This window comes from Podarcis vaucheri (assembly GCF_965113315.1).
Source record: "Podarcis vaucheri genome assembly, chromosome: 16".
Taxonomy (NCBI): domain Eukaryota; kingdom Metazoa; phylum Chordata; class Lepidosauria; order Squamata; family Lacertidae; genus Podarcis; species Podarcis vaucheri.
In genome coordinates this window covers 5947536-6091714 of record NC_138754.1, presented here as the reverse complement: position 1 = coordinate 6091714, position 144179 = coordinate 5947536, and the positions used below count along the sequence as shown (strand labels likewise).

At 44.3% G+C, this 144179-nt stretch overlaps 12 long non-coding RNA genes across 13 annotated transcripts; 7 read left to right on the top strand and 5 right to left on the bottom strand.

Moving 5' to 3' along the window:
• Positions 1 to 12308: 12308 nt before the first annotated feature.
• LOC309521420 lies at positions 12309 to 13961 on the top strand. The gene is made up of 2 exons (XR_014214667.1): positions 12309 to 12404; positions 13297 to 13961. It is a non-coding gene; the product is annotated as an uncharacterized lncRNA (long non-coding RNA).
• Positions 13962 to 19632: 5671 nt separating this feature from the next.
• LOC309521419 lies at positions 19633 to 21871 on the top strand. Its single transcript, XR_014214666.1, has 2 exons — positions 19633 to 20011; positions 21108 to 21871. It is a non-coding gene; the product is annotated as an uncharacterized lncRNA (long non-coding RNA).
• A 5621-nt stretch (positions 21872 to 27492) lies between these two features.
• On the top strand, positions 27493 to 30125 carry LOC309520707. Its single transcript, XR_014214318.1, has 2 exons — positions 27493 to 27769; positions 29292 to 30125. It is a non-coding gene; the product is annotated as an uncharacterized lncRNA (long non-coding RNA).
• A 15261-nt stretch (positions 30126 to 45386) lies between these two features.
• LOC309521486 lies at positions 45387 to 47165 on the top strand. The gene is made up of 2 exons (XR_014214685.1): positions 45387 to 45430; positions 46525 to 47165. It is a non-coding gene; the product is annotated as an uncharacterized lncRNA (long non-coding RNA).
• A 2700-nt stretch (positions 47166 to 49865) lies between these two features.
• Positions 49866 to 53000, bottom strand: LOC309521250. Its single transcript, XR_014214602.1, has 2 exons — positions 52916 to 53000; positions 49866 to 50644 (listed from the first exon to the last, which is right to left on the bottom strand). It is a non-coding gene; the product is annotated as an uncharacterized lncRNA (long non-coding RNA).
• Positions 53001 to 61265: 8265 nt separating this feature from the next.
• On the bottom strand, positions 61266 to 127933 carry LOC309520744. Of its 2 annotated transcripts, XR_014214365.1 has the most exons (3): positions 127891 to 127933; positions 126749 to 126943; positions 61266 to 61764 (listed from the first exon to the last, which is right to left on the bottom strand). It is a non-coding gene; the product is annotated as an uncharacterized lncRNA (long non-coding RNA). The 2 variants fall into 2 exon arrangements; XR_014214366.1 differs by lacking the exon at positions 61266 to 61764 and having other exon boundaries at positions 126315 to 126943.
• LOC309521239 lies at positions 75721 to 77295 on the bottom strand. Its single transcript, XR_014214596.1, has 2 exons — positions 77239 to 77295; positions 75721 to 76680 (listed from the first exon to the last, which is right to left on the bottom strand). It is a non-coding gene; the product is annotated as an uncharacterized lncRNA (long non-coding RNA).
• On the bottom strand, positions 85046 to 86294 carry LOC309521403. Its single transcript, XR_014214660.1, has 2 exons — positions 86175 to 86294; positions 85046 to 85556 (listed from the first exon to the last, which is right to left on the bottom strand). It is a non-coding gene; the product is annotated as an uncharacterized lncRNA (long non-coding RNA).
• LOC309520805 lies at positions 107046 to 114949 on the top strand. The gene is made up of 2 exons (XR_014214439.1): positions 107046 to 107104; positions 114439 to 114949. It is a non-coding gene; the product is annotated as an uncharacterized lncRNA (long non-coding RNA).
• Positions 127934 to 129074: 1141 nt separating the features above from the next.
• Positions 129075 to 130464, top strand: LOC309520749. Its single transcript, XR_014214372.1, has 2 exons — positions 129075 to 129115; positions 129937 to 130464. It is a non-coding gene; the product is annotated as an uncharacterized lncRNA (long non-coding RNA).
• Positions 130465 to 135982: 5518 nt separating this feature from the next.
• Positions 135983 to 137647, bottom strand: LOC309520738. The gene is made up of 2 exons (XR_014214358.1): positions 137417 to 137647; positions 135983 to 136523 (listed from the first exon to the last, which is right to left on the bottom strand). It is a non-coding gene; the product is annotated as an uncharacterized lncRNA (long non-coding RNA).
• A 1007-nt stretch (positions 137648 to 138654) lies between these two features.
• LOC309520727 lies at positions 138655 to 140035 on the top strand. The gene is made up of 2 exons (XR_014214344.1): positions 138655 to 138708; positions 139513 to 140035. It is a non-coding gene; the product is annotated as an uncharacterized lncRNA (long non-coding RNA).
• The last annotated feature ends 4144 nt before the right edge of the window (positions 140036 to 144179 follow it).

The following is a 144179-nucleotide window of genomic DNA, read 5'->3' as shown; positions in this document are numbered from 1 at the left end:
TCACCCTAAGGTCCCAGGGTGGCTAGCAGCAATTAAAACACATTAGTTGCTTCATAACACACAGAGTAGCCTACTAGCCACTGGCTACAGGGGGGAAAATCAGGAAAAAGATGTGTGATAAAAGTCCTATAGCTTGTTTGGGTATTCAAAGATTTAATCTGAGCTTAAACTAGAGTTAAGCTTGTTGGTGTCTCTGGAATTTTCTTTCTCTTACATTGTGGATAATGCCTAGAATTCTGAAGGTATGAGCCTTTGGGTAACAGTTGGCTTTGCTTTATATTGTGCTGGAACATTATGCCGGAAACATGCATTTCTGTTGCTGGAAACCACAGGAAGGGAGGATGCTGTTGTGCTTAAATCCTGCTTTCAATTATCCAATGGGCATTTGGCTGACTACTGTGAGATCAGGATGGTATGGTAGATGAACTATTGGCCAGATCCAAAAGACTCTTCTTATTTTCTTAAGGTATCAATTTTTTTTGCAATGGGGGTCTCAAAATAGAGTAGGGAAAAAATTCCCTGAAGTTTTTGAGATGTTGACCCCATCTTTTTCTATTGACTTATAAAAAATATGTACACTTATTCTAATTGCAGCACGTGCATTAGAACAGTGATGGCCAACCTTGGCCCTCCAGCTATCTTGGGACTAGAATTCCCATCATCCCTGACTACTGGTCCTATTAGCTAGCGATGATGGGAGTTATAGTCCCAAAACAGCTGGAGGGCCAAGTTTTCCCATCACTGCACTAGAAGGATTACAGATAGGTAGCCGTGTTGGTCTGCCATAGTCAAAACAAAAAAATTCCTTCCAGGAGCGCCTTAAAGACCAACTAAGTTAGTTCTTGGTATGAGCTTTCGTGTGCATGCACACTTCTTCAGATACACTGAAACAGAAGTTGCCAGATCCTTCTATATAGTGAGAAGGTGGGGAGGGGTATTACTCAGAAGGGTGGTGGGAATGGGAGATTGGCAGATAGCTGAGATGAGCCTGTTGACGACTCTTAACGACTGCAATAGGTATTACAGGAAAAGGCAAGGGGTGAGAAGGTGAAAAAAGGCTTAGTCATGTATAATGAGATAAGAATCCAATGTCTTTGTTCAGACCAGGTCTCTCCATGGTTTTGAGTTTGGTAATGAGTTGCAATTCAGCAGCTTCTCTTTCCAGTCTATTTCTGAAATTCCTTTGTAGTAAAACAGCTACTTTGAGATCTTGTATAGAATGTCCTGGGAGATTGAAGTGTTCTCCTACTGGTTTCTGACATCAAGAATCACAAAACAGGTGCTACTGGAAGGAATTTTTTTATTTTGCACTAGAAGGAATGAGCACAAGTAATGAACTTCGGACGGAGCAACTGTTGCTCCTCTTCTCATTGCACCCCATGCTGCTGGAACCAGTGTGGTTGTTCCCCTTGCTGCTGTTGCAACCAGGGTTGCTGCTCTCTCTGCTGCTGTAGCTCCAACTCCTGTTGCTCTTCTGGTCGCAATTTTTTCCAGACCAAATGCTGAGCTCCTTAGAAATTGCTAATGGCACTGCGGATGTAAAAACCAACTTGGAAGCCCAGCACCCGGAAGCAACATTCCACTGGCTGCTTGCCAACTCAACACCCGGAATGTCAGGAATATATATCTTTAAACCGCCTGGTTTTCTTCCCAGGCTTATCTCGCTGAGTTCAATGCCTCATTGCTGAGTTCAGTGTCTCTTCCTCCTTTGTGAAACTGTTGATTAATTCTTTTCAAAACTTATTCTAAATTTTCAGTGAAGCAGTCCTGACTTTTTCATGGAATAAATGGTGCTCTTATTATCCCCTTGGTGTTTGGTGTGTGATTGTCTCTGCCTAACTCTGGGACATGGGTGGCACTGTGGTGAAAACCACTGAGCTTTTGGCTTGCAGATCGGAAGGTCAGTGGTTCGAATCCCTGCGACGGGGTGAGCTCCCATTGCTCGGTCCCTGCTCCTGCCAACCTAGCAGTTTGAAAGCACGTCAAAGTGCAAGTAGATAAATAGGTACCACTCCGGTGGGAAGGTAAACAGCATTTCCGTGCACTGCTCTGGTTCACCAGAAGCGGTTTAGTCATGCTGGTGACATGACCCGGAAAAACTGTCTGCAGACAAACGCTAGCTCCCTCGGCCAGTAAACGAGATGAGTGCCACAACCCCAGAGTCATTCATGACTGGACTTAACTGTCAAGGGCCCTTTACCTTTAAGTTAGCAAAAATGTATAGGGCAAGTACAAATATCTGCTGGAAATGTAAAGAAAAAGAAGGCACCTTTTATCATATGTGATGGACTTGTACTGTAAGGTAATAAAAGCTTTCTGGAAGATGATATATAATGAAATGACCCGGAAAAACTGTCTGCGGACAAACGCTGGCTCCCTCGGCCAGTAAAGCGAGATGAGTGCCACAACCCCAGAGTCATCTGCAACTGGACGTAACTGTCAGGGGTCCTTTACCTTGACCTTTAATTCTGAAATGACTCCTACAATGAAATTCTGGAATCATGGCTTTGCAGGGTATTGTTGGTTCATTCTGTACTTCACAAAACTTTTCCTTAGGGGAAGGCCTATTGCTCAATGGAAGAGCCTTGGCTCTGCATGCAGAATGTTCCTGCTTCAATCTCTGGCATGTCCATGTAGTACAGAGAGAGAGAAAATCTATGTCTGAAACTGTGGGGAACTGATAGCAGTTATTGTGGAAACAGTACTAAGCTAAATGGGTTAGAGCAGTGATTCCCAAATGTTTGGGGGCCACCGCCTCCTTGATTCAAGAAACTCATCCCCGGTGCTCCTTGTAGTACCCAATAAAAACCATTATTTGTAAAGCAGTTTGTGCAGCCCATGAAATAAGATAGCAAAATGAAAGTCAAAACAGCAACAATCTATTGCACATTAATTCAATTAATGCTATTTATTTTAATTCAAAAAAAAAAGATGAACGAGCTTTTCAAAAATCTGATAGTTATTTACATTTCCAAGGAATAAATTCTATTGATAACGGTCAATAATAAGACGCATTTCTTTTTTTAAAAGTATATTTTTATTGGAGATTTCTTAGTTTATAAAAATATGTGCAATGTCTCTTTTTTTCAAGCTGCGTTTTCTACTGATCAGTTTTATTTGTTGTTAGACATTAGTGTTACCTACAGTGTTAGGTTAGGATGAAAAGAGGAGGAAAGAGGGAGAGGGGGAATGGTGAGTGGGGGGGTGGGTTGGGTGGCAATGCTTCTATTCTTCTACTTAGTGTGGGTGTGGGTTTTTGTGTCAGCGTTACTTGTGTGGATTCTCTTACCCACGTGGTGTAGTGGTTAAGAGCGGTCGACTCGTAATCTGGTGAACCGGGTTCGCTTCCCTGCTCCTCCACATGCAGCTGCTGGGTGACCTTGGGCTAGTCACACTTCTCTGAAGTCTCTCAGCCCCACTCACTTCACAGAGTGTTTGTTGTGGGGGAAGAAGGGAAAGGAGATTGTTAGCCACCAGGGAAGAATGGCAGATGAAGTTGATGGACTACATGGAATTGGCGGAAATGACTGGCAGAATCCAAGACCAGGGGGAAGAGTCGGTGGAAGAAGACTGGAAAAAGTTTAAAGACTATTTACAGAAATACTGTAAAATTAATGAATGTTGGAAAAATGTTGGAATGACACTATATGGCTTTAGTAGAAATGTTACAAGGAATTAAGTATAAATAGATTAATAGAGCTTTAAAGAGAAAAATATGGTTAGAATGTGTTAAGACAATTATAGGATAGAAAACAGAGGAAGATGGAAAGGAATTGCTGAAACAATTTGCAGAAGTGGAACACAAAAGGGGAGGTGTGAGGAGGTCGAGGAAATAAGGAAAAGAAAGATAAGATGTTGAAATTGGATTGTGTTTTAAATGGTTTATGTTTTGTTTTGTTTGTTTCTTTTTTCTTTGTATTGTATTGTATGTTTGTTTCTTTTTTGGTGTTTTGTAGTGTTGTGTTTAATTTGTTGAAAAACTAATAAATATTATTTAAAAAAAAATAGAAAATCTCCCAACCTGATTTAAAGAAGAAGATGGAACAAACACAAGCACCATCAACTGCAAAAATGGATGAGTGAATCGAAACTGTCCGAAGACCACAAAAATGAGTGGCACTTGTAAAAGGAGACGGACATTTTACAAAGGAGAAAACAAATTGCAGGAAGGTCTGATTGCTTTTGAAAGTGCAAGATGAGGTGGCAAGGGTTCTTTAAAATCAAATGGTATATACGTTTTATGAAAGAATGAACTCAAAATAAAGAAATAAAAATATTTATTTTTCTGAGAACACTGATGCTACAAGACCCTGGGCGGGGGGGGCACAATACCATCCCTGAACATGTTTCCCAATGATTTACAGAAGCAGAACTTTAGTTCTGCTACTAGTTGCGAAACCAGTTCTCAACAGGAAACCTGCACCACAAATCCGAAGAGCTTAAAGTTTGCAGTGAGCAAGTTTAGGTTTTGAGTCAGGCAGCTAACAGAGTACACACTGAAGAAATGAGTATGTGAAAATTACAAAAGAAGGAAATGCAAAATATCCATTGAGCTCAGTCCCTAATATTAGCCTGAAAAGATAATGAGTACTTCAAATCTCACATGTATCTTTAATATATATATATATATACACACATACACTTTATTTTTAAAAATATATTGACTTAATGTTGTTTATTTGTATTTAAAACTGTTTAAATGTATCTGATTTATTATTATTATTATTATTATTATTATTATTATTATTATTATTATTAAAATGTTCATTATTTATTTGTTTTATTGCATTTATATCCCACGCTCATTAACTAATCCCCACAACAGCCTTATGAGGTAGGCTAGGCTGAGAGGCAGTGACTAGCTGAAGGAAGCCAAGAGAGCATCATGGCCAAATAGGGATTTGAACCCTCGACTCCCTGGTCCTAGTCTAACCTTCTCAACACACAGGCTAATTAGATCCAAAAAAAGTAATACTTGGGCAGATTACAACAGACTGAAAGCTTCATAACACTGGACATTATACTTAAGCACAGTGTTACAAAATGTAATGAAAAGACCCATTTTTTATGAACCTATTACAATACATTGCTTTCTATGTATTATTTTGTAATAGGTAAATGTAATCATTACTGCTATAACCAGAGGGGTTTTTTCTTCTTCTTCTCCAAATCATTCACACATAGTAGGTGATAGATTTTCCAGTTGTTAGCAGAGGATTTTATCTATTTGGTGTGTGGGTGGGTGGGGGGAATCACTGAAGTATTCAACATGCATTGCCTTAAAACCGTCCTTTGTATATAAATACAGTGGTACCTCAGGTTAAGAACTTAATTCATTCCGGAGATCCGTTCTTAACCTGAAACTGTTCTTAACTTGAGGTACCACTTTAGCTAATGGGGCCTCCCACTGCCACTGCACCACCAGCGCATGATTTCTGTTCTCATCCTGAAGCAAAATTCTTAACCCAAGGTACTATTTCTGGATTAGCAGAATATGTAACCTGAAGCGTCTGTAGCCTGAAGCGTCTGTAACCCGAGGTACCACTGCACATAAAAAAGCAGGTGACAAGCTCCTTTTGGTGACAGCTGACTTGACCTCAGGTGGAGCGAGAACATCACACACAGGTGCTCTGATGATACAGTGAACCTGTGAACATCTTCCCAAGCCTACGGATGCTGGAGGAATGTGAGATTCCAAAGGAAAAACTCAAAAAGAGGAAGAAAAGTGCCCTGAAGTCTTTGAGTTGTTGATCTCATCTTTTCCTATTGACTTATAAAAACGTACACACACTGCTAATTGGAACACTTAGATTAAAAGCAATGACCTCTAGCAAGAGAGCTCAGATGGTGTAACCAACTAGCGAGCAATCATGCGTTGTTGAGTCACAATGGTGATGTTCAGCTGCATGGGTCCAATGAAACAGTCCATTCCCTTTTTTTGAGTATTTGAATTCAAGTAGCCGTCCTTCTCAGGTGCCCTCTGGTGTGTGCTTGACATGAGGTTTACAATGTGATGAGTCTCAAATGCCTCTAATTATAGACCTTGGGAAAAGTCTCTTGAGGTGGAAGATGTGAACCAACACAACGAACATGGGATTGGGAGATGGAAAACGCAGCACATAGACATGTGCTTTGGGTAGTAATGAAGAACGTCTCCATTCATTGGCGGTGCCTCATTTCCTAGGGGCTGGGTGCTTAGTCCTGTATAAAAAGATCTTCTATCCCCAAGCTCTTCACTCATTCGCTTGAATCTCCATTGTGCTTCCAAGTTCCGACTGCAGTACAAGGTAAGTTCGAATTTAATTGCTGGTTATTTAGATAGCATTAAACCTCTTACAGAAACCATATACATAATTAGAGTTATTGGGTAGATTTACGGGAACTACCTGCAGGACAAGATCCATCAGGTTCTCTTCTTTACTGCTATATTCCATTTCATTCCTTACAGAGATTTTTTTTTTTTTTTTGCAGTAGAATGAATTAATTTGCAAAGGGGGGGGGAATCCCTTTTCAAAATTTTGTTCCTTATTGTCAATTGTTCTTCAGATATTATTTCATTTAGCTTTTTTGGCTAAATGGTCACCTAATGCTGGATATCTCTTGTTGGCATTACAGACTAACAGGCTTCAAGTTTCTATAGTCTATTGAGTTCTGTCTTAGCATGTTGATATGCGTTGGGCTCTCAGGTGAAATTACCATGGGGCTGTCAAGTATGGTTCCTGTAACTAATAATTTTCAGGAATTTGGAATATACTGAAGGCATAACAAGAAGAGAAAAATGTACTGTGTGTTTCTCGATGCATGTATGGATGCGAGTACTGCATGGTTTGATTACTGAAACAGACTCTTCACTTTTTTTCAGCTCCACTCCATCAAAATGGCCTGTTGTCAAAACAAGTCTCAATGCTGTTCCAAGTGTGGCTGCTCCCCTTGCTGCTGTTCACAGGGTCAGAGCTGTTCCAAGTGTGGCTGCTCCCCCTGCTGTTGTCAAAAGTCCTCCTGCTGTTCCAAGTGTGGCTGTTCCCCCTGCTGCTGCCACAAGTCTAAATGCTGTTCCAAGTGTGGCTGTTCCCCCTGCTGTTGTCAAAAGTCCTCCTGTTGTTCCAAGTGTGGCTGTTCCCCTTGCTGTTGTCAAAAGTCCTCCTGCTGTTCCGAGTGTGGCTGCTCCCCCTGCTGTTGTCAAAAGTCCTCCTGTTGTTCCAAGTGTGGCTGCTCCCCTTGCTGTTGTCAAAAGTCCTCCTGCTGTTCCAAGTGTGGCTGTTCTCCCTGCTGTTGTCAAAAGTCCTCCTGTTGTTCCAAGTGTGGCTGTTCCCCTTGCTGTTGTCAAAAGTCCTCCTGCTGTTCCAAGTGTGGCTGCTCTCCCTGCTGCTGCCAAAAGTCCTCCTATTGTTCCAAGTGTGGCTGTTCCCCTTGCTGTTGTCAAAAGTCCTCCTGCTGTTCCAAGTGTGGCTGTTCTCCCTGCTGTTGTCAAAAGTCCTCCTGCTGTTCCAAGTGTGGCTGTTCTCCCTGCAGTTGTCAAAAGTCCTCCTGCTGTTCCAAGTGTGGCTGCTCCCCCTGCTGCTGTTCCCAGTCTTGCTGTTCTCGATGTGGCTGCTCTCCCTGCTGTTGTCGCAAGTTGACCTGCTGCTCCAGGTGTGGCTGCTCCCCCTGCTGTTGCTGTTCCCAGTCCCGCTGCTGCTGCCCCCGCTGCTGCAACCAGTCCTACTCCTCTCCGTGCTGCTGCTCCCGTTGTCGTCGCAGCCCCTGCTGCTGCTGCAAACAGTGTGGCTGTTCCCCGTGCTGCTGTTGCCACCAGAGTTGCTGTGTCCCCTGCTGCTGCCGCCAGACCTGCTGCTCTACTTACCAGTACAAGTGCTGAACTCTTTAGAAACTGCTAATGGGGCCCTGGGTTTAAACAACAACAACAACAACAACAACAACAACAACAACAACAACAACAACAACAACAACAACAACAACAACAACATGTCAGCCCAGATCTTGGCAGGAAAACCCAGCATTCTGGTTGCTAGCTCAACACTCAGAATATAGGGATGAACGTCATCATAAACACAATACTTAAAGACATGCTGGTTACTTTCCCATTGAGTGAGATGCCTCAACCTTTGTCCCTGCCTCCTTCGTGAAATTTAAGATTCTTCTCTTCAGAACATGTTGAAAACCTCTAAAAGTGCATTGATATGATCATGAAATATATATGGGGTTCTACATTTTCCTTTCGGTGTATTGGGTGTATTTTCTCTCTCTAGCTCTTCCTTATGTCCACTAATAAAATTCGGAATTCCTGGCAGTGTCTTGTGTTGTTGATCATTGGCCTAACCCGGCCAGCTCTTCTTATCTTCTGGTTTTAAAGCCATCTTCCTGGTCTGAGAGTTTTCTACATTCAATGCCACATTCCCTCGCGGTTGCTAGAAGATCATGCATTTAGCAGGAGTCCAGATGCAGGAAGGTCCAATCCTGCGTACTCAATGCGCCTCTCAGTTTGATGATTATTACTTTATTTTACCCTTTATTCATCTAACTATCTCATGATAGTGTACAGGATTCCTCATTTTATCTGTGGTAGAGAAATCAAGGTGATCTTTGAATACGGGTTTCCCCAGTTTATGGTAAATATTCTAGATATTAATACACCCCTAAGGTCTTTACAACATAAAATATACATCCATGTGTGGGTGTGGGTGTGTAAAGGTCTCATCACACACCCTGCATTGGAAGATTTGTAGTGCTGGATTTGCCTGATATCAGGGTTGGACAGGGGAGCAAAAATGAAGGCAGGTTGCGCAACAGCTCAATCCACAGTACTGGGGCTATTGCAGGGGTCAGCAAACTTTTCCAGCAGGGGTCCAGTCCACTGTCCCTCAGACCTCGTGGGTGGGGGGCGGTCTATATTTTGAAGGGAAAAAATGAACGAATTCCTATGCCCCACAAATAACCCAGAGATGCATTTTCAATAAAAGAACACATTCTACTCATGTAAAAACACACTGATTCCTGGACCATCTGTGGGCTGGATTTAGAAGGCGATTGGGCTGGATACGGGCCCCAGGCCTAAGTCTGCCTACCCATGGATTATTGGGTAATGAGATAGGAAAGTATTCAGAGTATTTGGAACAGGGTTGGAAAGGGACAGTTGTTGTTGTTTTTTAAAAAATAAAAAAATTACAAGAAGAAATAACAGAGATGAGCACAATATATGTTAACAAAAAATCTTGTACAATGGAGCTTTGCCCAACTCCCTCCTTGCTATTCTGAAACCTTGTTTGAAAGCACCAGTTTGCTGTTCCAGCAGTCTCTCCAGCCATCTTTGCAGCTTACTGGGTGGGTTCCACCACCAACTGTCCCTTGGCTTGCCAGCAGAGACTGTTCCACCACACCTGCCTTCTATTACTTTTAAAAAAATATATTATTAGTTTTACATATAATCACATTACGTAACATTATATCCTCTTCTTATAACTCTTTGGCTCAACTCAGCCTGCCAACTTCCCTCCCTCCCACCTAATGGTTTACAAAATTATATTTTGCATCCTTGCATTTCACTTCCTCTCATATTCTTGTTATATCATTAAATTACTCCACCTGAATAAGTAACAATTTCATCTTACAAATCTTCAGATAACCCTGCTAGTGATGTTAACTGCTTACAGTTGTCTTTCAAATATAATATCAATTTATTCCAGTCTTTTTGGAATGTTCGATCTTGCTGGTTCTGGATTCTTCCCCTCAGTTTTGCCAATTCTATAAAGTCCATAATTTCATCTGCCACTCTTCTTTTCTTTGTACTTCCCATTTTGGGGCTAACAAAATTCTTGCTGCAGTTGTTGCATATAAGAACATTTTTTTATCTTGTCTCGGTATCTCTTTACACACTATACCCAGTAAAAAAGCTTCTGGTTTTTTTAACAAAAGCCTTCTATTTCCCCTTCATCCCAGGCTTTCGTGTCCTTACCACCCTTTCTTACCAACTTCCTCAGTAGCTATAAGCTTCAGTTTTGAGCTTTCCAGTGAAGAATCTGTTCTACAGCACTCCATGATCCCAGTTATGGCCATGACTCATTATCGTGCTCTAGCTGACCAACATACCCCAGGTATTTGTCATTCAACTGTACTGTAGGCTGAGAATCAAGTGTTGGCCACGTAACCAATGTGTTCACCTCATAATCCTTCGGTGGAATTTGGTTTATGGCAATATAACTCTGGAATAGGTTCTTAGATGTGTTGCTCAAATAACTAAAGCATTGGCCATTCAAGTCTGTGGTAGTGCCTGGGTTATGTGTTCACCACCACATAATCAAAGAGTTGGTCATATACATTTTTATGAAGTGGTCAGGGAGAAACAGATGCAACTGGGTGGAAGGAAGGGAAAGTTTCAGTAGATACCAAGCAGGGTGCATTGCAAAACATTTGGGTGACAGACATTGGCTGTCCAAAAGTAGTCTTTTTCAGATTAGACCCATTGACTTTAATCGTCCTAAGTTATTCATGTCTATTAATTTCAACGAGAATACTCTGAGTAGGACTTACACAGACTATAACCCAGTGGACTGCTGCTGACAAAGGCTCACTCAGAGTAAACCCATTGAAATGAATTGACTTAAATTGGCAATATTGATTAATTTCAGTATGTCTGCTCGAAGTGGGAGTAACATTGGATACTGCCCACTAATTCAGAACTCCAAAATTTGATCTTTTGTTGATCTGGTTAGAGTAGTTGCTTTATGTGGCACCATGAGCAAGGACAAAATCTGGCGCCCGCTTCTAAATATTTCTTCTTTTCACAACAATTCATTTGTTTATTATTTTGCAACTCTCTTGGCTTGGTGCCCTGTGCAGAGGAGCCACCTAGACAGCACTAGATTCAGCACTGGACTTAGATTCTTTGATTTCCACAGTTCTGCTCTCTATATAACTTAGTTGTCTACAATCCTGTGTGTTCATCACGTAACCACAGGTTCAGGAACATAACCCCTACAGTAGCTTCTTAAACCTACATTGAACATCCTCTTCGCTCTTATCCAGAGGGAAGAGATGAGACAGCAGGAAAAACAAATTTCTGTTGCATTAAATGTCCTGAAATTTGTTTTATTGGGTGGATCTACATGCTCTCCATGCTTACCCAGAGGGGGGAGATTAAAAATGCCACATAGATTTCTGAAAGCAGATGAGGACATGAGTCTTTTGGTAGCAGCTGACATTTTCTTGTATGATGCAGAACGTGACACAGGCCCTCTGATGGTAGAGCGAGAAACACAAAATTCTGCTGCTGGAAATCACAGGATTGGAGGGTATTATTGTGCTTAAATCCTGCTTGCACATTTCCCATGGGCAGATCTGGTTGACTACTGTGAGAACAGCATGGTGGGCTAGATGAGCCATTGAGTTGATCCAGTGTATTCTTCTTACATTTTTATGATATCAATTGGGGGTTGGGGTGTTACAATATTCCATTCCACCTTAAGAGGAACAGGCTGTTGTGTGTCACATGCCTGTTTACACTCCAGCACAGCTTGCTGGGAACTTCTGTTTGTGTATAGCTTTTGCTTATGCTGCTTGCTCTTGGACACGAAAGGGAGAAGACATGTTTTTCCTTTGTCCTGATGCTGAATAAACTGCTTGTAAATATGCTTTACACAGCCTCTATCTGCCCTTCTGTTGCAAAGAGTTTTTTGCTCTGCTGGCTTGCACGCTCAGCTTCTGAAGGCTTCTGAAGCTCGAGTCGCAGTTACATGCTGATCCAAGGACTGGAGATTGCCTGGCAACCAGCTGGTGGGCTGGAGTGAGCTGGGGGCCTGCCAAATGCCCCCACTCCCTTGGAAGCATCCCATCAGGGAGGAGGGAACAGAAGAGGAGTGAAAAAATACCCTGACATCTTTGAGATGTTGAGATCTCACCTTCGCCTTTTGACTTACAAACCTGAACACGTATTGCGAATCACAGCACCTAGATTAAAAGGAATTTATGAGCTCAAGCAATGAAACTCAGATGGAATAACAAACTACTGAGCAATCCTGCGCTGTTGTGTCATGGTTCAGCCACATGGATCCAATGAGAAGGTCCATTCCATTCTTGCCAGTGTTGCTATTTAAGAAACCACCCTTTTGAAGTAACCTCAACAGAGTGTGTGCGATGTGAGGATTATAGTGTGATAAGCTTCAAATGCTGCCTAATTACAGACCTTGGGAAATTGCTGTCATCGTGGAAGATGTGAATAAACTCTACGAATATGTGATTGGGAGATAGTGCATGCAACACATAGACATGTGCTTTAAGTAGCAATGAAGCATTGATGGTGCTTCCTTGATGGTGCTCTTGGAGCTCTATAAAAGGATCCTCTGTCTCTGAGCTCTTTACTCGTTGACTTGACTCTCCATTGAGCTTACAAGTTCTGACTGCTGTACAAGGTAAGTTCAAGTCAATTGCTGGGAGACTGATAATTTGGGTAGCATATAATGTCTTCCAGAACCCCAGTCCTGAAATTTTTGCTATTGGGTGGATCTACCAAAAATACTTGAAGGATCAGATCCATTAGGTTGTCTACTTTACTGATAGAATATGGGTTATTCCTTCAGCTGGGAATGTTCTTTGCTGTGATTGAGAACCATACATTTCTGATGGTAACTATTTAAATCTTCTGAGACTGTTCAGATAGTTTCTGAATATTGACCTAATACTGGATAGGCCAGATGCTTTCTATAGATGATAGTTGGCAGACAATCTTATATTTTATGAGAAAAAGTTACAGAGCTCACATATAATGGTGTGGCTTAGTTAGTTAGTTAGTTAGTTAGTTAACTGATGAAAAGGGTATTTCAAGCCTGAAAATATATGATGGTTGGTATGCAATATTATCTGAATGTATTTGACAGCAACTATCCATATCTGAAGGCTACTTAAATAATATGGAACACATTGAAAGTGTTAAGTTGCTTGGGTTTCAAATTCAGAGGGAGTGGGGAGGGAATCACATTCAAACTATTGATTTTGATTGCAAATTAAACACTCAAGTGATAAACTTTGGGAATGTTCAATAAAGATGAATTATGTATTCCATTTCTACCTTCAGTTGAAAAAGCTAAAATATTATACGGACATAATTAATTTAATTATAAATTATTGAATAATAGAATGACCAATTATAAAATAATAAAAATAAGGGTGAACCATAATGAAAGGATCCCGAACAGAGAAGCACTCTAGGTAAATCATGACTACCAAGTTGTACCCATACTGAACAATGCATGGATGAGAACATATCAAGGTTTGATTACAATAAATCCTTTTTGTTTCTTTCAGCTTCACTCCCTCAAAATGTCCTGTTGTGGAGGCCAGAGTTCCCGCTGTTCCAAGTGTGGCTGCTCCCCCTGCTGCTGCCAAAGCCGTCAAGTCTGTTCCAGATGTGGCTGTTCTCCCTGCTGCTGCCACAGGCGTAGCTGCTGTTCCAGATGTGGCCGCTCTCCCTGCTGCTGCCAAAGCTGTCAAGTCTGTTCCAGATGTGGCTGCTCTCCCTGCTGCTGCCACAGGCGTAGCTGCTGTTCCAGATGTGGCTGCTCCCCATGTTGTTGCTCTAGCCGTGGCTATTGCAACCAGTCTCGCTATACTTGCCAGCAGTACAAGTACTGAGCACTTTAGAAATTGCTACCTGGCTCTGGATCTGAAGCTTTATAGCAATCCTAACACCCAGAAGCAAATGCCAGCTTGCTGTTTGCCAGCTCAAAACCTGAGATATTGAGATCAATGTCAAAAAATACGTATTTAATGCCTGCTTGTTGGCTTCCTGAGTTAACCTCATTGAGGTTGATGCTTCTAGCTTCATTCCCTCAACCTTCAGGAAACTGGAATTCTTCTCTTCAATCAGTCTGAAAAATCCAGATGAAAGAGTCTTTTTCTTGAAATGGATGGTGCTTTCATTTTCTCCATGGTGTCTGGGATATGAATGAATAAATCTGAATTCATAGTAATGCCTTTTGCTGTTGATCTGGTCTGTCTTCCTTGTAATCACCATCCATCCATCCATTCACCACCACCATCATTTATTAAATTTGTATATTGCCCTACATTCAAAGATCAAGGGGTACTTCACAACATAAAAACACAAACTGAAAACACAAAATACATAATAAAACAAAGAAGAGTAGAACAATGTGATAACACACACACACTGAGAGAGAGAGAGAAGGAGAGAGAGAGAGAGAGAGAGAGAGAGAGAGAGATTTAAAAAGCCATAGAATGTTAATCAACCAAACATCTGGTTAAAGAGATATTATCATTTTTTAAATTTCAATGGGTCTCCTCTTTGTTTTCAACTGAGTTTTGCCAACTCAGGAAATGACCAACATTGCTCCTTGTACTGTTGGTCTGGTCTGTTTCCCATGAAATCACCACCTATTAATCATCATCATCATCAATTAATAAATTTGTATACTGCCGTTCATCCAATTCACAACATAAAAACACAAAATGAAGCACAAAATACACAATAAAACAAAGACAAAAGCAAAAGAAACTGATACTCACCTCTGACAAACACATTTAAAAGGACATTGAATGTTAATCAGCCAAACAACTGGTTAAAGAGATCATCATCATCATCATCATTTATTATATACACCCCGCCCATCTGGTTGGGTTTCCCCATCCACTCTGGGCGGCTTCCAACAAAACACTAAAATACAATAACCTATTCAACATTAAAAACTTCCCTAAACAGATATTGTCATTTGTTAAATTTCAGTGGGTGCCTTTGGGGAACAACTTAGACCATATTCATGCAATATATCTGAAACACTCTGGTGCTATTTTGATAGTCATTGCTTCCCTCAAAGAAACCTGGGAGCTGTCACTTGTTATGGGTGCTGAGAGATGTCAAGAGACCTCTGTTCCCCTCTCAGAGCTTCAATTCCCAGGGAAGCTTAACAATTCATTTTCCTGGGGAACACAAGGAATTGTAGCTCCTGGAGGGGAATAGGCTGTCCCATGACAACTCCCAGATCCCTTAAGAAATGACAGCTCCCAGAATTCTAGGGGGAACCCATGACTGCTAAAGATGTATCACAGTACTTGAAAAATATGGTTTGAATGTGGCCTTGGTTGAATACGATACAAAGGTCTTGCTGGACCTGTGAAATGGGATGACATTGGATGTCAGGGTTGGTTTATGAAAGGGTGGAGAAACCTTCTCCAGTCCAGTGGCTGCATTCCAACCTGGGTAATTAATAAAACACAGCTCTGGTGCCCTTCTGTGTGCATAAAGGTAAAGGTAAAGGTACCCCTGCCCGAACGGGCCAGTCTTGACAGACTCTGGGGCTTGTGCGCCCATCTCACTCAAGAGGCCGGGGGCCAGCGCTGTCCGGAGACACTTCCGGGTCACGTGGCCAGCGTGACAAAGCTGCATCTGGCGAGCCACCGCAGCACACGGAACGCCGTTTACCTTCCCGATGGTAAGCGGTACCTATTTATCCACTTGCACCCGGGGGTGCTTTCGAACTGCTAGGTTGGCAGGCGCTGGGACCGAGCAGCGGGAGCGCACCCCGCCGCGGGGATTCGAACCGCCGACCTTTCGATCGGCAAGCCCTAGGCGCTGAGGCTTTTACCCACAGCGCCACCCACGTCCCGCCCTCTGTGTGCATAGGTCCCTGCTAATGCAACTCTGCCATTCCAGCGTAAGTAGGGGCAAAACTCCAATAAGAACATTAAACAGAAAACTTTTTTTAAAAAAAACAAAAACCCCATACTCATATTCTGATATTTCAGCTTGGAAAGAAAATGGGATATATTTTTTTCTAAATTCCCCCATAATCTGGCCAATCAATTATTTGCACTCATCAGCCAGTTCCATTCCAATGCTGTGGCTATGGCAAAACTTCTCAACAAAGGAGGAGGAGGGAGAGAGAACCGGAATAAAGGGAGGCCACATAACTTTCCTCCTTGCAGAGAAGAAACTGTGACAAACACTTCTGAACCAAGATAAAACACTTACGTATTAATAACTTTATAGTTTTATAAAGTTATGTATATACACCACTATTCATAAAAGAAATCACTGCAGTTCACAAATGTACATAATACTATACAAAAAAGCCATATAAAAAGTCAAACTGAGAGATCAGCACTCTTATGGAAAGATGTATTCCTAAGTGCCAGCCTCAGCCTGACAGAATAGAGAAGACTTCAGGAGGTGTATAAAAGTTAAAATAGAAGGTTCCTGCTGAACTGGGCAGATAACACTAAAGGTTTGGTTTCCTGTTGTCAAGTAAGTCTTGCCAACTCAGGAAATGAGCAACAATGCTCTTCCTACAGATGATCTTGGTGACTGAGCTGAGATACCTGGGTTCAGGTGGTCTCTGGACCTCAGCTGTACAGGACTTTGTAAAGTAACACAAGGACCTTGAACCTGCCTCAGGGGTAGATGGGCAGCCAGTGAATATGCTGTAACAATGGTATTACGAGATGCCTCCATCAGCCAGATGCGTCCATCGGCAATGTAGCTGGCACATTCTGCACCAGTTGAAGTTTCCAACCCAGGCCAAAAGGACAGCACCACATACAGCACATTGCTGTTTTCCAGCCTTGAGGTTATACACATGTGGTCATGTTTTCGGTTAGTTGGGAACAAATGGCAGTATTCAACTAAATAATTGCATAAGTATAATGACTTCCGGGGACGCGGGTGGCGCTGTGGGTAAAAGCCTCAGCGCCTAGGGCTTGCCGATCGAAAGGTCGGTGGTTCGAATCCCCACGGCGGGGTGCGCTCCCGCTGCTCGGTCCCAGCGCCTGCCAACCTAGCAGTTCGAAAGCACCCCCGGGTGCAAGTAGATAAATAGGTACCGCTTACCAGCGGGAAGGTAAACGGCGTTCCGTGTGCTGCGCTGGCTCGCCAGATGCAGCTTTGTCACGCTGGCCACGTGACCCGGAAGTGTCTCCGGACAGCGCTGGCTCCCGGCCTATAGAGTGAGATGAGCGCACAAACCCCAGAGTCTGTCAAGACTGGCCCGTTCGGGCAGGGGTACCTTTACCTTTACCTTTATAATGACTTCCACTTGGGCAATGAAACTTCCCCCCTAACCACCCCGTGTGTGACCCACACCATCCTCAAATCGGCTCCACAGGTCGGGGAAAACCCCTGAAATATACATAAACCCACAGAAAAAGCAAAATGACTGATAATGATGGGAGAGTCCAGCAACACCTAGAGGACCACAGGTCCCCTAAGCATGACAAACAGGGGGTGGGGGGGCGTCTTCTACATATTTCAAACATTTCAAAGGTAGTCAGAAAAAGAATTGCTTGCTTACTATGCTGCTAAGGCTCCAGGAGTGAAGGTTTTAACCAGAACAATGAAAACACTTGCTGAAAGGCTACATCATATTGTTACAATCCAATTCTTTTCACATATAAAGTCATGAGTTCCTAGATTTCACAAATAACTTCCAGCTCATCTTCTGAGCATGGGTGTTAGGTGTGATAACCATAAGGTCTTGCATCACAAGCACATCATTGGATCTTAGCCAGAGGCTTTGAGGTAGTACTGATGACAGTACTTGCGTAGAAGAGCAATTACTAAGATCAGGCTTGGCTTCATCTAACCAAAGTCCATCCGGTACAGAGTTCTGTTTTCAATAAAGGACAGCAAGGTGCAAATAAGTAGAACATGAAAGACACACACCCTTTCTTCTTGTTTGCCCATCCTTCTTCTCAGAGATACACAACATTTGGGACAGTTTAGTGTAGAGGAAAGCTGCGATAGAGGTGACATGGCATTACAAGTTTATAAAATTATACATTGCATGGAGAAAGCCAATAGGGGAAATGATTTTCTCCTACTCTTATAATTTTACTACTTGTGGACATCCAATAAGGCTGAATGTTGGAAGATTCAGGACAGATACAAGCATTTCTTCAAACCACACATAGTTAAACTATGGAATTCATTCGCACAGGAGGCAGTGATGGCCACCAACCTGGGTGGCTTTAAGAGAGGATTGGCCAGTAGCCATGATGGCATTGCTGTGCCTCCACAATTCAAGCCAACTGTGCTTCTGAATGCCAGATTCTTGACATGACAGGAAGGGAGAGTCACTCAGGTTTCAAATCCTGATGGTGAGCTACCAGTTGGGAGATCTGGTTGGTTAGTGTGAGAACAGAATGTTGGACTGGATGAGCCATTGTCCTGCTCCAGTAGCCTGTTCTGATGGGGAGAACCTGTGGACAGCTATTGTTGGGCTTCAATTCCCCACAAGTCCAGCCGGAATGACTTCTCTTGTCCACTCCTTGCATTAATGTATTCATTCAAGTTGAGTGAAAATTTGGAAAAGGCTCGGGGCTGTGTGTGAAATTCAGGACTGATTCATGTGCAATCTGAGCAACCTATTGTCAGGCTGCTGTCAGTAACTTTCTAGGCCGATTGTTGAGGAATGTACAAAGACAAGGAATGTTCTTACCATCTGCTTTTTATTCAGTATTACAGAGAGAGAGAGAGAGAGAGAGAGAGAGAGAGAGAGAGAGAGAGAGAGAGAGGCTTTAGAACCCAGCCTCTTGAATTATGGTGTTGTGCAAAGTGATTCTCCCCCCGCCACCCCCGTCTTCCCATTCCCCATTCATCATCTTCATCACTTCTTCTACTGGTGCCGATGAGTGCCCTCTGTCTTTGAGCTCTCTGCTCTCCTACTTTCAAGGCTTGCTGGGTTCTGGAAGAGCGGGGTCTGGAATGCTTTCTAAGGACACTGTGTCTGTCAGGTGTCATTCCTTGGTGCTTCCTCTTCTTCTTCTTCTTCCTCCTCCTCTCTCATTATTCCCCAACTTTTTGCCTCATCTGCCTATGAGCTATTACCTCCCTCACACCTCTGTTGTAAAATCTTCCTCTTCTCTGGAATGGTCAGGCTAGGGAGGGGGTTTCCACCATTCCTCCTCTGCCCAGTCCCTGACACTTATCTTCTATCTTTGTGGACTGCCACAGCACTAAATCACCCGCACAGCACTAAATTCAGCGCTGGACTTAGATTATTTGATTTGCATAGGTCTATACTCTATATAACTTAATTGGCTACAATCCTATGCGTACTCATGTAACCAAAGCATTGGCCAATACAGCAAAGCCAACATTGACATGCTCTCCATCCTTACCCAGAGAGAAGCGATTAAAAATGCCAGGTAGAATTGTGAAGGCAGATAAAGAAATGAGTCTTTTGTTAATGGTTGGCTTTTTCTTGTATGATACGGAACATGACACAGGTCCGCTAATGAGACCGTGAGAAACACAAAATTCTGTTGCTGGAGCCCACAGGAGCGGAGGGTATTATTGTGATTGAATCCTGCTTCCACGTTTCCCATGGACATCTGGTTGACCACTGTGAGAACAGGATAGTGGACTAGATGAGCTAGTGAGTTGATCCAGTAGACTCTGTTTATGTTCTTATGGTATCATTTGGGGGGTGAGGGGATGGCTCACAACAGAGGAGGAAAAAATACCCTGACGTCTTTGAGATGTTGATCTCATCTTTCCCTTTTGACCTTTCAGAGTGGACACATCTAGCTAACCGCAGCAAACAGATTAAAATGAATTTATGAGTCTAAGCAATGAAGCTCAGGCGGAATAACAAACTACTGAGCAATCCTGTGCTGTTGAGTCATGGCGATGGATCCAATGAGAAGGTCCATTCCATTCTTGCCAGTGTTGGTATTCAAGAAACCACACTTCTGAAGTTACCTCCGCAGATTGTGTGCGATGTGAGGATTATAGTGTGATAAGCATCAAATGCTGCCTAATTACAGACCTTGGGGAAATGCTGTCATAGTGGAAGATGTGGATAAACTCAACGAATATGTGGTTGGTGGATGCAACACATAGACATGTGCTTTGAGTAGCAACGAAGCATGAGTCCATTCATTGGTGGTGCTTCATTTTCAAGGAGGCAGGGCTCTTGGAGCTCTACAAAAGGAACATCTGTCTCTGAGTTCTTCACTCGTTGACCTGAATCTCCATTGAGCTGACAAGTTCTGACTGCTGGGCAAGGTAAGTTCAATTCAACTGCTGGGAAGCTGATAATTTAGGTAGCGTAAAATGTCTTCCAGAACCCCAGTCCTGAAATTTGTGTTATTGGATGGATCCACTAATAATACTTGAAGGATCGGATCCATCAGGCTGTCTGCTTTACTGCTTGATTTTTGATGTGCTCTTTGCTGTGGTCGAGAACCATACATTTCCAGTGGCAACCATTTAAATCTTCTGAGACTCTTCAGATAATTTCTGAATATTGACCTAATACTGGATAGACAAACTCAAGGAAGTGAGAAATCCATGGGATCGTTCTGAGGGCTTTGTTCTGGACCTAGTCAGATTTTGAGCTTAAATGAGCAGATTAAAGTTGATACTGGACTTGTCCAGATTGGGTCGAAGCATCCTTGGATTGCTCCATATGCAATTGGGTCCACCCAGAGCAATCTAGAGCTGAAAAGCGGGGAGAGGAGAGAAGGAGGGGCAGCATGTAGAGAAAGACACGAGGGCCACCTCTGTGCATCTCCTTTCTAGAGATGGTTTCTATAGACGACAGTTGGCAAACAATCTTATATTTTATGAGAAAAAGTTACTCAGCTCAAATGCACTGCTTATTTATTTATTCATGTTGGTAAATAATGGGAAAGGGCATTGCATGCCTCTAGACATTAGATGGTTGGTGTGCAAGTGGACACTGAAAGCAAGTGGACGTATCTGAAGGCTGCTTAAATAATATGTAACAGACTGAAAGTGTTAAGTTGCTTAGGTTTCAAATTCAGAGGGTGGGGGGGAATCACATTCAAACTATGGATTTTGATTGCATATTAAAATCTCAAGTGGTGAGATTTGAGGATACTGATTAAGAATGAATTATACATTCCAATTTGACATTCATCTGAAGAAGCTAAAATATTATATAGACATTAATAACGCTGAACAGAAAAGCACTTTAGGAAAATCATGACTTCCAAGATGCACATTGAACAATGCATATTGAACATACCGTGGTTTGATTACACCAAATCATGACTACCAAGTTGTACCCATACTGAACAATGCATGGATGAGAACATATCAAGGTTTGATTACAATAAATCCTTTTTGTTTCTTTCAGCTTCACTCCCTCAAAATGTCCTGTTGTGGAGGCCAGAGTTCCCGCTGTTCTAAGTGTGGCTGCTCCCCCTGCTGCTGCCAAAGCCGTCAAGTCTGTTCCAGATGTGGCTGCTCTCCCTGCTGCTGCCACAGGCGTAGCTGCTGTTCCAGCTGTGGCCGCTCTCCCTGCTGCTGCCAAAGCCGTCAAGTCTGTTCCAGATGTGGCTGCTCTCCCTGCTGCTGTCACAGACGTAGCTGCTGTTCCAGATGTGGCTGCTCCCCCTGCTGCTGCCACAGGCGTAGCTGCTGTTCCAGATGTGGCTGCTCTCCCTGCTGCTGCCACAGGCGCAGCTGCTGTTCCAGATGTGGCTGCTCCCCATGTTGTTGCTCTAGCCGTGGCTATTGCAACCAGTCTCGCTATACTTGCCAGCAGTACAAGTTCTGAGCACTTTAGAAATTGTTACCTGGGCTCTGGATCTGAAGATTGATAGCAATCCTAATACCCAGAAGCAAATGCCAGCTTGCTGTTTGCCAGCTCAAAACCTGAGACATTGAGATCAATGTCAAAAAATATATATATTTAATGCCTGCTTGTTGCCTTCCTGAGTTAACCTCATTGAGGTTGATGCTTCTAGCTTCATTCCCGCAACCTTCAGAAAACTGGAATTCTTCTCTTCAATCAGTCTGAAAAATCCAGATGAAAGAGTCTTTTTCTTGAAATGGATGATGCTTTCATTTTCCCCATGGTGTCTGGGATATGAATGAATAAATCTGAATTCATGGCAATGCCTTGTTCTGTTGGTCTGGTCTATCTTCCTTGTAATCACCACCCATCCATCCATCCATTCACCACCACCATTTATTAAATTTGTATACTGCCCTTCATTCAAAGATCACAAGGTAGTTCACAACATAAAAACACAATCTGAAAACGCAAAATACACAATAAAACAAAGACAAAAGCAAAGTCAAAGTGATAACACACACACCTGACACACACACACACACACACACACACACACACACATTTTAAAAGCCATAGACTGTTAATCAATGGAATATCTGGTTAAAGAGATAAAATACATAATAAAGCAAAGAAGAGTAAAACAATGTGATAACACACACACACACACACAGAGAGAGAGAGAGAGAGAGAGAGAGAGAGAGAGAGAGATTTAAAAGGTCATAGAATGTTAATCAAACAAACATCTGGTTAAAGAGATATTATCATTTATTCAATTTCAGTGGGTCTCCTCTTTGTTGTCAACCGAGTCTGGCCAACTCAGGAAATGACCAACAGTGCTCCTGCAGATGATCTCAGTGACTGACCTGAGATTTAGGTTTAGGTGGTCCCTGAGGCAGCTCAGCTGTTCTTGTTGGCATTCATCTGTCTCGAAAACAATGGAGTGTGTCTCTTGGGCTGAAGTCAAACCACTATTTTAGCAACACTGATGTGACCTCTCTGGGGTTCAAGCCTGGGCAGTTTGTATGGATATCCAGAGCTGCCCAGACAACTAGCCTCACTGATTTGGTCCAAAGCACATCAATGTGTTTGGCATCAGCTTAGCTTCAGGAGTTCCCAGAAGGAGCTGTAGAGATTTCCATCCAACCTCTTATGGACTCTGGATTTGAGTAGGGTTTACTCCTTAGCCTTTTCTTCTGCAAAAGCAAAACAAAACGACTAGTAGTGATGGGAGTTAGAGTCCAGCAACATCTGGAGGACCACAGGTCCCCTACACATGACAAATGGGGGTGGGTGGGATTTATTGCCTGTTTCAAACATTTCAAAGGTAGTCAGGAAAAGAGTTGTTTGTTCACCAGGTTAAGGCTCCAGGAGTGAAGGTTTTAGCCAGAACAATGAAAAGGCTGGCTGAAAGGCCCCATCTTATTGCTACAATCCAATTCTTTTCACATATAAAGTCACGGGTTTCTAGATTTCACACATAACTTCCAAAGTCATGTTGCGTAAATAATATATTTATCCGCTGCAGTATCACTTGGAGTGCTTTTCTGGTCATCATATACCAGCTCACCTTCTGAGCATGGGTGTTAGATGTGATAAGCATGAGATATTGCAACACAAACACATCATTGGATCTCAGGCAGAGTGTTTGAGGTAATACTGATGACATTAATTGCCTACATGAGCAATTACTGAAATTAGGCTTGACTTCATGTCACCAAAGTCCATCCATATGTTTGGCATCAGCTTGGCTTCAGGACTTCCCAGAAGGAGCTGTAGAGAATGCCATCCAGCCTCTTACAGACTCACTCTGGATTTGTGTAGGGTTTACTTTTCAGCCTTTTCTTCTGCAAAAGATATCCCAGAAAGCAGTAGAAGATCAGGATCAGAGTTTTCCTTCTCCTACATAAGCTACCTTCCCAGGTTGATGAGATCCATCTGCCCCCACTTCTTTCTACAACACATGCAGAAACCACCTTCTTGACCCTTGGACCCACTATTTGTCTCATCTGCTGAATCTGCTGGAGCCTGTCTTCACATGCAGGGGAAGCCCCTAATTCACTGAGGGTTTGAGACTTAATGGCTACTCTCACCTGGTTGAGCCGGCCAGTCAAAGGCATGCCTGGGTTGCTGTCACATGCTAAAGAGTTTCTAGGAGCCACAGGTGAGAGCTAAGTACAGGGTGGGGACCAAAGGTTTGTCCCCTTCCCTAACACTCCATACACCCCAGGTGTTCAGGACTTTGTATTTTAATGTGAGGACCTTGAACCTGGCTCACTGGTAGACGGGCAGCCAGTGAATATGCTTTAGCAATGGTATCACATGTTAGTCAGATGCCTCCATCAGCCACATGCTCCCATCAGGCATCAGGCCAGCACATTCTGCACCTGTTTAAGCTTCCAAACCAGGCCAAAAGGGCTGCCCCACATAGAGCTCATTGCAGTAGTCCAGCTTTGAGGTTACAAACACATGGACTAAAGTGGCCCGGCTATAACTGTTTTAAGTAGGTTAGGAGCATACACATAATTACTTCAATTTGGGCAATGAAACTTCTACCTCTCTACCCCTGTGTGTGACCCGCACCATCCTCAAATCTGCTCCACAGGTTGGGAAAAACCCCTGAAAATATACATAAACCCCCAGAAAAAGCAAAATGACTGCTAATTATGGGAGTTAGAGTCCAGCAACATCTGGAGGAGCACAGGTCCCCTACACATGACAAATGGGGGTGGCATTTATTGCATGTTTCAAACATTTCAAAGGTAGTCAGAAAAAGAGTTGTTTTTTCACCAGGTTAAGGCTCAAGGTGCGGAGGTTTTAGCCAGAACAATGAAAACACTGGCTGAAAGGCCACATCGTATTGCTACAATCCGAAATCATGCTGCATAAATACTATATTTATCTGCCACAATATCACTTGGAGTGTTTTTCTGGTCATAGGTGTAAGATGTTGTAAGCATTAGATATTGCATCACAAGCACATCATTGGATCTCAGCCAGAGTGTTTGAGATAGTACTGATGACAGTATTTGCGTAGATGAGCAATTAATTAAATCAGGCTTGGCTTCTTGTAATCAAAGTCCATCCAGTTTATAAAATCATGCATTGCGCAAAGAAAGCCAATAAAGTTTTTCTACCTCTTTCATCATACTAGAACTCGTGGACATTCAGTAATGAATGTCGGATGACGTACGAGAGATTCAAGCATTTCTTCCAACCACACATAGTTAAACTATGGAACTCGTTCCCACAGGATACAGTGATGGCCACCAACTTGGGTGGCTTTAACAGAGGATTTGAAAGAAATGTGGAGGATAAGGCTACTGATGGCTTCTAGGCATGATAGCTATGCTGTGCTCCCACAGAAGGCAGCAGTGCTTCTAAGTGCCAGTTGCTGGAAATTACAGGAGGGGAGAGTCACTTGTGGTAAAATCCTGCTTGTGAGCTTCCTATTGGGACATCTGGTTGGCCACTGTGAGAACAGGAGGCCGGACTAGATGGGTCATTGTTCTGATCCAACAGCCTCTTCTTATGTGGGGAACCTGTGGACAGATGTTGTTGGACTCCAATTTTCTGCAGCTCCAGCCAACATGACCAAGAAAGATGGGAGTTGGAGTCCAACAGCGTTTGAGGATCACATCCCTGCTTATCAGCACAATCTGAGATCAACACTTTACTGGAGACAGGGCTATTCTAATGTCTTTTGATAGTTTTTATTAAATTTTCTGTTTTACAATTTTTTAAAAAAATAATTTTTATTGAATGATTTTATGTTACAAAAAACATTACAACCATACTAGCACTAAATATAATTGAGAAATAAAAATTACCTACATCAATATTTAGTTTGTTATTTGTTATTTACCGTCTTATTTCCTCCCAAACATCCCATACCAAAACACACATATGTACAGACACACACACACACACACACACACACACACACACACAAAATGATAATAATGAAAGTAAATATTTTCCCCTTTTATCTTACAAAATCTTTTCTTCAACTTTGACTTCCTGTCAAGTCCCTTTGCATATGTTTTATCTTACAATCGAATGTACACAAAACAATAAACCTTTCTATATAAATTTTCCAGTATATTCTGAAAACATAATAAATCCCTAATTGTTGTCCACCTCCTTTTAGTTCCTTTATCACTCAAATGCTAGCACGGAGTTAAAGCTATTATTGTATTTTTTAACATATCTACTATAACCATCCCATTTTTCCACAAATTTTTGCTTTCAGTTCCTTCTGAGTTTGCTAGTCAATTGAGCCGTCTCCACCAAATCCTGTAATTTGATTTGCCTATCTGTTATTTTTGAAGCCTCGTGATCTTTCCATCCCTTGGCCACAAGTATTCAAGCCGCTGCGATTGCATACAAGAATACCTCTCTTAGATTTTTTGGAACCTCTTTATCTAAAATACTTAATAGAAATGCCTCCGGCTTTTTAGTAAAAGTTATCCTCATCAACTTTTTTAATTCATCGTATATCCCCCCCCCAAAAAAAAATCTTAATCCTTTCACACGTCCACCACATGTGGATCATGTCATTGTTATTTCCTCCACATCACCAACAAGCATTCACCAAATTTTTATACATTCTTGATAATCTGTTTTACAATTTAAAGTACAGTGGTACCTCAGTTTATGAACTTGATTTGTTCTGGAAGTCCGTTCTTAAACCAAAGCCGTTCTTAAACTGAGGCACACTTTCCCTAATGAGGCCTCCCACCACCAGTGTCGTTCCACCGTTCAGCTTCCATTCGTAGACCGAGGTAAAGTTTGCTAACCGGAACACTTCTTCTGGTTTTGCAGAGTTCATATACCAAATAGTTTGTAAACAGGGCTGTTCTTAAACCGAGGTACCACTGTGCTCATTTTTACATCCTTAAGATATCAATGACTTCCCATCTTCTCTTTCCTTGGTTCTTTTTACATATCATAAATCCCTCCATATTTTGGCTCTTCTAATGTTCTTATACTGCCTTTGAACTTGGCAGTTCCATTTAGATCTCACTAATAGATATTGATAGATGTTTGCACCTCCATTAATTTTTCTCCCTTTATTTTTCACCAGCTAGTTCAGTTGCCATTGCCACGTCACCTGGAAGGAGTTCTAATATGGATTCTGCTCTCCCTTGCATCCTAATTGCTGTTATTCTTTAAGATGACATTTCCCAATGGTCAGATCATGCACTCGTGTTGCAATATGTCCATCTCATCACGCCTACTACCAGCCTTCAGAAGGTGAGATGGCATTTTATGATGCTCCAAATGATGAGGCAGAAGATAGGTTGCTCAGATTCCACATGAATCACTGCTGCATTTCATACGTGGCCCCAGCCTTTTCCAAGTGTTCATCCAATTTGAATGAATGCATATGTGCATGGAATGGACCAGGGGTCCCCAAACTGAAGGCCCGTGGGCCGGATAAGGTCTGAGGGACTACTTTATCTGGCCCACGGCAACCCCCGCCACCCGCTGCCTCCACCCGCTCTTACCTGTGCTGCACTGCATGGCTGCCCACTTCTGGATCGGAGAAGCACTGGAAATAGCTTGTGCATATGCATAAGCATTATTTTCACATGCGCAAGTGTTATTTCCAGTGCACATCCGGGTCAGAGGAGCCCCGTGCACATGCGCACAAGCTATTTCTGGTGCTCCTCCAACCCTCTGGGGAAGGGAATAGATTGTAATCCCAAAAAAGGGACACACACTTCAGGGTTTGATGTGGTTGTAATCCAAAACAGTTGCAAACCAAGGTACCACTGTAGTCCACAGGTTTTGTGAACTAATTCAGTGAACTCAACTACGTTGTTTATTCCAAACACTGCGTCATCCGCAAGAGACTTCAGTTGATGGGCACCATTGAGCAACTCACCTGATGTTATACTGCATCATTCTTACATACTTCTCTAAGTGTGTTGCACTTCGATGTCAAAATCATCAGTGTATTAAACCGGGATAGCATTAATCACCCACATTTTTAATTAATGAGAGATATTTAATGAGATATATTGATCAAGCCAAGTATCTTAAACTGGAAGGTGGCAAACCAGAGAGGATATGAGCCTTTCATCAAGAATTAGTGGCTTTTTGGAGCTACTTCACTTCCTCTAGGAAGTGTTTGCTGTGCCATATAAAAGGCTTCTGGTCCACAAGCTCTTCACTCATTCATTAGAACTTCTTGAGCACTTCCAAAGTTGGCCAAGGTAAGCTGATTTTGCTGATCTCTCTTGATGCAGGGAAAATATATGTTTGGTGGAATTTGGTCATCCCTTCATTCCTTCATACATTCCTTCATTGTCAGTTCTTTTTGCAAATTCTTAAATTCATGTTGTCTTCTCTGGGAAAGCAAGTGATTTTTCAGTGTTCACTATTTGTTGTCGAGAGAGAGGCTGTCCCTCAGCTCTGTCTCAGTTCCATTTTGTCCCATACCAGGGCCAAAAATAATCTTGTTGAAAGAATAGGTCAAGTATGGGGAACCTGTGTCCCTCCAGGTACTATTAGATTCCCACCATCCCTGAGAGCATTGGAATATAGGGGCTGTAGCCAATGGTTTTGCTACTCATAGTAGACTCATCCAGAGTTACAGACATGCCTAACTTGGGTCCATTTGTTTCAGTGGACTGAGTTGGGTGTAACCCTGGGATTTTATTTTTATTACATTCATATCTCACCTTTCATCCAAGTAGCCCAAGTTGACATACATGGTTTTCCCTCTCCCCATTTTATACACACTGATACAGTGTCTAGACCAGCTTCATGACTGAGTGGGGACAAGAACAGTAGTCTCCTAGGTCTTAGTCCAACACTCTACCCACCCCACCCTACTGGCTCTTGGAATTATTATTATTATTATTATTATTATTATTATTATTATTATTTATACCTCACCCATTTGGCTGGGTTTCCCCAGCCACTCGGGGCAGCTTCCAACAAAGTATTAAAATACAGTGATCTGTTAAACACTAAAAGCTTCCCTAAACAGGGATGCCTTCAGATGTCTTCTATAAGTCTGGTAGTTGTTCTTCTCTTTGACATCTGCTGGGAGGGCATTCCACAGGGCGGGCGCCACTACCGAGAAGGCCCTCTGCCTGGTTCCATGTAACCTGGAAGAAGAAAGGGTAGCTGCTTTGAAACAGGAACAAACTTTTCTTATCTCTTGGGGCAAGCTATATGGGCAGGAATTAAAGATTTCTCTGTGGTTGTTTGAACTTTGAGATGGAGGCAAGGGCAACATGTCAAGACATAGAACTAGTGGTCAGGGGAATTGAATGAGTCACTTGGGGATTTAGCGGAGAGTAATAGCACCCTGAAGGGACACGGGTGGTGCTGTGGTCTAAACAGAGCCTAGGGCTTGCTGATCAGAAGGTTGGCGGTTCGAATCCCCACGATGGGGTGAGCTCCCGTTGTTCGGTCCCTGCACCTGCCAACCTAGCAGTTTGAAAGCACATCAAAGTGCAAGTAGATAAATAGGTGCTGCTCCGTCGGGAAGGTAAACAGTGTTTCTGTGCGCTGCTCTGGTTTGCTAGAAGCGGCTTAGTCATGCTGGCCACATGACCCGGAAGCTGTACGCCGGCTCCCTCGGCCAATAAAGCGAGATGAGCGCTGCAACCCCAGAGTCAGTCACTACTGGACCTAATGGTCAGGGGTCCATTTACCTTTACCTAATAGCACCCTGCTTGGCTTATTCAACTCTCTGTAACTCTCCTTCCCAATCTTTCTTTCCAGGTTTACCCTTCTCCTCTCTAAAGATGAGCTGTTGTCGCTGCTGCAGAGGTCGTGGTTGCTGCTGTTGCCGGAGGCCCAGTCCAAGACTGGTCTATTATGTCAGCAGACCCAACCAATGCTGTTGGGTCACCCGGTATTCCTATTCTTCCTGCTGCGCTCCTAGGGCTCAGCTCCCCATCCAGCAGTGTTGCCCACCAGTGAAGAAATGCTAAAGGAACTCCATCAGCAGTCCTGTATGTCTCAGTCTCAGCAGCTGAGAGGAGAAGGGCATAATTTGCAGTCCCAGTTTGACTACTTTCTGGATTATCTGCTGTACCACATTAGATGCCTGAAGCCTTTTCCCCGCCTCCACACTCTAATTGCATTATGTTCTTCCCTTCTCGTGTTATATAATTGCAGGTCATTGTTTTTCTTGGTGTTGTTGTTAGCCTGACTTACAGTTCTTTAGTGATTCCTTTCTTTGCATGTATTCTACACTTAAAGGCTAAAACTGTCATTCCATAGGAAACTGTAGTTCTTTTGCAAGAGGGCCCTAGCTTTCTTCACCAGAGAAACCTCAGCAACCTCAACAAACTCCACTTCCCAACATTGGCCATAGAACCTCATAGTATAAAACCAGCAAAGGTTCGTAGCATAGCCAAAATGGCACCATACAGTTCGTGTTGGACTACAACACCCATCATCCTTTAACCATGCTGGATGGGACTAATGAGAGCAACAACTTCTGGTGTGCACCAAATCCAGCCACATCTGATCGGCATTATGCTGGCTACAGACATACTCAGTGTTTCAATCTCTTAATGCAGCAACAATAAAACAATTATGTATGTTCCACTTGTCTTCTGTTTTATTTCCCCTGAATCTCTTGTTTCCATCAGAGTTCCTAGATGCTACATTGCACATAGTCTCTTGGGCTTGGCCATAGGCCTTCTGGAAGTTTCCTTTGGCTTTGTCAGGACTGTCCCTGCCATTAGGCAGTGAGGAAGCTGCCTCAGACAAAAGAGGGTGAAGGTGTGTGAGGTGGGCAGACATCCCACCTGACATTTGTCAGCTTCTGCAGGTAGAATTGGGTGGATGGGTGGCTACTTCTCTTATCCTGACAAATGGAATTCCATCTCCAAGCACACATTTTTATGCTCTAGAGTAAAGGTACCCCTGCCCGTACGGGCCAGTCTTGACAGACTCTAGGGTTGTGCGCCCATCTCACTCAAGAGGCCGGGGGCCAGCGCTGTCCGGAGACACTTCCGGGTCACGTGGCCAGCGTGACATCGCTGCTCTGGCGAGCCAGAGCCGCACACGGAAACGCCGTTTACCTTCCCGCTAGTAAGCGGTCCCTATTTATCTACTTGCACCCGAGGGTGCTTTCGAACTGCTAGGTTGGCAGGCGCTGGGACCGAACAACGGGAGCGCACCCCGCCGCGGGGATTCGAACCACCGACCTTTCGATCGGCAAGCCCTAGGCGCTGAGGCTTTTACCCACAGCGCCACCTGCGTATGCTCTAGAGTAGGGGTCCCCAAACTAAGGCCTGTGTGTCAGAGAAGGCCCAAGGGACTTGTTTATCTGGCCCCCAGTGACCCCCACTGCCCACTGCCACAGCCCACTCTTACCGACACTGCGCTGCCCATGGCTGCCCACTTCCGGGTTGGAGGAGCACCGGAAATAGCTTGTGCGCATGCACAAGTGTTATTTGCGCATGCACAGCCGTTATTTGCACATGTGCAGGCATTATTTCCGGTGCACATCCGGGTCGGAGGAGGCCCGTGCACATGCGCACAAGCTATTTCCAGTGCTCCTCCAACCCAGAAATGCAGTGGAAATAGCGTGTGCACATGCATGTGCGCACGCGTATGGACACACGCTCCCCCACCCTCCAGCCCACCATGCGATCGGCGCCGGAGACACTGGCTGAGGCACGGTAAGTTTGCTGACCCCTGCTCTAGAGAAGTTGTTAAAACACAACTCGCCAGCCTCCAGATCCATTGCACTTCTAGCCGAGAGGGATGACAGTGTCCTACTTTGAAGTGGCAAACAGGTTGCAAAACAAGGTGGCATTCAGGCTGGACACAAGGCAAGGCAGGATAAAGATCAGCCTGGATGCAAGCTTGTGCAAAGGGAAACACAGAGCTCTGAAGTTGTTCCACTGAAGAATAAGCTGAAAATGAGCCCTTGCTCATTAGGTACAGATGAATTGTGAGCACCACCACACATGGTGTGGCATTCTGCTCTACTTAAAGGGGCAAAACCTCCTACTGCGACAGATTGAGGGTGGTCCAGGTCTTCCAGGGTCTTATGAAATGGAGTCCTCAGAATCACCATGGCAGTGCCACATTCTTGAGCTGGGCTTGCAGGGAACACTGGCTTGCAGGTCAAGACCCCGCAGCCACCCCCTTGTTGGAAATAATTCACACAAGGACACAGATATTAGGTTTATGTTATTGGGCAAACTTTATTGAATTATAGAATGTGAAGAAGAAGAAGAAGAGTTTGGATTTGATATCCCGCCTTTCACTCCCTTTAAGGAGTCTCAAAGCGGCTAACATTCTCCTTTCCCTTCCTCCCCCACAACAAACACTCTGTGAGGTGAGTGGGGCTGAGAGACTTCAAAGAAGTGTGACTGGCCCAAGGTCACCCAGCAGCTGCATGTGGAGGAGCGGAGACGCGAACCCGGTTCCCCAGATTACGAGTCTACCGCTCTTAACCACTACACCACACTGGCTCTCAGTGAGTGGTATTGGCTTAGGCATTGGTTGGACCCGGCTATATCTGACTCCTGCGCCTGTGCAGGAAGTCCGGTAAGGGTAAACCACTGGTGGGGGAAGCCCAACTCAAGCTCCCCTTGGTGTTCCCGTTGGAGTTGTGTCAAGGCTCTAGCCCTCAACCAGGCTTTGGACAAGATCAACACTCCCGGATTCCTTTACTGGAATACCCTTAAGCATGGAGGGGCAGGTGATGGCCACACCTCCCCTCCCCCACACAAGATCAAACAATGCCTAACCGCAACCCTAACAAAGTTGTGACGATTGCTACGAGGTAGGTGAAAACCAAGTGGCCAGTGCCAATTTGCCAAGTGGAAAAATTCCTACCAGGCCCCTCGGACAACCAAGGCGACCAACCGAAGTCCATAGCAAGGCCATTGCCTAACCAGCAAAATAGGGAGGAAGGGCAGATGATTGAGGAAGCGAGCCAAAAAGGAAGTCCTCTGGCTCGCTCCTCACTTTAAGCAGCCACGCCCCCCCCCCGGCCAGCAGGTTGGCTGGCCGGGCTCTGACGTGGCCGGGATCCCCCAGGCAATGGGGGACAAAGTCCCCCTGCCCCCTGTGGGGAGTGGGGGACCACATCGTACACGGCTGGGAAGTGGAGCGGATTTCACAGCCACCTGAACAAGAGGAATCCGACTCCTGGTCCCAGACAGAGTCATAGCAGTGGCACAGCTCAGGAGTTCTCTTCCGATGGAAAGCATAGCAGAAAGCCAGTGGTACCTGGTGCTGCCCATTGGGACATGTAGGACAGAGAGGCCACCAGGAGTAGGAGGAATCATAGAATCATAGAGTTGGAAGAGACCACAAGGGCCATCGAGTCCAACCCCCTGCCAAGCAGGAAACACCATCAGAGCACTCCTGACATATGGTTGTCAAGCCTCTGCTTAAAGACCTCCAAAGTAGGAGACTCCACCACACTCCTTGGCAGCAAATTCCACTGTCAAACAGCTCTTACTGTCAGGAAGTTCTTCCTAATGTTGAGGTGGAATCTTCTTTCTTGTAGTTTGGATCCATTGCTCCGTGTCCGCTTCTGTGGAGCAGCAGAAAACAACCTTTCTCCCTCCTCTATGTGACATCCTTTTATATATTTGAACATGGCTATCATATCACCCCTTAACCTCCTCTTCTGCAGGCTAAACATGCCCAGCTCCCTTAGCCGTTCCTCATAAGGCATCGTTTCCAGGCCTTTGACCATTTTAGTTGCCCTCCTCTGGACACGTTCCAGTTTGTCAGTGTCCTTCTTGAATTGTGGTGCCCAGAACTGGACACAGTACTCCAGGTGGGGTCTGACCAGAGCAGAATACAGTGGCACTATTACTTCCCTTGATCTAGATGTTATACCCCTATTGATGCAGCCCAGAATTGCATTGGCTTTTTTAGCTGCCACGTCACACTGTTGGCTCATGTCAAGTTTGTGGTCAACCAAGACTCCTAGATCCTTTTCACATGTACTGCTCTCAAGCCAGGAGCCAGAGGGAATGACAGGAAGTGTCATGCTCTGTGTGATGGTAAGGCAACAAAAATATTTTCAGAGTTGCTGAGGGCTGAGAAAGGTTGGTGAGGCAGTGCCCCATTTGCCCTGATGGATTGATTGCCACATATCGGTGTCTAGACTGTACACAGGGCTGGCATCGGGTGCTGGGTGGTAGGGAGTGGTGAGTGGAGGTGAGGCTTTGGAGGCAAAGTGAGAATGAAGTAGCCACCACAGGCATCAGACTTAGGTTATCACAGAAGGACAGGAGGGGGAAACCCGGTTGGTTATTTAATTACGAATGGGTGGTGAATTTTATATTTTTGCAGAAATTTCCAATACTACTTCTTCCCCTTTAATACTTTTTTGGAGAAGGGAGGAGAGAAAGGGCTCATTATTGTTTAGATTTAAACAAGACTAGAGATATACAGTTGAGAAGATAAGCATCAGGGTTTGGTGTTCCAGGAAATTTGAGCGATGTCAACAACCTCATTATCAACCTAACAAGGAGGAACACCACAGCATCGCAAAACATTTTTAATGTGTTTGCTCAGACTGTGCAACTGTTTGAAAGGGAAGGTTCAGGTTTGACAGCCAAACCTTTGTTGCTTAGTCCAAGAGTGCGGAGCTTCAGGCTCGGAGGCCAGATGCAACCCCCAGGCCCCTCCATATTTAGTTTTAAGATATATTTATATACCGCTATGTCATAAAAAAATATATCAAAGCTTTCTATCGCAATGAAACATAAAACACTGCCATAAAAACCACATAAAGATTAAAAACTGACACCCATGAACCATTGTGGAAGGATGTTTCCTAAATTGCCTGGTGTAATGACCGCTCCCCACATCTAATGGGGGGTGCCTTTTGCGTGGTTGCACACACACACACACCCTGGATCCTGGTCATTCAGGCTGGCTTCATCCTCCCCGGGCTGGATACCTGGAGGTCTCCGCCTACCTTAGCCAATCGCCCAATCCTGCCTGGGAAGGCGTTGCCAGGGGATTGGCCAAGTAAGGGGAGGGACCACCCTGACCACACAACAGAAGGTGAATCTTACCTGCAAAGCATCAGTTGGCTCCAGAGCTTCTCCCACCCTCCCCTCCCTCAGTTAAGACTTCTCTTGCAGGTTAACCTCTTCTCCACAGGTACGCAGGCGCTGCTACGTCAGGGTCGCTGTTGAAAGGCCGGAAAGGCATTTTCCTGCATTGGCAGGTTTTGCCTTTCCCGTAGCAAAACGTCACAACTTTGGTGGTTTTCAGGCCTTGGGCGGAATCCTTTAATCTATCTTCTTAAATTGAGGGGGGGAGCAGTAACCCATACCCCCCTTGCGGCGGTGATCCCAGGGTTCCCCGTTAAAGGGGTCTTGAGCGGAGGCATTGGCCATAGGCCAAGAGGTTGTCATTGCTCTCTCCTCCAATGGCGGTGAAACGGGGGGGGGGGGGCTCTCTGCTTGAACATATGTTCTCCAGACCCAGCCCAATCCCTACACATTCTGGATAACCCTGATGTCTCCCAGATCGCCGGCTGGGGACTGGGAGGGATTATCATCCAATGCCTGAGCCAAGGTCTCCCTGTATCTGAAATTTAATAAAGTTATGGCAAATTTTAATCCCATAGCATGCTGTCTTGAGTCTTTATTCTGCTCGGGGGTCACCTGGGGGTTGGGGAGACTCCGCCTATCCACGCAATAGTAAAGTTTTCAGCTTGTGTTTAAAGTTGGCACAGAAGGCACCTGCTGAATATCTATGGCAGTGCATCACACAGGAACTGGTGGATAAAACTAAAGGCTTGGATTTCTTCTTGTTGTCAAATGAGTCCCACCACCTTATGGAATGGCAATCTCAATGATCAAGCTGGAATATAAGGGCTTAGGTCAGCAAACCTTTTCAGCAGGGGGCTGGTCCACTGTCTCTCAGACCTTGTGGGGGGGCCATACTATACAGTGGTACCTCGGGTTAAGTACTTAATTCGTTCCAGAGGTCCGTTCTTAACCTGAAACTGTTCTTAACCTGAAGCACCACTCTAGCTAATGGGGCATCCAGCTGCCGCCGCACCGCCGGAGCATGATTTCTGTTCTCATCCTGAAGCAAAGTTCTTAACCCGAGGTACTATTTCTGGGTTAGCGGAGTCTGTAACCTGAAGTGTATGAAACCTGAAGCGTATGGAACCCGAGGTACCACTGTATTTTTTTTGGGGAGGAATGAATGAATTCCTTTGCCCCACAAATAACCCAGAGATGCATTTTAAATAAAATAACACATTCTACTCACACAAAAATATGCTGATTCCCAGACCATCTGCGGGCCGGATTTAGAAGGCGATTGGGCCGGATCCGGCCCCCGGGCCTTAGTTTGCCTACCCATGGCTTAGGTGATCTTCCCCACACCCCCAGCTGAAACTACCTTCACTGTCAGAAGCAACATGGTTCTGAAAACCAGTAGCTGGAAGTATCAGGAGGGGAGAGTTCTCTTGAGCATAAGTTCTGCTTGCATATTTCCCCTAGTTGGCCGCTGTGAGAACAGGATGCTGGACTGGGTAGACTATTGACCTAATCCATCAAAGTATTTCTTATGTTCCTATACAGCTCAAGACCAGGTAACTTGAGAGACAGCCTTTCCCATTATACACCCAGTAGATCGCTGTGATATGTGGGAGAGTCTTTCCTGCAAGTTGCAAACACCTCAAAAGCCCTCTCAGCAGTAACCTGGAGCAGGGCTTTCAGAGTGGCTTCTGTAGAACAGCATTCCTGGCAAGACACAACAGGCACCCCTTTCCTGTACTTCCTGGAAACGGTTAAAGATGCTTTTGTTCCAACAGGTTTTCCCAGCTGGATAAATGGGTCTCCGCCATGACTTTGTATGGTCTTCTTTTTAAATACGCTTGTTGTTTTGCATTTCTAATCACCTTACGTGTAAATCGCCCTGAGTCAGTGGTTTAGAAGATGATTAATAAATTAATTGCAAGAATAATAGGAATGAGAATATTCTTAGGAAACCATTGGGGCGGGGTGGGGGAGAAAGGAGAGAGACTCACAAATGACAGGCTACAAGAATATCAAGTCATCATATAAGTTTATTGAACTATGATTGAAAGGACGCCAGGCACCAAGAAGAAAATGGGAACACCGCGTCTGACCTTAAAAAGGCTCCCCCTTTCACAGAAAAGATTAAAGGGAGGGGAAGAAGGAGAGAGAGAGAGAGAGAGAGAGAGAGAGAGAAGGGGGGAGGTTCAAAGCTTTAGGTGCTTAATTCAGCAGGGCGACTCTGTCAAAGATGTAGATAGGTAGCCGTGTTGGTCTGCCATAGTCAAAATAAAAAAAATTCCTTCCAGTAGCACCTTAAAGACCAACTAAGTTAGTTCTTGGTATGAGCTTTCGTGTGCTATCTGAAGAAGTGTGCATGCACACGAAAGCTCATACCAAGAACTAACTTAGTTGGTCTTTAAGGTGCTACTGGAAGGATTTTTTTTTATTCTGTCAAAGATGTAAATTCCACCTGGCAGCTTCTGTTGAGACTGCATTCCTTATTCCTTAGCATTTCTTGGAGCAACATCCTTTGGTACTGCAGCATGGAGGACAGCAGGGGGCGCAGCAGGTTTGGCAGCAAGGGATGCTACAACAGGACTGACCGCAGCCCTTGGAACTGCCACAGCAGGACTGACCACAGCCCTTGGAACTGCCACAGCAGGACTGGCCGCAGCCCTTGGAACTGCCACAGCAGGACTGGCCGCAGCCCTTGGAACTGCCACAGCAGGACTGGCCGCAGCCCTTGGAACTGCCACAGCAGGACTGACCACAGCCCTTGGAACTGCCACAGCAGGACTGGCCGCAGCCCTTGGAACTGCCACAGCAAGACTGACCACAGCAGGACTGACTGCAACAAGGGCTGCAGCAGGATTGAGAGCAGCAAGGGACGCAACAGCAGGGGGAGCAACAGGTCTGGCAACAGCAGGGGGAGCAGCAGGACTGGCCACAGCAGGACTGGCCACAGCAGGGCACAGCGCAGCAATCGTTACAGCCCATGTTTTACGGAGTGGAGGTGAAGCTGAAATGGAATAAAAAAAGGCATTGCATATATTAGGGGCGAGCTCCCTGGTTTTTTTGATGGATAACCATTTCTTGCCTGGTTTTCCCAGGGTGCTGCAAATACTCTCCAAGACCCCCGCACATACCCAACACAATTTGCTTTTTTCCGTTCCTCTTACTGCTCCATCTTTGGCATTTATTTATATTTTAAAGAAATGGAATGGAGATTCTTATTGACTTACACACAGTCCAGTCAATCAGGGATCATACGGGCAACACAATGACAATACAAACCTTTTCATTTTGAAGAAAGGCCAAAGAAGAACAGTTAGGTTTTTTGCCACATTTTTCAGGTCCCCAAGTTATTGTGAAACTGAAAGGGAGAGTTTAGCAGGGTCCCCCCTTCTTTTCATTAAAACATGCTTTGCATTCCAGCTCAAGCTTGCAAAAAACAAGCAAGCTTCACCTGCATCTTTCTTCACCTGCAGTAGCAATCTTTTTCTAATGGGCAGGCTACATATTTGAAACCTTTGATGTGTCATGAGCAGTCATGTTTCAGTAGCTTTGCAGGACTGGTTTGCAAGGCATACTCAGACTACCATGGTATTGTTGGCATACTCAAAGACGAGCGTTTTATCATTAAGTAAGTATAAGGTATACCCCCTAGTGAAGTGGAATGCACAGTAAATTGCTAGCAATATTTTCCCCCAACCAACATAACCACTCTACTGGTGGCATTTATAATTTAGGGCAAGGGTGGGGAGCCAGTGGCTTCCAGATATTGTCAGACCACAACTCCCATAATCCTGGCCACTCGCCATGCTGGCTGGGGCTGATGGGAGTTGTAGTTCCGCAATATCTGGCTACAGATTCTTCACCCCATCCTCAGTGCTCTATAACTGCCACCTAATTTTTTTTTAGAGCAATTGATGAAAGTGGAAACCAAAACATATTGCTATAATAATTTTTAAAATTCTGTTCTATTGGTAGTAAAATAAATAAAAGGTAAAGATAAAGACCCCTGGACGGTTAAGTCCAGTCAAAGGCGACTATGGGGTTGTGGCGCTCATCTCACTTTCAGGCCGCGGGAGCCGGCATGTGTCCACAGACAGCTTTCTGGGTCATGTGGCCAGGAAGACTATACTGCTTCTGGCACAATGGGACACCCATCATGGAAACCTGAGCACACGGAAATGCCATTTACCTTCCCGCCACAGTGGTACCTATTTATCTACTTGCACTGGCATGCTTTCGAACTGCTAGGTTGGCAGGAGCTGGGAGAGAGCAACGGGAGCTTACCTCGTCGCGGGGATTCAAACCACCAACCTTCTGATTGGCAAGCCCAAGAGGCTCGGTGGCTTAGACCACAGCATCACCCACATCATAGTATAATAAATGTATGTTTTTGGTGATCAGCTGTATCCTACCAGGATCCTGAACAATCTTGTCGGATGTGATGTTTGGTGCTTTCATTTTTCCAACCCCCCTCCTGTTATAATGAGACTACTCAATATTGTTAACAAAATGGATGTGCCCAAAATTCACATAGGGGTTGTTTGGTCACGGGAAGTTGCCTTCTATGGTCAAATTCCCCACCATTGTAGATCTCCTTTGCTACCAAGCAAAGGTCCTACCAATTTGATGCATTTAACTATGGCTCATCTGAAGTAGTCTCAGAAAGGAAGTTTGCTGACCATTTTGTAAATTCTTTTTCAATCTTCTCCTGAACCGTAGGAGAATCTGAGTCCTTTTCTGGAGAATATATGGTGATGTGGCCTCCCCATTTTTGCTAGGGTGGGGGATTTGGGGTGCAGTTTTGGACCCACTGCTCATCTAGGGCAGATCCACACCATAAACACATTCAGAGCACATGGCTTCCTTCAAGGAATCCTGGGAACTATAGTTCACTAAGGGTGCTGAGAGTTGTAGCACTGTGAGGGGGAAATCAAAGTTTCCTGTATTATTTTGGGGAAGTCATGTGTTTTAAATTGTGTTTCAAATGTGCTCAAAACGTGGATCTGCAGTTTAATGTTGTAATTTATCATTTTAAAAAATCAATAAAGATTTTGTGTCCAGTCTGCTTTGTTTGCAGTTGGTTATACAACAATGTACAATCATCTTGAATTCATCCAGATTTGCTTGTGGGGGTTTTTTATACCTATTCTCACTCGTTACTTCATCATTCCACACTTTTCTCAGCTTCTGATGGTCATTTTTACCATTTTTACCATTCTTAGCAGAAGCAATAGGCTTGGCCCCTTCCTATTTTGGTCTCTGGGTCTTAGCCCCCTGGTTCCCTCATCCATCACAACAAACTAACGGTGGATTTTCAGTGGCTGAGAATTCCACACATGCACAGAATGGGTTGTAGGAATCCAACACTGGCTTTGCTCAGAATAGACCCACGAAAATAAATGACCACAGCTAACTTAAGGACATTTATTTAAATAGGTCTTCTCTGAGTAGGGCTGAAACACACACTGGGCATTTCACCATTCAGAAACTACATGAAGAAGTTCAGAAATTCACTTTCATTCAGAAGGACTTTATACCGGAGACACTTTTGTAAGAAAAACAAGAAAATAGGAATGAACAGTTCTCAAAATGGGAGGGTAAAGTTGGAGGACTCATCCCACACTTAATTTTTGCTCTGCGCTTTCAAGGTACCATTCCACGCTTTCCTTGTCTGTGTCCAAAAACCTTTGTTTTGCCCCCTCCCACCTTTCCCAGTGGGCCAGTGTGGTGTAGTGGTTAAGAGCGGTAGTCACGTAATCTGGGTAACCGGGTTCCCGTCTCCGCTCCTCCACATGCAGCTGCTGGGTGACCTTGGGCCAGTCACACTTCTCTGAAGTCTCTCAGCCCCACTCACCTCACAGAGTGTTTGTTGTGGGGGAGGAAGGGAAAGGAGATTGTTAGCCGCTTTGAGACTCCTTAGGGTAGTGATAAAGCGGGATATCAAATCCAAACTCTTCTTCTTCTTCCCAGGAAAGCCCACTATTTTAATGCTGAATCGGAACAAATGGGAATTTGGGTTTTCTGCAGATTGCCATTTGCTCTGATTCAGCCACAAAAAGTAGGTTTTCACATGAAAAGTGCCAGGGAGGGAACCCCAACACCCTCACTGATGTTCTTCTCCCTGCGATGTAATGATGCAAAAGTCTCAAGTCTTTTCTCACTTTCTACCAACCATCTTATGTTCTATCAATGGTTATCAATTCACAATCAATGTGGTATCAGGAACAACAACACACTTTATCAATTGGCCACAGGTGCATCAAAAACCAATTACAAGACCCAAGGCTCGCCATTTTCAACATGAACAGAGTTAAAATATAGGGTTGGTATATCTAAATTGAGGACAAAAGCAAATTGAGATACAATTAAATTAATGAAATCCCTTAATGGATTTCTGCAAGAGAAATAGGAAATCTCCCAACTGATTCCATTCTTGTTAGATGTCAGCAATGAACAAAAGCAGCAAACTTTTTAAATATCATTTAAAAAAGAAACTTAATTTTAAGTGAGAGTTTGCATCCTACAGAAGGTCATTAGTTCATAACCAATGGAGGACAGGAACACTGGAAGGTGCCTTATACTGAGTCTGACCATTGGCCCTTGTATTCCCTACATTGAGTGGCTGCGGCTCTCCAGGGTTTCATAACTGGGGACTATTCCCAGTCCCACTTGAATATACTGAACCGGGGACCTTCTGCATACAAAGCAGAGGCTCTACCTGCGAGTTGCAAGAGCCAGCTTGGTATAGTGGTTAAGAGCGGTAGACCCGTAATCTGGTGAACCGGGTTCGATTCCCCGCTCCTCCACATGCAGCTGCTGGGTGACCTTGGGCTAGTTACACTTCTCTGAAGTCTCTGTTTGTTGTAGAGGAGGAAGGGAAAGAAGATTGTTAGCCACTTTGAGACTCCTTCGGGTAGTGATAAAGTGGGATATCAAATCCAAACTCTTCTTCTACTACTACTGTACTTCTCCAGCAGAGAACAGGCTGGTCATTAACTTTAGCACCCACTTACACAACAGTCTCATAATATGAAGGAATAGCTTCCATTCTGTCAAAGGTTATTCCTACCCTCTCTTTTTCCAAGTCATAAGAATCGATAGAACTTCTCTTACCTTACTGGGAGTGGTCAGTGGAAGGACAATGAAGTCAAGTGAATGAAGGGCTGAGGAGCTGGAGTCCTTTTATATAGCTCTGGGAGCCCTTTCCGAAGGAAGTGAGACAGCTTCAAAGCATGCCCAGTTCCTCTGGCCATCAAAATGCATTTACATCCCGTGTGCCAACATCCGGTCCGGGATCCTTCTTGGTCCTCACTGTATTTGTGATGAACAAAGTCTATTTGTGGTCTATTATTAAACTTAGTTTCGTCTAATAACACTGTAATTTGCTCACGTGTCCAAGAGGCACTCAGAGTATTAATTTAAATGGGAGAATATCAAGGATGCTGGACATTTTACTAAGCTGTCTTCCGGGATCTGATGACGACAGACCCTGATTCACGAGCCGGAAGGTCTCATCGTATGCTTATCCCAATGGAGACATACTGGTTTAATGTTGCTGTTGGCCTCCCATCAAATCACAGAATCCATGTGACATATAATACTAAGTACGCTTACTGAGGAAGACATTTGGCACCCAGCAAGTCAGGTGGGCTACCTAAGATACCAGTGAGGCTTCAGTGGCACTGGCAACCTTAAAATAATAACCCTGATCTTATGACGATGGATCCCAAGAATGGTTTGAAGCAGGGAATGGTCACTCAAGGACCAGATATAGCTTCCCAAAGCATTACCATCACCAAATTTCTGCCTGTATGGGGTGCATGCGATGTTGGCCATACTCAGGGTACATCCACTGAAATGAATGGACATGACTCACTTGGATCAATTATTTTAATAGGTCTGCTCTGATTTGGTCTTAGTTGGATACATTCCCATTGGTTTAGCTCAGTGACTTCTGTTTGATTCATACCATAAGCCCCTTCATTCCATTCTAACATGGAATTCATGTGACATTAATTCTAATTAGTTTTAAGAAAGAAAGAAAGAAAGAAAGAAAGAAAGAAATGTTTTTCAGTTGGCGTGTGCGCGCGCACACACACATTGTTATTATACCTTTACATTAATTTCAAATTTATTTAAGAAAATCATCTAAGTTTCTGTTTTCATTCATGATAGGCATTTCAATGTATATTTTAGTATGTTCAAATCAGGGTTGTGTAGATAATTCTGTTTCTAATTTGTGTCAGTTTCATTTGTGTCTGTAAGTAACTTCCAGCATTGTTCTGATTTTTGTTGTTGTTTAAAACCACACGCACCCAAATTGCTTTATTTTCAACACACTTTTCCTCAAAAAGATGCATTTTTGTATGCATCTTAAGCTAAAACATATGTGGTGGATTCATCAAAGTCATTGCAATTGTGCAATGAAACTCTGCTTCCACACACACCAAATCTGCTCCACTAGGATCAGACAGCAGGTTCACCTTGTATCCTGGAATGACTTCTGGTCAAAGGTGGGAACCATAGGGTTGCTATTAGCAGATGTTGGCTTTAATCATATGCCACAGCACACGCCCTTTTAATGAAATGATGTGAGTGCTGGCAAGGAACACAGCAACAGACAACATAGAGGATGAACATCTGCCTCAGTAGCTACTCAACACCTGTCATTCTTAAGTGGTGCCTCATTGTCCAGGGAGGGCCAAATGGAACTTGAGAAAAAGAGCTTGCAATGGAGACGTCTTCATTCACTCATTGACCTAATTAGATCTTAGATCTGGGATACTTGCTGCCCTCCAGAGTATTGGACACCATTGGTCATTCAGGCTGTTCCCTGCTTCTTATCTAAGTGGCCCGTAAGACCATTGGGTCAGGAGTCTGAAATTATTTATCTGCACCATTGCATCCATCAGTACCGTCCACCTAAAGATGGGGAACCTGTGTCCTTCTAGACATTGTTGGACTCCCAATTCTTATCAAACTTCACCATTGGCCTTGCCGACTGGTGTTGATGGTATCTGCAGTTCAACTATATATGAAGGGACACAGGTTCCCCACCCCTAACACAAAGAACTCCGTCCTTCCATAAGACCATTCAGAATCTAAAGTCACTTTCCTGGACCACTGCCTCCATAAGTACTGTTTACTCAGATGATGAGGAAACTGTGGCCTTCCAGAGGTTGGAAACATTGACAAAAAATAATAATTCTTGAGCATTTGGCTATATCACAAAGCACATCTCACTGGTTAAACGCACATTTGGCCACAAAATAGTTACAGCTTTTTATTGCGTGCCCAGGCAGAGACCCCTGACCCCAAGAGCCACCCGAAAGAAATGAATGGTTCATGCCAATGTGTTATGGGATTAAATTGGCCACAGCTTTATTTAAACCTTCAGATGTAGGAAGACCTTGGTTTAGGCATTGGGCGTGTATCCCTCCCAGTCCCTGCCAGGGATCTGGGGCACATCAGGGTAATCAGGTCTGTCTGGGAAGTGGGCGGCTCTGGAAGACGTTTGTTTATGCAGAGTGCCCACCCACATTTTATTGCAATACTGGGGAGACCACTGACAACCTTTCAGCATATGGCCAGTGACTCCCCTCCGACTCAGCTGACTGAACACTCCCAGACACTCCCAACAGAGAGCATTCCACTCTCACTCCGCCCCTTTTAACTACGCAAAGAGCTCTGCCTCCCCCTGCCACAGATAGGTTCATTAAAACTGAGTTTGGTGGGAACCTCAAAGGGCTGTAACTTGGGGACATGGACCAGGAATTTCTGCTGTTGTCTCAGGAAACGGGGTGCTGCTCGCAGCCACGCAAAGGGTGCCCTCCGGTTGATGGGAGAGCGGTCATTACAGTGGGTCCCTTCCAACTCTACAGTTCTATGATTCTATGATTATTTTATTTTATTTTTTATAAAATATTTATTAATTTTTTTTGAAATATAACAGTAAAAGTGAAAAAGAAAAAAGAAAAATACAAAATAAAAACAGTTAAAAACATACATTTTTTCTTTTACTTATTTTCTTTTAGCTTATTTCCCGGACCTCCTCATACCTCCCTTTTTTGTATTTCACTTCAATGTATTGGTTCAGCAAATCCTTACCATTAGATTTTAACCCATTTATAACCCTTTTTTCATATTCTCTTAAATCATTACAGCTGGAAACCCCTTAGTTGCTATCCAACATCATTTTATCATTCATTAATTTTACAATATTTCTGTAGATAGTCTTTAAATTTCTTCCAGTCTTCTTCCACCGACTCTTCTCCCTGGTCTCGGATTCTGCCAGTCATTTCTGCCAATTCCATATAGTCCATCACCTTCATCTGCCATTCTTCCAAAGTGGGTAGATCTTGTGTCTTCCAACTCTATGATTATTTTAAAGTCAGACTTGAAATTGGTGTGTGTTTAGTGTATATTATATTTCTTATGGGAAACCTATGACCACTGGAAATAATTGGTAGGGAGTCAAAAGTTTTTTCTAGAAATAAAATCCTCAGGCTCTGGATGGAGGTTAGAAGCTCATCTGACGCTCATTTGTTCTTCTCAACATAATCCTTTTCAAAGCAATCCTATAAATGACTCCCTTGGACAGGAGGGAGAATGACAGGGTTAACTACTGTTGAATATCTTTAATCACATACATTTAAAAATGAAGGGTGTCCACACAGTCAAGCATGCACGCTGGATGACGGTGCAGTAGAGGCCAACCATTGAGGATTAAGGGAGACTCAGCATTCTTGAGTCATGCCTCACTGCTGGGGGAAGGTTCTACAGAGCCATATAAAAAGCCCCACCCCCAGCAGTTCTTCACACAATCACTGGATCCTAAACTCACGCCAACTCCTCCTGCTGAACAAGGTAAGTCAATGAGCAGAGTTTGCTCATTGTTGTTGCTTTCTTGACCACAGGGGAGCTAAGGTCTCCCAACGACTCTGATCTTGCAAAGGCACTAGCTCGCACCATTGATTTTATGCTTGGGAACCATTCTGGGCCTCTTGCCACATTATGGGCAGACTATCCCAGGGTTTAGGTAAGGTAAAAAGGTAAAGGACCCCCGGATGGTTGTTGTTTAGTCGTTTAGTTGTGTCCGACTTTTCGTGACCCCATGGACCATAGCACACCAGGCCCTCCTGTTATCCACTGCCTCCTGCAGTTTGGTCAAACTCATGCTGGTAGCTTTGAGAACACTGTCCGACCATCTCGTCCTCTGTCCTCCCCTTTTCCTTCTGCCCTCAATCACGGTCTTTTCCAGGGAGTCTTCTCTTCTCCAAAATATTGGAGCCTCAGCTTCAGGATCTGTCCTTCCAGTGAGCACTCAGCGCTGATTTCCTTAAGAAATGGATGGACTTAACCTGGATGGTTAAGTCCAATCAAAGGCGACTATGGGGTTGTGGGACTCATCTCGCTTTCAGGCCAAGGGAGCCGACGTTTGTCCACAGACAGCTTTCCGGGCCATGTGGCCAGCATGACTAAACCACTTCTGGTGCAAATGCTGTTTACCTTCCTGTCGCAGCAGTACCTATTTATCTCCTTGGACTGGCGTGCTTTTGAACTGCTAGGTTGGCAGGAGCTGGGACAGAGCAATGAGACCTCACCGCATTGCGGAAATTCAAACTGTTGACCTTCTCATCGGCAAATCCAAGAGGCTCAGTGGTTTAGACACCCGCGTCCAAGGGTTTATAACAAAGCAGCATTCCAGACTCTGTCTATCCCGTATTATTTCTCAAGTAAAACCTTGTAGATGTAAAGCCACAGAGACTTCAGATCTAAACTTTGGAGGGTGGCAGCCAACGGGGTTTCTAGGTGCACTAAGAGCACTGCTGAGCATAGAAACATTAAGTCCAAATCCCACTTTTGCCAGTCTCCACAATGCAGGGCACTGACATGTAGATAGTTTAATGTGTCTGAGGGTGATATGGTTGTTTCAAGGGCAATGTCTTCTTCCCTTTCAGCGCTGTCTACCTTCCCCACTGCAAATATGTCGTGCTGTTCCCAGTGTGGCTGCTCTCCCTGCTGCTGCAAGCCGTCCTGCTGTTCCCCCTGCTGCTCCCCCTGCTGTGGCTGCTCCCCCTGCTGCTGTGGTCAGTCTTGCTGCAGCGGCTGCTGTGGAGGACAGTCCTCCTGCTGCTGTTCCCCCTGCTGCTGCTGTCCCCCCTGCTGTGGTTCCGGGTGCTGTGGGTCTTCCTGCTGCGGTTCCACATGTTGCTTTCCCAAGCAATGCAGGTGCTGAAGGATGCCAAGGGATGCTCTGAAGGCAAGCAGGTGTCTATGGCTTGTGGTCCAGAGCCACCACCATTACCAACACTATCAGCATGATAGCACTGGTTTCAGTGACCTATGGTTGACTCCTTGCTGAGCTCAGTGTCTCAACTCTGTACCTTCCTTCTCTCCCCACCCCCACAGATTGTAGATTCCTCTCTTCTTTCTTTACCCTTCACAATGAAATTCCCCAAGGTATTTCTAACAGTGTCCCCATGACCACCTCAATGAGTGGGATGCTCACCTTTCTGTCTCTTCTCTTCTCCTTCCTAACTCCTCTATTGTTGTAGCATGTACTTGCCCGCATGACAATGAATAAACTGGTTAACTATCATACATAGTCTTATTTTAATTTGTTGCATGCATACACATCTCCAAGAGTGCTGCTGCGAACCCAGGTGCAAAAAATATCGGGTATTAAGATGGAGAAGAAAGTGAAATACAGTGGTACCTTGGTTTACGAACTTAATCCGTTCCAGAAGTCCATTCTTAAACCAAAGCGTTCTTAAACCAAGGCGTGCTTTCCCATAACAGCGGGGGACTCAATTTACAAATGGAACACACTCAACAGGAAGAGGAACATGTTCTGCTTCCAAGGCAAAGTTCACAAACCAAAACACCTACTTCCAGGTTTGCGGCGTTCTTAATCCAAGTTGTTCATAAACTAGACTGTTCTTAAACCAAGGTACCACTGTATTTAGATAACAAATAAGAAAGCTAATCTGATCCAGAACAATTAAGTGGTTGTGTGGAGTAAGATTGGACAAGGTATGGATACATGGGGGAGGATGAAATTCTCTTTATTGGGTAGGATTTTGGTGGTAAAAATTAAGGGTGGGGAGACCTTCCAACAGTTCTTTGTGCATAAGGAGTGCATGCTTTGGATGGAGGCCATACCAATTCCAATGTATTGCATATTCAACTTGAGGGATCCAGGACCTGAGTTCTTGAAGAGCTGCTCCAAGCTGACATAAATGATGCTGGGCTAAATGGACAAACAATGTGAATGTGCTGCAAAGGAGCTTTGTATGCTCTTTCACACATATGATATATATTGACTGTACAGGGTTCAGCAGTCAGAGCTTCCTTAACTCATCCATCATTGTCGGAGTCAGTTGACTTGACTAGATTCTTTTTCCAGCTGAAGCAAGCCAGTCTCCACCTCTTCCCCCACCTCTTTCTGGTTTCTAAAGGACTCAATCTCCTCCTCTGGAGTCAAGCCTAACCCCCTTTTTTTCTCCTGCATCCTGTTCTTTCAGCTCTGTGTTACTTTCAGAACTGACAGGCTGCATTCCTGAGTGAGATAGGCTTATCTCGCTTTCACTGTGTGAAGGAATCAGGTTTCTACTCCTCTGTGGCTCTCTTCCCTCCTCTTCGGATTCCTCTCTGTCTGCCAGAATGGGAACAACCCTGACATGTAGCGTGGGGTGGTGGTGCCAGAGAGGCTGTAGCCCTAGGTGTGGATTTTTGAGAGGGCGTGAAGCAGGTAACCTCACACAGCCGCTCCCAGTATGGCCCGGTTCTCCTCTCTTGATGTCTGAGGAACCAAAGTTCATGGAGAGAACCAGGTCGGGCTATGCTGAGGATGCTGACTTCATGCCCACCAAGTGTCATGTTGGATGGCTGGGCTTCCCCCAATTAGGGCCCTTCAACTGAACATACCAATGTTTTGTTAGAATTCCTGATCTATGATTGCAGTCATAGGATTGTTTGTCTTTCACATGACAGTATATGTTTTGACTCCACAGAGTGGGGAGTGATGGAGAAAGGATCTTTGTGTTACTGTGTTCCTTGAAGTAGGACTATTGTCCTTTGTTCTTTTTCTCTTTGCTGTCTGATGCTAGAGAGAGAGGGAGCCATGTTGCAGTGCTCCGTGTGTGTTTGTATGTAAATAAAGTAGATTAGCCAACATGCTGAGTTGCTGAGGTTTGTCACGCATGATGTGCAAACTCTGCAGATCCCTAAGTGTGCCGGTGTCAGTTGGCATCGGTCGCTGTGATGTTCGGGCTGAAGAAAGCTTTTGAAGCTCCTGAACGATTGACCAGGCGGGAGAGAACATGCCAGTTGGGCCTGTGTCTCTGCCAGGGTCCTACTCGAGTGTAGGCTGCACTCCTGACATGTTTGAGATCTGTTACCTCTAGTTGGCAGGCCACAATTCCTCCATAAAAACGTTCTCTTTCCAAATGGAATCCAACCATAACCAGCCCTACTCACAAGCCTCCACTGATGTTTTTATCTAGAGGGAACATTTCTCAGAACTCTAAAATGCTTCTTCTTTGTTTCAGTTGAGGATAGAGATGTGTTGGGGATGTGGCTGAATAGAACACCTGGGAAGAGTCAGACTCTGGAGATGAAGGACTGACAGTACAAAGGGAGCCAGAGTCTGACTCTGGAAGCGAGAGATTGTAGCAGGAGTGGGTTAGTTTGGCCCCCCTTTATCAAGAGTTCCCAGACTCGGAGAGCTCACAGGCAGAGGGAGGGGAGGAGATAGAAGACATTGAGGGGGTTGCTATGCAACCAGGAGGAAGACAGTGTTTGGAGGAATTGTTGTTTGATAGCGTGACGGGGGAGTTCACCCACCTTCTCCTCGAACCAGAAGAGCTGAAAGGGTTAAGATGCGAAGGAAGTACAAAAGAGGAAGGACTGGACTTTGGCACCCTACGTGTTGCTACAGGGGCGGAGAATCAGAGTGACCAAGTCTTAGCTAATGGTGGCAGGCCCGGAGCTGCTCTCTGGATGTAAATTGTAAATAAACGTACATAAAACTGCCAGAGACTCATTAATTCTTATCGGAGCTTGCTTGCCTGCCTGAGATCAGTGTTTGTGTGGATATGTGTAGAAACCAGCCTCCTGAATATAGCTAACATTTGCATCCATTGTTCTGCTCACTTTTGCCTCTGAGGCTGTCCACGTAACCTCGGAGATTTTGCTCAAAAGAGAATGAAGACCCCTTGGTCGCAACCCTCTGCATTATTTCATGGAGCTACTGCAATTTCCCACATATCGAGGTGAAAGAAGGCAAAAAGATGACATAGATGCTTTGGGATTTTTATTACTTGCTGTGAATTCAGATAGATTTTGTATCCACAGAGGAGTGATTCAAAGAGAAGAAAGGAAAGAGAGATAATCCTATGATAAAGAGAACTCGTGTGGCATGCCTCCTTAAAGGACAACAAAGTAAAGAGAAGATGAGAAGAATTTAGGGTTCAACAAGGAGGCAGGTGCAAATGTAACACTTAGGCACTGGTGGATTCGAGGCATCAGGCAGCGCTGATGAGGCAGCAGGTCGCAAGACTGAATTTCTTCAGCACCAGCCTCCTTGCCTAGGGTAGCAGCAAGAGGAACCACCACTGCTGGAGCTGCCTTGCCTAGGGCAGCAGCAAGAGGAACCACCACTGCTGGAGCTGCCTTGCCTGGGGCAGCAGCAAGAGGAACCACCACTGCTGGAGCCGCCTTGCCTAGGGCAGCAGCAAGAGGAACCACCACTGCTGGAGCCGCCTTGCCTAGGGCAGCAGCAAGAGGAACCACCACTGCTGGAGCCACCTTGCCTAGGGCAGCAGCAAGAGGAACCACCACTGCTGGAGCCGCCTTGCCTAGGGTAGCAGCAAGAGGAACCACCACTGCTGGAGCCGCCTTGCCTAGGGCAGCAGCAAGAGGAATCACCACTGCTAGAGCCACTACTACCAGAACCACAGCAGGGGCAGCAGCAACAGGGGCAGCAGCAGGGGCAGCAAGGACAATAGCTGCAGCAGCAGGGGGAGCAACCACAACAGGAGCAGCACGACATCTTAGCAACGGAGAAGGAAGGCGGAGCTGAAAGAAATCAAGGGATTCACCATTAAGCACACACAACGTCCTCAGGCATATTGGAAACACATTAGATGCACGTTCTGCATTAGGAAGACCAATAGAGAAATGATTTTCAAATATTGTCCTCCCATCTCAGCGATCCTAAAAGTGCGTTTTTTTGTTATTACACTTTTGCTTGGGTTCTTTTTTAAAAAATAAATAAATAAATAATTGATACACCAAAAAAGAAAAAGACAAGACAAAAAAATACGAACAAAACAGTGATAAAGGCAATCTTAGTTACAAATCAATGAAGCAAAAAGTGGTCCTTGGAATATAGACCCCACCTCCCGTCCATTCCTTATTTCAATTATCTATTATTTGTTGCCAATACACGTTTTTATCTTACATTAACTAATTATTGATTTATCTTAGATTTCAGATCTTTCTTAAATCTACTACTAAAGTTATTCAAACACGGCGACAGAGTTTCAGCTACTGTAGCTGTTTTTCAAATAAACTTTGAAGACTTCCCATTTTGAGATAAATTCCTGTTTTGATTGGTTCTTTATTTTTTCTGATAAACTATCTAACTTCACTTTTGCTTGGCTTCAATATTATCCTGGCTACGTTACCTCTACCTTTCTACTTGATTGTTCGCAGGCAATCTAGAGCATTGTAGCTTTATTTGTTCAATTTTTATTAATTAAATTTGTATACCCCCTTTGTCTGAAGACGACAGGGTGGTTCACAGCATAAAAATACAAAATGGCGGGGGGGATACATAACAAAACAGAAACAATCAAATAACAACAAACCCATTTAAGAGGCCGTAAAATGTTTAATCAGCCAAAGGCCTGGCGACAGAGAAATGTTTTTGCCTGGTCCCTTAAAATATGTAGTGAAGGCATCAGGCAAGTCTCTCAACAGAGAGCATCCCAACTCAGAAAAGGACCGTACTTGTGTTGTCATCCTCCAGATGTCTCTTGGAGGGGGAACACAAAGAAGGACCTCAGATCATGATTGCAGGCTCTGAGTTAGTTTAAATTGGGGCTGGTGGTCCAGTGCCAGATTTACGTATAAGTTAAACAAGCTATTGCTTAGGGCCCTGCTCTCTTGGGCACCCCTGTCAGGGAACTGACATCAGAGCGAGAGGCGAAAGAGAGGCTCCCAGATTCTGCAGGGGAAGGAACCAGCACCAGGGGGAGACGCAGCTTGGTAGAGGAGGAAGGAAATCAGCGTAACACCATCAAGGGGGGCAAATGGGGGAAGCGGAGGGAGAGCTCCGGGATTCTTCTCTGGACATCAGTGAGGAGAGCACAGGTCCTCCACTACCCACGCCCTCCCTGCGCAGAAGACTCCCGCGCAGTGAGAGAAGGAAGCGACTGGGAGTCAGACAGCTTTTATGCTGGAAAAGGTTTAAGAAACGCCCACAGACAGATTCTGCTAGCGACTGAGGCAGCCAAGCGGAGATGGGCTGTGCAGTCAGGACGGTTTAACCAAGGCAATTAAGCCCCCTAACGGGGACAGTTTACGCACGAGTAACTCAAACCCATTACAACCCCCAAAAAAATTAAAGGAAAAAACAACTGGATGTACATTTCCAAAATACAAGATAAAAAATAAAAAATATAATCTACATACAGCAACAGTGTTTTGTGTTGTGTAGGCTCCTGTGATGTAAGTCATGGGCCTTGTCTGCTAACCTGCTTCCTAAAATATCACTGGTTTGCTCCTTTCTATATATAGGGTGCCTATATTCTGCATGGACTGGTTGCATGGCAACACATGCAAATGGCTTTAGATTTCTATTAGGTCCATAGATTACCATATAGCATATATTCAACACAAAAAAACAAACAGTGACAGCTGGACATATAAAGGGCCCCATTACCTGCAGTAGCTTAGGGCCTCATGAAACCTAAATCTGGCCCTGAGGTGGTCTTTGAGGTGCTGCAGTCCTGAGACATTTAAAGGTTTAAAGCCAGCACTTTGAACTGGACCCAGAAACTAACTGGTAGTCAGTGCAGTTTGGCCAGGATTGATGTAATATACTCAAACCACCTTGCTCCAGTGAGGAACCTGATGTAAGTCTTGGGTTAGAATTGGAATCTGCACAATTATGCTTCCCTCTAGCAACATCTCCTCAAAGGGCAAAATATCAAGATATCAGGAAGGACACTGATAATAGTCAGGCTGTGCAAAAGCAGAGTTGCAAGAATACTACTTCAATAACTTTTGTTTCCCCTCAAATAAGGACATAGCAGAAATGAACAAAACTGGAATGGGGCTCACCTGTAGTAGAGTTTGTTGTGATTATCGGATCCAACGAGTGAGTGAATAACTCCTGGATTGCAGATCTTTTATAGAGATCTGTGCATCCTTTCCCAAGTGATGAGGCACCGCACAAGAATGACGAGGTCTCCAAATATTGTCCTCCACAACACCATCATCCGGTGCGTAATCCTGGACTGTGTTCCTACCCTTCCTTTTTGAGTGTATGTGATTAAAGCTATTTTGCAGTAACTAACACTGTGATTCTCCATCCTGTCCAAAAGGGGCATTTATAGGGCTGCCTTAAAGAACAATTATGTCAAGATGAATGGAGTTTGTATGCTTTTGTCCCTGAGATCCAGAGCCTAAGGATTTTGTTTTGTTTTGTTTAAGATCATGACCTTATTTTTTTACTACCCTCCGAAGCATAATAAAGGACTTGGGATCATGACTCCAGGCCAATCTTGTTTAAGCTTTACCTCTTTTTTTCTTCATAATTTGTGGAGGTAGAGCAAAAGGAGGGGTCTCCGAAGTTCAGTGTGAGTTCTGATGTGAGGGGAGATTCTTTTTTTAAGTGACGCATAGGAGGTTGATGGCGTATGGTGGCAGCACAGTTTTTCTCAGTGATTCAAGAGCAGGGAACCACATGACTGTGGGGCTAATTAGGTTAAGTATGTGTTCCAATTCAGCCCATGGGGCCTTCCCCCCACAACTGCACCCACCTGCCCCACACATGGCCTCAAAGTCAAGAGAAGCACAGCTCTCAAAACAAAATCAGAAGACTTGGGGTTTACAATGGTTCTTAGCCCAGAGTTGCTTGAGATAATCTTGGTTCATCTGATGAGTGATGACAGCAAGCCTGTGGTACATAAGCTGATTGATGATTCATGCAGGGATCCCAACTTGAATAAAATATTGCGGGGGGGGGGGGGTAAGCCCTGCCCTGCATAATCAATCACATGACATAGTGCATGGACACTATTTGAATGGCAAAGCACATCAACTTTTGGGGCCCCCTCAAATGTTTTATTGGGGGGCTGAAGACCTCTAGGAGTTGGCTCCTATGGATTCAAGGATGGAAGGATAGATCAGTTGGAATGCCCTCTATTTCTCTATTTTTCTAATCTTATGATAAGCAAAGACAGCAAGCCTGAGATACGTTAGACTCTGAATCAAGGATGGCTGACTGTCAACTTCAAATTCTCCCCAGTTCAGTTTTTTCCCAATCTTATTTCCAGTTCTCTGCATTCCTACATAAGTTTCTTTTTTCTTTTATTTAAGTTCTTGGTGAACTCATCATCAAATTTATTCTAATATACGCATTTTGGGGAAGAATCCCTCACTAATACTATTTTTGTATGTTATTTTTACTGTTAGGCACATTTTAATGAAAACTTTAGCCTCGTATGTGCATTTTTCGTACATGTTTATTTACTGGAGCACTGCACTGCAACATTCAAAGAGGCACACATTTTGAAGAGCGGCTGTGTTTCAATTCACAAAATACTTCCTGAAGGGAAGCAATTTGATAGCTTTTCCTTTAAATGTGAACGGAATTAAATTTCTCCCCCATTGCCCACCCCCTCTCTATCCTATTATGTATTAGATAGATAATTTATTACGGTCAAAGACCAGCTCACATAACATAACACAATAAAAACAGCGTTCATAAAGATAAAATATACAATCGGAGCAGATTGCCTCAATAGCTCATGAGTTAAAATTGAGATATATACATACACCTGTACAACTGAGATTTGGGCTACCGTAAAAAAAAAAGGACCCTGAGGCACCCCAAAGGGTGACTTCAGCATTTCCCTGGTAAGCTCTTTTATTCTAGAGGATGATCTGTGCCTACAAATCTGGGCACAGAATCTGGCTACCAGCCAGGTCGTATTGTGATCTTTGCCTAAGAGGAGAGAATTAAGTTTAGACTTGTCTGAAAGACCGGTGAGCCTCTTAAGCAAAGGATCAATGGTGTCTCTACGAATCTCAACATAAAAAGGACATCTAAAAAATATATGTTTGGGGCTTCCTATTTCCCCTACAGTTCGAAAGCACATCAAAGTGCAAGTAGATAAATAGGTACTCCGGCGGGAAGGTAAACGACATTTCCGTGTGCTGCTCTGGTTCGCTAGAAGCAGCTTTGTCATGCTGGCCACATGACTGTGGAGCTGTCTGCGGAGTGAGATGAGCGCACAACCCCCAGTCGGTCACGACTGGACCTAATGGTCAGGGGTACCTTTACCTTTACCTTTATTTCCCCTAATGGGCAGGCGCAAAGTCTCTGTGTCTACAGGACTCTTCTATAGGAGCCTTCCAGAACCGGTGAGGGCAAGGCCGAGCTTCTAGCAAGAGTGAAAGCCCTTCTTGCATTTCTGGTTGTGAGGAAATAGAGATATGCTGCTGGAGCGGCTACGTGTCTCCTGTTTTCTATGATTTTATAATCAGGGACCCTTGAACAGTCCTGTTGTCTCTCTGTGTCCATGATTCTTTGCCTGACCACGGATCTAGCTTATCCTATTATGTATTTATTTATGACTGGAAAAACATTAGATAAAAACCAGCATATATGCTGCTCCCCATGTGGCTAAACATTTATGTATGATATCTATGTCTGAGTACTCTGTGGCTGGTTCACAAGCAAGATCTTGCTTTCCTTCAGCTCTGCCTTTCCTCCCCATCACAAAGATGCCATGCTGTTGCAGGTGTGGCTGCTCTCCCTGTTGCTGTGGTGGCTGCTGCAAGCTGCTATACCCCCCCGCCCCCGCTGTGGTTCTGGTTATTGTGGCTGCTCCAAATGCTGCTATCTAGAGCAATGCAAGTGCTGAAGAACCCCGAGGGAAGCTCTCAGTGCAAACAGGGAGCTGGCAGCTTGACAAATTACCCCACACCACCACCTCCACCATCAGTGCTTGCTGACTTCTGACACTCCTTAATTTCCCAAATTCAGTGCCTTAAGCATTGCACCTGCCTCCTTTGATGAACAGCAATTTCTTCTCACCTTCTCCTTAGTTCCCTTTGATGTGCTTGAGAAGGAGAATTGCTCGTCGTACATCTGAAAGGCTCATCATTTTGGAAGATGCGACACTCTCTCTTCCCTTTCATGTGTTTGAGTACCTCTCTTGTTTACTAAAAGAATATATATATATATATATATATATATATATATATATGCAGGTTTTGGTGTCTTCGGGTGTCTTCCCGTGTAAGAGTCGGGGTGTCTGTGCGACGTTTCGATGAGGTCTCACTCGTCATCTTCAGGTTGTTGCTTTCGGCTTCTTGTTACTGGAACAGAGGTTCCAGCTCTGTTCCAGTAACAAGAAGCCGAAAGCAACAACCTGAAGATGACGAGTGAGACCTCGTCGAAACGTCGCACAGACACCCCGACTCTTACACCCGAAGACACCAAAACCTGCATTCCTGTACCCGTGAAAATCTACGAAAGCAAATATATATATATATATATATATATATATATATATATATTCCAAACAACAGTGCTCAGTTTTGTGGTATTCCTCTGCTGTAAGATGGAGGTAGGTGATATAAATCAATGAATGAATAATATTATTTTCATGTGGAAATTAACACCATCAAGCAGTGGCTTCCAAAGGGCTGTCAGGCTGGGAAAGACCAACAGCCAAATCCTTGGCTAGTGACCTTTCATTGTGCATAAAATAATAAGAAAGTGTTCTAGGTCAGTGGCAGAGCACATGATGTTCCAGGTTCATTCTCCAGAAACTCTACTTGGATGATTCCATGATTGCATGGAAGACATGTTAGCAGGGAAGACGTCCCTCCATCTGATATCTTGGAGAGCTGTGAGAAACTCCATGGGTTCTACTGCTTACCCAACATTCAGTTTCCTCAACTGAAGACTGCTAATTGAATTGAATTGGAGACTAGGGTGTCTTTAGAACATATGGCTTTATTTACACATATATACTACCTCAGCCCCTTCATGGATCACTGCCTTATCATGGCAAAGGGGCTTGAATAACTCAGAGAAGCTATGAGCTATGCTGTGCAGGGCCACCCAAGATGGACAGGTCGTAGCCGAGAGTTTAGACTAAATGTGATCCACCTGGAGAAGGAACTGGCAAACCACTCCAGTATTTTGCCAAGAAAACTCCATGGACATAAAAAAGGAGAATCTCTGAGAAGAAAGTTAGAGTTTTCAAGACATGCTGTGGTTCATGGGGTCACAGAGAGTTGAACATGACTAAGACAACTAAACAACAACTACTACTACCTCAGCATGGGATTGTGGGGCACACAGCATTAACACTCCACAGGTCTTGTCTCTCTATCATCTTGATCCTTCTGGGATAGTTTATTCACCTTTGGTCCCCACCCCGCACTCAGCTCCCGTTTATGTCTCCTAGAAGCTGTCAGTGTGCGACAGCAGCCACACTCCATGAATGGCGAAGATTGGTCAGCTAAACCAGTTGAGTGTATCCAATGAGGCTCAAACCCTCAGTGAGTTAGGGACTTCTCCTGCATGCAAAAACAAACTCTGCCACATTGAGTGGACAAGGCTAATAGTGGGCCCAATGGACAAGAAGGCAGTTTTTGTATGTCCTCTAGAGAGAAGTGTTGGGCAGATGGGGTTCTCCAACCTGGGAAGGTAGTCCATCTAGGAGAAGATAAGCCACATGACCTGTGCAAGAGCACAGCTGCCCCAAATTGGATGGACAGTTGAGGGGTATGAGTTATGTGTGCAATGCATGTGCTCTGCCACTGGGCTACAGCCCTTACTCAATACTGCATGTGCAAGTGGATATATGAAAAGGGATATCTCTTGATCAGAATCTAGTCCACTGCACCGTAGGCTTGTTGCCATCAGTAATCTGCTGATCTGAGATGACTTCAAGGCTCTCTTGCCCAGGGTCAACTGGAACTCCCCTAAGGCTTCTGATTGTGCTTTGGCAGGTGCATTTTGACCTGACTCTGGTGTCATGTGTGCGACACATATGTGCGATTGAAGAGAAAGGCCCCTCGAGCTGAATTGGAACCCATAGTCGATCTAATTAGGCCCACGGCCCTGTGGTTCTCCACTCTGGAATTACAGAGAAAAATGTTGCTGTTACAATGAGTAATCAGCTTCCTATGCATCACTTTTTTAAAAACAACAACAACAACACACACACACACACAAACCCAAAAAAGCCAGGAGATCACCCCAATTTCAGAGACCTCTCTTTTTGCTCCATCTCCACAAATCATAAGGAAAACACTAAAGGCTTTTACAAGATTGGCCTTAAATCATTATAAAAAGTACTTTTTATATATCTCACACAGGGCAATAAAGCAAAAAAGGTAATAATCTTATAAAACAAAACCCTTAGGCTCTGTCTCTAAGGGAGAAATGCACATGGTGTCTGTTATCCTCAACATAATTGGGGTTATTTTAAAAATAAAAATAAAACACTATAAATGTTTGTGTTTTACCATGTTTCTTGATGTTGTGAACTGCACTGGGATCTACAGATGAAGAGTGGTCTGCAAATTTAAAAAATAAATAATAAAGCCCCCCCTTTGGGACAGGATGGAGAATTACAGTGCTACTACTGCACAATAACTTTAATAACATACATTCTGAAATGAAGGATATGAACACAATCAAGAATTACGCACCGGATGATGGTGTTGTGGAGGACAGCACATGAAGACCTCGTCATTCTTGTGTCATGCTTCATCACTTGGGAAAGGATGCACAGATCTCTATAAAAAGACCCGCAATCCAGGAGTCCTTCACTCACTCATTGGATCCAACATCCACAACAAACTCTGCTACTGAATAAGGTGAGCTCTGCTCCAGTGCTTATTCCTTCTGGGTCTGTCCTTGTTTGTAGGGAAGCGAAGGTCTCGAGGAGGTAGTCTTGCAACTCTGATTTTGCGTTTGCGCTGCCTTTCTGTTTATCTCCTTGGTAAGAAATATTACCAAGAAATATTACCAAATATTGCCAATATTATCTTACACAGGGATAGCTGAGGAGATGTGGCTGGAGGAAAGCCTAATTGTATAGATGCAAATTCTGATCTCTCTTGCATGCAAAGGATCTAATGTCTCAAATAGGTCTTTTGGACACACATCGTTTTATCCAAAATGTGCATTTAGACACACAAATTGAACTCGCCTTAAGGCTTGGATTCTTTCAGCTATTAGGACTGGAAAAAATGCTGAATATTGTCTTGCGAAGAGTCGAAAGTAGACCATTCCCCCCCCCCCGACCAAACATGCCATTTGATGTGTTATAGGACTTTATGGGCTCAGAGACGATCCTCTCAGATACACTATGCTGAGATCTAATGAAGTGTCAAAAGAAGTTCTGATGAGTTCTCTTTAAGCGTTACATCACTTGATGCAATGTGTAGTGAAGATACACCTGAGATCAGTCTAAAGTGATAATACTGGAATATTACTCACCCTTTAAACACTTACATTCATGAGAGAACCAGCATGGTCTGTGCCTCTCGGCAGACAGTAGAGTTCACGAAAGACCTGCTGTGCTATTGCTGAAATGGCTCTGGGCAGAGATTGTCGCCGCCCAGCACTCTGGATTTTCACAGGCAATCAAATAAAAGGGCAGAGGTGCACAGGGCAATATCACAGCTAAGCAGAATTGCAACAGGAGCAATCAAAACGCACTTGTAGGCTCACCGGGAATGAAAACAGGTCAAAGGCAAGCCTCTGCTGGTCTTCCTAAATCAGGGCATGCATCTCATGTGCTTTTTAATATGCCTGAGGATGTTGCGGTTGGTTAAATGGGAAACCCCTTGATTTCTTTCAGCTCCGCCTTCCCTCTTCGTTGCCAAGATGTCCTGCTCCTCCAATTGCTCCTGCTGTCCCTGCTCCTCCAATTGCTGCTGCTGTCCTTGCTGCTGCAAGTGCTGCAGCTGTCCATGCTGCTGTTGCTCCCCCTCCTGTGGTTCTGGTTCCAGCGGCTCCAGCGGCTCTTGTGGTTCCAGCAGCTCTTGTGGCAGCTCTCGTGGATCTTGTGAATCTTGCCGTTCTTGCGGTTCCCAGGGCTCTGGTGGCTCCGGTTCCAGTTGCTGCTATCCCAAGCAGTGCTGGCGCTGAGGAACCTCTGAAGTGTTGAGAGCTGCTATCTCCTCGGTGCTGGCTGACACCTTCGATTCACCCATCTTTGTGCCTTACTTTCGCCTCCACTGATCAGCCCTGGTTTAGTCTCACATCCTCTTTATTTCACTCCGTCGTCCTTCCAGGAGGCATGCCTTTTGCGTAATCATTCTCATATTTGGTGGATGGGATGATATCCTTTTTTCCTAATAAAGCTAATAAAAAAAATCAAAAGCATATACATCGTCTTCTTGACCTCTATCACCTCAATATGTGGGAAATTGCAGTAGCCCCATCAGTTAAAGCAGACGTTTGGAACCTTAGTGGCTTCCTTCTCTTCTGGGCAAAATTCCCGAGGTCCTGTGCCAGTAGTGGGCACTTAATTCAATTCAGTGGAATGCTCACCTGGTGCCTTCATTACATATCTTTAGACACCGGGGGTGTGTGTGTGGAAATCCTCTTCTCCCAGGCCTTTGGCTAATTAAACAATATATGGTCTTCTAAACTGTAGAAGGGGTTGGTTGGTTGGTTGGTTGGTTGGTTGGTTGGTTTTTTTGGCTACCATGTTGCATATCCTTGTGTTTTTCTATTGTAAATCACTCCATGATCCTCAGATGAAGGGTAGTACTGTATAGAAACAATAAGAGCAAGAGCAACAACAACAACAACAACAACCTCTATACATATCCACACACCCTTTTTCTATCCTCCATTGAGGTATGATCAGAGTTCAAGAAAACATTCCACCCATGTGAAAACATCGATTGTGGGTTGAAAGGGGTGTCTCCTGGGGAAAGAGGATGTTTGAGTGGAGGAATTGTGAGGAGAGACTCCTGGTGTCCAACTAGAGAGGTCTAGATCAGCCTTTCTCAACCTGTGGGTCCCCAGATGTTGTTGAACTACAACTCCCATCACCCCACCTAGCAAGGTCAGAGCTCAGGGATGATGGGAGTCGTAGCCCAACAACATCTGGGGACCCACAAGTTGAGAACCGCTGGCCTAGATGGTCTGACATTATCCAGCCATGGTTTGCTGTTCACCAGTGCTAACAGATCTCAAGCCCTGATATCTCCAGCTGAAGGACATGTACCCTGCTTGAGTCATTTATGGAATACCACTTACCTCCATCTGCGCATAAAATATTGGGGAAAGGACATAGCTCCGTGGGTGAGCACATCCATGGCACACAATAGGCTAGCATGTAGGTATGTGTTGGCTGTACACATTGAGCTGTAGCAATTTCCTTCTGTTGGCCCCATAATAAGGGAAGAAATAAACCAAGTCTATAGTTCACTATTTTATTGGTCGTCATGCAGGCAGTTACATTCTACAACAGCAGAAGAATTAGAAGCGAAGCAGAGAGAGTAAATAGAGAGTCACACACATCGAGATCGTCAAGATGGCATTATTTGAAATACCTTGTCAGAGATGGGTCATGAGAGAACATGCAAGTGAATCAAACAGAGAAGATGAGAGGAAGACAGAAGTTAGGATGTAATAAGGAAGTTATAGAAAGAGAATTTGAGAATTCAGCAAGTTGAGTGCAAGGAGTCAACCAGCAGCCCTTGATCCCGGAGCTCATGTGTGGTAAGTGATTCCTTGGACCATCAGTTGTAGACTCCTGTTTTCATGGAAGGCTTCCATTGAGGTTATTCAACACTTGCACTGCTTAGGATAGCAACCACAGCAGGAAGAGCCGCAACAACCAGAACTGCAACAGGGGGAACAGCAGCACTGCTTGGAACAGCAGGGGGAGCAGCAACACTGCTTGCAACAGCCGCAGCTGCAGCAGGGGGAGCAGCAACACTGCTTGCAACATCCACAACCGCAACAGGGGGAACAGCAACACTGCTTGCAACAGCAGGGGGAGCAGCCACACTTGGAACAGCACGACATCTTTGAGGTGGAGGTGGAGGTGGAGAGGTGTGTTGGAGCTTCGGGAAATTAAGGGATTCACTGTTAACTGAGCACTGCATGGTCAGAACTCTTAAATACGCCTTACTTTCTGCACTAATGGAACCCGTGTAGATCATGTTTCTCCATTTGGTGAGCCTACATATGCCTTCCCACTACATTATGTGAAGATTCACATGCAATATCTCAGCAAAAAGCCAACTTCTCGACAGTATTAATCAAATGACCTGTCTGGACTCGAATCTGGATTCCTGTTTCACTATAAAATATTGGAACACTTCTCATTTTGTGTGCAGGAATTGCTGGGCTCCCTGATCAAGACCTTAGTTCCCCTGCCATCTGTTTTAATGACTAACAGAACAAAATGCTTCCCAGCTTTTTAAAAATCTTTAACTTTATCTCTTTGTCTTTGTCTCTGTCTCTCTCTCTCATTAAGTCTTCTGCTTTACAATTTAAATTACTCATTTTACATCCTTAAGATATCAGTGACTTTCATTCTTCTCTTTCCATGGTTCATTTTGCATATCATAAATCCCTGCACATTTTACAAAAACTGTACCATTCAGTATTCCATTATTGCATCCATCATAACTTATTTACTGTTGAATTTCTCTTAATGGTGCCAACGTTTTCAGCTGTACACAATTATTTCCCATATATTCAATAAACGTTTTCCAACCTTCTTTAAACGTATGTTCTTCTTGTTCTCTTATTCTATATGTTAAGTCTGCAAGTTGTGCATATTATCTTCTTTGGTTGGGACCTCACTCGTTATCCATTTTTGGGCTAACAAAACAACAGCCACAGTAGTAGCATACGTAAATAACCCTTTTTGACACCTGGGAATTTTAGTCTGAATTATCCCCAACAGAAAGGACTCTGGTTTGGGGAGGGGGGGGAGTACTTTTAAACTTTTTTTTCCAATTCATTATGGATCATTTCCCAATACTCTTTTACCCTTTTACAAGTCCACCATAAAATCTTTAACTTTGGACCATCGCAGTTCCTCTGAGTGAGAAGATGCCAGGCAAGGTGCTCAGACCTTAAACTCTGAAAGAATCCAGGCAAATTTGGGGTGCTGCTAGCTGAACTACCTGCTCAAGACATTAGCTCCCTTGCAATTGAGAACACAGTAAATGCAAACAAACATTAGCACTGAACTTACCTTGCTCGGTGGTACTGGGTGCAGTGAGTGAGTGGAGAGTTTCAGGTGGTGGACCTTTTATATATCAGTGGGTGCCATTCCACAAGCAATGAGGCACTGCTCAAAAATGGCAAGGTTTTCATTAACCCATGACGCTGACCTCTGCCACGCACCAAACATCCTGCATGTGATCCCTGACTGTCTTCGTAACCTTCATTTTGAAAAGGGATATGATTAAAACTATGTTTTGGAAACACTGTAATTCCCGGCCATTATTAAAGGGGCACTTATGGGATTGCTTTATAAACAATTAGGCGGAGTTGAATGGGATTATCTTGTTTTGATCCAAGGCCTTTTATTACTGGGGGGGGGGTCCTGAAGTCACGTAGTGCCCCTGCCCCACACCAAAGCCAAGTGGGGCCAAGCAGTACTGCACAGGGGGGAGCCCTGTTGGCATACAACCAAGGAAGCGGGGGCAATTGGCAGATGGCTCCATCCCACCAGCCGGTGTACCGGATGAACTCCAGTCCTTGGTGCAGCATGAATCTGCGACCCGAAGTTCAAAAGCTAGGGCATGATCTAATCAGCAGAGATAATGCTACGCAACAGAAGTAGCAGGAGAGGCTGTGTGAGCATATTTACAAAGCCACTTCCAGCCTCAGGAGGAGGTGGTAGTGTGGACTTCACGCCCCCAACACTCGCACGGAGGTTGGCTCCCAGCCCCGCGCGATCAGGGGAATCCTCTGCCGCGTCATCCCCCTGGCCAGCCAATCAGCTGGCTCAGGGGGTGTGGCTTGCCGCATTTAAGGCAAGCGCGGCAGAGGAGCGTCCTCTTTTGCCACCAATCAGCTGGGCAATTTCCCACCCACTCACCCTTCAAGGTTTCTCCTTTGACCTTGCTATGGACTTCGGTTGGTCATTGTTAAGGGGCCTGGTAGGAATTTTTCCACTTGGCAAATTGGCACCAGCCATTTTGTTTTTTTCGCCTACCTCCTAGCAAATCGTCACAACTTCCTCGGTTTGCCGGTTAGGCATTGGCCGGGGTATTGTTATGTAGATGAATGGGGGGAGTGCCATCACCTCCCCCAGTTACTGAAGGGTAGTCTGGTAAAGGATTCCGGGGGGCGTAGCCCCATCCAAAGCCTATGGAGGCCATGGCCCAAGGCACACCTCCGAGTGGTGACCCCCGGGGTGTGCCTAATTGATGTGCATCAGCAGGGCTCCACCTGCTGGTGTTAACCCTTCCCGGCCTTCAGGCAGGCAGACTGAAGCTGGATAGTCGATTAGGACCAATGCCTAAGCCAATACTGCTCATCACCTGTAACCAATAAAGTTGTGGCCAATTTTAGCCCATTAACCTTAATAATGGTATCGTGTGTCTTTATTCCTACTGGTGGGAGGCGGGAACTTGCCACGCAAGCAGTTTATTCAGCATACATCAGGACATAAGGAAAACATGTCTGATCCCTTTCGTGTCCACAAGCAAGGCAGCAAAAGCTATACACAAAACAGAAGTTCCCAGCAAGCTGTGCTGGAGTGTAAACAGGCATGTGGCATGCAACAATCCACACGTCTGTTCTTAAGGTGGAACGGAATATCCCAACATACCCGGCCAGACAACATAGCTCTTGGTGGACATGAACCAGGCACCCCACACTGGTGCCCCCATTATGACATGGCCCCATGTTCCTCTCCTCAAGGGTTGGTTCTTCTGATGCCACGAGACAAGCGCTGGGCCACACTGCAATGGAGGTTCTTGCTGGGGCCATGTGCTTCACGCCCCCTTCAAAAATCTGCACCTGAGACCACGGCCCCTGACGTCCTCTGGCCTCCTCACATTTCCCGAGGCTCAACATGCCTGACATTTGTTTAGGGACAGAACAAGCAAAACGGTATAGAAATTTATTCGTGTATGTGACTACAGCGGCAAGAATGGTTTTTTTTGCCCAAACATGGAAAGAAGAAGTCCCGACAAAAGGAGAATGGGTACAAAAACTTATGGAATTCCCAGAAATGGCAAAACGTACCAGAAAAAAAGAAAAGAAATCAAGATAGCAAACAATTTATACAAAAATGGAAATGGCTTATTGAATATTGACAAACAAACTGTAACATTTGCAGGATTATTGTAATAACCTGCAGTTTTATAAGAGTATACATTTAAAGTAGATGAACAAATGATAAAGTTGAGTTAATTTGGAATATGCAGAAAATATTAAAAATAAATGTATGGAACCGCAGAAAGAGGGGGAAGGAAGTTTCAAAATGTTAAAATGATTGTAAAAGTATTGAAATGAATAAAATTGAAAATCATAAATGATTTTTTTTAAAAAAAAAAAACCTGACATTTGTTTCCAGGGTTCTTTTTATTCCAAGCCCCCATCATAAATATAATTAACGCATTGAACACATGTCAATTTCCTATCTCAGTAAAAAGAAAAGATGGGGCCAGTTTGTTGCTGAATAATTAAAGTATCATCTTTTTGATGTAATATGTGGTTCTGAAATGTCAAGTGCAAGACTACTGTAAAATGCTCTGTGTTGGGTTTCCCTCATGTCTCAGGAGAATGTTTCAGGAGAAATATAAGGAAATCCTTTAAAAAGCTGCAATTTAAAGCAAAGTTTAATGACATGCATCTTAGATGGGCAGGACTGCCTCATCTTTCTTTTGTAGGTGTTTTAAAGGCCATTCTGGCCTAGTGGCTTAGAGGGGGCCTTACCATGTGGGGGTCCTGTCAGAGATCCTAGACTCAGTGGCGTAGCGTGGGGGGTGCAGGGTGGGGCCGGCCACACTGGGCGCAACATCTGGGGGTTAGGGTTAGGGGGCGCAAATCCACGGGTTAGGGGCGCAAATTACTTGCCTTGCCCCGGGTGCTGACAACCCACGCTACGCCACTGCCTAGACTGTAGATTCAACAATGTAAACACATGCTCCAGTTCTATCATACTTTATGATGTTCAAAATAATAATAATAATAATAATAATAATAATAATAATAATAATAATAATAATAATAATTTATTTTTTATACTCTGCCCATCTGGCTGGGTTTCCCCAGCCACTCCGGGCAGCTCAACAAAGAATATTAAAAACATGATAAAACATTGAACATTAAACACTTCCCTAAACAGGGTTGCCTTCAGATGTCTTCTAAAAGTCAGATAATTGTTTATTTCCTTGACATCTGCTGGGAGGGCGTTCCACAGGGCGGGCGCCACCACAGAGAAGGCCCTCTGCCTGGATCCCTGTAACCTCACTTCTCACAGGGAGGGAACAGCCAGAAGGCCCTTGGAGCTGGACCTTAGCAGCAGAATGATGGGCGTGGAGATGCTCCTTCAGGTATACTGGGCCGAGGCTGTTTAGGGATTTAAAGGTCAGCACCAACACTTTGAATTGTGCTCGGAAACGTACTGGGAGCCAATGTAGGTCTTTCAGGACCAGTGTTATGTGGTCTCGGCAGCCACTCCCAGTCAGCAGTCTGGCTGCCGCATTCTGGATTAGTTGTAGTTTCTGGGTCACCTTCAAATGTAGCCCCACGTAGAGCGCATTGAACTACTTTGGTGAGATAGTCCGTGGGCAGATAGGGTCTCAGCATGTGCTATGGAAGGAAGGAAGGAAGGAAGGAAGGAAGGAAGGAAGGAAGGAAGGAAGGAAGGAAGGAAGGAAGGAAGGAAGATTTCCATGCCTCCAAGTCCATAGTTGAAAAACTAAAATCCTTAGGCATTATATCACAGGAATAAATTCATATGGTGACGATTCATCTCAACATCATTGGATTTGGAAGCAATCCTATAAGTGCCCTATTTGGACAGGGTAAGAATTACAGTGTTACTACTAGAAAATATATCACATGCATTTTAAAATGAAGGATTGGAACACAGTCAAGCATTAGGCACAGGATAATGGTGTGGTAGAAGCCAACCACTGAGGATTAATGAAGACATCATCATTCTTGAGTAGTGCCTCATTTTGGGCGGGAAGGATGTGTCCAGCTGTATAAAAAGGCCCATCATCCAGGAGTTCTTCACTCACTCATTGGATCCAATACCCACACACCAACTCCTACTTCTGAACCTGTAAATTCTGTCCCAGTTACGTATCTGTTCTTTTTTTTCTTGATTGCAGGAGAGCAGAGCTCACACTCTTGATTTTATTCTTGCTGACAAACCTGAGGGTGGTGTAAAAATATGTTCTACTCAGAGAAGACACGTTGCAATTAATGGTCGTGATTTAGGTCCATTGATTTCAATGGGTCTGCTCTAAGCATAATCCTAAATTCAGTTTTTAAGGTTTCCAATTTGCTTTGTAAATTCTTCCGCAGCATTCTTTTCTTAATTTACATGCAATTTTGCCTAATTACTACTTTTTGCCTATTCTTTCCATTAATAGGTGCATTTTTATGTACATTTTAAGGCAACATATACGATTTTGATATGCATTACTTGGTTAGAGCACTATATTGTAAAATTTGGAGAAGTGCAAATTCCATACAGCGGCTCCATGTCAGTTTGCCTACCGCTTTGAGAAGTATGGATCAGTTTCAGTTGCAGTAGGAACTGGATCAAACTTCTCTCTCTTCCTTGGTGCCTTTATGGTCCTAAGGAGGTTTATATAAGATTATTTAACTAGTTGACTATAACATGCCCTGCTTTACTATGAGAGCATCCAGGATGATCCAAAGAACTGTCTCCTCATCTCCCATCTTCTCTTAGGTTGCATAATGGGATGGGATGGTCTCAGGGGACATGCAATTATTTAACTCTGTCCTCAGACAATCTTTGGAGACACTTTAGTTCGAAAGCCACTGAGTTGCCTAAGGAGACTCAGAGACTGTGTATCTAATATGACCAATGCATACAACTTATAATACTCTAATATTAATTCACCCTTTATATAGGAGGGTTGCATTATAGAAACATCCTTGCCTGTGACTCCTGGTTGAGGAATTGGGGACAAAATGCGTCTGTGAGGTTGTCCAATTTGCACAGTGTCCCTGGACATCCAAGCTAAGCAAAATTCAAGGCACAGTATGCTGAATTACCTAGTGTGAATCAAATTGAAGGATGGAGATTTATAGCCAATGCAATGTCATGCAGAAACCTTTAGGCACAAGAGCAGCCCAGAATGTCCGTACAGAGCAGCCGAGTGGAGAAACATTATGACCAGAATCAAGTCCGGTCTGGTCTGCAGAACACATTTAGTAAGTGTCATTAATGTGTCTGAGGACATTAAGGTTGGTTAATGGGAAGTCCCTTTGATTTCTTTCAGCTTCGTCTTCCCTCTCCATTGCTAAGATGTCGTGCTGTTCCAATTGCTGCTCTCCTTGCTGCTCTCCTTGCTGCTCTCCCTGCTGTTGCTGTTCCCCCTGCTGCTGCAGATCTTGCGGTTGTGGTTCTGGTTGCTGTGGCTCCTGCGGCTGTGGCTGCGGTGGCTGTGGCTCTTGCGGCTGTGGTTGCGGTGGCTGTGGCTCTTGCGGCTGTGGTTGTGGTGGCTGTGGCTCTTGCGGCTGCGGTTCCGGATGCTGTGGTCCTTGTTGTGGCTGTGGTTCCGGTTGCTGTGGCTCCTGCGGCTGTGGTTCCAGTTGCTGCTATCCTAAGCAAGGATGCTGCTGAAGATGTTCAGTGAAGTGTTGAGAGCTGCTACTCCATCAATGTTGGCTGACTCCTTGGATTCGTCAGTGCCTGTCTCTTAAATTTGCACCTGCCTCCTTGTTCACCCCTGCATTTTCCTCATCTGTTTACTTTGCTTTCTTAGCAATCATGCAAGGCCCCCCAATAAGACGGGCATGAACGTTGACCTGTCTACCCATATGGCAAGAAATGAGATATCTCATATCTATTGCATGGTCTTTCTCATCTTGGTGGATTAGGTGCTCTCTCCTCTCTTTCATCTGTTGAAATACCTCCTCTGTAGTCACAAAATCCAACTGCATGTATAGCAGTTAATAAAACCTCCCAAAATATCATGCATGGTCTTCTTGTATTCCTTTCCTCTAAAATGCAGAAACTGATTTATAGCGCCCTTGCTGCTGGTGCTTCTGGGGGGTGGAGAGCAGGCAGGGGCAGGGCTGGCGCACATCCCAGTGGCGTGGTGCACCACCCACAGAGGCATGGTGGGTGTCCTTGGGTCGTAGTACACTGCCTGGGGGCGGGACACGCCGCCTGTGGGGGCATGGCACCCAGCACAGGCAGGGGCAGCTCCAATGGCACCCCACCGGGATCGCGCTGCCGGGGGCGGTGCGCTCCCCCCACACTCCTCTTCCTCCGCCACTGCTGTGGGTTTTCCTGCTGTGGTTCCAAATGCTATCCTAAGCAATGCAAGTGCTAAAGAACCCTAAGGGAAGCTTTGAAGGCAAACAGGGGGTCTACAGGGTTCAAGGAATAATCCCACCTCTGTCAGCACTGGGCTGCTGGTTGATTCCTTGCACTCACATTGCTGACCTCAGTACCTCAAGCTGTCTTCAGAGGCAAGAAACACCACGCCACATCACCATCCATGTCGGTCAGCTCCTCACACCTATTAATTTGCCAAATGCCTTTGGCATGGCACCTGCCTCCTTTGTTCATCGCTACAGCCCCCTCCTTTCGTTCCTCTTTGATGTACTTGAAGGATGTATGACTGCCATCAACCTGAAACATCATTCTCATTATCATATTGGCGAATGATACAATTTCTTTTCCCAGCCAGGACTTTGAATACCACCTCTGTGGACACAGAATCTCACTGTAACCATGGCAAATAAATAAAAAACCCACCCCAGAGTGTTATTATTGTTGCATTTCTTGGGTTTAAAGTTGGGTTGGGTGTGAAATGCTTAAGCTAAATGAGTATAGCATTTCTTTTGCAGTTTCAAACACTGGTTCACTCAGTAATAATCTCTTAATGAATGACTTCAAGAAGCTTGTTTGGACAGGGAGTAAGTTCCTGCCTCTGTTTTTGATCTGGGAGAATGGCTTTTATTCAAAGTTGACCGTTCTGGTCTTAATGGACCCATAGTTTGAAACCGTCCTGCTTACATTCTACCTCGACTGTCAGAGCTATTAAACCTCTGAAGTTAAGTTGTTGGGAATCACAGGTGGGCAAGGTGTTTCTCAAAGGCATCTACTTGATAGAAAATCACCCACAGTCTCTTCTGCTAGGGCAGTGAATGTTCTTATGCCCTGGGTGCACACAGCAGTGGCGTAGCGTGGGGGGTGCCAGGGGGGCCGGCTGCACTGGGCGCAACATCTTGGGGGGGGGGGCGAGTCCAGAGGGCCCAGCCCCGTCGTGCCCTCGGCCCGCCCCTATTGTCAGAGCGGCCGGCCAGCCTCTGCCTGCTCTTACCTTGCCCACCCAAGGACTGCGGCAGCGCCCGCCCCCGTGGCCACCTACCCCCGCCTCGCCTGTTGGCTTGCCTCCCTCGGCCCCACCTCTCTCCGATGGCCGCGGGGGTGTCCTGCTTGGCGCCGGCACCTTTTTTCAAGAGGTAGGGAGGCTGGACGGGGAGGTGGGGTCGGAAGCGGGCAGAGGAGGGGAGCTCATAGCCAAAAGGGCTGCACCGGCCGGCAAAGGGCCGGGGAAAGTTTGGAGAGGAGAAACGCACCGTCATGATTTCCCGGTGGAAGCGGCAGAATTAGGGATGGTGAAGCGTAATTACGCACGAATTTCGCTGGGTGAGAGCTTCGGGGATCGATCGGCGGAAATGGGAATCAATTGGAATATGAGAAAGAGAGAGAGAGAGGGACCATCATTCATAGGCATAGATTTGTAGGGTTAGGGGGCGCAAATCCACGGGTTAGGGGGCGCAAATTACTTGCCTTGCCCCGGGTGCTGACAACCCACGCTACGCCGCTGGCACACAGTCCAACCTTCAATCCTTGGTGTCTCCAGTTAAAGCCAGGTTGGCTAGCCTGCTATTGAACTACAACTCCCATCAGCCCTAGCAACTAGAATGGCCTGTGGTCAGGGAAGACGGGAGCTGTAGTCTAACAGTGCCTGGAGGAACACAGGCTAGCCACTCCTAAGTTAAAGGGTCACAAACAGAAGGAGGGAGTTCTTCCCTGCCAAAACAGGCTTTTTGAAGATTAATGATGCTAAGGAAAAAATGGGGTTTGGCTCTTACAGCCCAATTCTCTCTCGATTCACTATCAGTCAGAAAAGATAGAGTGGAGGCAGGAACCAATTGAAAGCAAGGAAGATCTTCATTTTTTGGTTCAACAGAGCTCTTCTCCCACTTGCAAGGAGGTGAGGTCCCAGAGCAACGTGTGTAGCCGTTGTTGGTATTTATTTTTTTTTTAATGTCTTTTTTATTATTGATACAGCAAGAAAAGGAAAAAAGAGAGGGAAAACAACAGAATTACACACAGGAATAACAATAAGCACAAAGTTTTCATAGCAAACAATAAAACATAAGTTGGTCTTAACACTATAGACCCGACCTCCTGTCTATTCCTTATTTCAATTTCATATTACTTATTGCCAATACACACTTTTATCATCATTTAACTTTTTCTTAATATATATGAACTCTTATGTTTAACTTGCAACTATTACTGAAGTTCCTTGAATGCTGCAACAGAGTTTAAACTACTATATTTATATTTCAAATATTATTTGAAAACCTCCCATTTTGAGACAAATTCCTGTTTTGATTTATTCTTTATTTTTTCTGATAGACCATTTAACTTCACATTTGCTTGGGTTAGGGGTAGATGGTGTGTAGCCATTTTAAAAACTTTTGAAATTGTGCCACACCTTAGCCAAAAACCACCCAAAAGCATCATATGAGCATCACAGAAATAGGTGGTCTACATCAGGAATTTGAGAGTGTGGCTTGGGTCCTGTCTGTCAAGATACCTGATAATGCTTGCTGATGGCCTTTACCCACCATTCTCTTAAAATGCCAAATACCTTGACTCCAGAATCCACTTCTGCAGATTGTGCATAGATACCTGCTCTTTGGACAAGTCTGCTTGGATAATTATCCATACTTGTTGAATCAGTTTCACAGAGGGGAGGCTCTGGCAATTATTTCCTGCTCTCTGACTGGAGGAGTCCCAAGGCTGATACAGGGGCCAGACATAGCTGCTGCACCGCTCTCTGCAGTATTTCACCTCTCCACTTGTAAAAGTGATATTTCACCAAGAAATTGGTGGATCCATAGAGAAACAGGGCTAAGGGGAAATATCCACCGTAAATAGGTACATCTGGGTCCTTTGTTTAGCTGAGTAATGTTGCAAAGGCCTTTTGCCAAAGGGCTTCTCTCACATTGCATGGACAGGCGGAGTCTCCCCAACCCCCAGGCGACCCCCCCAAGCGGAATAATGACTCAAGACAACGTGCTATGGGATTAAAATTGGCTACAACTTTATTGAGTTTCAGATGTAGGGAGACCTTGGCTCAGGCATTGGGCGTCTATCTTTCCCAGTCCCTAGCCGGGGATCTGGGGGACATCAGGGTTATCCAAATGTGTGGGGATTGGGCTGGCTCTGGAGAACATATGTTCAAGCAGAGAGCCCACCCCCCATTTTGCCACCATTGGAGGGGAGAACAATGACAACCTCTTGGCCTATGGCCAATGCCTCTCCTCAAGACCCCTTTAATGGGGAACCCTAGGATCACCGCTGCAAGGGGGTGTAGGTCACTGCTTCATGCCCCCCCCCTTTTTAGGCCTGAAACCCAAGGCCTGAAACCTCCAAAGTTGTGACGTTTTGCTACAGGAAAGACAAAACCTGCCAATGCAGGAAAATTCCTTTCCAGCCCTTCAACAGCAACCCTGACGTAGCAGCGCCTGCGTACCTGTGGAGAAGAGGTTAACCTGCAAGAGAAGACTTAACTGAGGGAGGGCAGGGTGGGAGAAGCTCTGGAGCCAACTGATGCTTCACAGGTAAGATTCACCTTCTGTTGTGTGGGCAGAAGGTGCCCCTACCTGGCCGATATCCTGGCAACACCTCCCCAGGCGGGATTGGGTGATTGGCTGAGACTTCCAGGTATCCAGCCTGAGGAGGGCGAAGCCTGCCCACACTACCGGGAGCTGCACTGGGATCCGGGGGGCTGCGCATGACCACGCAAAAGGCGCCCCCCATTTGACATGGGGAGCGGTCATTAAAATGCATGTCATTAATTTCCTTAACAGTGAGATATGGGAAAACAGGCGTGGCTAATGACTTGTGGAGAAGGAGTTTGACCATAGCGGGGTCTGATGTCTCTGGGCTCTTCTCCAGTTTTTCCAAAGCAAAGCCTACTTTTATCGGAAGGAACTGACTTCCAATCCCATGGAGTTTTCTCTGGATGGTGCAGCAGATGTGGGTGTCACTCATCCTGCTTCTGAAAGGAAATATTCTGCGGAGGGTGGGATACAAAAGTGGGAGGGCGAGTGAAAAATGATCCCATCTTCATCTGATGAACATTGGAGGGTATGCCACCATCTTATTACGAATATTTTAATATCTCCTTGTTCTGCATCCTCTGGAATTGATCTAAATTTTAAGTTCCCAATTTTCCTGATCAACCACATGGCCAGGTCTCAGTCTCAGTCAGTTTTATTGCACATAGCCAAAGGCTGCCGCAATGTACACAGAATTATTTGACAATTAAAAGAAAATATACTGAATTGGTAAAAAAAGACTTAAAACATTTATATTATTAAAACATTACATACTCTAAACAAAGCTATAAAAGTACCCCAATGTACAAATAAAAACATTAAACAATAAAATTCATAAGCTAAAATCATCACATGGTCACTAATGTTAATCTTTCTTCAAGAAACCTGGGCAAAAGAGGGCACTATGGTTGAATTACAGGGTTTTACAAGTTACACTCAACCAGCTCTTAAAACTGTAAAGTATGGAAGGCCTAGTGGGGGGCTGGCGGTGCTGGTGTCAACCTCTCTTAATGTATCAATTCAACAGTGTCCCTCGTTGACCACCCCTAATTTTTTAGTATTGTCCCTTTCTGATAGTCTCCTGAGAAATACTTATTGCACGTGGCCAGGTAGCTTTATATAATATCATAGAAGGGTTTGGATTTTTAATGAAATTTTCACACAATTCCATAGCTTCATTTGCAGTTATTTCTATTGCTTGTGTCTTCTGGGTTATTTTTATTATTATTATGGATCTTTAATAATGTCAAAGGCTTTTTGCCATTCTACAAGTAAGCAGGCAAAAAGATTTTGTACTTTGACATTAACTGCTTGCATCTTCGCTGTTTCAGGAGCTATATTTCCTAGTCCAGATTTTCCTCTCTGGTTGGCCATTTTGTCCCGACAAAATAGCAAGCCAAAAAGAGAGGACTCACAGTTCTGGAGGATGTTGTTTGCTGCATTCATTTGCAAAATCAAATATATATTTAGAAAGATTTAAAGTTCAGGTTAATCTGTTGACATCAGTTGCAAAGAATTGGTGGGGTGATATATGTTCCTTTGGGCTGTTCAGTGCACACATGCCCCTAGCAGATATTTTCACCTAAGTTTGATTTCAGCTGAGTTGGTGACGCTCATTCAACAACAATAAGAAACTGTGCCTTCAGTGTCATTGCCCCAGGTCTGTGGAGCACTCTGCCAGTATAGATTCAGCCAGTGGCGTAGCGTGGGTTGTCAGCACCCGGGGCAAGGCAAGTAATTTGCACCCCCTAACCCCTAACCTGCCGCTGCTGCCAGCTTCTTCATGCTGCTGCCTGGTCTGGTCTGGTGTGGTTCTCTCCCGCGCTCAGCGCTGCGCTGGGCGGCCGCTGCACTGTCCCTCCCCCAGATAGTCCCTCGCTCTCTCTCTGCACCGCACGCCTGGCACCCCCCCTCCACAGTGGGCGGCGACCAGGCGGCTTGGATCGGATTCGCACAGCCAGCACTGCAGTGAGAGAGAGTGAATGAGCCAGGTAGGGGCAGAGAGCTGCGAGCGCCCCCCCCAGATGTTGCGCCCGGTGCCGCCGGACCCCCCTGCACCCCCCACGCTACGCCACTGGATTCAGCGGGTGCCTTCTGTGTCAACTTTTAAATGCTTGCTGGAAAACTTTTCTATTCTATTGCAGGCAGTTAAGAATACAGTGGTACCTCAGGTTAAGAACTTAATTCGTTCTGGAGGTCTGTTCTTAACCTGAAACTGTTCTTAACTTGAGGTACCACTTTAGCTAATGGGGCCTCCTGCTGCCACCGCATGATTTCTGTTCTCATCCTGAAGCAAAGTTCCACGGTACTATTTTTGGGCTAGTGGAGTCTGTAACCTGAAACGTCTGTAACCTGAAGCGTCTATATCCCGAGGTACCACTGTACATCTTACAACAATAGTTACCTCATTTCCGATTTTAACTTTTTTGTATGGTTTTTACTGTATACTTTTTTAAGTACTGTCATTGTAAAGTACTGTGATTTCTTAAAAACAACAAATCAGCTGTATGTATTTTTAAAATTAAATAAAGGATATTTTAAAAATTGATTATTTTTTTGTGTTGCATTTTTGTTAAGCTGCCTATTGTGTTTGAGCAGTATATAATTCCTTGTGAGAGAAATAAATGAATAGTGACCTTGCTAGATGGAGTCACTCCAACCTGATTATGGAGCTTGGCTCATTCTCTCTCTCTCTCTCTCTCTCTCTCTCTCTCTCTCTCTCTCTCTCTTTCTCTCCCTCATGCACATGAACACACACATTTGCACACTCTCTCGTTCTCGCTCTCTTTAAGTAAAATGTAGTGAAGATCCTGCGTTAGTGATTTGTTTCTTTATTATTTGCCATGCAGGCAAGGAGATTCTACAGCAATAGAGGAGTTAGGAAAAGAACAGAAGAGGGGGAAATGAGACAGCCCCCAGTGACACCACTGGAAATGCCTGATAGTCAAAGAGACAACAAGAGGGGTGAACAACAAGAGGGGTAAACAACAATAAAGGAGGAAGGTACATAGGTTGCAGCACTGAGCTCAGCAAGGTGAGCGCAGGGAGTGGTCCGAGAATCCATTGCTTGTGGTAGTGGTGGCGGCGATGCCTTGCACTGGGTTTCTTCAGCACTTGCATTCCATTGGGGAGCGGCTTGAGTTCTCACGGAAGGAATCCAGAGGAGCACGTGGAATCGCAGCAGGACGGGCAGGGGGAGCAGGGGGAGCAGAGGCACTGACTGCAAGAGCAGTGGCACCAGGCGTACTGGTCTCAGCATCTTGGGTATCAGCAGCAGCTTCAGCAGGAGGGGCAGCAGCGCTGCCTGCAGCAGCATCAGGCGCAGCATCAGTGTCCACAGCAGCAGGGGTGGGGTAGCAGGTGTAGAAGCAACAGTGCCCGCAACAGCAAGGGTGGCAACAGCACTGGTGGCAGCAGCAAGGGCAGCAGCAGCAGCAAGGGGAGCCACAACAGGGGCAGCAGCACTGGTGGCAGCAGAAATGCTGGCAGCAGCAGGGGCAGCAGCAGTGCTGCTGGCAACAGCATGGGGAGCAGCAGCACTGGTGGCAGCAGCAGGGGGAGCCGCAATGGGGGCAGCAGCACTGGTGGCAGCAGCAATGCTGGCAGCAGCAGGGGGAGCAGCAGTGTTGCTGGCAACAGCAAGGGGAGCAGCAGCAGTGGTGGCAGCAGCAGGGGCAGCAGCAGCACTGGTGGCAGCAGCAGGGGCAGCAGCAACACTGGTGGCAACAGCATGGGGAGCAGCACGACATCTTTGCAATGGGGAAGGGAGGTGCAACTGAAAGAAACAAACCAGTCAGACACATCAAATTCCTCATATGTTGAAAGAAAGAGGTGGTTTCTCTCTGCCAGATTTGAGACTATATTATGAAGCGCCCTGTCTATGTTGGTTAAGGGATTGGATATTGTCGGCTGCCATTGTCCAAGGTTTTGATCTGATGTCTCCATGGCTATCCATCTAGAGCAGTGTTTCCCAGCCTTGGGTCCCCAGCTGTTTTTGGACAACAATTCCCATCCTCCCTGACCACTGGGCTTGCTAGCTAGGGATGTTGGGATTTGTAGTCCAAAAGTAGTTGGAGACCCAAGGACAGGAAACACTGAGGTAAAGCCTTCTTCTTGAGAACCAATGTGGAAGCACAGAATCTGGATTTTTGCCTGGTTATACCCTGGGCTATTTCCCACATTATGTGGGAAGAGAACCAGGGTCAATAACAATTGTAAAACTAATAGTGTAAGCCTTTGAGAAAAGCAGGATTATTGGAGTGCTGCTCAAGATCTTAGTTCTCCTGCAATCAAGGAAACCTCAATACTAAACAAACCTTGCAATAAGACTCACCTTCTTCAGCAGGTGTTGGTACGGATGTTTGATCCAGTGAGGGAATGGATCTCTCCTGGATGGTGGGACTTTTTATACATCTCGGTGCATCCTTCCTCAATGAGTGAGGCTCTACTTAAGAATGACTAGGCTTTCATTAAAGTTCAGCAGTTGGCCTCTGTCACACCGACATCCAGTGTGTCATCTTTGACTGTGTTCACATCCTTCATTTTAAACTGTGTGTAATTAAAGCTATTTCCCAGTAGCAAATCCTTAATTCCTACCCTTCGGTTCTCACAGCAGTGCTTCAAAATGAATTACATTGACATGAATGGAGATCATGTGAATTTCTTCCCGTGATATAGTGCCTAAGGATTTTTAGACTTGCTGCTGGGGAGCACGGAAATCTTTTTATCACGCTAGTTATCTATATTTTTCTTTCTTTGTATTACACATGGCACATATAAGGCACCTGTGGATACTGAATATCAGACCACGACCTGATAAACCAGGGTTCAGTTCCCCACTTGGTTATGAAGATTGCTGGCTGTGACATTGGGCCAGTCACTGCCTCTCAGCCTGAACTAACTGAGGAATGAGAGAACCAAGGGTGGGATATACATGCAACCTAGACAGCATCTTAAAAAGCAGAGACATCACCTTGCTGACAAAGGTCCGTATAGTTAAAGCTATGGTTTTCCCAGTAGTGATGTATGGAAGTGAGAGCTGGACCATAAAGAAGGTTGATCGCCGAAGAATTGATGCTTTTGAATTCTGGTGCTGGAGGAGACTCTTGAGAGTCCCATGGACTGCAAGAAGATCAAACCTATCCATTCTGAAGGAAATCAGCCCTGAGTGCTCACTGGAAGGACAGATCCTGAAGCTGGGGCTCCAAGACTTTGGCCACCTCATGAGAAGAGACGACTCCCTGGAAAAGACCCTGATGTGGGGAAAGATGGAGGGCACAAGGAGAAGGGGACAGCAGAGGACGAGATGGTTGGATAGTGTTCTCGAAGCTACCAGCATGAGTTTGACCAAACTGTGGGAGGCAGTGGAAGACAGGAGTGCCTGGCGTGCTCTGGTCCATGGGGTCATGAAGAGTCGGACACAACTAAATGACTAAACAACAACATACATGCAACAAACAAACTAATAAAGTGTTTTTTGTATGTCATAAAGTATGGTGAACCCAGATCACTATTCTTCTACTTTGCAGTTGTAGCATGTATCTAATAGCTTTACAAATATTTGCGATGAGATGGATTAATGTAGGAAACATCACACGTGTTTCTCACAATGGTCAAGAGCCTAAGGGTTTTATTAATGAAAAACCTCCTGACTTCTCACCAGTTGTCTCCAGAGGTCATCTGTTTCACCGTAATAAATTTAATGAACGGCTGAACACACGTGAATGGCATGTCTCACTTAAATGAGAGAGAATGTAACCATTTTAAGACTGGACATGGGTTGAGCAATTAGGATGGGATTTTACGATCCAGCATGTGGCTTTTAAAAGCACATGATTAAATCAAATGAACAAGTAATATTCAGTGTTATGTTGGAGGGGATGCCAGGAAACAGGGAATTATGTTCACATGTGGTGGGGGTGTAAATATGTACAATTGTTTTGGCAAAGGGTGTTTAAGGAGATAACAGAAATCACTGGGTTAAAGCTGACCAAAATTCCAGAGGTAGCATTATTAACAATTTACAATGGAGTGGAAGGTTTGCAGGCTATGAAGGACTTGCTCACAAATTTACTGACAGCTGCACAAATTATTATAGCTAGGAAGTGGAAGGGGCAAGCAGAATAAAAAATGGAAGAATGGTATAAAGAGGTCTGGGATGTAGCTATTAATGATAAATTAACTTGATATGGAGGGTGTTTGTTGAATTTGTATTATTAAAATGGAAAGGGGTCAGACCATCACAAGTGGTATTGAAATTTGAGATGTTGGATAGTTACAATGGAATGGTCTCAGTGGTGGGGTACATATTTTTATTCTTATTTATTTATGATTATTACTTCGTCAAAATAAAATAAAAAAGTTTTAAGAAAGCACATGATTAGAGGGACTCAAATTTGGACAACTTTAACATGTTCTATACTGGGCTTCCCTTCATGAATATTTGGGAGTTTGATTTGGTGGAAGACAAATCCGTAGGCTCAAGTGGATTAAAAAAACGCTCATTCCAGCATTGCTTCAGTACTACCGATTGCTGCTTTTTCCCTGGGCACAGTTCAATGGTCTGGTTTTAACTTTTCATTATGACCATCTACTGCTTTGTTTGACTCAGAAAGTATCCAACGGTTTCTTTGCTGAGGTGCAATCAAGAGACTGACTTCTGCCCATGTTCACATTCCTAGGTTGGCTTCCTTTGGTCTCCAAGATCAATTCAATTCTGGTTTTGAATCACGACGTGCATTATATCACTCATGAGAGTAGCAAATAACCAGACTTGTGCAACAGTGATGGAATAAAATCAGGCCAGATCTTTCTTGACAGCAGCAGGTTGTCAGGAGTGCATGCAGGAGCTAGGCCCCGTGACTAGTAGGGCTTCGCAGGACTGGGGCCTTCCTAAGTTTGTTCTGAAGAGGCAAGGCGCAGCTGCACAGGTGAGGCCACTTGGTAACTCACTGCACCTGGTGGCAAGAGCGAGGAAGGGATATAAAGTCAGCATTTCCCGAAATGGATAGACTTAGAGAGGGAATAAGCAAGGAAGGGAAGCTACCCAAATCCTTTTTTTTCAATGATAAAACATTGTAATTTGATAGATATTTGGCGACTTAGACACCCATTGGACAAACAGTTTACTTATTATTCCGAACCGAACCAGTCAATGTCAAGGATTGATCAGATTTGGATCTCGAGTGAATTGACTCCAAGAACCCAACGGATAGAAATACAACCGAACATGATCTCTGACCATAGTCCAATAAAAATTGAACTAAAAGGCTTTGAGGAGAGAACTTTCAGATGGAGAAGGAAAGATTATCTCTTAGATGATCAGGAAATCATTGAAAAAGCACAAAATAGGTTAACTGAATATTTTGTTGACAACTTGAACAAGGGTACAAAGATAAAAGTGGTTTGGGATGCAAGCAAGGCAGTGATGAGAGGATTTTTCATTCAGCAGAATTCAATTAAGAATAAAAACAGAGAAAAAGGTAAAAAAGAAATTTTGAAGCAGATAATGGACAATGAACAAAAATTAATCCAAAAACCCAACAATAGGAAAATAAAAGAAAATATCAAAGCTCTACAATCGCAGTTTGCAATGATAATAAATAGAGAAGTGGAATGGAATATTTAAAAACTGAGACAAAGAAGCTTTGAGTTCGTGAATAAATCAGGAAAATGGCTTGCATGGCAAATCAAAAAAAAGAAAGGAACAAAATACAATAAACAAAAGAAGAGATAATCAATCCGAAGGAAATTAGAAAGGGATTCTTGGATTACTACAGAAGACTATATAAAAATAGAGAAAGGAAACAATTTGAGGAAAATAGAGAGATTTCTGAAGGAGAAAAAGGCACAGAAGATCCCGACAGATAAAAAAGAACAGTTGAATACCCCAATAGAAGTAGAAGAGATAAAAGAAGCAATAAAAGACTTAAAAAGGGAAAAGGCTCCAGGTCCAGACGGATTCACCACAAGTTACTACAATCTACTTTGATGATGCCAAGTAATGAACAACATTTTAAGAGAAAGAGACATCCCGGAAACATGGAAAGAAGCATACATTACATTTATTCCAAAACAGGATTCAGACCTAACTCAAGTCAAAAATTACAGGCCGATTTCATTACTAAACACAGACTATAAAATATTTGCAGGAATCCTTGTGAAAAGAATGAAAAATATATTGTTAGAAATCATTCATAAGGATCAGGCGGATTTCTTTCCAGGCAGGCAGATGAAAGATAATATAAGAAATATAATTAATATTGTGGAATATTTGTCTGCCAGGAATGAGAAACAAGCCATAATGATGTTTGTGGATGCAGAAAAGGCCTTTGACAATATAGCATGGGACTTTATGTTGAGAAACTTGGAATATATGGAGGTTGGTAAAGAATTCTTTAATGGAATAAAGGCAATTTATACAGAACAAAAAGCCAAAATGATTATAAATAATGTAGTCACAGAAGAAATAAAGATATCAAAAGGAACAAGACAGGGATGCCCACTTTCACCACTATTATTTATAACGGTGCTAGAAGTTCTTTTAAATTCGATAAGACAAAATAGGAAAATAAAAGGAGTGACAATTGGCCAAAATGAATATAAGATTAAAGTGTTTGCAGACGATTTGGTAATAATGATAGAAGAACCAACAAGTACAGCAAAAGAAGTATTGGAGGAAATTGAACAGTTCGGAAGAGTGGCAGGTTTTAGACTAAACAAGAAGAAAACGAAAATGATTGCGAAGAACATGGATCAAAGTGTAACTGAAATAGAGGTGGTTAAAAAGGTGAAATATTTAGGAATATGGGTAACTCCCAAAAATATAGATCTATTCAAGAATAACTATGAACCAGTATGGAATGGAATAAGAAAGGACTTGGAGGTGTGGGGAAGAATGAAACTGTCACTTTGGGGCAGGATATCCACAATTAAGATGAATGTGCTTCCAAAGATGTTATTTCTATTTCAGACTATCCCCATAATTAAAGGGAATAGGATTTTCAAAGAGTGGCAAAGAGCGATCTCAAGATATATTTGGCAGGGCAAAAAGCCGAGAATTCAATTTAAGTTACTAACAGATGTGAGCGAAAGAGGAGGCTTTGCCCTGCCTGACTTGAAATTATATTATGAGGCATCTTGCCTTTGCTGGTTGAAAGACTGGATAAAATTAGAAAATAAGGAATTGTTAGACTTAGAGGGGTTTGACAACAGATTTGGATGGCATGAGTATTTATGGTATGAGAAGAAGAAAATCCATAAAGGTTTTGAGAACTACATCTTCCGAGGTCCTTTAATTGAAGTATGGGATAGGTATAAAAACCTATTAGAACCTAGAGTACCACACTGGTTATCTCCATTAGAAGTTATGAGCATAAAGAAAATTAATATGAGAGGCAATTGGATCACATATGGTCAATTGTTATTTAAAGAAGGGGGGAAATGGAAAATGAAATCATATGAACAGGTTAAAGAACATGTATATGATTGGTTGCATTACTTTCAAATAAATGAAATGTTTAGGAAAGATATTAAAGAAGGTGGTTATGCTGACAAGGATTCAAAATTTCAGATTGAAATAATAAATAATGATCTCAAAACTTTATCCAAAATGTATAAGTTGTTGCTAGAATGGAATTTGAAGGATGAGGAAGTTAAGTCGGTAATTTTCCCCATGAGCTCATCGCATGGGCAAGATACTGGACAAAATCTTGCCCCATATTTGCTGCAATCTATGGGTCCCTGCATGAAGGAAGGATGTGTCAATGACATGCCAAGGAGAAGTTGGTTCTAAGGATGAATTGAAGGGGTGATAAATGTGGCACAGCCATGGGGTTCCAATGTAGACACATCTTTTGATCTGGGCAGTGTTGACCATGTGATTACTATCATGGACAATTTATGTTCATCCCAAGTTTTGACTTTGTTAGAGAAATCAACAAAGTTTGGCTTCAGGAAATTAATTGTGTTAGTTTGGGCCCAGTTCTCCAATCTGTTGGGGGCATTTTGAGTCTTCTGTGGCATTAGCTACGCCTCCCAGTTTGAATGAGCATCCCCTCACTTTCTTCACCCAAGGCACTTGGAAAGATGTTGAACAACAACAGGCCCAGGACAGAACTCTGTAGAACTCCACTTGCATTTTTCCCCCCCTGCAGGATGTTCTGGAAACATTAGCGAGACTCTTTAGATATGATCAGTCAACTAGCTACGAATCCATTATAAAGTAACTTGGTCCAGCCCACATTTTATCAGCTTCTCCATCAAAATATAATGGAGGGCTTTGTCATCTGAGAACTTCTGTTTGCAAAAGAGCTTTCCTACCACTAAGCTACATGCCTTCCCTTGGGGTCCTTTCCAACACTAAATTCTATGAATAGCTGGCCACAGATTCTCCGGCCTCTCCTTAAAGCACTATAATTGCCATGAGGGACTTTGTCAAAAGCCTAACTGAAATCAAGACACACTATGACCACAGCATTCCCCTGATCTACCAAGCTTATACAGTGGTACCTCGGGTTACATACGCTTCAGGTTACATACACTTCAGGTTACAGACTCCGCTAACCCAGAAATAGTACCTCGGGTTAAGAACTTTGCTTCAGGATGAGAACAGAAATCGGGCAGCAGTGATGCAGCAGCAGTGGGAGGCCCCATTAGCTAAAGTGGTGCTTCAGGTTAAGAACAGTTTCAGGTTAAGAACGGACCTCTGGAATGAATTAAGTTCTTAACCCGAGGTACCACTGTAAATCTAATAAAAAATGAAATGAGATTCATCTGGCATGAATTGTTTTTGAGATATCTTAGTTGCATGTTAAGATCCTCAGTTGCTCATTCTGAAGCTCATTCTGAGCTTCAGCCTGCCTGACCTTTATCCCTCAACTGTTCACTACTTGTGTATTCCCTTCTGTTATGATTCCCCCTTTCTTCCATTTAGCACACATGCCCTTCTGGAATCTCAGCTCATCTGTTTACACTTAGACATCCACACAGGTTTCTTTAGATGCCTCCAACTTTTCTTTCTTATTGGTATTCTCTGCATTTCTGCCTTCAATATTTCACCTTTAAGAAACTCCCATCCCTCCTGGACTCCCTTCTCTTTGAGTTTTTCTGACCATGGGATCTCACCCAGCAGTTACTTTAGCTTTTTGAAATCAGCCCTCTTAAAGCTAAAGTACATGTCCAAATACATCCAGATTTCCCTTGTCTGTATCATGAAACGCAAGAGGACAAGATCAGTTCCTTCCAAGGTCCCCAGTACTTCCAATTTAAAGATCAATTCCTGCCTATTGGTGGCGACTAGGTCCAATATAGATAATTCCCTGGTTGCTTCCTCCACCTTCTGGGCAATGAAACAATCAGCAAAGCAATGGAGGAATTTGAGAACAGATCTCAAAGGAGATGGGGTGGTCGAAACAGTTGCTTTCATCAACATTATCAAAATATATTAGGCTCGATCCACAAGTAGCACTCAATATGATGCAGTTTAAATTATCATGTCTTCCCTTTTATAGCCATCCAATCAATGTGGTTTGCAGGAGAAAGATCAGGGATGCCAACCTGAATAAAATATTGTGGAGGCCTAGATATGCCCCACCCCACATGAATGCACACACACCATTTGAATGGCAATGCCCCTCAACTTGGGGGAGCCCAGTCCCCTAAAATATTTTCTTGTGGGGGCTTCATATGAGTTGGCTCCTATGAGACAGTGCCTCCTGCAGATAGCACCTATCAGGAAATCCCTACCACACACTGATTTAATCAGGTTTTACATGTGGCAGCAAGTATATTTGGAATTCTCTCCCATTACATACCAGACAGGTGCCTCTGAAGGGCATCAGTCCCAGATCTCAGACAAAGGACATTGCTCCTCCTTGTGTTTGCTACACCCATTAATTCAAGGAGAGATAATAGCTAGTGAACCTGGGATGTTATGTGTGTCATGCATGTGCCCTTCCAATGAGCTATGCCCCCCTTCCCAATATTGTATGTGGGATGGAGATGTGCTCCTCAAGAACTCAGCTTCTGATCCTTACTGGCCCAGCAGCCCTTCAGCTGGAGATGCTTGCCAAACAGATGACTTATGCAGGATCTATGACACATTTCCTATCTCAAGGCAAAGGAACACAAGAACACTCTACTGTGCTTTAGAATCTTTATTAACTTCTATATGAACATATTTCTCCCCCACAGAGGAATTATTCAAAGAGATGAAAAGAGAATGACCCCCAGGACCACCATGATGATAAAGAGAAGACAACTGGCATGCTTCCTTGAAGGAAAACAAAGCAAAGTAAGAAGGAGATGAGAAGAATCCAGGGTTGTAGAAGGAGGCAGGAATAAACTTAAGGCACAGAAACAGATGAATCCAAGGAGTCCGCCAGCATGGAGGAGGCAGCAGCTCTCAACACTTCACTGAACTTCTTCAGCAGCAGCCTTGCTTAGGATAGCAGCAACAGGAACCACAGCCGCAAGAGTTGCAGCAGCAGGGGGAAGAGCAGCAGCAGGAAGGAGAGCAGCAACAGCAAGGAGTGCAGCAACAGGAAGGACTGCAGCAGCAGCAGCAGGGGCAGCAGCAGCACTTGCAGCAGCAGGGAGAGCAGCAACAATTGGAGCAGCAGGACATCTTAGCGGTGGAGAGGGAAGGTATTGCTGAAAGGATTCAAGGGATTTCTCATTAAGCAAACAACACAATATTAAGAACGCCATAGATATACAAACATTACAGCTTAAGACCAACATGAAATGTATGTTTAAGGATTGCTACATGTTGCATTAAGGAAAGGAATGCATAAAGTGGCCTCTTCTGAGTCTCCCTTGGGAAGTCACTAGAAGTCAGGTAAACACATCTGAGAGGATGCTCTCTGAGCCCCCAACATCCTATTAGGCAACTGATGACATGCTTGGCAGATAAAAGACTATCTTAGATCCTGTGCAACACAATATTAGGCAAACATTTTAGTCCTACAATGCTGAAAGAATTCAGGCCTAAAGGCAAGATCCCAACTTCTCTTTGAATCAGTAAAGACATGTGTTGTAAGAAATGGGGTTTCCAAGAGAAAAGTAGGTTTTGAATTAGAATTAGCATCTAAGAAATTACGCTTTTCTCCATGCACACCTCCTCATGCGGCAGGAGGCCAGGATTGGTCACCAAGAATAAGAAATATAGTGAACCAGTTTCATTGCAAAACCAGAGCTGTTAGACTACATCCTCAAGACCTGAAGCTCTCCTGAAATCTAGGGAACCAAAAGAATGAAGACAGAACATACCTTTTTCAGTGATAAAATTTGTGTGGATGTTGGATCCAGTGAGTGAGTGAAGAACTCCTGAATGATGGGCCTTTATATACACCTCTGTGTATCCTTCCGCAAGCAATTATGCACCACCCAATGATGATGAGGTCTTCATTAAAAGTCCTCTACCACACAATCATCTGGTGTGTGATTCTTGACTCTGTCCACATCCGTCCATTTTTAAAGGCAGGCTATTAAAGCTATTTCGCAGTTGCAACACTGTAATTCCCAGTTCTGTCCAAAGGGGGGAATTATGGAATTGCTTTAAATCAATTATATTGAGATGAACAGGAACCATATGTGTTTCTCTCTGAGATCTGGTGCCTAAGGATATTAGCTTTTAGATTTTTGACCTGTGGACACAACCTTTAGGCGATTCTTTCTTAGTGCATCATGCAACATGTATTCAGGGCAGGCCCATTAAAGGTCATAGACATGGCTGACTTTCTGTGTGACAGAATCCTGGAAGACAGTCATCAGAGGCAGTCCAAATGTTTTACAGTAGTCTAGCACTTAATTTTTGTTGTAGTAAACATTTGTGAAAGCCACATATTAAATAAAAAAATGGGACTGCTGTTGTTCACCCTCCTGGTCAGCTAACCAAACAGCCACAATATGGTGGCAAATGCTATTCACCTTTGCTCATTGCTGATAAATATGTGTTATGATGATCAGATAACAAGTCCCATGGATCCAAACATCAGATCCTTTGAGCTTGGGCCAGGAGGTAGAGTCAGAAGATCCGATGGTATTTCCTGGTAAAAGAAGGTGTTGGATCACAATGAGAAATTCGCACGGCACCCATTCATCTCAGCGTAATTATTTTTTAAAACAGTCCCATAACTGCCCCTTTAATCAGGGCTGAGAATTACAGTGTTTCCAGAATGCAGTTTTAATCATATTCTTTAAAAGGGTTGTTTGTGTGTGTGTGTGTGTGTGTGTGTGTGTGTGTGTGCGCGCGCGCACGCACACGCGCGCGAATACAGTCAGAGGTCTTGCCCCAGATGATGGTGTGTGGCAGCATCAAGGTTTAAGGCAGACCATTTAATTCTTCCATTGTGCATCATGGATTGTGAAAGGGTTGACAGAGGTGTATAAAAAGGTCCACCCTCCTGGAATACTTCATCAACACACTGGATCCAATATCCACACAGCACCTCCTATACTGAACAAAGGTAAGCTCGTTTCCAATATTTATGCATTCTTCCTATTTATTGCAGGGGAGCTAAAGGTCTGAGGGAGGCCAGTGACTCTGGTCTTGCGAAATGCATCTGAATAGATTCTCTGTGTTTTACTTGATGGGATCATCTAATTATCTCTTCAACATATCTGCGTGATGGATGCTAAATTTTCATAAGTTGTGTTTTTGAGCACTGACCATTTACCCTGCCTCTGGGCTGTTGAATGGAGTCCTTATTACAGTCGTGACTTTCCTAGAGATATAAACTTCTCACATCAACTGAGGTAGAATATTTCACCCATGATATATTTCAAGCATACATATAAAATTACTGATACCAACAACATAAAAAGGTGACACATGGAAATAACCAGGGAACATGTCATATATATCAATCTGTGAGAGAATCAAGACTGCTTGTAAAGCCCTTTTGCTTTTATACTGGGGGACACATCTGAGTTTCCTCTTAGATAAAGAGGGAAATGGCCCAGGATTTAGTGTGAAGGTAAAACCAATATTGAATTCTTGGTTGGACAGAATGCTCCATTTCAACACTTAACAGACAGACATTTCTCCCATATTTTATACGACATGAAAATCTTTGTGTAATGTAGGCAAATAATTTCAGCTCCCTCATGAGTAGGAGAAAAGGTATGTGATATATGTAGTGCTTAATGCAAAGCACCAGTAAAAGATGTCTTTAACACATCTGACAATTTAATGCTTAGTTAACTGGTGATCCCTTGATTTCCTGCAGCTCAAGCTTCCTTCTCTTCCTCAAGATGTCCTGCTGTTGCCAGTGTGGCTGCTCCCCTTGCTGCTGCAAGCAGTGCTGCTGTTCCCCCTGCTGCGGCTGTGGCTGTTGCAAGCAGTGTTGCTGCTCCCCCTGTTGTTGCAAGCAGTGTTGCTGCTCCCCTTCCTGCTGCTGCTGTTCCCCCTGCTGTGGTTCCGGGTGTTGTGGATCTTCCTGCTGTGGCTGCAAATGCTGCTATCCTAAGCAATGCAAATGCTGAAGAACCCCAAGGGAAGCTCTGAATGTTTACAGGGAATCTACAGTTTATAGCCCATCGAATAATCCCACCACCATGAGTGCTGGCTTCAAGGGCTACTTCTTAATTCCTGACATTCAGACTTTATATCTCTCTGGAATGTGCTTAATCCTCAAGTTGTGTCTTCCTCTCCTCTTCTTGTTCTTTCCTCTTTGACTCGCCTGAATGTTCTCCTAGGAACCATCTCTAACAAGGCATTTCCCATGATGCCATCATGGCACTCTCTATGTGTGTGACTCTTTCTCTTTTCTTTCTCGTCTACATTTCTAATTCTTCTTTTATTGTACAATCTACCTGCTTGAACGGCAACTAATGACCGCTCCCCGCTTAAAACAGGGGGCGCCCTTTGTGTGGGCGCGTGCAGCCCCTAGGTCTGGAGCGGCCCCAACAGCATAGGCTTGGCTTCGCCTTCCCTCAGGTGTGATACCTGGAGGTCTCCGCCTACCTCAGTCAGTTGTCCAATCCCACCTGGGGGAAGCGTTGCCAAGGAGACCAGGCCAGGTAGGGGAGGGATTACCTGCCCACACAATAGAGGGAGGATCTTACCTAGGAATCCTCACTTGGCTCCAGAGCTTCTCCCACCCTACCCACCCTCAGTTAATGTCTTATTTTGCAGGTTAACTTTTCTTCACAGGTTTTGCAGGTTAACTTTTCTTCACAGGTTTTGCAGGTTAACTTTTCTTCACAGGTATGCGGGCACTGCTACGTTAAGGTCGCTGTTAAAGGGCCGGAAAGGAATTTCCCTGCATTGGCAGGTTTCGCCTTTCCCGTAGCAAAACGTCACAACTTTGGCGGTATCAGGCCTTGGGCGGAATCCTTTTGTCCATCTTCCTCTTGCGGCGGCGATACCAGGGTTCCCCGTTAAAGGGGTTTTCTGAAGGGAGGCTTTGGCCGTACACCGAAAGGTCGTCATTGCTCTCTCCTGCGGCGGCGGCGTTACGGGGGCGGCCATCTCTGCTTGAACATATGTTCTCCAGAGCCGGCCCATCCCCCACACACACACTGGATAACCCTGATGCTCCCTAGGTCCCCGGCTGGGGACCAGGGAGGGAGAACGCCCAATGCCTGAGCCAAGGTCTACCCACATTTGAAATTTAATAAAGTTGTGGCCAATTTAATCCCATAGCACGTTGTCTTGAGTCGTTATTCCACATGACGGGGGGACCGTGCAGGATCTGGGGACTCCGCCTGTCCACGCAATAAAATGGCAAACCGTCTCCTAAAGTCTTGTTTTATCTTTACCTTAAATTGAGTTGAGGAGAGGCTCAATGTGTGTGAGCAGCCCCTGCTTTGGATGTACATCATACCCCACCCCAATCGATGGCATTGAATGATCCAGGGGGGTTGGGGAAAATGCACTGCCACTTGAGTTATTGAAGGGCTACTCCAAGATGATGTAGGTAGATGATTCAGGGGTAGGTGGACCAACCATGTCATTGGACCATTCACATATATGGTATAGAAGCAATAGCATAGGAACAGTTCTGTAAGCAGAATGCCCAAGGTTCAACCACTGACATCTCCAGTTAGAAAATCTTCAGCAGCAGTGTTGCTCACTTCCAATCTTTGCTTGCATGCTTCCTGAAGACATCTCAATGGAGTCCATGTAGGACACTGTTCAGCAGTGGACTAGATGGTCATTTGGATGGGTCTACTTCTGTCCTTATGACTGTGTTCCAGGGCATTTAAGAACATACAAACATGTGGTTGGACTAGATGACTCTCGGCTCCCTTCCAACAATAAGATTCTATGATCCTAAGAAGTGCTTGCTCAATCAAATCAATGACCTGTCTAGTCCAGCATCCTGTCCTCACAATGGCGAGCCAAATGTCTATAGCAGGCATGTCCAACAGGTGGATGGTGATTATTGGTAGATCATTGGTTCCCCCAAAAGAAGCTGAACAACTGTGGCTCCCCTAAAAAAAGGTCAACATTTTACCTCCTCCCTGAAAAACTCAACAACTTTGACTCAACCCCCCCCCCATGGGCCTTCCTCCTTCTTAAAAAAACTCAACAACTTTGACCTAAACCCCCCAAAAGGGGGTAGATCACTGCCAGTTTTTAACTCTGTGAGTAGATCTCAGTCTCTTGGGAGCTGGCCACCCCTGGCCTATAGTGCACAATCAGGACGCAAACACCAGAGCACTGTGGTTTCCATCAACTGGTATTAAGAACCATTACAGCCTAAAATTTGGAGACACAGCACAGCCATTGTGGTTAGTAGCTCTGGGAGCTTCCACCTCCATGAATTTGTTTAATCCTGCTTTAAAGCCATCTAGGTTGGTGGTCAACACGGCCTCCCGTGGGAGCACCTTTCATTGTTTTAGCTATGCACTGCATGAAGACCTTCTTCTTCTCTGGGATCTTCCAGCAGTCACCTTTTAGACAATGAAACACAGGAAAACACAAACATGATCATACATTACCCCAAATGATGAGAGGCTGGAAATTTACCTGGTCGGCTGAGGATAAAGGTAAAGGTAAAGGTACCCCTGCCCGAACGGGCCAGTCTTGACAGACTCTGGGGTTTGTGCGCCCATCTCACATCTATAGGCCGGGGGCCAGCGCTGTCCGCAGACACTTCCGGGTCACGTGGCCAGCGTGACAAGCTGCATCTGGCGAGCCAGCACAGCACACGGAACGCCGTTTACCTTCCCGCTGGTAAGTGGTACCTATTTATCTACTTGCACCCGGGGGTGCTTTCGAACTGCTAGGTTGGCAGGCGCTGGGACCAAGCAGCGGGAGCGCACCCCGTCGCGGGGATTCGAACCGCCGACCTTTCGATCGGCAAGCTCTAGGCGCTGAGGCTAGTAAGTACAGTCAAATGGCTACTAGTTCAAATCAGCCTCAATATCCCTCCATCCTTCAATTATTTAACAAAATAGTACTCCCAAAATTCCAATATTCTACCTATTTTGCATGGAGGCATTTCATTATAAGATGGACACTGACTGGCATCAGCTCTCCAGAGATGAACTTAGACCTTTCTGCATGCAAAATAGCTGCTCTACCACAGAGCTTTGATCCTTCCTTCCTAAATGCCCTTTGGTGTTTCCTCCCAATTCTATGATTCTATTATTCTATGAATTTCTGGTGGCAGGTTCTCCATCCCATCATCAAAACACTACAACTGCCATGGGTGACTTTCTCCAAAGCCTTACTTAAATCAAGGTACACTATTTCCGCAGGAGCCCCGTCATCCACCAAGCTCGTAAATCTATCCAAAAAAGAATTGAGATTCACATAGCATGAACAATTTTTTTTTTTAGAAATCCATTTTGAGTGTTAATAATCACAGCAGCCTTTTCTATGTGCTCATAGGTCAACTGTTTAATTATCTGTGCTATAATCTTTCCTGGTATCGACGTCAAGTTGTCCAGTCTGTAGCTATGTGAGTCTTCTACCCACATACAAATGGTTTGAAGATGGGAACAGCATCTGCCCTTGTCCAGTCTGCAGGGACCTCACATTTCCTCCATGGATTCTCAAAAATTATGGACGGAGGTCCTTGGTTATATCTGCGAGCTCCTTTAGTATCCTTGGGCAGAGCTCATCAGGCCTTGCCAATTTGAATCCATTTAAAGTAGCTAGGTGCCTGGCGTGCTCTGGTCCAAGGGGTCACGAAGAGTCGGACACGACTAAACGACTAAACAACAACAAGGTGTTCCCATGCCACCTCTTTTTCTACCTGAGGCTGCAGTTCCTTCCTTACACCTTTATTCTGTTGTCACCAGGTTGAGTTCTGCTTTAATTTTAAGTGACAGGAGGGACAATGTAGGGGTTGAGCAGTTTCACCTCCTTCACCCAATAGCAATTCTTTGTCCTCTTCACCCAGAGGACATACTGCTTGCTTGTTCTTCAAACATAGCTGATGAAACCACTTTTGTTATTTCATTCTGTCTTGCAAGACCGAGATCATTCTGAGCTTTTGCTTGCCTGACCTTCATCTTGCAACTGTTGCCTACTGGTGTATCCCCTTCCTTCATGATTCTCATTTCCTCCATTTAGCCGATATGCCCTTCTGAAATCTCATCTCTTCTATAAGCTACTTATGCAGCCCCACTGGTTTCTTTAGATGCCTCCAACTTTTCTTTCTTGTTGGTATTGTCTGCATTTGTTCCTTCAATATTTCAGCTTTAAGAAACTCCCATCCCTCCTGGACTCCCTTCTCTTTGAGTTTTTCTAACCATGGGATCTCAGCCAGCAGTTACTTTAGCTTTTTGAAATCAGCCCTCTTAAAGCCAAAGTACATGTCCAAATACATCCAGATTTCCTATATCTGTGTATCATGAAACCCAAGAGGACATGATCAGTTTCTCGCAAGGTCCCCAGTACTTCCAATTCAAAGATCAATTCCTGCCTATTGATGACGACTAGGTCCAATATAGATGATTCCCTGGTTGCTTCCTCCACCTTCTGGGCAATGAAACAATCAGCAAAGCAATGGAGGAATTTGAGAAGAGATTTCAAAGGAGATGGGGTGGTCGAAACAGTTGCTTTCATCAACATTATCAAAATATATTAGGCTGGATCCATGAGTAGCACTCAATATGATGCAGTTTAAATTATCACCTCTTCCCTTTTATAGCCATCCAATGAGTTTGATTTGCAGGAGAAAGATCAGGGATCACAACTTGAATAAAATATTGTGGAGGCCTAGATATGCTGTAGCACCCTGCTTGTGGTTAACGCTTAGCTGGAATGAAATATTCAACGCAGCAATAGAGAAATTAAAATAATTATTTATTTGTCAGACAAATAAATGAGAGGCACAGTGGTATATGGTTACCAAGCTCTGGCCTGGCCTCCTGCCATTATGGCCAGCACTTATATTCCCTTAATCCAGCCCCCTTTGCTCCTCCTGTGGCTGCCTCTGTCCAATCAGCCTGGTTGAATTTCCTATTGGCTGATTGCTATAACCAATCCTAAAAGATACACCCATATCCTCCTGTCCTTATATGGAACACAAAGAGCTATATATTGTTACATCTATAAATGACAAATAAGTAGTAATATATCTTACATGTGTCTCAACAAGGAATCTTAATTACCAGCTCACCTCTTGCCCTCCTTGCCCTATTGCCTTCTAAAACAAATGGTTAATCTTAAATTTTTATCTTAAACATATGTCAAGGATCTTGAGTTTCACATCAACATTGAAAGATCTCCTTCATTTGAAGGTTTCTAAACAAATGTCTGACAACTAATATATCAGGACTGCTCGGATGGCGTCTTCCTGTCTGGCAGGGCTAGGCTGGTGGCTGACTTAATTTAACTCTTACAACTATATGAAATCTAGCATTTCTTAAATCCTTTGCATAATTACATTTAAGACAATATATTTAATACATAACATAGGTAGCCTTTTAAAAGGAATAAGGTCTTTGTAAAGTAGAAAAGGAACTCAGTAAAAAGGAACACAGTAAAAAACCGCTTTAAAAGAAGCCTCTTCCCCTGTTTACATTCCCCCCCTTCTCCAGCCAGCTGCTTTTCCCATTAGCTCTTCCCAACATTTATTGCCCTTTAACTCTCTTCAGTTTAAGAAAGAAACAGCTTTAAAAAAAGACTTGCCAGCTAGATGCTTCTCCATTTGGTCTTTAACCTTGGAAAGAAGATCTGGCTCATTTTACTGGGAGGCACATTGGCATTATTTTACTATTTACTCATTCCTAATTATTTATTTCTGCCTTTTTTTATCTTCTGTAACATATAGGGTCAGTGTCCTCACTCAGTCTGTAATTCCAGCTTTTACGACTTTGAGAATTGTTTTCTGCTATCAATCAAAGGGGCCCTTGTCTAGGAGGATAAACATTACCAAGGTTGTAAACTGCTGGTCTTCTGCCTGGCTTGAAACTTTTGAAAATTTAAGCTCTCTCTTTAATATACAAGTCCTGATCAAACATTAATAAAATGCAGGCTTATGCCTGATGCCTCATTCCCCCCTTTCAAGCTCAAGGACCTTCATCCCAAGTGTCCTTGATAGCTTGACCTTCATCATGTTCCTGAGGTAAAGCTCTGTATAGGGCCATGATATGAGGTAGAGTTTCATTTGAAACCATCTTGCTAATTGTACTTCTAAAACATGAAATGATACATGGCATCATACATAAAACCATTACCACTACTGTCAAGAAAAACAAGCAAGACAATAGTATCCCTTTGAGTCCTGTGACATTAGGTAACCAATTGGTGAGCCATCCCATATCCCATCCTTCCCATGTTTGTACTGGGACATGTGCTATATTCTCCATCTTTGTGGCCAACACACGGATTGCCTCACCATTATCTGAAATGTTAAAGCAACAGGCATTCCCTGTCAAGTTCAAGACTCCACATAGGCCTCCCTGCTTGGCAAGTACATAATCCATTCCCATTTTCAGCTGCAAAATGGCGGCTCTACTTTCATCCAACTGTTGTGCAATAAGTCTCAAACTCTGGGCCGTTGCATTGGTTACAAGTTCCACTACTGCTTGCAATCGAATTATTCTGTTTAGATTATAAATAGGATCCCGTGCCCCTTGTATGAGCTCACCAGGATTCCAGGAGGCAGGATCATAATAGGCTATAATGCGCTCTGGTGGCCAATCATCAGTACCGCTCCAACTTTGGGTACTTCCTCCTGCTATATGAGAAATATCAGCGTTTCTTCGTGTTCGCTTGGCCAAATTAGTGGGCATAATCCACATTGGTGGTAATACCCATCCCAGGAAACAAGTCCCACTCCATTTGGAGGGGAGTTTCTTGTATGCCCATTCTCCACATATCCACCACAACCATCGGGTCTGAAGTTTTTGGTACGTGGAGTACAGAAGGCGAAATAGCAAAAGAGGTAGAGAGTTCACAGTGCAGTATGTTAGATTGCCTTTTTCTGTCACAGTTATGTTCCATACCACTTTCCATGCATGAATAAAAGGAGGTGCACAGGGCAAGGCATTCCGAGTTCGATAGGTAGTACCGTGTGCCCAGGTATTCTTAATATTATCCCAAGTATAGCGACAATGAGAAGAGCCTATCATGGTAGAATCAGCTGCATCTGATGATTTATGTACACAGAATTCCCCTTGTACAGGTATAACTCGTATTGGTTTAGTTGAGTTCCATCCGGGGAAATTCTGTATTTCTGTTTGGTGTGGTATTTCGCTTACCATACCAATGGCATCTAATGGTATCGGTAATAAGGGCATACCTCCCTCTGAATCATCTGGCCCAAGAGAGCAAACAAGGCAATTGGTCCTATTTGCAACATTGGCTACCATTTCAGCTAAACCTACCCACATATTGTGGTCATGGCGGAATCCATATTTAGTCAATTTGGTCAGATTCAAGGACCCTTCCCCTTTCCAAGGGATCAGGATTAATAATAAAATCATGTTGATGTCTAGCATATGCATTCCTTCCACAAAAGATTACCTTATTGTGATAGCAGATAAATATTAGTCCCAATATAATTCCCCCAGTGACAGAAATGGGGAACCACCAAGACCAAAACATATATCCCGAGGATCCCCAATGAGTAATATCTCTGATAATTGTTCCACAAGGGGGGGGGCAGTCAATTAATTGTATAAGAGAATCTTTCCTTTCACAATCGCTGGTTCAGATGCTCCTCAAGCTTCAGGCGTGCGCAGGTCAGCCAGCTTCCAGGTTGTGGCTGCAGCAGGCCGGTCGTCTAATGTTGCCCGTGACCTAGCCCGTTCCCGGTAGGGCTAGATACAGGGGTTTTTGGAGAGAGTCAGTTTAAGAGGATTAGAGGGGTCACCTTTGCACGTCCAACTGCCTTCGGACTTCTTCAAACGGGAGTGATGAATCCAGGGGGTCACCTCAGCTACCTTCACCGCTGTTGGAGTAGAGAGCAAGACGGTGTAAGGTCCACGCCACTTAGGTGCAAGTGGATCACGTTTCCACTCTTTCACCCATACGCTATCGCCAGCCTGGAACTGATGAATCGGCTCGGCAATGCTGCACGGCGTGCGCTCGAGGGCCCACCTGTTAAGAGAAACAAAAACACGGGAGAGAGATTGCACTTGTCCCTGTGTCACATGGTCTCCTATTTGTTTAAGGTCAGCTGGAATATCCTGAACAAAGGAGGGCGGTCTCCCATACAGGAGCTCAAAAGGTGACAACTTAAGTCTTTTTGTGGGTGCACACCGAACACGAAACAGTGTTATGGGTAACACATCTACCCATCCCAATCCCGTTTCCTGGGTTAATTTTGCCAATTGGGTTTTCAGAGTCCGATTCATTCTTTCAGTTTTCCCTGAACTCTGAGGCCTATAGGCTGCATGCAGTCTCCATTTCACTTGTAGGACTCGACATACTTCTTGTACTACTTGATCAATGAACGCTGGCCCATTATCACTTCCAATGCATCTAGGTAACCCAAATCTCGGGATCAATTCAGTGAGGAGTCTCTTAGTTACCTCTCGTGCCTTTTCAGTTCGGGTGGGAAAAGCTTCAACCCATCCGGTAAGAGTATCCACAAACACAAGGAGATACTTGAATCCCTTAGAAGGGACCAGCTCTGTGAAGTCCACAATTAGGCTTTCCATGGGGACATATCCCACATGTTGGATTCCAGGAGGTTGTACCGGTCCCTGCCTGGGATTGTTTTTAGCACAAAGAACACATTTCTGTGAAATGCAAGTTGCTAATTGTGATAGATTAATAATATACAACTTCCGACTGAGACTCTCTCTGGTTGCAGTACCGCCAAGGTGAGTAGATTCATGATAATTTCTTACAATTGTGCCTGCTAGATGATGAGGTACATAAATCCTATTGTCTGGCAGGATCATCCAACCGTCCTTCACAACCGCTCCTTCCTGTTCAGCCCACTTCCTCTCTTCTGGGGTATAGTGAGGTTTAACTTCTTCTGGAACTACCTCTGGTATGAGGGCTGCTATAAATCCTCCCACAGGCTTTTGGGCTGCCTCTCGAGCTGCTTTGTCAGCAGCATGATTTCCTCTGGTTATTGGATCCCTTCCTCGTCCATGACCTTTGCAGTGCATTACAGCAATCTGTTCTGGAGCCCATACTGCCTCCAACAGGATTTCTACTTCAGGTCCATATTTCAAGGCCTTCCCGTGGGCTCCTATTAGACCTCTTTCTTTCCATAGAGCTCCATGTGCATGCAGGGTTAAGAAGGCATATTTAGAATCAGTATAGATGTTTGCCTTACATCCGGCTGCCAATTGCAGAGCTCTAGTTAAACCTATAAGTTCAGCTTTTTGTGCTGAGGTGCCAGCAGGCAAAGCTTCAGCTTCCACAACTTCCTCATTGGTGACCACAGCATATCCTGCTCGTCTGGCACCTTCATGCAGGTAACTGCTACCATCAGTATAATATACAACATCTGGATTTTTCAATGGTTCATCTTTCAGATCAGGTCTACTGGAATAAACTTCATCCATTATTTGGAGACAATCATGTGATTCTTCATCATCTACCTCTGGTAGGGGCAGCAAAGTCGCTGGATTGAGCATATTCACTACTCGTAGATGAATCCTGGGATTTTCACACAATAGGCCTTGGTACTTAGCCATCCTTGGGTTCGTTAGCCAATAACTACCCTTATATTCCATGAGTGTCAGAACAGCATGAGGTACATTCACATACATCGTCTGGCCGAAGGTAAATTTATCAGCTTCTTTGACAAGGCTTGCAGTGGCTGCTACTGCCCTTAGGCATGGAGGCCATCCTTTTGCTACTGAGTCCAATTGTTTTGACAAATAAGCTACTGGACGGTTCCAACTTCCTAATCTCTGGGTCAGGACTGCCGCTGCAATCCCATTCTGTTCATGTACATACAGCTGAAAGGGTTTTTCCGAATTAGGCAGTCCAAGGGCTGGGGCCTCCATAAGTCGTTGTTTGATAACTAAAAAGGCTTGTTGCTGCTCAGGTCCCCATACGAATGGGTCCTTTTCTGTACCTCGAGTGCTTTCATGTAAGGGCTTGGCCAGACTGCTGAAATCAGGTATCCATAGTCTACAAAACCCTGCTGTTCCCAAGAATCCTCTGAGTTGTTTCCTTGTGGTAGGTTCCTTGATAAGGCAAATAGCTTCTTTCCTCTCTGGTCTCAATGCTCGTTGTTGGTGTGAGATGTCAAAGCCCAAATATTTGACCTTTTCTAAACATAACTGTGCCTTTTCCTGGGAAACTCGGTAGCCAGCTTGCCAGAGCAAGTGGAGCAGTTCCTCTGTACCTTCTTTACAGGTATCAAAATCCTTTGCTGCTAGTATAAGGTCATCTACATATTGCAGAACCACCTTTTCTCCAGGTATTGAGGGGTAACTTGTTAGATCCTTCGCCAAGGCAGTGCCAAATAAAGTTGGGGGATTTTTGAATCCCTGGGGCAATCTTGTCCAGGTTAGCTGGCCTTTTGTTCCTGTCAAAGGGTCTTCCCACTGGAAGGCAAATATAGGTTGGCTCTGTGGTGCCAGCCGGCAACAGAAGAATGCATCTTTCAAGTCCAATACAGTAAAAAATGTTGCTTCTGGTGGGATCAAACTCAGCAAGGTGTATGGGTTTGGTACATTTGGGTGCAAGGTCTCGATAGCCTGGTTTACGAGCCTCAAGTCCTGCACTGGCCTGTATTCATCTGTCCCAGGTTTTCGAACAGGCAAAAGGGGTGTGTTCCATTCTGATTGGCAGGGCTTAAGCAAACCATATTTTAATAGGCGGTCCAAATGTTTCTGGATGCCCTCTGCTGCTCGCCGGGGTAAAGGATATTGCTTTACAGATACAGGGGTAGCCATAGGTTTTAAGGTTACTACAATTGGAGCTATATTCTTGGCCATTCCTGGTGGGCTATTTTCGGCCCATACTCCTGGTGGCACCTGTAGGGTTCGGAGGAGCTTGTTTAACTCTGTATCCAATGTGGGTTGGACTTGCAGGGCTGACATTAGGCGCCATGATTGTTCCTTAGGTACTGAGAGGGAAATTATTCCTGCTGCCTTTGATGGCAGTTTCATTTCTGGACCTCGAGGAGTGAAGGTGATTTGGGCCTGCAATTTGGACAGCATATCTCTACCTAAGAGAGGTATTGGACACTCAGGTATATACAAAAACTGATGGGTTAAACGATGTCCCCCAATCTGGCATTCCAAAGGTTGGAGGAAAGACCTCTTAGCTGACTGACCAGTGGCACTTTTAATGACTACACTTTTGGATGCCTTTTTCTGCAATAGTTCTGGGAGTACTGAGTATTCAGCCCCAGTATCAATCATAAAGTCTATTAAATGGCTTCCTAATTGAATCGTGACCGTGGGCTCCTGGAAGCCTAACTTTATGGAGTCCGGTCTTTCCTAGTCTTGGGTAAAATCCTCCTCTGCCAGTCCAATGAAATTGTCTCTACTCTGTCCTTGTCCAGGTCTCTGATATCTTCCATTTCAGATCATTCCCCGTCCCCGTCCCTGGTTTCTTGGGCCGGAGCCTGGGCCTGGGCCTGGGCGTACTTCTTCCAACCTCAGAGGTTCAGGACATTCCCGCTTCCAATGACCCTCCTTCTTGCAATTCGCACATTGATTCCTTCCCAGTGGTGGATTCCTTCCCCGCCCTCTTCCTCCATTTAAGGGGCGGTAGTCTTGCTTCACTGCTGTGACCAGCATTACCATCTTTTCCTTCTGCCACTTCTTCTTCTCTTGCTTCTCAGCCTCATCCCTATTCCGATAAACTCGGCGTGCAATGGCCATAATTTGGCTCATCAGCATCCCTTCCCATCCTTCTGATTTCTGAATTTTCTTACGAATGTCAGAAGCGCACTGGGCCACAAATGTAGCAGTAATCATTCTACTGTTTTCAGGGGCTTCAGGGTCAAAAGGAGTCCATATACGATAGGCTTCTTGCAGCCTCTCTAAAAAGTCTCCTGGACTCTCATTTGGTTTCTGTTCTACTTCTGAGACTTTAGACATATTAGTGGGCTTCTGGCATGCCCTGCGAATACCTTGCACAAGCGTCTGGCGATAGGTGGTAAGTCTGGCCAGGTGAATTACATTGTTTGGATCCCAATTAGGATCTTCCAAGGGAAAGTTGTCTTGGAGATGACGGTCAATATTATAAATATTTCCCACTCTGGCCTGCTCACGCAAATATATCTGTGCCTTTTCAATTATGTCTCTCCTTTCCTCAGTGGTGAACAGAGTATTCAGGAGCTGGCGGCAATCTGTCCAAGTAGGACTATGAGTGTTTATTATTGAAGTCACCAAGTCCATCATAGCCTGAGGTTTTTCTGCAAAAGATGGGGTGTGTGTTTTCCAATTCATCAGATCTGTAGTTGTGAATGGAATGTACTGGAGGGTCGAAGTTCGAGGTGGCCGTGGTCCGGGTTGCCCGTTAACCAGCACAGGCTCCTCAAGTGCATAAAATACTCTTCTGAGAGGGGCTAGTATGTGATCTTTCTCTTCGCTTTGCTCTAGGGGCCTCAAATCATAGGGGATGGTATTTGTCCCAAGGCGTTCTTTTAGCAGCCTTATACGCCTGGCTGTATTGCTTGCTGACCGATTAAGGTCTCCCTGTAACTTCTGTAATAATTCTCTAGGACTTGGATGTACAGGGGTTTGGGGTAGGCAATCAGTTGTTCCACTAAAAGAGACTGTAGATGGAGTTCTACTGGGACTCACAGATGGAATAACCGCTTCTGCTTGGGCTTTATTATAGGCCTCCAATGCCTCCTGAAGATATTTATCATAATCTATCAAGGAATCAAGTTCTGTGACTCCAGCCCCATTATTCATTCCACTTTCTTGCCTTGGGGTTACAACTGGTGGAGTGTTTGGATTAGGCTCCCTTCGATGTGGAGCATAGGGTGGAGGTGGAAGCAGCTCTTCCTCTGGTCCCTCAAAAATGGGTTTGAGTTTATTTGGCAAGATTCCTTTCCTAGCTTCGGCTTTTACAGCCAATAATTTGCATCGTTGGACTTTGCATTCCCTTATCCATGGAGGATTTTTATTTAATGTGCTCAGCCAAGAATCTATATATGAAAATTGTTCTGGGCACCCTCCAGTTTCTTTGGCGATGTTAGACCAAAGTTTGCTTACTAAATTTATATCAAAGGTTCCTTGAGATGGCCATTCAGTATTTTGGTTCGGCCACTCTAATTCACATAACGTTCTCAGGCGCTCTGGCGTCATTTTGACTCCATACGCCCCTGAGAAGGATTTCTTAAAATTATTTAACATACATTCAAGAGGTGTATTTCCCCCCTTTGAACCCCCAACTCCCATTGTATGGCCCTGTGAAGTATCCACTCAGTCACTCACACACACACTTCGTGGGTTTCCTTGCCTGGTGAAGTCGCCTTACCAGGAACCGAAGTACTGCCCACTCCACACTCAGGTCAGCTACAGATTGCTCTGTACTTTCTCACACATACAATGCGCTAGATACTTCACCACACACTACCTCCCATTCTTCCCTTTTCCCCCACCAGACCACCATCTGATATACCCAACCACCTAGCGTACTCAGTTCCCACTTACTGAGACGCAGAAGTTTGATCAAGACCTCTCTTCCTCCCAATTAATTGGAGGGCCAAAAACCCCTTAGTGCACTTACCCTTGGTTGGTTGCCTGTTTTCCCCCGGTCCGTCGCCGCCAGTGAGCAGGGTATCAGACAGATGAGACTTCTGCGTTCCCCTGGAAAAAAACTTTCCAGTGCGCGCTGGGTAGGCAGTGAGTGGTCCTCTCTCTTGTACCCTGCCCAGTAGGGCAAAGGGGCTGCGTTCCAGCAGACCACTTATCCGAGTCACGGCACCATAAAATGTAGCACCCTGCTTGTGGTTAACGCTTAGCTGGAATGAAATATTCAACGCAGCAATAGAGAAATTAAAATAATTATTTATTTGTCAGACAAATAAATGAGAGGCACAGTGGTATATGGTTACCAAGCTCTGGCCTGGCCTCCTGCCATTATGGCCAGCACTTATATTCCCTTAATCCAGCCCCCTTTGCTCCTCCTGTGGCTGCCTCTGTCCAATCAGCCTGGTTGAATTTCCTATTGGCTGATTGCTATAACCAATCCTAAAAGATACACCCATATCCTCCTGTCCTTATATGGAACACAAAGAGCTATATATTGTTACATCTATAAATGACAAATAAGTAGTAATATATCTTACATGTGTCTCAACAAGGAATCTTAATTACCAGCTCACCTCTTGCCCTCCTTGCCCTATTGCCTTCTAAAACAAATGGTTAATCTTAAATTTTTATCTTAAACATATGTCAAGGATCTTGAGTTTCACATCAACATTGAAAGATCTCCTTCATTTGAAGGTTTCTAAACAAATGTCTGACAACTAATATATCAGGACTGCTCGGATGGCGTCTTCCTGTCTGGCAGGGCTAGGCTGGTGGCTGACTTAATTTAACTCTTACAACTATATGAAATCTAGCATTTCTTAAATCCTTTGCATAATTACATTTAAGACAATATATTTAATACATAACATAGGTAGCCTTTTAAAAGGAATAAGGTCTTTGTAAAGTAGAAAAGGAACTCAGTAAAAAGGAACACAGTAAAAAACCGCTTTAAAAGAAGCCTCTTCCCCTGTTTACATTCCCCCCCTTCTCCAGCCAGCTGCTTTTCCCATTAGCTCTTCCCAACATTTATTGCCCTTTAACTCTCTTCAGTTTAAGAAAGAAACAGCTTTAAAAAAAGACTTGCCAGCTAGATGCTTCTCCATTTGGTCTTTAACCTTGGAAAGAAGATCTGGCTCATTTTACTGGGAGGCACATTGGCATTATTTTACTATTTACTCATTCCTAATTATTTATTTCTGCCTTTTTTTATCTTCTGCAACATATAGGGTCAGTGTCCTCACTCAGTCTGTAATTCCAGCTTTTACGACTTTGAGAATTGTTTTCTGCTATCAATCAAAGGGGCCCTTGTCTAGGAGGATAAACATTACCAAGGTTGTAAACTGCTGGTCTTCTGCCTGGCTTGAAACTTTTGAAAATTTAAGCTCTCTCTTTAATATACAAGTCCTGATCAAACATTAATAAAATGCAGGCTTATGCCTGATGCCTCAATGCCCCACCCCACATTAATGCACACACACCATTTGAATGGCAATGCCCCTCAACTTGGGGGAGCCCAGCCCCCTAAAATATTTTCTTGTGGGGGCTTTGTAGGAGTTGGCTCCTATGAGACAGTGACTCCTGCACATAACACCTATCAGGAAATCCCTACAACACACTAGTTAAATCAGGTTTTATGTGTGGCAGCACCTATTTTTAGAACTCTCTGCCGTTACATGCTAGACAGGTGCTTCTGAAGGGCATCTGTCCGAGATCTCAGACAAAGGACCTTGCTCTTCCTTGTGTTTGCTACACCCATTAATTCAAGGAGAGATAATAGCTAGTGAACCTGGGATGTTATGTGTGTCATGCATGTGCCCTTCCAATGAGCTATGGCCCCCTTCCAAATACTGTATGTGAGATGGAGATGTGCTCCTCAAGAACTCAGCTTCTGATCCTTACTGGCCCAGCAGCGCTTCAGCTGGAGATGCGTGACAAGCAGATGACTTACGCTGGATCTATGAGACAGTCCCCATTTCAAGGCAAAGGAACACAATAACACTCCACTGTGCTTTAGAATCTTTATTAACTGCCATATGAACATATTTCTCCCTCATAGAGGAGTTATTCAAAGAGATGAAAAGAGAATGACCTCCAGGACCACCATGATGATAAAGAGAAGACAACTGGCATGCTTCCTTGAAGGAAAACAAAGCAAAGTAAGAAGGAGATGAGAAGAATCCAGGGTTTTAGAAGGAGGCAGGAATAAATTTAAGGCACAGAAACAGATGAATCCAAGGAGTCCACCAGCATGGAGGAGGCAGCAGCTCTCAACACTTCACTGAACTTCTTCAGCAGCAGCCTTGCTTAGGATAGCAGCAACAGGAACCACAGCCGCAAGAGTTGCAGCAGCAGGGGGAAGAGCAGCAGCAGGAAGGAGAGCAGCAACAGCAAGGAGTGCAGCAACAGGAAGGACTGCAGCAGCAGCAGCAGGGGCAGCAGCAGCACTTGCAGCAGCAGGGAGAGCAGCAACAATTGGAGCAGCAGGACATCTTAGCGGTGGAGAGGGAAGGTATTGCTGAAAGGATTCAAGGGATTTTTCATTAAGCAAACAACACAATATTAAGAACGCCATAGATATACAAACATTACAGCTTAAGACCAATATGAAATGTATGTTTAAGGATTGCTACATGTTGCATCAAGGAAAGGAATGCATAAAGTGGCCTCTTCTGAGTCTCCCTTGGGAAGTCACCGGACGTCAGGCTAACATATCTGAGAGGATGCTCTCTGAGCCCCCAACATCCTATTAGGCAACTGATGACATGCTTGGCAGAAAAAAGACTACCTTAGATCTTGTGCAACACAATATTAGGCAAACATTTTAGTCCTACAATGCTGAAAGAATTCAGGCCTAAAGGCAAGATCCCAACTTCTCTTTGAATGAATAAAAACATGTGTTGTAAGAAATGGAGTTTCCAAGAGAAAAGTAGGTTTTGAATTAGAATTAGCATCTAAGAAATTACGCTTTTCTCTATGCACACCTCCCCATGTGGCAGGAGGCCAGGACTGGTCACCAAGAATAAAAAAAAATATAGTGAACCAGTTTCATTGCAAAACCAGAGCTGTTAGACTACATCCTCAAGACCTGAAGCTCTCTTGAAATCCAAGGAACCAAAAGAATGAAGACAGAACATACCTTTTTCAGTGATAAAGTTTGTGTGGATGTTGGATCCAGTGAGTGAGTGAAGAACTCCTGAAAGGTAGGCCTTTATATACCCCTCTGTGAATCCTTCCGCAAGCAATTATGCACCACCCAATGATGACGAGGTCTTCATTAGAAGTCCTCTACCACACAATCATCTGGTGCGTGATTCTTGACTCTGTCCACATCCGTCCATTTTTAAATGCAGGCTATTGAAGCTATTTGGCAGTTGCAACACTGTAATTCCCAGTTCTGTCCAAAGGGGGGAATTATGGAATTGCTTTAAATCAATTATGTTGAGCTGAACAGGAACCATATATGTTTCTCTCTGAGATCTGGTGCCATAGGATATTAGCTTTTAGATTGTTGATCTGTGGAGACAACTTTTAGGCGATTGTTTCTTAGTACATCATGCAACATGTACTCAGGGTAGGCCCATTAAAGGTCATAGACATGGCTGACTTTGGTTTATTCATTTTAGTGCTTCTACTCTAAGTAGAACTTCTGGATAGAAGCCAATTACTTTTGCACAGCTCAGGTGTCTGGTGCAAATTAGGCTGTGATATTCTTTCTGTGTGACAGAATCCTGGAAGACAGGCATCAGAGGTAGCTGAAATGTATTGCAGTAGTCTAGCACTTAATTTTTGCTGTAGTAAACATTTGTGAAAGCCACATATTAAATCAAAAAAATATGGGACTGCTATTGTTCACCCTCCTGGTCAGCTAACCAAACAGCCACAATATGGTGGCAAATGCTATCCACGTTTGCTCATTGCTGATAAATATGTGTTATGATGATTAAATAACGAGTCCTGTGGATCCAAACGTCAGATCCTTAGAGCTTGGGGCAGGGGGTAGAGTCAGAAGATCCGATGGTATGTCCTGGTAAAAGAAGGTGTTGAATCACAATGAGAAACTCCCACGGCACCCATTCATCTCCGCATAATTATTTTTAAAAACAGTCCCATAACTGCCCCTTTAATCAGGGCTGAGAATTACAGTGTTTCCAGAATGCAGTTTTAATCATATTCTTTAAAAGGTGTGTGTGTGTGTGTGTGTGTGTGTGTGTGTGTGTGTGTGTGTGTGAATACAGTCAGATGTCATGCCCCAGATGACAGTGTGGGGCAGCATCAAGATTTAATGCAGACCATGATCCACGGGACTTGTTATTTGATGATAATAACACATATTTATCAGCAATGAGCAAACGTGAATAGCATTTGCCACATACTGTGGCTGTTTGGTTAGCTGACCAGGAGGGTGAACAATTGCAGTCCCATATTTTTTTGATTTGATATGTGGCTTTCACAAATGTTTACTACCGCAAAAATTAAGTGCCAGACTACTGCGAAACAGTTGGGCTGCCTCCGATGACTGTCTTCCAGGATTCTGTCACACAGAAAGAATATCACAGCCTAACTTGCACCAGACATCTGAGCTGTGCAAAAGTAATTGGCTTGTATCCAGACGTTCTGCTTAGAGTAGAAGCATTGAACAAACCTTAGTTAGCCATGTCTATGAATTTTAATGGGCCGGCCTTGAGTACATGTTGCATGCTGTACTCAGAAAGAATGTCCACAGGTCAACAATCTAAAAGCTAATACCCTTAGGCACCACATCTCAGAGAGAAAGACATATGGTTCCTGTTCATCTCAACATAATTGATTTAAAGCAATTCCATAAGTGCCCCCTTTGGACAGAAGAGGGAATTACAGTGTTGCAACTGCTAAATAGATTTAATAGCCTGCCTTTAAAAATGAAGGATTTGGACAGAGTCAAGAATCACGCACCAGATGATTGTGTGGTAGAAGACTTTTAATGAAGACCTCGTCATCATTGGGTGGTGCATAATTGCTTGCGGAAGGATTCACAGAGGGGTATATAAAGGCCTACCTTTCAGGAGTTCTTCACTCACTCACTGGATCCAACATCCACACGAATTTTATCACTGAAAAAGGTATGTTCTGTCTTCATTCTTTCGGTTCCCTAGATTTCAGGAGATCTTCAGGTCTTGAGGATGTAGTCTAACAGCTCTGGTTTTGCAATGAAACTGGTTCACTATATTTCTTATTTTTGGTGGCCAGTCTTGTTCTCCTGCCTCATGGGAGTTGTGCATGGAGAAAAGTGTACTAATTAGATGCTAATTCTAATTCAAAACCTTCTTATCTCTTGGGTGCAAGGGATTGAAAATCTCACCCAGGTCTCTTGGAAACCCCATTTCTTACAACACATGTCTTTATTCATTCAAAGAGAAGTTGGGATCATGCCTCTAGGCCTGAATTCTTTCAGCATTGTAGGACTAAAATGTTTTCCTAATATTGTGTTGCACAGGATCTAAGATAGTCTTTTTTCTGCCAAGCATGTCATCAGTTGCCTAACAGGATGTTGGGGGCTCAGAGAGCATCCTCTCAGATATGTTAGCCTGACTTCCGGTGACTTCCCAAGGGAGACTCAGAAGAGGCCAGTTTATGCATTCCTATCCTTGATGCAACAAGTAGCAATCTTTAAACATACATTTCATATTGGTCTTAAGCTGTAATGTTTGTATTTGCGTGCTGAGGTCCCCCAAAACCCCTACCCCAATAACTCACACATCACACATAATTTTTGTTTAAGGTTTTTGGCATACTTTTGGCCACAACTTTATTTTCATACAAATTGAGAGTGGTTGCTTAGGCATTGGTTATGACTATCTGTCCCCCCCGCCTTGGGGACAGCGCTGACTCCCGTGAGTCAGCGTGTGGAGGAACAAGACCAGGGACAGCTGGGACTGCGACACAGACCCTCAGCTATTCCCTGCTTGTTCCTTGGGAACTTACACGGCCCGCACCCTGCTCCAAGGGTTTGGACGAAGGGATGGTAAGCCCCAGAATTCCTTTAACGGAATACCCGTCAGCAGCAGCATTGGAGGGGCAGGCACAGCCAATCCATACCCCTCCACCAACCAATTTAACCAATGCCTAACCGCCAACCTTACAAGTTGTGACGATTTGCTAAGCAGTAGGCAAAACCCAAAAGGCACACACTAATCAGCCAATTGGAAAAATTCCTACTGGGCCCCCGCACCAAGGCGAACGACCCCATGACAGGCAGAGCAAGGTCAAGGCGCAAGCCCAAGCAAGGGAGGGCGGGCGGGAGATCCGATGTCCACAGCGAAAGAGAAAGAGAAAGCTGTGGACCTTGCTTAAATAACCACTGATCCCACCCCTAAATTGGCAACATCAAATTTACCCCAGTAACACCATCCTCCAATCTGCTCCAGGCCCCTTGAATCTAATACTGCCTGGCAACCAAGTGGAGTTTTGTTCGGCCCCATCCGCAACACGTGCTCTCTTTTAGTGAGAACACGCTTTGCGTGCTGAGGTCCCCCAAAACCCCTACCCCAATAACTCACACATCACACATAATTTTTGTTTAAGGTTTTTGGCATACTTTTGGCCACAACTTTATTTTCATACAAATTGAGAGTGGTTGCTTAGGCATTGGTTATGACTATCTGTCCCCCCCGCCTTGGGGACAGCGCTGACTCCCGTGAGTCAGCGTGTGGAGGAACAAGACCAGGGACAGCTGGGACTGCGACACAGACCCTCAGCTATTCCCTGCTTGTTCCTTGGGAACTTACACGGCCCGCACCCTGCTCCAAGGGTTTGGACGAAGGGATGGTAAGCCCCAGAATTCCTTTAACGGAATACCCGTCAGCAGCAGCATTGGAGGGGCAGGCACAGCCAATCCATACCCCTCCACCAACCAATTTAACCAATGCCTAACCGCCACAGAGCCTTAGCTCACCGCCAAACCACTCACAAATGCAACCCTTCCTTCAATCCCAAAGCAACCATAGCCAACCAGGTGTCGTTCCCTATAGGGGAAATATTCACCCTAAAGCTGGCAGCAGCCTTGAAGGTAATCACAGGGTGCAAAATCATGGAACCACCTGAAGCAAAGCCTATTTTACTTTATTATTTTTATTTTATTTTATTTTATTATTATTTTATTTTATTTTACACTTCCTTATTAACATGCTTCCCGGCCTCTTTGATGGTAGTTTGTCTAGGCACTGGTTCCTGACTAGCTGCACCTGACCTCAGCAGGGCAGCACTGACGACTGGGCCCCACCATATCGTCAGTACCAGCAACATTGTGGGGGAGCAAGGAATCCCAAGGCAATCGCATCCCGCCAGGTGTCGTTCCCCATAGGGGAAAGATGCACCCCCCATCTGCCCCAAAGAGGGGAACAGTCTTGAAGAAAATAGCAGGGTGCAATATCACAGAACCACCTAAAGCAAGGACCTATTTTATTTTATTTGTTATTTTATTTTATATGTTATTTATTTGATTTACTTTATTTATTTTATTTTCCACCGCCATATTAACATGCTTTCTGGCCTGCTCGGTGGTAGTTTGTCTAGGCATTGGTTCCCAACTAGCTGCACCTGACCTCAGCAGGGCAGCACTGACGACTGGGCCCCACCATATCGTCAGTACAAGTAAACAGCGTGGGGGAGCAATGAACCAGGATCAGACTCAAGCTCACCCCAAATGCTCCCAGGGACTCTTGCGTGGCCCTACCCCTCGAAAGGGGTTGACAAAGCATGGCAAATCCTTGGTTTCCTTTAATGGAATATCTTTGCGCATTGGAGGGGACAGGTGCTCCAACCCCCCCTCCAGACCACCTTGAACCAAATGCCTTAAATTATTTTGAGTCCAGGGAGAGCTGCCATCAACTCAATCCAAGCCCTCTTGCATGCAGGAATGCAAACTTATGCTGGAGGAAGACAGCAAATCATTCTTGCCCAGCTGTACCACCAGCCCTGCGGGAGGACCTGCACAGGTCACACTCGACCGCACCAAAGGAAGGACCTCCTCCCAAAGCATTCCCCATCTGGACATCCAGCCTATGTCCACATGGGCAGGAAGACTGAGATGGCGCCCCAGTCCAGACTTGTCAGCGCGCTTGCCAGCCCAGTGTACAATGCTATGGCCCAAATGTGCACCGCTGCTCCTATGAGAAAAGGAAATAACAGACAAGCATCAGCACAGACATCATTGTGACACTTCCTGATATAACCCTTGTCAGCGTCAGACTTCCAATGACCCGTATTCACAATCCTGTCTACAGACAGGCCCCCAGTGTACAGCCGTTGCAGCAGCCCTATTCGGAAGGAATGAGGCGTGTTCAGTGGTAGGCAAGCCGCAGGCCGTGATAACTGGTGCACGATGTAAGCACATTAATGCCTGGCTAACGGGAACCCATTTTCATGCACTAGGAGTGGGCCAGCCCCCAGGGGAATGAAAAGCCAATTTTTTCTGGTATCCATAACCGTGCAAGGGCCCTCCTCATCTGTAATGGGAAGCCTGATTGTGGCACTCCTGCCCACTAAGTCTGTTTTAGAGTTCCCAACTCTAATGACAAGCTCCAAAGCAGATAAGGAAAAGTCCTGAAGCAATAAGCCTCCAGACTCTCAGCCCTGTGCTGGCTCCAACAACCATTTCCCCAACCTTCAGTGCCCAAAATGCAATGGAATACTGAAAGGAGTCTCGCCTTGATCTTTTACCAGCAGACAAGTTTTAACTTGTTGCAGATCCTGCATAGGTAAAATTGACCGACTTCCTGCCCACTGTCCTATGAGGTTGGAGCCTATTCCAACCTTCCAAGGCCCTGCGCATTACAAACTTTATGCAAGGGTCTCTGAAAAATAAAGCTTCAGTATAACAGACATTGCAGCGGACTGAATTCTTATAGTTATAACAGGACGCCCAATCTGCTGCAGGTGGACCAAATACTGCAGGATCTGCTCAGAGGATGGGGGCCAGTTCATCTGAATGGCCGAGGACTGCCAGCTTAAGGCTAAGAAATCCATCCAGGCCTTCCCATAAGAGCTAAAAGCAGAAGGGGAAATGGAAGCTGCTGCTCTCTGTAATTACTAATTGTTGTCAAAATGCCACAGGTGGTCTGGAAAAGTCTGGCAATAGCTGAGTCTGGAGCCCAGGATCTGAAGCGCTCCATCTGAAAATGGGATAGAGTGTCAGAGACATCATTAGAGGATCCCGTAATCAGGAGAGCAGAAAGCACAATATTAAACCTTAAGCGGTGCAGCTCAAAAGCATGAGCGGAGGGGCGGAGACTCTGCTGGAGCGTGAGAACTGTTTAGCCAAGACGCTCACCACTACCTGGTTATCAGACCAAAAGCAGATCCGATGGTCACTGAACTCCTCGGGCCACATGTGAACTGCTACTACAATGGGGAAAACTCAAACGTTAGGTCACATGATTGCCTCACCATACCGGGCTTGAGGCCATGGCTTTGCACACCAGCAGCCCCTGAAATAAAAAACCAAAGGGCAAAGATCCAGCAGCATCAGCATGAACCTGAAAAATCCCTGTGCAAGTATCCTGCCATGGCCAACTACTATTGCATACATATAGGAATTGCAACCATTGCATGAGATCCCATTGCATGAGAAAGGTAAGGGGACCTCAGGCCGCAGGCAACCTGGCCTAGTGGGAAGGGAAGGGGCGGCCTGGGGCAACCACTCTGCATGCAAGATTAATTAAGTGACCCAGCAAGATCGGATCTGATGAAGCATCACTTGCTACAGAGGAAGTATTACAAAATAACTTCCTTCAAGGCAGACAGCTTCTCCATAGGCAAGTGGTATGTTTTAGCAACGATATCCAACTGGATCCCTAAATAAAATGGGAATATGGGCAAAAAGCATTGAGGTATTGCTTGCCAGCTTCCAGCCCCGCTTGGGCAGGGGGCATCTTGTGCTGCCATCATAATACGTAAATTTACAGGGCCGATGCTGGCCAGAACCGCTAAAAAAGTCCCGACAAAACTGCCGCCGAGCCAGCTTCCTTTTCAGACACACACTGTGCAATGCAAAAACACACTCCGTGCAGTGCTCACACAATCCATGCAATGCAACTATACTCCGTGCGATGCAGCTACACACTCCGTTCAATGCAACTACACACTCAGTGCAAAAACGCACTCCGTGCAATGCAAAAACGCACTCCATGCAATGCAACTACCCTCCATGCAATGCAACTACCCACTCTGTGCAATGCAACTACACACTCCATGCAATGCAACTACACACTTCATGCAATGCAACTACACACTCCGTTCAATGCAACTACACACTCCGTGCAATGCAAAAACGCACTCCGTGCAATGCAACTACCCTCCATGCAATGCAACTACACACTCCGTGCACTGCACACACCCTCTGTTCAATGCAACTACACACTCCGTGCAATGCACTCTCTGTGCAATGCAAAAACAAAAACAAAACCACACACACTCTGTGCAAATGCCACTACACCCTCCGTGCAATGCACACACATTCTGTGCAATGCACACACACCCTCTGTGCAATGCACTCACACCCTCTGTGCAATGCGCACAACCTCTGTGCAATGCAAATCTCTCACGCAATGCAATGCAAATGCAGCCCGTGCAGCGCTGTGCCCTGCAACGCACAGAGCAAACTGCAGTGCGGGCACACAAAGGTGCTTTCTCCCGCTTGCATATTGCAAACGTGGCGTCTGTTACATCCCTCGCAGTGAGGGAACCACCAAAAGGCCCTCGACACTGGACCTAAGTGTCCAGGTAGAGCAATGGGGGAGCATGCAGCTGTCCCATATAGGGACCAATCCTGCAACCTAGGCATTACCGGCACTATGCGCTGACCAGCTGAGCTATCCAGGATGATCCCTAAAGACCCGGGACAGCCTCACCCTGACCCCTGTAGAGGTCCAAGGTGATGTCTGAATCATGATCCCTGCTCCTCTTTGCCCTCCTCCTGGATTGCAGCCTTCGAAGATGCTTCCTTCTGGAAGAAGACACCTGGGGCGTCCACAAGTCATCCCCTGCAGGAGAGGCAAGCTCTTGAGGCATTTGCAAAAGCCCAGTCATAGTCCGCAAAAACTAAACAATGTAAGGAACTGGTGAAACCAATGCTTCATGGACCACATGGGGACACTATTCAGGCCGGAAACGCTTCCAGGCCATCGAATTCTAGGGCAAAGCCCTAGGATCACCTGCCAGGCCAGGCATAAATGTTTCCAGTGAAATAGCAGAGTTGAGGCAGCCCACAGCTTGTCCAGGTACCCCTGCTTGCCCTTTTAGAGGGAAGCACCCCTTCAAGAAACCCAAAGTTCTTTTATCACAAATGGGCCGAACTACCCAGCAACAGAATAGCCCCAAAGGAGCAGTTTGTTTTGTTTTGTTATAACAATGGCTAAGAGGGGGATATGAACCCTGTCTCCCAGGTCCTAGTCCTACACTTTAGCCACTAAACCACAATGGCTTGCCTCTAAAATGGCAGTCGCCACTATCAGGGCAAAACAAACTTAAAGAAAATAAACTTGTTCAGAAACAGCATAGTTCAAGAGCATATACAGAGTGCTCATAGTCATTGGAAGCACAGAGAGCCTCTGCCGCCCTCTGTCTGCCTCAGATATACATTAGCAGCAACTGAGCCTGCAAGCAGGTACATTCTTATAGAGAGGTCAGAGACTTAACAATTAACTGCTACCTGTAGCATACTTAGGCTCGGAAGTTATGCCCAGGCCGAATAGGGCTCCATGCCTCTGCTCTTGAGAATCTTAGTCTCATAGCAATATTAAAGGAACTCAAAATAGTGCTCCCGCCCAAGGCTAGATTAAAATTTGGCCAACAGCACTGCACACACTCAAATAAAGCCAACCTTCGGGGGTGCTATAAACGAAAGTGATTCCAGCTAAGCTGGGAACAGCCCTGACTAGCCCCACAATTTACAACAGGATAAATGGGGGAAACCTTTTTGCGAAAGAAAGGCAAGCCACAGATACAGGGAGAATCTTCCCACAGGGCAGGGTAAGGGGTGGGGTGGGAAATTGAACAGGAAAAAGGGGAATTAAATTATTTAAGGGACTAAAGAGGATTAAAAGAAGGGGGAAATAAAGAAATGTAACCAGACAATGAGAAGTTTGCATCACTGTCCTCCAGACAGTCCAAGTGCTCCATGTGATCCGATGTCCACAGCGAAAGAGAAAGAGAAAGCTGTGGACCTTGCTTAAATAACCACTGATCCCACCCCTAAATTGGCAACATCAAATTTACCCCAGTAACACCATCCTCCAATCTGCTCCAGGCCCCTTGAATCTAATACTGCCTGGCAACCAAGTGGAGTTTTGTTCGGCCCCATCCGCAACACGTGCTCTCTTTTAGTGAGAACACGCTATCTATGGTGTTCTTAATATTGTGTTGTTTGCTTAATGGGAAATCCCTTGAATCCTTTCAGCTCCGCCTTCCCTCTCCACCGCTAAGATGTCCTGCTGCTCCAATTGTTGCTGCTCTCCCTGCTGCTGCAAGTGCTGCTGCTGCCCCTGCTGCTGCTGCTGCAGTCCTTCCTGTTGCTGCACTCCTTGCTGTTGCTGCTCTCCTTCCTGCTGCTGCTCTTCCCCCTGCTGCTGCAACTCTTGCGGCTGTGGTTCCTGTTGCTGCTATCCTAAGCAAGGCTGCTGCTGAAGAAGTTCAGTGAAGTGTTGAGAGCTGCTGCCTCCTCCATGCTGGTGGTCTCCTTGGATTCATCTGTTTCTGTGCCTTAAATGTATTCCTGCCTCCTTCTACAACCCTGGATTCTTCTCATCTCCTTCTTACTTTGCTTTGTTTTCCTTCAAGGAAGCATGCCAGTTGTCTTCTCTTTATCATCATGGTGGTCCTGGGGGTCATTCTCTTTTCATCTCTTTGAATAACTCCTCTATGAGGGAGAAATATGTTCATATGGCAGTTAATAAAGATTCTAAAGCACAGTAGAGTGTTCTTGTGTTCCTTTGCCTTGAGATAGGAAATGTGTCATAGATCCTGCATAAGTCATCTGTTTGGCAAGCATCTCCAGCTGAAGGGCTGCTGGGCCAGTAAGGATCAGAAGCTGAGTTCTTGAGGAGCACATCTCCATCTCACATACTATATTGGGAAGGGGGGCATAGCTCATTGGAAGGGCACATGCATGACACACATAACATCCCAGGTTCACTAGCTATTACTCTCCTTGAATTAATGGGTGTAGCAAACACAAGGAAGAGCAAGGTCCTTTGTCTGAGGTCTGGGACACATGCCCTTCAGAAGCACCTGTCTGGCATGTAACGGCAGAGAGTTCTAAAAATAGGTGCTGCCACACATAAAACCTGATTTAATCAGTGTGTTGTAGGGATTTCCTGATAGGTGTTATGTGCAGGAGTTCTCCTAGGAACCATCTCTAACAAGGCATTTCCCATGATGCCATCATAGCACTCTCTATGTATGTGACTCTTCTCTCTTTTCTTTCTCGTCTACATTTCTAATTCTTCTTTTATTGTACAATCTACCTGCTTGCACGGCAACTAATAAAATGGCAAACCGTCTCCTAAAGTCTAGTTTTATCTTTACCTTAAATTGAGTTGAGGCGAGGCTCAATGTGTGTGAGCAGCCCCTGCTTTGGATGTACATCATACCCCACCCCAATCGATGGCATTGAATGATCCAGGGGGGTTGGGGAAAATGCACTGCCACTTGAGTTATTGAAGGGCTACTCCAAGATGATGTAGGTAGATGATTCTGGGGTAGGTGGACCAACCATGTCATTGGACCATTCACATATATGGTATAGAAGCAATAGCAGAGCAACTGTTCTGTAAGCAGAATGCCCAAGGTTCAGCCACTGACATCTCCAGTTAGAAAAATCTCAAGCAGCAGTGTTGCCCACTTTCAATCTTTGTTTGCATGCTTCCTGAAGACATCTCAATGGAGTCGCTGTAGGACACTGTTCAGCAGTGGACTAGTTGGTCATTTGGATGGGTCTACTTCTGTCCTTATGACTGTGTTCCAGGTCATTTAAGAACATACAAACATGTGGTTAGACTAGATGACTCTCGGCTCCCTTCCAACTCTAAGATTCTATGATTCTAAGAAGTGCTTGCTCAATCAAATTAATGACCTGTCTAGTCCAGCATCCTGTCCTCACAATGGTGAGCCAAATGTCCATAGCAGGCATGTCCAACAGGTGGATGGTGATCATTGGTAGATCATTGGTTCCTCCAAAAGAAGCTTAACAACTGTGGCTCCCCTAAAAAAGGGTCAACATTTTACCTCCTCCCTGAAAAAACTCAACAACTTTGACTCAACCCCCCCCCAATGGGTCTTCCTCCTTCTTAAAAAAACTCAACAACTGTGACCTAAACCCCCCAAAAGGGGGTAGATCACTGCCAATTTTTAACTCTGTGAGTAGATCTCAGTCTCTTGGGAGTTGGCCACCCCTGGCCTATAGTGCACAATCAGGACGCAAACACCAGAGCACTGTGGTTTCCATCAACTGGTATTAAGAACCATTACAGCCTAAAATTTGGAGACACAGCACAGCCATTGTGGTTAGTAGCTCTGGGAGCTTCCACCTCCATGAATTTGTCTAATCCTGCTTTAAAGCCATCTAATTAGGTAGTCAACACGGCCTCCAGTGGGAGCACATTTCATTGCTTTAGCTATGCACTGCATGAAGACCTTCTTCTCTGGGATCTTCCAGCAGTCAGCTTTTAGACAATGAAAGGTAAAACACACACAAATATACACATGATCTTACACTACCCCAAATGATGGGAGGCTGGGAATTTACCTGGTAGGCTGAGGATAAGTAGATTCAAATGGCTACTAGTTCAAATCAGCCTGAATATCCCTCCATCCTTCAATTATTTAACAAAAAAAGTACTCTCAAAATTCCAATATTCTACCTATTTTGCATGGAGGCATTTCATTATAAGATGGACACTGACTGGCATCAGCTCTCCAGAAATGAACTTAGACATTACTGCATGCAAAATAGCTGCTCTACCGCAGAATTTTGATCCTTCCTTCCTAAATGCCCTTTGGGGTTTCCTCCCAATTCTATGATTCTATTATTCTATGAATTTCTGGTGGCAGGTTCTCCATCTCCATCCCATCATCAAAACACGACAACTGCCATGGGGGACTTTCTTCAAAGCCTTAGTTAAATCAATTTACACTATTTCTGCAGCAGCCCTGTGATCCACCAAGCTAATAAATCTATCAAAAAAAAGAATTGAGATTCATCTGGCATGAACAATTTTTTGAGAAATCCATGTTGAATCTTTATTAATCGCAACATCGTTTTCTATGTGCTCATAGGCCAACTGTTTAATTATCTGTGCTAGAATCTTTCCTGGCATCAACATCAAGCTGACCCGTTTGTAGCTACGTGAGTCTTCTCCCCGACACACACACAAACTGAAGTTGGGAACAGCATTTGCACATCTCATGTGCAGGGACCTCACATTTTCTCCAAGAATTCTCAAAAATTATGGACAGAGGCTTAGCGGTTATATCTGCAAGCTCCTTCAGTACCTTGGGCACAGCTCATCAGGCCTTGCCATTCTGAATCCATTTAAAGTGGTGTTTCCTTGCCACCACTTTTCCTACCTGAGGCTGCAGCTCCCTCTTTCAACCATTTATCATGTTTTCAGGTTGAGTACAGCTTTAATTTTAGGTGAGGAGGAGAGCAACGTAGGTGTTGAGCAGTTTTGCTTTCCATAGCTTTTCTTCATCTTATCTATGCACAGGAACTACTACTTGCTTGTCCTTCCTCTTCTTCAAACACAGCCAAAAAAGCCTCTTTTATCATTCTTAACCTCTCTAATAAGACTGTGATCATTGACTGTGCCTGACCTTTATCCTGCAACTGTTCACTACTTGTGTATACCCTTCTGTTATAATTCCCCCTTTCTTCCATTTAGCACACATACCCTTCTAGAATCCTAGCTCATCTGTATACACTTAGACATCCACACTGGTTTCTTTAGATGCCTCCAACATTTCTTTCTTGTTGGTATTCTCTGCATTTCTGCCTTCAATATTTCACCTTTAAGAAAATCCCATCCCTCCTGGACTCCCTTCTCTTTGAGTTTTTCTGACCATGGGATCTCACCCAGCAGTTACTTAAGCTTTTTGAAATCAGCCCTCTTAAAGCCGAAGTACATGTCCAAATACATCCAGATTTCCCTTGTCTGTGTATCATGAAACGCAAGAGGACATGACCAGTTCCTTCCAAGGTCCCCAGTACTTCCAATTCAAAGATCAATTCCTGCCTATTGGTGATGACCAGGTCCAATATAGATGATTCCCTGGTTGATTCCCTCACCTTCTGGACAATGAAATGATCAGCGAAGCAACAGAGGAATTTGAGGAGAGATCTCAAAGGAGATGGGGTGGTTGAAACATTATCAAAATATATTAAGCTGGATCCACAAGTAGCACTCAATATGATGCAGTTTAAATAATCACGTCTTCCCTTTTATAGCCATCCAATCAATGTGGTTTGAAGGAGGAAGATCAGGGATGCCAACCTGAATAAAATATTGTGGAGGCCTAGATATGCCTCACCCCACATGAATGCACACACACCATTTGAATGGCAATGCCCCTTAACTTGGGGGAGCCCAGCCCCCTAAAATATTTTATAGTGGGAGCTGAAGCCCCCATAGCCCCTAGGAGTTGGCTCCTATGAGACAGAGCCTCCTGCAGATAGCACCTATCAGGAAATCCCTACAACACACTAATTTAATCAGCTTTTATGTGTGGCAGCACCTATTTTTGGAACTCTCTCACATTACAAACCAGACAGGGGCTTCTGAAGGGCATGTGTCCCAGATCTCAGACAAAGGACCTTGCTCTTCCTTGTGTTTGCTACACCCAGTAATTCAAGGAGAGATAATAGCTAGTGAACCAGGAATGTTATGTGTGTCATGCATGTGCCCTTCCAATGAGCTATGGCCCCCTTCCAAATACTGTATGTGAGATGGATATGTGCTCCTCAAGAACTCAGCTTCTGATCCTTACTGGCCCAGCAGCCCTTCAGCTGGAGATGCTTGCCAAGCAGATGACTTACGCAGGATCTATGACACATTCCCCATCTCAAGGCAAAGGAACACAAGAACACTCTACTGTGCTTTAGAATCTTTATTAACTTCTATATGAACATATTTCTCCCCCACAGAAGAATTATTCTAAGAGATGAAAAGAGAATGACCCCCAGGACCACGATGATGATAAAGAGAAGACAACTGGCATGCTTCCTTGAAGGAAAACAAAGCAAAGTAAGAAGGAGATGAGAAGAATCCAGGGTTGTAGAAGGAGGCAGGAATACATTTAAGGCACAGAAACAGATGAATCCAAGGAGTCCGCCAGCATGGAGGAGGCAGCAGCTCTCAACACTTCACTGAACTTCTTCAGCAGCAGCCTTGCTTAGGATAGCAGCAACAGGAACCACAGCCGCAAGAGTTGCAGCAGCAGGGGGAAGAGCAGCAGCAGGAAGGAGAGCAGCAACAGCAAGGAGTGCAGCAACAGGAAGGACTGCAGCAGCAGCAGCAGGGGCAGCAGCAGCACTTGCAGCAGCAGGGAGAGCAGCAACAATTGGAGCAGCAGGACATCTTAGCGGTGGAGAGGGAAGGTATTGCTGAAAGGATTCAAGGGATTTCTCATTAAGCAAACACAACACAATATTAAGGACACCTTAGATATCCAAATATTACAGCTTGAGACCAACATGAAATGTATGTTTAAAGTTTGCTACACATTGCATCAAGGAAAGGAATGCATAAAGTGGCCTCTGCTGAGTCTCCCTTGGGAACTCACTGGAAGCCAGGTAAACACATCTGAGAGGATGCTCTCTGAGCCCCCAACATCCTATTAGGCAACTGATGACATGCTTGGCAGAAAAAAGACTATCTTAGATCCTGGGCAACACAATATTAGGCAAACATTTTAGTCCCACAATGCTCCAAGAATTCAGGCCTAAAGGCAAGATCCCAACTCCTCTTTGAATGAATAAAGACATGTGTTGTAAGAAATGGTATTTGCAAGAGACCTGGGTGAGATTTTCAATCCCTTGCACCCAAGATATAAGAAGGTTTTGAATTAAAATTAGCATCTAATTAGTACACTTTTCTCCATGCACAACTCCCATGAGGCCAGAGAACAAGATTATCTGCCAAAAATAAGAAATATAGTGAACCAGTTTCATTGCAAAACCAGAGCTGTTAGACTACATCCTCAAGACCTGAAGATCTCCTGAAATCTAGGGAACCGAAAGAATGAAGACAGAACATACCTTTTTCAGTGATAAAATTCGTGTGGATGTTGGATCCAGTGAGTGAGTGAAGAACTCCTGAAAGGTAGGCCTTTATATACCCCTCTGTGAATCCTTCCGCAAGCAATTATGCACCACCCAATGATGACGAGATCATCAAATAACAAGTCCCGTGGATCATGGTCTGCATTAAACCTTGATGCTGCCCCACACTGTCATCTGGGGCATGACATCTGACGGTATTCACACACACACACACACACACACACACACACACACAGACACACACACCTTTTAAAGAATATGATTAAAACTGCATTCTGGAAACACTGTAATTCTCAGCCCTGATTAAAGGGGCAGTTATGGGACTGTTTTTAAAAATAATTATGCTGAGATGAATGGGTGCCGTGGGAGTTTCTCATTGTGATCCAACAACTTCTTTTACCAGGAAATACCATCGGATCTTCTGACTCTACCTCCTGCCCCAAGCTCTAAGGATCTGACGTTTGCATCCATGGGACATTATCTGATCATCATAACACATATTTATCAGCAATGAGCAAACGTGAATAGCATTTGCCACCATATTGTGGCTGTTTGGTTAGCTGACCAGGAGGGTGAACAATAGCAGTCCCATATTTTTTTGATTTAATATGTGGCTTTCACAAATGTTTACTACAGCAAAAATTAAGTGCTAGACTACTGCAATACATTTCAGCTACCTCTGATGCCTGTCTTCCAGGATTCTGTCACACAGAAAGAATATCACAGCCTAATTTGCACCAGACATCTGATCCATGCAAAGGTAATTGGATTGTATCCAAAAGTTCTACTTAGAGTAGAAGCACTCAAATGAATAAACCAAAGTCAGCCACGTCTATGACTTTTAATGGGCCTACCCTGAGTACATGTTGCATGATGTACTAAGAAATAATCGCCTAAAAGTTTTGTTCACAGGTCAACAATCTAAAAGCTAATACCCTATGGCACCAGATCTCAGAGAGAAACATATATGGTTCCTGTTCATCTCAACATAATTGATTTAAAGCAATTCCATAAGTGCCCCCTTTGGACAGAAGAGGGAATTAGAGTGTTGCAACTGCCAAATAGCTTCAATAGCCTGCATTTAAAAATGAAGGATGTGGACAGAGTCAAGAATCACGCACCTGATGATTGTGTGGTAGAGGACTTTTAATGAAGACCTCGTCATCATTGAGTGGTGCATAATTGCTTGTGGAAGGATTCACAGAGGGGTATATAAAGGCCCACCATTCAGGAGTTATTCACTCACTCACTGGATCCAACATCCACACGAATTTTATCACTGAAAAAGGTATGTTCTGTCTTCACTCTTTTGGTTCCTTTGATTTCAAGAGAACTTCAGGTCTTGAGGATGTAGTCTAACAGCTCTGGTTTTGCAATGAAACTGGTTCAATATATATTTTTTATTCTTGGTGACCAATCCTGGCCTCCTGCCACATGGGGAGGTGTGCATAGAGAAAAGCGTAATTTCTTAGATGCTAATTCTAATTCAAAACCTACTTTTCTCTTCGAAACCCCATTTCTTACAACACATGTCTTTACTGATTCAAAGAGAAGTTGAGATCTTGCTTTTAGGCCTGTATTCTTGCAGCATTGTGGGACTAAAATGTTTGCCTAATATTGTGTTCTACAGGATCTAAAATAGTCTTTTTTTCTGCCAAGCATGTCATCAGTTGCCTAATAGGATGTTGGGGGCTCAGAGAGCATCCTCTCAGATATCTTAGCCTGACTTCTGGTGACTTCCCAGGGGAGACTCAGAAGAGGCCAGTTTATGCATTCCTTTCCTTGATGCAACATGTAGCAATCTTTAAACATACATTTCATATTGGTCTTAAGCTGTAATGTTTGTATATCTATGGCGTTCTTAATATTGTGTTGTGTTTGCTTAATGAGAAATCCCTTGAATCCTTTCAGCAATACCTTCCCTCTCCACCGCCAAGATGTCCTGCTGCTCCAATTGTTGCTGCTCTCCCTGCTGCTGCAAGTGCTGCTGCTGCCCCTGCTGCTGCTGCTGCAGTCCTTCCTGTTGCTGCACTCCTTGCTGTTGCTGCTCTCCTTCCTGCTGCTGCTCTTCCCCCTGCTGCTGCAACTCTTGCGGCTGTGGTTCCTGTTGCTGCTATCCTAAGCAAGGCTGCTGCTGAAGAAGTTCAGTGAAGTGTTGAGAGCTGCTGCCTCCTCCATGCTGGTGGTCTCCTTGGATTCATCTGTTTCTGTGCCTTAAATTTATTCCTGCCTCCTTCTAAAACCCTGGATTCTTCTCATCTCCTTCTTACTTTGCTTTGTTTTCCTTCAAGGAAGCATGCCAGTTGTCTTCTCTTTATCATCATGGTGGTCCTGGGGGTCATTCTCTTTTCATCTCTTTGAATAACTCCTCTATGAGGGAGAAATATGTTCATATGGCAGTTAATAAAGATTCTAAAGCACAGTGGAGTGTTATTGTGTTCCTTTGCCTTGAAATGGGGACTGTCTCATAGATCCAGCGTAAGTCATCTGCTTGTCACGCATCTCCAGCTGAAGGGCTGCTGGGCCAGTAAGGATCAGAAGCTGAGTTCTTGAGGAGCACATCTCCATCTCACATACAGTATTTGGAAGGGGGCCATAGCACATTGGAAGGGCACATGCATGACACACATAACATCCCAGGTTCACTAGCTATTATCTCTCCTTGAATTAATGGGTGTAGCAAACACAAGGAAGAGCAAGGTCCTTTGTCTGAGGTCTGGGACACATGCCCTTCAGAAGCACCTGTCTGGCATGTAACGGCAGAGAGTTCTAAAAATAGGTGCTGCCACACATAAAACCTGATTTAATCAGTGTGTTGTAGGGATTTCCTGATAGGTGTTATGTGCAGGAGGCACTGTCTCATAGGAGCCAACTCCTACGAAGCCCCCACAAGAAAATATTTTAGGGGGCTGGGCTCCCCCAAGTTGATGGGCATTGCCATTCAAATGGTGTGTGTGCATTCATGTGGGGTGGGGCATATCTAGGCCTCCACAATATTTTATTCAAGTTGGGATCCCTGATCTTTCTCCTGCAAATCACACTGGTTGGATGGCTATAAAAGGGAAGAGGTGATAATTTAAACTGCATCATATTGAGTGCTACTCATGGATCCAGCCTAATGTATTTTGATAATGTTGATGAAAGCAACTGTTTCGACAACCCCATCTCCTTTGAGATCTCTTCTCAAATTCCTCCATTGCTTCGCTGATTGTTTCATTGCCCAGAAGGTGGAGGAAGCAACCAGGGAATCATCTATATTGGACCTAGTCATCACCAATAGGCAGGAATTGATCTTTGAATTGGAAGTACTGGGGACCTTGGAAGGAAGTGATCATGTCCTCTTGGGTTTCATGATACACAGATATAGGAAATCTGGATGTATTTGGACATGTACTTTGGCTTTAAGAGGGCTGATTTCAAAAAGCTAAAGTAACTGCTGGCTGAGATCCCATGGTCAGAAAAACTCAAAGAGAAGGGAGTCCAGGAGGGATGGGAGTTTCTTAAAGCTGAAATATTGAAGGAACAAATGCAGACAATACCAACAAGAAAGAAAAGATGGAGGCATCTAAAGAAACCAGTGGGGCTGCATAAGTAGCTTGTAGAAGAGATGAGATTTCAGAAGGGCATATCGGCTAAATGGAGGAAATGAGAATCATGAAGGATTTGTATACACCAGTGGCTAACAGTTGCAAGATGAAGGCCAGGGAAGCAAACGCTCAGAATGATCTCGGTCTTGCAAGACAGAATGAAATAACAAAAGTGGTTTCATCAGCTATGTTTGAAGAACAAGCAAGCAGTATGTCCTCTGGGTGAAGAGGACAAAGAAATGCTATTGGGTGAAGGAGGTGAAACTGCTCAACCCCTACATTGTCCCTCCCGTCACTTAAAATTAAAGCAGAACTCAACCTGGTGACAACAGGATAAAAGGTGCAGGGAAGGAACTTCAGCCTCAGGTAGGAAAAGAGGTGGCAAAGGAACACCTAGCTACTTTAAATGGATTCAAATTGGCAAGGCCTGATGAGCTGTGCCCAAGGGTACTAAAGGAGCTCGCAGATATAACCACAGAGCCTCTGTCCAGAATTTTTGAGAATCCATGGAGGGAATGTGAGGTCCCTGCAGACTGGACAAGGGCAGATGCTGTTCCCATCTTCAAACAGTTTGTATGTGGGGAGAAGACTCACGTATCTACAGACTGGTCAGCTTGACATCGATACCAGGAAAGATTATAGCACAGATAATTAAACAATTGACCTATGAGCACATAGAAAAGGATGCTGTGATTACTAAGACTCAACATGGATTTTTCAAAAAAATTGTTCATGCCAGGTGAATCTCAATTCTTTTTGGGATAGATTTACGAGCTTGGTGGATGACGGGGCTGCTGTGGAAATAGTGTACCTTGATTTAACTAAGGCTTTGGAGAAAGTCCCCCATGGCAGTTGTAGTGTTTTGATGATAGGCTGGAGATGGAGAAACTGGCACCAGAAATTCACAGAATAATAGAATCATAGGATTGGAGGAATTATAGAATTGGGAGGAAACCCCAAAGGGCATTTAGAAAGGAAGGATCGTAGCTCCGTAGTAGAGCAGCTATTTTGCATGCAGAAAGGTCTAAGTTCATCTCCAGAGAGCTGATGCCAGTCAGGGTCTATCTTATAATGAAAGTACTTTTTTTGTTAAATAATTGAAGGATGGAGGGATTTTGAGGCTGATTTGAACTAGTAGCCATTTGAGTCTACTGATCCTCAGCCTACCAGGTAAATTCCCAGCCTCCCATCATTTGGGGTAGTGTAAGATCATGTGTATATTTGTGTGTGTTTTACCTTTCATTGTCTAAAAGCTGATTGCTGGAAGATCCCAGAGAAGAAGAAGAAGGTCTTCATGCAGTGCATAGCTAAAACAATGAAAGGTGCTCCCTTGAGAGGCTGTGTTGACCACCAAACTAGATGGCTTTAAAGCAGTATTAGACAAATTCATGGAGGTGAAAACTCCCAGAACTACAAACCACAATGGCTGTGCGATGTCTCCAAGTTTTAGGCAGTAATGGTTCTTAATACCAGTTGCTGGAAACCACAGTGTTCTTGTGTTTGTGTCCTGATTGTGCACTATGGGCAATCTGTCCTGCCATTGTGAGGACAGGATGCTGGACTCACTACTCAGAGGCAGATGAAGGGGAAAGTTGGGAAATAATGGGAGAGAAGGAGAAGGAAGAGGAAACACCAGGAGGGTGACAGCTGATGGACACATTGTATTTAGAAAGCGTTCCAAAAAACCCCTCCCAGAACACAGCGGGCCTTGAAAGTAGGAGAGCAAAGAGCTCAAAGGTAAAAGGCACTTTGCAGCATCCATAGCGATGACTCATGAGGAAGTGGGAGAAATGGAGGGTGTGGAGTTTCACTCGGAGCAACACCATTACTCAAAGATGCTCCATTTCTAAGCCTCTCTCTGTGAATATTGAATAAATAGCATTGCTCAGAACTTTCCTTTTCTTATCGGTTCCTGGCAACCTACCGTGGGGGTTTGCGTCATCTGATGTCTGACAGTCATAAGGACAGAAGAAGAACCCTCCAAATCCAGGAGAAATGACCAACTATTCCAGTACCCAGCAATGTGCTATGGTGACTCCATTGAGATGTCTTCAGGAAGCATGCAAGCAAAGATTGGAAGTGAGCAACACTGCTGCTGAAGATTTTCTAACTGGAGATGTCAGTGGTTGAACCTTGGGCATTCTGCTTACAGAACAGTTCCTATGCTATTGCTTCTATACCATATATGTGAATGGTCCAATGACATGGTTGGTCCACCTACCCCTGAATCATCTACCTACATCATCTTGGAGTAGCCCTTCAATAACTCAAGTGGCAGTGCATTTTCCCCAACCCCCCTGGATCATTCAATGCCATCGATTGGGGTGGGGTATGATGTACATCCAAAGCAGGGGCTGCTCACACACATTGAGCCTCCCCTCAACTCAATTTAAGGCAAAGATAAAACAAGACTTTAGGAGACGGTTTGCCATTTTATTAGTTGCCGTGCAAGCAGGTAGATTGTACAATAAAAGAAGAATTAGAAATGTAGACGAGAAACAAAAGAGAAAGAGTCACACACATAGAGAGTGCCATGATGGCATCATGGGAAATGCCTTGTTAGAGATGGTTCCTAGGAGAACATCCAGGCGAGTCAAAGGGGAAAGAACAAGAAGAGGAGAGGAAGACACAACTTGAGGATTAAGCACATTCCAGAGAGATATAAAGTCTGAATGTCAGGAATTAAGAAGTAGCCCTTGAAGGCAGCACTTATGGTGGTGGGATTTTTCGATGGGCTATAAACTGTAGATTCCCTGTAAACATTGAGAGCTTCCCTTGGGGTTCTTCAGCATTTGCATTGCTTAGGATAGCAGCTTTTGCAGCCACAGCAGGAAGATCCACAACACCCGGAACCACAGCAGGGGGAACAGCAGCAGCAGGAAGGGGAGCAGCAACACTGCTTGCAACAACAGGGGGAGCAGCAACACTGCTTGCAACAGCCACAGCCGCAGCAGGGGGAACAGCAGGACTGCTTGCAGCAGCAAGGGGAGCAGCCACACTGGCAACAGCAGGACATCTTGAGGAAGAGAAGGAAGCTTGAGCTGCAGGAAATCAAGGGATCACCAGTTAACTAAGCATTAAATTGTTAGATGTGTTAAAGACATCTTTTACTGGTGCTTTGCATTAAGCACTACATATTTCACATACCTTTTCTCCTACTCATGAGGGAGCTGAAATTATTTGCCTACATTACACAAAGATTTTCATGTCATATAAAATATGGGAGAAATGTCTGTCTGTTAAGTGTTGAAATGGAGCATTCTGTCCAACCAAGAATTCAATATTGGTTTTACCTTCACACTAAATCCTGTGCCATTTCCCTCTTTATCTAAGAGGAAACTCAGATGTGTCCCCCAGTATAAAAGCAAAAGGGCTTTACAAGCAGTCTTGATTCTCTCACAGATTGATATATATGACATGTTCCCTGGTTATTTCCATGTGTCACCTTTTTATGTTGTAGGTATCAGCAATTTTGATGTATACTTGAAATATATCATGGGTGAAATATTCTACCTCAGTTGATACAAGAAGAAATTTATATCTCTAGGGAAGTCACTACTGCCATAAGGAGTCCATTCAACTGCCCAGAGGCAGGGGAAATGGTCAGTCCTCAAAAATACAACTTATGAAAATGTAGCATCCATCACGCAGATATGTTGAAGAGATAATTAGATGATCCCATCAGGTAAAACCCAAAGAACCTACAAGGAGTCTGTTATTCAACCCACTTTTCATCTATGTATTAAAACATGCCAGTTGAGATGCTGAATCTGAAATGCTAACAGAATCCAAACTGTGAGACTGTTGGCTCCTCTGTGCATTTGATTCAGATGCATTTCACAAGACATTTCACAAAATCTGAAACACTAACAAAATCCAGTTTTGAGACTGTTAAGAGACTGAGTCACTGGAGTACCTGCTCTTAATTTTAATTTCCCTGCAATGAAGAAAATAAGAAGGATGTTTAAATATTTGGAAACAAGCTTACCTTTGTTGACTATGGGAATTGGTGTGTGGATATTGGATCCAGAGAGTGAATGAAGGAATCCAGAACTGTGGTCCTTTTATATGGCTCTGTGAACCCTTCCACAAGCCATAAGGCTCTACTCATGAATGAGAAGCTCTACATTAAACCTTGACGTTGGCCTCCACCACACATTATTAGCTGGTGTGTGATCTGTGACTGTATTCACAACCTGTGACTGTATTCACAAAGGGGCATTTATGGGATTTGTTTTAAAAAATTATGCTATGATGAACGGAAATAATGAGAGCTTCTCATTGAGATCCCGCACTTTTCTTTTTAGCCAGGAAAAATCCTCCAGATCTTCTGACTGTATTTCCTGCCGCAAGCTCAAAGCACCTGACGTTTGTATGCATGGGTCCTGGAATTTGATCCACATAACACATATTTATCAGCAGTGAGCACAACTGAATAGCATGTGCCATCTTTTCTTTTTCTTAAAAAAGTAGCTGAACAGCACAGTGAATGGTAGCAGTTGCACATGTTTTTATTTAATAATGTAGCTTTAACAAATGTTCATTAAACAAAAAAATTAATTACTAGACGAATACAAAACAGAACACCTCAGCCTAATTTTGACCTGACATCTGAACCATGCAAAAGCATCCAGCTGAGGTCTACTTAGAGTAGGCAAACCTAAGTCAGCCATGTCTATGGACCTTAATGGGCTTGCTCGGAACTTGCAGTGGCTGCTACCCAGTGACCTTAAAACAACTATCATCCTAAATCATTGTTATATTAAAATCACTTTATACCTGTTGCATGCTGTACTGAGAAAGAGTGGCCTAAATGTTGTGTCCACAGGTAAACAATCTGAATACTAAATCCCTTAGGCACCAGATATTTCAGAGAAGCCCATATGATGCCTGTTCATCTGAACATATTTTATTTCAAGCAATCCCATAAGTGCCCCCTTTGGACAGAGGGAGAATTAGAGTGTTACAACAGCAGAATAGCCTTAATCAGCTGACTTCAGAAAGGAAGAACGTGGACACAGTCAAGGATCACGCAGCAGATGATTGTGTGGTAGAGCCCCATATTAAGGTTTAATGAAGACCTTGTCATCATTGCGTGGTTCATAATTGCTTGCGGAAGGATTCACAGAGGTGTATATAAAGGCCCCCCATTCAGGAGTTCTTCACTCATTCACTGGATCCAACATCCACACCAATTCTAACAACTGAAAAAGGTATGTTCTGTGCCACTATCTCTTCATTCTTTTGATTTCCTAGATTTCAGGAGATCTTGAGGTCTTGAGGATGTAGTCTAGCAGCTCTGGTTTTTCAATTCAATTTGCTCACTATTTATCTTACTCTTGGTGACAATTCTTGGCCTCCTGCCACATGGGGAGTTGTGCATGGACAAAAGCGTGATTTCTTAGACTCTAATTCAAATTCAGAACTTACATCTCCCTTGGACACAAGGGATTCAAAATCTCAAAAAGGTCTTCTGGATACAAAACATGTCTTAACTCATTCACAGAGAAGCTAGGATTTTGCCTTCAGGCCTCAATTCTCTCAGCATTTTAGGACTAGAAATTTACGTACTATCCTCTTACAGAAAATCTAAAATAGTGTTGTTTTTCCTGACCAAGCATACATTCCCTATTGATCTACAGCTATAATGGTTGAATATAATTCACGTGTCAAACATGTGTGTTCATGAGGAAACCAGCATGGCCTGTGGCTCCCGGTGGAGAAGGAGGTGGTTCCTGAACAATCTGTTGTGTAATTCCTGAAATGGCACAGCAGACCTGACCTGAGCAAGAATCAAGCATACATGTGCTAGATAAGCAGAAGGGTAGAGATGCATAGCTAAGACAATACTGCATCCCAGCAGAAGTGTTAGAATATTGCTAACCAAAAGGTACTTTTAGGATCATTCAGAGGGAAACCATGATGTGAAAATTATGTCTTTTCTGGTCACCTGAATGCAGAGCATATGTCTACAGTGTTTTAATATGCCTGAGGGTGTTTTTTGCTTAATGGGAAATCCCTTGAATCCTTTCAGCTCTGCCTTCCTTCTCCACCGCTAAGATGTCCTGCTGCTCCAACTGTTGCTGCGCTCCCTGCTGCTGCAAGTGCTGCTGCTGCCCCTGCTGCTGCTGCTGCAGTCCTTCCTGTTGCTGCTCTCCTTGCTGCTGCTGCTCTTCCCCCTGCTGCTGCAACTCTTGCGGCTGCGGTTCCTGTGGCTGTGGATCTTGCGGCTGTGGTTCCTGTTGCTGCTATCCCAAGCAAGGCTGCTGCTGAAGAAGTTCAGTGAAGTGTTGAGAGCTGCTGCCTCCTCCATGCTGGTGGACTCCTTGGATTCATCCGTTCCTGAGACTTTAGTTCATTCCTGCCTCCTTCTACAACCCTGGATTCTTCTCATCTCTTTCTTACTTTGCTTTGTTTTCCTTCAAGGAGGCATGCCAGTTGTCTTCTCTTTATCACCTTGGCTGTCCAGGGAGTCACTCTCCTTTCAGCTCCTTAAATAACTCCTCTGTGAAAAGAAAACCTTTCCCTGTGGCAATTAATAAAAATTCTAAAGCATGGTAAAGAGCCTTGTTGTGTTCCTTTGCCTTGAGATGCAGAATGCAGCATAGATCCCTGAATAGGTGATCTGCTTTGCATTCTCCAAGAATCTCCTGCTTAAGGGCTCCCAGCCTAGAAAGGATCACTATCTCAGCTCCTGGGGAGCATATCTCCATCTCACATACAATATTGGAACGGGGACCATATCTCATTGGGAGAGCACATGCATGGCATCCTGTCAGGGCTGGTTCAGCTGCAGTTCAGCACCACTAAAGAGTGGCACATTCATGACTAACTAGCCATGGGGATGTCTTTCAAGCATAGCACATCACTTTTGGGTATATTCACACCTTTCATTAAAATGACATTTATTTGTGGTGGTTGTTGTTTTTTTTTAAAAAAAAACGTGTACTCAAAGCAAATTACAGAAATACAGTGGTACCTCGGGATGTGAACGGGATCCGTTCCAGAGCCCTGTTCGCATCCTGAAGTGAACATAACCCGTGTCTACGCGTCTGCGCATGCGTCGGTCACGTTTCAGCGCTTCTGCGCATGCGCGTGACATCATTTTGACAGTCTGCACATGCGTGCACGGTGAAACCCAAAAGTAACGCTCTCCATTACTTCCGGGTCGCCACAGAGCGCAACCCGAATTTGCCTAACCCAAAGCGTATTCATTCCGAGGTATGACTGTATACATTTAAAATAAGTATAACGGAAGCCCAGAGTTGGAAAGAAGACAAAGTCCCCACCCGAGAAGAATAGCAAACCAAGCTGATGGAATGCACAGAGATTGCAAAGCTGACTGGAAAACTTAGGAACCAAGAGGATAAAAGCTTTATAAAAGAATGGGAAAGATGTATAAGTTATTTAGACCACCACTGCAAACAGATGAAAACAAGAGCAGGATTTTGACTCACTTGTAGTGTAAAAAAATATGAAGGACAATACAGTTTGTTATAAAAATCGAAGTATGGATGCAGTTGTAGACGCTCAAAACAAGACTCCATGGAGGGAAGTCTCTAGATTTGGAGAATCTTATACATATATGCTCTTATTAGTGTGTGTTTATTTGTACTTTGGTTTTATAAACCAATAAAAATGATTTATATAAAAAAATAAGTATAACAACATTTAAAGCAAGAGGAATATGTATAAAAAATCTGACTCAGCTTCACCCTACTAAAAGATGAGCAGAATATTAAGGTCCGATAGTATAGGTGAATGAAAAAAATATTTGCCTAAAAGCAAATAGTGATGGTGACAGGGATGCCTCCTTGGGGAGAGCATGTGACATAGGGAGAGCCACCACTGCGAAGGCCTATTCTTATGTCTCCACCCTCCACAGCTAGCTCAGGGTGGGAGTACATGGAGAAGGATGTCAGGTGATGGATGCAGGGTCTGGTTTCAGTCATGTGGGCAGAGGCACTCCTTGAGATACTTGAGTCCTTTATTGCATGGTTGCCAGGAGCACATTTCTGGAGCAGGTCAGCTATAAATGGCACAGTGTAAGTAAAGTTAAACTCTGTATTGGACGAAACAAATAAGTTGTGGTTGGTTCCCAGCAGATCTCGTCATTCCTTGTAGATTTGCCATCTCTCCATATGGCAGGCATGCTGTCAGGAATGAGCCAGCTCAAAGTGAGGGTGTAGTGAGTGGGACTATCTACCCCCCCCCCCACCATTCCATAAGACACCGGCAGGACTTGGCCAGGAAGCGGGAGAGATCGCTAGTTGTTGCAAATCACAAGCCGAACAGTAAACCTGCCACCACCTCCTTTCCTGGACCACCCTTGAATGGGGTTCAAGGAGTCACTTTACCGTGACGCAGACAGAAATTTGACAGGTAGGTGTCCAAACAGTAAGGCACTAGTTTAGCTTCCCCAAGCAAAGGCACAGAGTACAAAAGACAAAAAATCCTTTTCCAAGTTTATTGAAAAGCCACTCAAAAAGTTGCGCATTTCTTAGTAGGTTACGAACAAAAAAAATAAAAACATTGTAAAATATAACTAGCTAAAACCATACTCACACAGCAACAATAGTTCAAAACACAGTGAGTAGTTAAGAGCCCTTTCACTGGTCAAACACCCCCAGGAGAAGTACTAGGGCAAGATGTTCTGCCCTTTACATCTGAATTCCCAAATCCTTTATCCTTGAAAACCCATGTGGAGGACAGGTTAGGGACCAATCATTTCTTTAGGTTAATTACCAATGGCCGTATGATGAGACTGTATCTCCTGATTGTCAGGAGACCAGCACAGCTGAACTTTGTTTGGACTCAGAGACCTTAAGATCAAAAGGCTTTTCCTCCATTCCCAGGCCTCTCTTACACGTAGGTAAAGGTAAAAGGACCCCTGACCATTAGGTCTAGTCGTTACTGACTCTGGGGTTGCGGTGCTCATCTCACTTTACTGGCCGAGGGAGCCGGCATACAGCTTCTGGGTCATGTGGCTAGCATGACTAAGCTACTTCTGGTGAACCAGAGCAGCACACAGAAACGCCGTTTACCTTCCCGCTGGAGTGGTACCTATTTATCTACTTGCACTTTGACGTGCTTTCGAACTGCTAGGTTGGCAGGAGCTGGGACTGAGCAACAAGAGTTCACTCCGTTGCGGGGATTCGAACCGCCGACCTTCTGATCGGCAAGTCCTAGGCTCTGTGGTTTAACCCATAGCGCCACTCCGTGTCCCCTCTTACACATACCAGCTCCTAAATTGTAAATTACTTGATAGCCTCCTGTGCCTTTTTTACAACCCAATCCACACTCAGGCCCCCAGCTGTGCCAGGGTCTGGAAAATCAGATAATATTTCATCCTGCCTATAGTCAAGTGGTAATTGACTCACATTTCTAGAGACAGGGAGCTTTACATTTAAAGAGACAAAACACCCATTCCACAGAAGGCCACTATTTTATCTCTCCCACCATGCTTCACTCCTGCATGAACCAGCGTTTGACATACTAAGATTTCCCAACTTCACTACAGAGGGTTTGCAGCCAAATGCAGAAAGCAGCCAGGAAGAGGGAGTCTTTGATGTTAGGCAGGCAGAGGAGAGCCGGTAGCTGCAGAAATCAGCTCTTCCTGACCTTGACGGGCGAGCGGATAAGACAGTAGCTGAGAGCAGGCTAGAACATGGCCAAAGTTCGCTGGAAGCTCAAATGGGGGCGAATAGACAAGGAGACAGTTTATCAGGAAAGGAAGTGGTTGACACTAATCCAATCTCTCCGAGGAGTCGGCGAGTGGGAGGGCTTCTAGATAGGAAGCAAAACAAAAGACACAAGGGGCATCATTTCAATATATTATTTAGATACCGGAAGGAGTTTGACCAAACTGCGGGAGGCAGTGTTAGACAGGAGTGCCTGGCGTGCTCTGGTCCATGGGGCCATGAAGAGTCGGACGCGACTAAGCTACAAACAAAGGAATTTTCAGAAGGGCCATAATGAGTAATGATGCTGGAGGCTTTGTTAGCATCATCCAGAGCTATCTGTTGGTTTTTGCAATAGACCATCCTTTAATTATCTACGCTGGGAACGTGGCCTCCTGACAGAATGACCCTTCTCTAAGTTCTTTGCTTTAGTTGGCAGAGGAAAGAGCTGATAATGGTAGAACAACAACAGCTCCCCATGGCCGTATCGGCGGGTGCAATCGAAGGACAGAACCCGCCTGCAGATCCTTATCAGGTACTTTGGCAGCAAAATCAGGAGTTGAAGCTGCCGCTAACCAGGTTGGAAGGAGTGGGGTGGGGGCAGTCCAGGCAGCTGATGGAGTTATATGGGAGGCCGACGTCCAAGAGCCTCGTAACCGCCCCCCCCAGCCAATTTTCAGGAAAGCCTTCAGAGATGTGGCCTTCAAAACAGCCTGCCTGTATTTCTTTTTTTTTTAAATACTTTTTATTATATTTTCTTCATCATTCACAACCAAAAAAGGCACAACCAAAAAGAAACATTAAAAATTAGACATTAGACAATAAAAAGACATTAGATAGAGAAAGAAAAAATAAAGAGAGAAAAGTGAAAGAAAAGAAAAAACACATACCACACATTTACATCGACTTCCCTCCCTCCTGATTTCGGGTTTCTACTTTTAATAAGATCATGTTACAGCTGGTGTTAATTTTTAGTTTATGACATCGGAAGAGTTAAATCGAACCTACTGCAGTTGTTATGTTACCAGAATTGCCTTCACTATATACCATAAATTTATTCCAATCCTCTTTTAACTTTGTATTTTTTTGATTTCTGATTCTTTGCGTCATTCTTGCCAATTCTATAAAATCATATAGTTTCAGTTGCCAATCCTTCACCGTTGGTGTGGTTGGATTTTTCCAATTTTGGGCGATTAGCATTCTAGCCGCAGCTGTTGCGTATTGGAACAGGGTTTTATCTTTTTCTGGTATTTCTTTTCCAACCATCCCTAGTAAGAAGGCCTCTGGTTTCTTGGGAAATGTGAGTCTAAATATTTTTTTTAGTTCATCATATATCTGATTCCAAAATTTTTTTATTCCCTCACATGTCCACCACATATGTATAAAATTCCCTTCATTTGTTTTACATCTCCAGCAAAAACCGCCTGCCTGTATTTCTTAAGCCTCCGAGGGGCTGAATTCCACGATGATAAGGACAGGGTGTCATTCCTCATTAGCCTAGTAGAAGAAGAAGAAGAGGAGTTTGGATTTGACATCCCACTTTATCACTATCCGAAGGAGTCTCAAAGCGGCTAACATTCTCCTTTCCCTTCCTCCCCCACAACAAACACTCTGTGAGATGAATGGGGCTGAGAGACCTCCAAAGAAGTGTGACTAGCCCAAGGTCACCCAGTAGCTGCATGTGGAGGAGCAGAGACGCGAACCCGGTTCACCAGATTACGAGTCTACTGCTCTTAACCACTACTACACCACACTGGCTCTCAGTAGAGGCAGGGGCTCAGCACTTGGTGACTCCCTCATGTTAAGCAATGATGGAGTGCTTGGCAATTTGGATGCCTTCATAAAAATGATGGGGAGTATTTATCTAGATCCTTTACTGAAAGAGGCGCTTGCCCAGAAGCTCATGCGCCTCAGACAGGGAAACCAGACTGTGGCAGAGTAGTGGGCCGATTTTCAGATGTACATCCAGCAACTGGGATGGGAGAGAAAATCCCTGCTTGCATTATACAAAGCGGGTCTGAATGAGCAGATTCGGGATGAACTGGCTGGGATGCCCCTACAGACTGCGCTGCAAGGAGGTAGGAAAACCTCCTTGCAGCAAGAACTGAGATTGCAGGAGCATGCCATGGTATGCCGAGGAAAGGGAAGAGGACATGATCACTTCCTTCCAAGGTCCCCAGTACTTCCCATTCAAAGATCAATTCCTGCCTATTAGTGAGGACCAGGTCCAATGTAGATGATCTCCTAGCTGCTTCCTTCACCTGCTGGGCAATGAAATGATCAGTGAAGCAACGAAGGAATTTGTTGGGAATTATAGTCTTGGGAGTGTTTGAGTTTCAACAGGGATCCAAAAGCCTCCTCTCTCCTCAATTTAAGGGAAAGATACACCAAACTATAAGAGATGCTTTATCATTTTATTAGTTGCCATGCAAGCAGGTAGATTCTACAACAGCAGAAGATTTAGAAATGTAGAAGCGAGAGAAAAGAGAAAGAGTCAAACACATTGAGAGTGTCATGAAGGAACCATGTCAAATGCCGTGTTGGAGATGGCTCCTAGGAGAAGAGCTGGACGATGAGTGCAAGGAATCAACCAGCAGCCTTGAAGCCAGAGCTCCTGGTGGTGGGATTATTCCTTGGGCTGTATGTTGTAGACTCCCTGTTTGCATTCAGAGTTTCCCTTGGGGTTCTTCAGCATTTGCATTGCTTGGGATAGCAGCATTTGCAGCCACAGCAGGAAGACCCACAGCACCCGGAACCACAGCAGGGGGAAGAGGAGCAGCAGGGGGAGCAGCAACACTGCTTGCAACAACAGGGGGAGCAGCAACACTGCTTGCAACAGCCGCAGCCGCAGCAGGGGGAACAGCAACACTGCTTGCAGCAACAAGGGGAGCAGCCACACTGGCAACAGCAGGACATCGTGAGGCAGAGAAGGAAGCTTGAGCTGCAGGAAATCAAGGAATCACCAGTTAACTAAGCGCCACATCGTGAGATGTGTTAAAGAAACATTTTAGTGGTGTTTTGCATTAAGAGTTGCCTATTTCACATCATTTTGCTCATACTCATGACACAGCTGAATTAATTTCCCTATATTAAACAAAGATTTCCTTGCTCTATAAAGCATGGGAGAAACATCTGCCGGATGAATGCTGAAATGGACCGATTTGTCCAAACAAGAATTCAATAGTGATTCTGCCTTCATTGTAAATCCAGAACCATTTTGCTTTCTGTGTTAAGGGGAACTCAGAGTTTTCCTCAAGAATAAAATAAACAACAGCCGAGAGGAAATCCAGATTCTATCATAGCTGGATGCATATTACACATGGGATGGTTATAGCTATGTCTTACATTTTTTATGCTGCTGACATCAATTATATATATGTATGTATCAAAAATGCATGAAATATTTTTCAGTTGATATGAGAAAAAGTTAATATCTCCAGGGAAGTCACTACTTCATAGTTCCCCTGAGAACTCCAATTAACAGTCCCAAGACGGCTTAAATGGTCGGTCCTCAGAACTAAAAATTGCATATCCATGAAACAGATTTGAAGAGATGATTCGATGGTACCATCTACTTTGGCCTTTGCCGTGCCAACGAACCTATAAAAAGTCCGTCATAGAAAACACTTTAGCTCTATGAAATAAAATATGCCGGTTGAGATGTTGAAATCTGAAACACACAAAAAATCCAATTTTGAGACTGTTAGCTCCTGTGCGTGTTCCGTTCAGAATGATTTTGCAAGACCAGAGCCACTGGAGTACCTGCTCAGAACTTTAGTTTCCCTCCAATGAAGAAAGCAAGAAGAATAATTAAATATTTGGAAACAAGCTTACCTTGGTTGACTATAGGAATTGGTGTGTGGATATTGGATCCAGAGAGTGAATGAAGAACTCCAGAATTGTGGTCCTTTTATATGGTTCTGTGAATTCTTCCACAATCCATGAGGCACTAATCATGAATGAGAAGCTCTACATTAAACCTTGACGTTGGCCTCCACCACACATTATTAACTGGTGCGTGATCTGTGACTGTATTCACAACCCCTATTATTTATCTATATAAATACAGAAGAAATTAAAACTGAATTCTGGAAACACTGTAATTCTCAGGCCAGGTGAAGCTGCAGTTATGGGATTGGTTTTAAAACAATTATGCAATGATGAACAAAGATAATGAGAGCTTCTCATTGAGATCCTGCACTGTTTTTTTAGCCAGGAGAAATGCTCCAGATCTTCTGACTGTATTTCCGGCCTCAAGTTCAAAGCACCTGACGATTTTATTCCCAGGTCTTGGAATTTGATCCTCATAACACATATTTATCAGCAATGACCAGAAGTCAATAGCATGGGCCATCTTTTATTTTTTAAAAGTAGCTGAGCAGGTTGGTGAATGATAGAAGTTCCAGATGTTTTTATTTAATATGTAGCTTTAACAAATGTTCATTACAGTAAAAAATAATTGCTAGACGAACACTTGGGCTCCACAGCCTAATTTTCACCTGACATCTGAACCATGCAAAAGCAATTGGCTTGCATCCAGCTGAGGTCTACTTAGAGTAGGTAATCCCAAGTCAGCCATGTCTGTGGACTTTAATGGGCTTGCTTGGAATAAGACTTGCAGTGGCTCCTCCCCAGTGACCTTAAAACAACTATCATCCTAAATCATTGTTTTATTAACATCACTTTATACATGTTGCATGACGTACTAAGAAAGAGTGGCCTAAATGTTGTGTCCACAGGTAAACAATCTGAAAACTGAATCCCTTAGGCACCAGATCTTTGAGAAAAGCCCATATGATGCCTGTTCATCTGAACGTATTTGATTTCAAGCAATCCCATAAATGCCCCCTTTGGACAGAAGGGAGAATTAGAGTGTTACTATTGTAGAATAGCCTTCATCACCTGACTTCAGAAAGGAAGGATGTGGACACAGTCAAGGATCACACACCAGATGATTGTGTGGTAGAGGCCCATATTAAGGTTTAATGAAGACCTTGTCATCATTGCGTGGTTCATAATTGCTTGCGGAAGGGTTCACAGAGGTGTATATAAAGGCCCCCCATTCAGGAGTTCTTCACTCACTCACTGGATCCAACATCCACACCAATTCTGAGAACTGAAAAAAGGTAAGTTCCTCCAATTATCTCTTCATTCTTTCAGTTCCAGGAGAGCTTCAAGTCTTGAGGATGTAGTCTAGCAGCTCTGGTTTTTCAATGCAACTTGCTCACTATTTATCTTACTCTTGGTGACAAATCTTGGCCTCCTGCCACATGGGGAGTTGTGCATGGACAAAAGCGTGATTTCTTAGATGCTAATTCAAATTCAGAATTTACTTCTCTCTTGGAAATGAGGGATTCAAGATCTCAAAATGGTCTCCTGGATACAAAACATGTCTTTACTCATTCACAGAGAAGCGAGGATCTTGCTTTCAAGCCTCAATTCTCTCAGCATTTTAGAACTAGAAATTTGCTTACAAACATCTTGCACAGGTTCTAAAATGGCGGGCGGGTCAGGGTTTTTTCTGACCAATCACACATTTCATATTGATCTACAACTATAATGGTTGAATATAATTCACCTGTCAAACATGTGTGTTCATGAGGAAACCAACACGGCCTGCGGCTCCCGATGGAGAAGGAGGTGGTTCCTGAACAATCTGTTGTGCAATTCCTGAAATGGCACAGCACACCAGACCTGAGCAAGAATCAAGTATAAATGTGCTAGATAAGCAGAAGGGTAGAGATGCATAGCCAAAACAACAGTGCATCCCATTTTGCTTACCAAAATGTACTTTTAGGATCACTTAGAGGGAAACATGATGTGAAAATTATGTCTTTTCTGGTCTCCTGAATGCAGAGCATCTGTCTACAGTGTTTTAACATGCCTGAGGATGTTGTTTGCTTAATGGGAAATCCCTTGAATCCTTTCAGCTCCACCTTCCCTCTCCACCGCTAAGATGTCCTGCTGCTCCAATTGTTGCTGCGCTCCCTGCTGCTGCAAGTGCTGCTGCTGCCCCTGCTGCTGCTGCAGTCCTTGCTGTTGCTGCACTCCTTGCTGTTGCTGCTCTTCCCCCTGCTGCTGCAACTCTTGCGGCTGTGGTTCCTGTGGCTGTGGATCTTGTGGCTGTGGTTCCTGTTGCTGCTATCCTAAGCAAGGCTGCTGCTGAAGAAGTTCAGTGAAGTGATGAGAGCTGCTGCCTCCTCCATGCTGGTGGACTCCTTGGATTCATCTGTTCCTTTGTCTTAAGTTTATTCCTGCCTCCTTCTACAACCCTGGATTCTTCTCATCTCCTTTTTACTTTACTTTGTTTTCCTTCAAGGAGGCATGCCAGTTGTCTTCTCTTTATCACCTTAGTTGTCTAGGGAGTCACTCTCCTTCCATCTCCTTGAATAACTCCTCTGTGAAAAGAAAACCTTTCCCGGTGGCAATTAATAAAAATTCTAAAGCATGGTACATAGCCTTGTTGTGTTCATTTGCCCTGAGATTCAGAATGTGGCAAAGATCCCAAAACAGGTGATCTGCTTTGCATTCTCCAAGAATCTCCAGCTGAAGAGCTCCCAGCCTCAAAAGCATCACTAGCTCAGCTCCTGTGGAGCTTATCTCCATCTCACATACAATATTGAAAAGGGAGAGCACATGCATGGCACCCTGTCAGGGCTGGTTCAGCTGCGGTTCAGCACAGAGACTCAGAGAGGATCAGTAAAGTTAATTCTCAATTCGAGATATGAAACACAAGCAAGAGGTCTCCACTGGCAGGACTAGCCTGATGAAACAGTTGCCAGAACTGAGGATCTGGGCCTCCTATGCCTCTTCCCAAGCATTTGCCTTCCGGATAGTCACAAACTCATTGAGGAGGGGTTCTCTGCACCTTTCGTTCTGCTGCATGTAACACCCTCCTCATTCTTGGAGACAGGGGAGGAGGAGAGAGGAAAATAGTGGAACTGGCAGGTTGCTGTGGATCTGTCACAGGCTCAGCCTCCTCCTCCTCCTCAGCTGCCTTACTCTAACTTAAAACTGTGGCTTGCCCAGCCTCCAGCCTGTCTGTCCCCCTTCTTTCTCTGAACTGTCCTGTATCCCACCATCACTGTCCTGGCTCAGAGGCTTCCAGCTTTGATGTTCCCCTGGTGGGGGGGGGGTCCTTCTCCACTGGCTGTAGCCTCCCACCATTCCTCCTTATCTAGCCAGGCCCTGATACACATGTAACATCCGAGGATCACTAGCCGGTATCTCTCCTTGATAAACACACAAGACGTAACCGGCTGTACTTTTGAATAAATAAGTTATACTATTCATTGTATAAAACTGTAGATTCCAACGAAAGTCTCATAAAGTTCAGCGAAAAAAGCAGGGGACCCAGTGGATCAGTTCATTCTCTGGTCAGTTCATGCATAAGGCCCATACATGTATAAGTGTCTATTCCACCTGTCTGTTCATAGAGTCCAATAATCCGCATGAAGGGTTGTTACAGTTCCACAGAACCCTTTCACAGAGTCTAGGACAAGGATTTCCAGAATATTAGCCTTGTTTCTGTTGGGATTCAAGCCTGCCTTCAGGAGAAACTGGCCACTCTCCAGGCACCCGGCTTGATTCTCCGGTTGACCTCCCTGTCTGCATTCCCCGGCAGGATACAGGCTAGGTCGCGATCGGCGATCCTCCTCAGCGTGAGAAGAACACACCACTCTTTCCTGCCCCCCCCCCGGGCAGGGGAAAGAGATAGACAGAAACGTATTTACATGCCTTTATTTCTGTCTTTGCAGCGTTACAGAAAACACGTCTGCTCTCTTCAAACTCCAACAGCAGAGAGACAAACTCCTCCCGTACTTCCTGTACAGCTCATATTACACTGTGAGCTAATTCCGGTGCTTCACACTGTGAAAAGACCGTCCCTCTGTTTCCCACGGAACAGTCCCAACATTCCCATTATGTTTTGCTTCCAAGCTAGCAGCAGCTCGCGGCCGCATTGCTTCTATATCGTAACAGTTTCGCCATCCTAGGCTTCATCAGTAGAATAGGCTGTAGGTAATGCAAATAAATACAATATCATAATCTCATGCATTTTTACAGCAAGATTAATATAAAAAACCATGAACAACTGTATATACCATATGTCATATTACAGGATATTGATTCTTATTTCTCCTTGAGCAAATGGATGTAATGAGGATGGGAAGAAGCAATTCCCTTTGTCTGAAGTCTAGGACAGTTCCCCAGAGTCTGGTGTGTAGAAGGAAGGAGTTTTAAAAACAGAACACTAAAAACCTGATTAAATTGGTGTGTAGTAGGGATTTCCTGATAGGTGGTATTTGCATGAGGCTCTCTCCTGAAAACCTCATTGATTGAATGGCTATGAAAGGGAAGAGATTATACATTTCATCATTTTGGGAGCATCATTTTGAGTACTACTTGTGGATCCAGGATAATGTATTTTGATAACATTGAAGATAGCAACTGATTTGATCACCCCTCCTCCTCCAAGATCTCCTTTCTTAGCCCATGGATTTATTCACCCATGTATATGAATTCTGCCTCCCACTAGGAACTGAACTATGCTCTAAGTTCATCAACACTGGGGTGCTAAATGACTCCATACCTCAGTGGGATATCCTAGCTTTCTTTGCAGCAATTACGAGACCCTTGGCAAAAGAAGAGCTTTTGATAGACCTCCTTGGGACCTTGACTCACTCTGTCCATCACAGCTGTGAGTCTGGGATTGTCCTTCGATTCACTAATATCTCAATTATTTGCATAAACGCTGTCATACAGGTAACCTTGTAGTCTAGTATGAGAAACCAGATACGATATGGCATTCTCTGAGTCAGTGAACAATTACCAGGTGGTGGACCTTCTTGTGCAGCTCTGCGACTGCTCCCCCTAATAGTGAGCCATTACTCAAAAATGCTCATATCTCCATTAGAACACGGCATTGGCTTCCACTACAACATCATCTGGTGTATGATCCTTGACTGTGCACACCCCCTTCATTAGAGCTGTTTCTTTGTAGTTAACCTTGTAATTCTCACCCCCTAGCCAAAATGGCACTCATAGAGATGGATAGACAACATGAGTTGCTTGGTCAGTCCAGGACCTTAGGCACAGATGAGGAATGTGTGGCCCCTCCAGATGTTTCTGGACTACAATTCTCGTCATTCTTTATTGCTGGCCATTCTGGCAAGGTCTGATGGGAGTTGAAATCCTACAATACCCTGGTGGCCCAATTCCCAATCCCAAGCCTATGAATTTCTTTCAGAACTGATAGGTAGCCGTGTTGGTCTGCCACAGTCAAAATAAAAAAATTCCTTCCAGTAGCATCTTAAAGACCAACTAAGTTAGTTCTTGGTATGAGCTTTTGTGTGCATGCACACTTCTTCAGATACACTGTATCTGAAGAAGTGTGCATGCACACAAAAGCTCATACCAAGAACTAACTTAGTTGGTCTTTAAGGTGCTACTGGAAGGAATTTTTTTATTTTCAGAACTGAAGCACTGATTCCTCAGCCTGCTCGGAACATCTGGCATTGGATTTCTCTGCTCGTGTGCTTGTTTTCTCTTAATAAATATATTCATCACTGCTAAAAAAAAAAGTATTATTACTGCTGCAACTAGGTTGTATTTAATGATGTATGGAGACAGATATATTTGCCACATGAATAGTTAGTCACAGTCACTGTTTACGTTCTTCTACAGTTCAGCTTCTGTTATTTCGTTCTTCATCTGTCTGCTATGGCCAAAACTAAAGCAGTTAATTATGCAAATGACTTCAATACATTTAAATAGAAACACAATGTTTCAATAAAAAATGAAATTAAGTAATGTTTGTGGACTAAATAAAAGCTTGCAAATACACTCATAGTCATTTGGATTGTTTCTCACAGCACCAATAAAAAGGATAACGGCACGCTTCTACACACTCACAAACAACACCCCTCAGAAATCTTCCTTTGGGGGATTTCCAGGAAACATCTGTTTGGACATTGTGGGACACCAGCTGCTGAACTAGATAGACCCACCCCCCTACCTAAGTCTGATCTATTTTGCCCTTCAACATTCTGTGACAGAGTGTCAGCAACTGAGCAGGGGAGGAATGGTGGAGACCGTCTCCCCAGCCTGACCCTTCCAGAGAAGAAGACAACTACAACATCATCTGGTGTTGACTGTGCACACACCCTTCATTAGAGCTGTTTCTTTGTAGTTAACCTTGTAATCCTCACCCCCTAGCCAAAATAGCATCCATAGGGATGAATAGACAACACATGAGTTGCTCAGTCAGTCCAGGACCTTAGACACAGATGAGGAATGTGTGGCCCCTCCAGATGTTTCTGGACTACAATTCCCACCATCCTTTATCACTGGCCATTCTGGCAATGTCTGATGGGAGCTGGAATCCTATAATATCCTGGTGGCCTAATCACCAGTCTCAAATCCCCAGTTCTCTTAGAACTGAAAGCTTATTGATTCCTCAGCTTGCTCAGAACATCTGGCATTGGATTCCTGTGCCATGGACTCTCTCCCTCTTAATAAATAAAATCATTGTAAACATTTATTAATACTGCTGCTGCTGCTGCTGCTGCTGCTGCTACTGCTACTGCTACTGCTACTG